Source organism: Lepisma saccharinum, chromosome 14 (genome assembly GCF_977018435.1).
Source record: "Lepisma saccharinum chromosome 14, izLepSacc3.1, whole genome shotgun sequence".
Classification (NCBI taxonomy): domain Eukaryota; kingdom Metazoa; phylum Arthropoda; class Insecta; order Zygentoma; family Lepismatidae; genus Lepisma; species Lepisma saccharinum.
The window spans coordinates 21,739,055-21,883,233 of NC_139242.1; the positions used below are offsets into that span (position 1 = coordinate 21,739,055).

Below are 144,179 nucleotides of genomic sequence, written 5' to 3' on the forward strand. Positions count from 1 at the left end.
TGGAAAAGGTGTTGTATCTGTACTTTCTATTAACATAGCTGCCCCATAGCAAATAAGTAGACCTATAAGGCGGAAATTTCCACTGCGCGCTTGCTAAAGGTTTGTATGCATTAAACATTCAAGTTTAACGTGCATACAGATGCAGAGCATGGTTCTCTGTCGAATTGTATGGGGCAGTTAAAACTTCTGTAAAATGGCGCACTACCAGTTAAACCCATTTGTAACTGTAGATGAAACGGGGGTACTAGATACTCCACAAGGAATTAATTTCGCCGGAATGTCTTCAACTAGAAGATCTGCGTTACGTAATGAACTAAATCCTTTATCTGCAATGGAGTTCACGTGTGTAAACCGTGGTAACTCGAGTGGGGGAGATTTGATTAACTTTCAACCCATTTCTCGTCAAGAAAATGTCACGTCTGTTGTGAATACAGGGACCATATTCAAGGGACCAGAACTGTCTAAAATATCAGCTCAGGCAGCATCTAGCTCGATGCATAATCTCTTACAGAAAATTCCTCGCTTGATTAATTGACATATATATCACTATCCTGTAAGTAAATAACAAAATTTGAAGGCTTTGGATGTGTCATAGTCGAATTTGTAATATATACATATATTAATGTAATATATGCCAGGGTGCGATATCCTGGGGGGACAGGGGAGATTGCCCCCATCAATAATCCTTTGGGGGGAGTGTTCTTATTAAATCAAGAAAAGATAAGCAGTTAACCAAAGATAACATCGAAAACACACAAAACATAGTGTGTTTGTGAGTCATACTTTCTCTCTTTCATGAGATCATTAACAGATCTACACCAATAACAGTAGCTATATGCACAATAAAAGTAAAACAAGAAATCAAGACAAATATAAACGAAATCTAAACTAAACTAAACAAAAACTTACACATAATAAAACTATTCCAACTATTTTGTAATTTTTTGAAATCGTTAAAACTAGTTAGTGGAGAAATTAGTTTGTTACCTACTTTACAAATACCTGATATACTGTATATAAAACTTACAAATATATTCCTTCGTATGTATGTAATAATAATGCATATTTAAATATTTTGTAATTTTCTTTTATATTTAATAGCATTACAATGTATATATCATATAATAAATTTAGTTTGAGTGTGTGTATATATAGACCTACCTAGGTGCATATATATATATATATATATATATATATATATATATATATATATGTTTGTTTGTATGTATGTATGCATATATGTATTTGTGAGTGTGTTTGTGTGTAGGTTAAGATCTTTCTCGCCTACCAGTCTTCAATGATTTCGCACCCTGTATGTATTACATACATAGGTATAGTATTAATCAATTCATTCGTAGATACACGTACGGAAGTACTCTCACAAAATTGCCATATTTTTTACCGCAGAAATAGTCATCGAACTTTAAAACATTATTCACAATTCATTGCTTCACCTTCAGTTACAAACATAACCGTGCCATGGAAAAATCACAGACCAGAATCGGTTCTTGCTGATTGCAGGGCGTAAATAACCACAATTGTTCATGAATTCATGATGTCTGAAAGAGAATCCCCATGATATACAAATCTCGCAATAAACCATTAACAAACAATTAATTTATATTCGTTGGGGGCGCCCCTCATAATAGTCCTCAATACTGCGAGAGCACGTACGGAAAAATTCAATTAATTTCAAATGCATTTCCTTATTAGCACACATGACATTTTTAAAAACCAATGATTTGTTTTTACAGGTTGGACAATAAAAAGGGGTAGAGGGTGTATTTTTCTGTGAGTATTAACTTTATTTCTGACAGGCTGTACAAATGGAAGCTTCTGAAACCTTTAATTTGTAGACCTTTGTTTTTCTTTACGATGGCGAGTGTATACTGTAATTACAAAATGAAAATAGTTCGTGGTAATGTCGAGTCGATTCAAACCTGGAGTTAGCAGATTTGAAAATCGGTACTATAACCTGTCACCTGAAATAGATTTGCGGAAGTATATTGCAGGTAAATGCTTCTGTCGAATTGAACTTCACAACACATCATCATCATGTGACTAACTTGAGAGGTCAAACTATGACGTGATCCAAGTTTGTTGCATCAACGATCAAACTGGCCATGAACAGAGAAAACTGTCGATGTTCACAAATCTTAGGAATAATCATGTGAAGTTTTTCTCTTGATAGTGTACAATTTGTACTCATTTGGATTAATTCCTTTGCTTCCATAACACAAAGAATGAGTTCCCTTATTATTAAAGGAGCACTTCATCATTTTAAACATTTTTCATTCCACGTCATGGTATGAGCAGTGTAGGACAATATACAGTGCCTTCATTTGGTTATCGTGCCACTCGAACGTGCGATCGTGTAGCCACTGGAATCGCGTCTCTTGTCAGCGAAATCGGATGTGCGTACTCTTTACACGCAAGCACGTAGATTTATTTTAATTAAAATATTTCACAATTACAAGTACTGACGTTGTTTGTCGCAGAAGATGCTGGAAATGTTTTCCTTGCACTGCCACACATTTGTCAGAAAGTTCACTTAAAAATCGACTCCTCACACTTCTGATGAGTTTGTTTCCATGTAAGAATCGTACATATAAATTCTCTGTTCTAAAGTGAACTTATGTTGCATAACAACACCAATGATACTTATCAACACACTCACTACTTACCGGTTATCACTTATTATCTTAGCAAACCACACAGAAGCGAATATAAATCCTCCTTCAACACGACACACCCATCCGTATGAAAGTAAATACTGAAGGCAAATACAGAGGTGTCACATTCTGACGACTGGGTCTGTTGTCGATAACATGTTGTTCATGTTAACACATTGCAGTGTTCCGCAGTGTGTTTATCAAAGAGAAACTTGACGAACCCTTGGCTTGGAAAGCTAGCAAATGCTCTATGCGCTTGAGTTGAGTGAATACGCACGTCTGATTTCGCCGGCAAGCGGCGTGATTCCACCCGCTAGACGGACACACGTTCGAGAGGCACAATAATCAAAATGAAGGCACTGTATTTCAAGGTTCACTATGCACGACTTCTCTCAATTGTTGAACAGTAACCACCACACGTCTACTTTCACTATCACAGTCCACATTTCAACACACAATTAACGCAACTATCCCAGCAATTAACAAATATACGCATGCAGCAGCACGTAGCGTAGCACTTCGGCTATACCTTGACCCAATGTAGTCCTTTCTACTGTGGGAGGATGCTTCCGCACACACGTGATCTCTTAAGTACATCCCACCCCCCTCGCAGTGGTTTTTGTTGTCCCCCATGCAAGCCGCGTACGCCATGGCATGAGGGATGTAGGTTTGGTCCACGGTTCCTTGGAAAAGATAGGCCATGGGGCCTTGTGCGTAGATGGGCACGTCTTCCCCACCGTGCGTCTCCCACTGCCTCGGCACCGCCGACTGCTGAACGTAGTTCCGGTCCTTCGTGTCGACCCCGGTGAGATTGTCCCTGGTGCCTGTCGTAGGGTCCCTGCTGTATCCTGGGCCGTTTCCGTACAGAAGCGTTGTGTAAGGCATTTTATCTACGTCCGAAGGTTTGGAATCTACACCTGCAACGAGAAACAAAATTGCTGTTATACTGAAGAGGACAAGGAACATTTTGAGTATCCGGCAATCAAGTACATTATTGCTAAACCCTGTACCAGCTAACTGTAGACCAGGCGAACGAGAACAAGTCTCTCCGCAAGTAGTGATGCGAGACGGTTCCACCAATGAACAGTGAGAGGAACGGGATTGCGTAATAGGCGACTGGAATTACCCGATTTCCTTGCTTCGCTGTGTAAGCGTGGCAAACTTTTGAAAGCGACAATACCGTACGCACATGGCAAACGGACCGTATTTTTGTCTCCAGGTTCGTAAGCTTGGTTTAAGAATTTCTTAGGGTAATATTAGGGATGAAAGAGCAAGTGTAAATTTTGACAAGCCATGCATTTAGCGTATGGACTAAGGTCTGGACCGTACGTCCGTACATGCCATGAAATTTCCGTACATGTACAGTTAGGACCGTACAGTTGGCAACGCTGCGCTTTCACCACTCGATTTCCCCACTCCTTCCCTGCCGCTATGCGCGGCGCTGCTCCACGGTTAGCTGGGACAGGATATAGTTAAGTAACAGAAGATGAAAGAAATAGAAAGAAAATGATAGAGAGAAGAAAAGAGAATAGGGAAATGGAGTTAGGGATCCACATATTCTCGAACTCGGCATGTTTTTTATTTGATCAGCAGCACGCTCCAACCGCTCTTAATAATGATATTCTAACATCACACGGCAGTGATTGAATCTTGTTCGTCTCTTTACTTTTTAGCAAATCTCTTTACAGAACCTTTAGAGAAAGAACATTTGTCGCTATAATCATGCTCCTACTTTGCCAAATTTCACGCACTCCACACTCGTTCAACAGCCCACTATGACTGTTTTGTTAAAGTTGTATATGTTATACCCTTGTTATTGTTTTATTATTATTGTATAATTTTTATTATTTTTATTGTATTATTCTTGTTACATATGTGTGCCTGCTTCTCATTTGTTAATTTCTATGTTTCTCGCTATTGATATCCTGATATAAAATGGATTTTCTCTGTATTCAGGATTTCTCAAATAAATAATAAAAAAAAAATATATGTACATACTCCCCGTGTCCATATGCAGTGGCGCTCGAACGAGAACTTCAGGGATACAGCGAGGGTGTTTTGTTTTTTGGGTTTGAGTGTTTAAGACCACGATGCGTGCAGGTAGGTTTATGGGGTCTGGATCTACAGTTTCACGTTGGATCTGAACCACTATGTGCTGGTATCGAAGCGGGTGTCTTGTGTACATCAGTGGTCTATCCATATTTTCCCGTCTAATAGAGTGTAAAGTGCTTTGTACGAAGGGTAAATTTAGCAGCAAAATGACAACTGGGCTTTTGTCAAAAACTTTGGAGAGTTCTCTGGATAACTTTGAGATAGTGTTGAGGTGTTTGTGGATAAAACACCGGTGAACACTGTTCAGGCATCAATCATGCTTATTATCGTAATTAACCAAAAAGTGGCAAAAAAAGAAGAGAGAAACAAGAAACATTTAGATCTATGTGTGTCACGGACAACGTTTATCTCCTTTTTTAGTTCACTTCTAGTTAATTTTATCTCTGTCTCCTCTCTTCCTGGTTTCTTGATTTCGGTTTTCTGCAACAAGGCCCCAGATCTGACAGTTCGGTACTAAACGTGCTAACCCAATTTAATCCCGAATGAGAAGTTGCTGAATCCCTTCGCACAGCCCGTGTAGTACAGAGGGAGAATAAATTCAGAACAATTGCGGAATGTGGGATTTTCCCTGTAAAAATGCGTGAGCGAAAAGAATTGGCGATAGAGGAAGGAAAAGGATGGGGAACAGCAGGAGTAAAGGACATTAGATTATCAGGAGAAAATATGGAAAAGAATGAAAATGGGATATATGGAATGAATAATGCATGTGCGTAGAAAGAAAAAAATGTAATGAATAATGCACATACAACCATAAAGGTTCCTCCTGCTGCATGGAGGCAAGAGAGGAAAGTAAATTTCGCATCGAGGAGGTGCTGGACGGAAATTTGTGCTAAGGAGCGCGGATGGAACTTTCATGCTATTCAGCAAGGAAGAGGTTCTGTTTAGTCTTACCTTTGAAGATATTTGATGTCTAGCCTGTCAAAAAATATGTTATATAGGGTGTCCCACTGAAAATCTTACAAATTTTAACTTGACACTACTGGAAAACTTATACTTCTGAAGTCAAACTTCAACGTACACATTTATTTTAAGCTTACTTTTATTTGTACTAATTCGTGCGCTCAAAACATCTTAATACATGCATTTCACGAAAAATGATTACTAAACAATATATCCATTGTTTGCCACTGGTAACAACAATGAATCGTGGAATCAGATAATGGCTTTACTCCCGCCTATACACGTGGCATTTCGTAGTTCCACAGATTGATTTCGCTATCTTAACACTTTTCGTTTGTACGTCTTTGTAATCCGACATTCTTTTTCGATGAACCCAGTATACTTGCGAATATTTAGTCGCCATTCCACATTCTCATTTGAAGGGATACTAAAGGTATTTTCTACTGTTACAGCGGGCGATCCTAATGCTGGCAATGGAAGTGGGGAGCGGGGAAGCGAACAATCCAGCACGATAAGAAACGCAGCAGCCAGTAGAACGAGGTTCACGTAGTTCTTCTTCCTGCCGCGTCGTGACTCTCGGCGCCACAGTTGTCTGGTTGGTCTGCGGCGTAATCCCAGCCAAGGTCCATGAAGACTTTCCCCTACCCCGCAAGCAGGGAGGAAGACTGATTCCACGAACCCCTTGATCCCAGCTCTCCACTTCCCTTGCCAGAACTAGGACCGGCCGCCGTAAGAGTAGAAAAAACCTATAATAATATTCAATCAATGAATGCACTAAAAAGATCTTCATACTATCTCCATCGTTTGTTTAGTTGAAAAAAATAAGTGAAACATGACTGGCAGAAACTTGAGAATTTATTTAGTGGTTTGTTCTTCGTGCAGAAAAAGCAAAGTGGAGTGTAAGCGATGACCTTCAGCAAAAATTCAATCTTGTTTCCACGTATACCCTGTTCCAGCTAACTATGGAGCAGGGTCGCGCATAGCGGCAGAGGAGGAGGAAGGAAATTGAGTCGGCAAAGCCAATGCGAAGAATGGAAATCGGGTATCTCCAGTCACCTCCCACCACCCCTCCATTACGCAATCCCGTTCCTCTTACTGTTCATTGGCGGAGTCGTCTCCCGTCACTACTTGCGCAGAGATTTGTTCTCATTCGTCTGCTCCACAGATAGCTGGGACAAGGTATAGTACACTCTGGTAACTGCAATGTTGCAGGCCAACGGGGATTTGGCGCCTGGACAATCCTCGGTGGGACTTCTGTCGTATTCTGTCCTTTCGCGTTTGTGAATATCCCTTATTCCATTTCAACTTTCCACCTTCATCCCCATCGTCGCGATTAGGCAAAAGTGAAATAAAAGCGACCTAAAATAACCTAATACCTTCAGTTAATCTTCGTGTAAAATAGTAATCATAGGGTCCCGGGCACGATACATGATGGAGGCCCAGTCCCTATTAACCTACCTGTCATGGGCGTCGGCAGGCAGGTCAACCCCCTATTTACGTTTTACCATTTATGGCAATTTATAAACGAAGCACTTCATTTCACTTCATTTTGCGTCATTGTTTGAAAATGGTCTTGAGATATCGAATTTGGTACGAAACTTTCATAATTTGCAACACTGTAATTTGTAACTTTCACACGTTCCGAAGCTTCTTATACTATTGCGTTTGCTGCTGGTACTGCTACTAATATTAGAAGTAAGTATGTAATCTTGGTTGTAAGAAGTACATTATTCATATAATAAATTTATTGGATGCTAAAAGAAACTAAACTAAAACTGCTACTGCTTCTATTATTATTATTACTATTATTATTATTAACAACAACATAATATAAAAATACCGATTATGCAATAATTTTAAAAATTAACTCCCCTTGACAAACTTCTGAATATGGCACTGGTCTGTGTCACAATATATTTGAGGGGGGTCCCCTCGACATCTTCGATTCGACCCCCCTAGGAAAATTTCTGGCGACGCCCATGCTACCTGTGTAAAAAGTAGACTTAAAACACTTAACTTCAATTCAAAATTTCTCCTGTCGATCTTCGTGACGGTGCGATTATCACAGTGCGATACGACGCCAGGGGTTTAGGTTCGAATCCTGAGCAAGACATAGATGTTTGTCCTTCATGAGAAATTACAGAATTGGGCATAATCTGATATATGTGAAAGCAGAGAAAGAGAATGAAGGGCGAAGGGTCACAGGTTCGAATCCCGACCGCTTTGTGAGTATCCCTTCACCAGTTTCATCATATCATCACTCATCCTAATCTTCGCGATTATACAAAAGTGGCAGAAAAGGGATGTAAAATAAACCAAATTAATCAATAAATTCAAACTTTGTGCAGAAGACCTCAAGCGCTCAATGAATCTTTTTGGGATCCATGCAGAAAATAGCTTACTATTTCACCTGCGTCTTAGCAATCCATTCGGTCGGAAAAATGTTTTCGCTCTCTCGAGGTGGCGCCACCGTGATGGCCCTCCGGGGAAAGATCAAATTTTATGCATCGTTCGCATGCGGCGGGTCGCAGCTCCCAACTTCCCGAATGACACGAACTCCGCGTTGGCTTGGAACTTTAGATTTGCGATCTCCATGCCCGAAACTAATGCACTCGCCCCGTTGTGCTTCTCGCCACTGTCTAATTGGCCGGTCTTACAACAGGACACGGATTCGGTAACCGGCTAGTCAACCAATAGTTAGGTGGTAACCGAGAAGCTAACGAAGAGAATATGCAAATGATATGGATTTGGAAGACATTGAGCACGGCAATATTTCTCACTCTATTGCTCGTTTCAAAGTCTACTTTGCGCATGATATCATCATTAGTCAGTACTAAATAATTGAATTATTGTCCAAACCTACCCGTCGTCGCCTTGTAATCAAGGGATCCTAAGTTCGATACCCAGTGGAGGCACATAGTGATTCAGACCCCACTTTAAACTGTAGGTCCAGTCCCGATTAGCCTTACTGTGCATTAAGTGAACTTAAAACACCAAATCAATCAATCAATAAAATGTTGGTCTAGTCCCAATCAGCCTTTTTGTGCATAAAGTGGACTAAGGGAAAAAACTCAAGCTCAAAAATTCATATTCACAGCTGATTATTGCATAACGGAGGAGGTGAGAAAGAGAGAGAGAGAAATAGAGAGAAAAAGAAAGAGAAAGAGAGAGAGAGAGAAACAGAGAGAGAGAAATAGAGAGAGAAAGAGAAAGAGAGAGAGAGAAACAGAGAGAGAGAGAGAGAGAGAGAGAGAGAGAGAGAGAGAGAGACGAAAATTACGGATGGAGACTAGAATGACAGGCAAGCATGAAAAAGGGTAACGGATGTGTAAAGGACCTCCCACACTGAGACGCGGGGAAACACGAAAAAATCCGGCAACAGAACTTCTGTCGTCTGCTTCTGTGGAACCGAAGCAAGGATTTTCCGGCTAGAACTCTGCAGGTCATCTTGAGGGTTGTCACCCACTAAGACGCCGAAAGCATATACATAAATAAATTATTTTTTTCTACAAATTTCAGGGTGTACAAAGTCCATCTTTCCATCCATATAAAAAGTAACACGTTGCGTTCTAATTTTAGATTTCACCCAATTTAAGCACAGTACATCTTGAGTGGTTATTCGAGATGCTTCTTCTCTCCAAAAGCAAGTTTGTCCCTCGAGGCATTTGGGCACGCGGAAAATTCTGTTTGTTCCTGTTCCTCTGTCAGCTCTACGTCCGGAACACACGTCACGGACCAATTTCCGTTAATGGAGAAAACGGCCACCGGCTGTCGAACCGTGTTCTCCCTGACTAGTCCCTTGGCGGTTTCACTTTATTTCTTTGACGTCAAATAAATCTGGCAGGACGGAGAAACCCACTCAGTGTAATCCAGAGGGCAAGGGAATCGCTCAGGAATAAAACTTGACTCGGTCGTCATTTTGCAATTGCCGGTGGTTTGAAACCGACAGGACAACTCGGTTAGTTACGAGGGAGCCGGTTCTGAATTGCCGAAGTCTCCAATCTGTGTTGCTGAAAAAACATGATTTATGATCTTTTCATGTGATTGTATGATTAATTTGGCGCGTATTGACTGCATCTGCAGGTCAGAAGGATTATCCTGGTACAGTTACCGCGAACAAGAACTCTGGCGTCTGCTGGCTGTTGTTGTCAAACGTACGTTTTGACGCAAACACGATTGATCACACTGTTGCAAGAGTCTTTCCCAATGGTTCCAACAGGGAGAGGAGGGATAATAGCTTGGGGGAAGGGTCCCTTAAAACCAGTTGCGTGCCCAAAGAGAGTTGGTGGAGGTCGAAACCTCCCTTTAAGTCAGTATATCTAAAAATCGTTAATTTCTGTGTCAAACAGCAAATGAAGTACAGAGGCAACACTTAAATACGCCTTAATTCAAGCATTAGCATTATCGATAATTCTTGCATTAGTCCTTATTATGATCAGCCTAACAAATTTACTATTAACTATAGCAATACTAATAAAAATAGGAGCTGCCACATTCCACATCTAAATGCCAGAGGTCATAAAAAGAATAACAAGAACTAACTACCTCCTACTAATAACTCTTCGAAGGGTGGTCTCAGCTACATTACGTAGCTACAGCAAAGCCCCCTCCTCATTATCAGAATCATATCATTTGCTATCGTAGGCAAAAGAAAGTGTAGATCTTGGCACTATTCTGCAAAATGTGACATGAGGCGGCGGAGGGGGAATCAGAATATATTTCCTTTTTAATTAATTTACTTTGCTGGTTCCACTTGGTGCACAATACTAAATCCGTTAAATGAAGAGAAGAAACACTTAAAAGGGTTGTAGATCAACTGTTCAATAAATATAAAACATATGACTTTCAGCAGTAGGATAATTGTAGCCACGCTGTTATAATTAAATACTTTATGGGGATTATTACATGTAGGTACGTGTCATTGGCATTAGCGGTTATCGACACTCCTTCCAAAGGACAAGTAAAGCCATTCAGGCCCGTACAGGGCAAATGCTGTTTCTTTTGCCATCTCATATATATCCAGCGGCGGCTCTAAGGGGAGAGCCGCCGTGCCATGGCTCTACCCTCAGAAAAAGAAAAAACACTTGCTTTGCCAAAATATAGTTAAATTAATACATTTACGAACGAGGAGATTCGATACTCGTAAGCGTTCCAGTTTACGGCCGCCTCAATTCCTGCGCCGCATCCCCAGCTGTTCTCTCACTTGCTCTGGGCCAGCATAGTCTGGCCTGAGCGCAGAGGCATGCGCGGAGACATGGAAAAGTCTCCGCAGTTAACGAGCGAGGAGGTGGTAGCCCAGTGGCAGCCATAAGACAACCAGCCGTGCCAGCTCGCGTTGTGTCACGACGCAAGAGCTTTCGCATTGTGTTGACATAGTTGCAAACTTCACAGAGAAGTGACTAATCCTGACCGATTTGTAATACTCGTTGGAGAAGTAATTCGCGAGAAAGATACTTTCCTGCATACTTGGCAAGAACGAACGTAATATCTTCCCCGAATTTATATAACCATTTAGATAGATGCGTCTAAAGAGCCATCCAGACTTTTTTGTTGTCGATTTCTTCCTTAAGAAAAGATATACATCCCATGCTCTCAAGCACACACACTCATGTGTTGCAATTGACGTTGACAACATTGAAGACATTTTCTGTACAAAATAATTCCTAAATATCAAAGGGAATTCGCATCACCAGGAGATTTTTTACTTTAATATTTGTAAAAAATCACACGGAAAATCTATCAGTATAAGAATTTCACTTGAAGCTATAATTCAATTCTTGCATTGAATTCTAAAAATTGTAGATCTACGGTTCATTTAGCAGATAATCATATTTCAGTTGTTAGTAACACCGACTGTTGATGTACCGTCTGCCGTGCTGAGGTTGCAAATTATAAACAAAGCAAGGCGAGAATACCGTGATCCACTCGGTGTCTCTAATTGTTCATTGTTTTTCTTTTTAGTGAAGTGAAAGTGTCCGATGGTGTGTGAAAGGAAGGGTAGTTAGTAAAGATGAGTCATATTAGAGCATTATTAGATACACCGTTTTCCAAGGTACTATACGATATTAAATTAAAAGTTAAACAACTTGGCTGTCCCACGCCAGATTTAAACATCAATTCTATTTAAAAATATAAAAAAAAAATGGTAAAGGTTACAGGCGTCGAAATTTTAATAGTCACATTTATTTCCTAGAAACTCTGGCCGACCTCCGCACAGCATGCTACGACGCCAGGGATTGCGGGTTCGAATCTCCACCTGGGCATCGGTGTTCTTTGCGAGTGTTTACTCATCCTTATCTTCGCGATTAGCCAAAAGTAGTACAAATGCGAAGTAAAATAAACCAATCTTAGGAACTCTGAATTTTTGTCTGCAATTTTAGTAAACAAAGTTCCATTAAAATTACCTCTTTCATTAGATTTCTATGACATATGCTGGCAAAAATTTTTCGATTTCTTGATCACGTTGGCTACCCATCATACTAGATGCCAGCCGCCACTGCATATATCTACTTCCTTCGTTGTGTATGTGACACCCAAAGGTTCAAAATGCCCTCATAGAAGGAACGGCAAGTTCTAGCTGGTAGAGAACTCAGTCCGTGCTTGTCGCTTCGGTGCTGCAGACCCTTTACAAAACGGGATTTTATCTTCAATGTATGCAACCACATCGTACAAGCAGTCACTATACCCTGTCCCAGGTATATCTGGAGCAAGTGAACGAAAACAAGTCTTCACGCAAGTAGTCATGCGAGGCAGCTCCGTAAATGAACACGTGAGAGGGAACAGGGATTTCGAGGAGGGAAGGAAGGCGATTGTAGTAACTTGCCTTTGCAGCAGCTGCAAAGCTATGTCCACTCGATTCCCTCCCTCCCCCCCCCCCTCTGCTGCTATGCACACCTTGCTCCACACATTCCGGGGACAGAGTATAATGGATTAACTTTGCAATTACTTCAAAATATACCCTTCTCCAATATGCTCCATGGTGTTTCCCACTCACTTCCCTAGAATCGATTTCGCTTTCAATTTGTCTTACTTTAAAATGAAATACAGTATGTACGATAAAAATCGGTTGGGGCCGTGCCTGTTGTTGGTACCGGGCTTCACTTACCTTAGGTCACAAGCCGTTCATTCGTATTCACACCAAAACCCATTGTCATTTCAATTGTTAATTTTTTGTTGCATCGTAAACAAATCAACTTACCGAATATTGGATTTCCTCTTTTGGTACCAAGGCCACCTATAGTGAAGACGTGGGAGTGGTCTGAAGTGACAACCAATAACGTTTCAGCTAAATTCAGAAGAGGCAGGGCAGCCAACAGAGCAGACTCCATAGCTAGCGTTTCCTCCAGAGCACGGTACGCGTTGTTGTAGTGGTGAGCATGGTCAATTCGCCCAGCTGAAATGAAAAGTAGAGACTTTGCAAGATCAACATATTTAAAAGAAACAAAGAATTTGATTTGTTATTTGTCAAATCTGATAGCAAATCAGAGGAGGAAAATACTTCTACGCATCTAAGAACAAATATAATTTAATATAGCCAATCTATCTTAAGCACTTATCCATAGAGGGGCCAGGGGGGCATGGCTCCCCCAACTTAAAAAATACTAAAAAAATAACACATGATTAAGTTCAGTTACTACATTTTTGTTATGAAACCATACGGCAAATCTTGACGTTTGGCATGATGGCATGTGCGGTAATTGCGCCGCAATAGCGGGTCTTAGACAATTTGATTGATGTGTAGAGTTTGAAGAAAGAAAAACGTAAAATGACTTTGTGTTGAGTCAACAGTTACTGCTGAGGCATCAAAAGAACTTTTCAATTTAATTTTTCTAAAATTTCTGAAGCTTACTTATTGTACCGTAAATTCTATGGTAATACAAGTATTGCATCAATAAAAAAAATAATGAAATGCAAAATGCAATAATCGTACTGTTTTGCTTCTTTTAAAACTGACAACCAATACACTAATTAATATTTGTTTACTTAAGCGAGGAAATTTAACATTTTCAAATCTAAAAGGCCTAAAAATCAGTGTTTTTAAGTTGTTGTTTTTTAAAAAAATTTCGTTGGAAGGCCTCCGGACCCCTTATAAATAACCCTCAGGTAGAGTATGCTTCTCCCAGAGTCTGCAGCCCCCCCAAAGAAAAAGCTCAAACTCCGCCCATGCACTTATCTGAACATATAACCATATACCGACGTCCGTGGCGGAGTGGTTAGCACAGCGTGCTACGACGCCAGGGGTCTCGGGGTTCGAATACCGGCCATAATGGGTGATCTTTGTGGTGATTGTCCCTTCATCAATGTCATCACATCGTAACGTTCCTGAAGGAACTGGGATCGAATGTGGGTGTCGTAGCTCATTCATCACTCATCCTCGACAATGGCGTACTCGCTGTTCATGGAGAGCTTAAAAGTAATGTGCGAGAGGTGATAAATACATACGCGAATGGCAGAACACAAAACTTGAGTTTTAAACCCTCAAAGACTGGACCAGCATGACGATAAGGTTTACCTGTCTTTGTCTGCTAGATGAGAAGTTCTACGGTGAGGGTTTGTACTTGAAACTGACTCAATCGTCTGACTGATTATCCTGCTGCCCAAAGCTCACTGATTGATAGCTCAAAACTGACCATTGACTCCCGTTGTCCCAGATATTTATTGCGATGGATTTTACTAAGTAATGCCGAGTCAGTCACCTGTAGCTTCTTCCTGGGTTACACCTGTTTACATGTTTGCACCGTTGGTGACCTGGTAAGCTTAGCTAATATCTGACACTGCATTCCTTATTGTCGAGTTCCTGTCTGGTAAATAATAGCTAGCGTCTGGGATTTTGGAGTTCTTTTATACTGATATTTTCCTATTATTTATGGATTGTTAAGATATCATCACTCATGCTTATCTTCGCGATTAGCGTAAAGTGGCAGAAGAGCGGAGTAAAATAAACCAAATCAATCAATATAACCATGTTTCTTTATTTAATCTCTGTAATGAAGATGGTTCGCAATATTACACTGTAAGAAATATTGCTACAGCAACGCAGACAGTCGTCCGAGGAGGTACGGTCACCGGCAATGAAAATGGGACACCTACTGTATATCTTGAAACGTTTGCTTCTCTGGCGATAGCAGCATTTCGTATTGGAAAGTTGCTTCTGAAGCCGGAATCTGGGGGACACGTATCATTGGCCCATTCTTCATTCATGACAATTTAAATGCAAATGCAGAGGGCTACTTGCAGTTGTTACAAGAACACATTTTCCGTCAGTTTTGACAGAGGATGGCAACTTCCAGCTTCCCCTCATATTTTTAGCAGGATGGAGCACCACCTCATTATGGGCGACAGGTTCGTCACTATCTGGACCTCCAGTTCCCTAGTTGATGGATTGGTCGACGTGGGCCAGTGGAATGGCCTCCCCGATCACCAGATTTGTCCCCACTCGATTTTTACCTGTGGGGTCATTTGAAGTCAATCGTGTATGCCGAAAAGATTCGGGATGTGGGTCACTTGGATCAACGGATACTGGATGCCTGTGCACAAATCACACCTGAGATATTGCTCCGTGTCCACATAGCATGGGAGAACCGTCTCAACATGTGCATAGCACAAGAAGGACATCATGTTGAACACATTGTGTAACTTTCATTGTGTAACTTTCATTGTGTAACTTTCATATGCCCATAACTTCCTTATCATTAAAGTATTCATTAATCAGACTTCACCACTGAATTCCTGTTCCTGGTGAAATTCTAGCCCAAACCCATACCCCACATGCTCCCCTCCCATTTAAAGAAAATAAGTTGGATCCAAGATGGCGGTCACCATGATGGCGGACGATATCAAGACATGCACCAAAAAGTTTCCCCTCTAGGCCATGATGACCAATTGCTGCAATCTACACTCTCTTTCATTTTATAAAGGGTGGTCAGGGACTTTTGACTCACCCTGTACTGTGGACGCACTGTTTTTTTCTTCAGTGTAGAAATATTGCCTTGCAATCAAGGGGTAGAGTCCAGCGCAGATAATTCTGCCGTGCAATGCGCGACAGAACTAAAGAAGCAGTGTTGCTAATGGACCAGATAGAAAAATCGCTGCGGTGCGCCGATGCACAGCTGTTACGTACAACAATGAAATTAGAGAATTCAGGTCTATCTAACGTTGAGTTTTAAACGTCATGCATTATACCAGGACTAGGATTAATATGTACTAACAAGTGGCTTTGTATGTAGCTACTAAAAATTCGCAAAATATGAACTAACACATAAGTAAAATTACCAAAAATGCTGCAAAGAAGACTTCTTCATACGATTCCTTATTTGAGTGATTTCAAACAAAATAAAAAAATATATATATTATTTTTCATTGCATTAATGCACTGGTGGCGTTCTAACTTTTCACTCCCAAAACCCGTATACACTGGTATGGAACTGCAACGGCAGATAATAACATGCCAACGTGTTAAACCGCTACAATTGCACCATAACACTCCTCCTGAAGCAGTATTATTATTTCCTCTCTGAGATCGGCGACAGTCGGTTGCCTTTGTTGTACATTTACAAAGGATGCCGGCTTCCACAACAATAACAAGTACATATACTGCCACTAGACGATAAGCTGCGCGGCTTTTTCTTTTGTTATGAACCAGGGCCGGCGCTAGTCATTTTGCCTCCCTGGGAGGTGGCGGCAGATGCCGCTCTATTTCGACCCCCCCCCCCCGGTCATTACGCAGCAACGGAAAATTGAAAATCAATATATTCCTAACTAAAACATCAAAATATAAAATAAATAATGAGACTTCTTATGCTATTTCAATACTATTCAGCGCAAAAGAATATCTCGCTCGATCACAGTTTTCAATAGGCTTATTTTTTTCTTCTCTTCAAATTTTGCCGCTCTGGGCGATGGGACGGTTCGCCCTCCCCTTCCGCCGGCCCTGCTATGAACTTGGTCACCCATCAAAGCATGGCAATTTTAACACAGAAAACAATATGCATCGCATTAAGCAGCAAAAATGACAGCCTCCTCTATGCAATTTCTACAAGAACACTTGCCGGAGCCAGAGTTGAAATGATGTTGGAGCCACATAATTTATTTATTTTGAATAATTCCAAAATTATGAAATATGAACAATTTGTTGCTGCTGTTCGCTGCTCTCTTGCCAAAATGCTTTATTGGGATGCTAACACCATGACTGGCTTCCTCCTTCATGAACTCGTGCACGTTGCTTAGAATTTCCCGAGCTTGGCTATGCAAGGTTTTTGATTTCAACTTCGACAGAACTGGAGGCATTATGGAATTTAACGTTCATTAGCAAACACACACTTTTACATACACACACGCAATACACGCACACAACGTCAAACCGGTCAAATACTTAGTATAAAATAAAAATATGGTGCTTCCAATCCAACGAAACTCACCGTCACTTTACCTGCCTTTTCCCCTTCCGTGACAGAAATAGTGCTTCATTATTACAGTTGGCAACACTAGTTACTAGCTAGCCAATGAACATGCACTGCATAAAAGAAGCAACCACTACGCCGTGCTATATTGCCACATCAGCGTCCCTACCGAACGGTGGGAACCGCGAGCTGGAGCGCTAGTCAATTGTTTTCAATGATGTTTGCGCGAGTGTGTCCAGGAATGGAATGACAATGTGGCAACAATAGCGAAGGTTTTCGAGCAGGGTAGAACACATGATGCTAAGGGAGAGGGAGACGAAACGAAAATTCGTTTCTACGCAACGGCAAATTTACGTGTGTGGCACTCTAGCGAGTTTGATACCTGGTGGATGCAAATTGCATAGTGGTTTGGATCCCACTTTAGTGTAGATTCAGTCACCTATCTGTGCATAAAATGTACTTAACGCAAAACTCAACGAGGACTTTAATAGATCTGGTGTTGTTTGATGTAGGGAAAAAAACATGTAACCCACAGAACAAGAATTATACGATGTTGTGATGAATAAATTTGACTTTGGTCTTAAACAGTTAATTGACTTATAAAAATGATCTTAAGGAGTCTATAGATATCAATATTTAAGTACAAGTACATATGTAGAAACCTGAAAAAAATCGGCGAAGACTTGCAACCGGGCGTACATTTTTCGCTGGCTTGCTTCAGTAATAAATCTTTCGTTTGCAAAAACATGTTACGTCATGTAATAGTTCACTTTTCAAGTTAAAAATTCGTCGTACGAAACATTTACGATAAACAAATTGATCTGCAAGTTTAACACGGAAAATATCGAGCACATTTCTATTGCATAATAAGTCTCACCAAATATTCGCCACGCTTTTCGCGGTGTGAAAAAGTCAGGCACTACAATTCTCGTGGGTGTTCCTTACTAACTATATGAAAAATATAATTGTTATTTCAAACAACACAGCGGCAGTTAATCATGGAGATAGACAAACACATTCCCCTTTATGCAACTCTCTTCTTGGGTTCCATACATGACATATGAAAATTTAAGCATCCTGCAAATAACCACACCGCTGCGTGTCATACGAAGCACGCGCTGGGACAACTAGCTCCCCACGCGTCTGGCTCTCTTACTTCTCAGCACGAACGGGATGGATGAGGTCATGCGTCTTCCTGTAATTCGCAACATGTGACAACGAGGGAGGTCTGTCGCTTCTTTTCCTGCTACCGTTTTTTATCTTGTGTTTCTAAGATCGTTCCTCGAGTGTTGAGTTGGTTGCAAATAAATCACCGAAAGATAACATTGTCTGCGTCGGCAAGGAAGACCCCCCTGCATACGGAACGAGCGAGTCAATTTCTTTAATGTGTGATTCCTTGATTGTTTCTTTTATCCTTGCCATAACAAATAGCAAGTTCCAACTGATTTATCTTCATGTTGTGGTAGGTAAACTTGTCTCAGAGAATCAACCCAGAAGAAATTCATATTTTATCTGCACCACACTTCGATAATGTAGTATTCTATCATATATATAGTGCGTGAGGGGAATATATATATACAGGTTGTCTCAAAAGTAATAGAGCAAACTGACGCAGGTGAAAGTACACGATAATAGAAGCAAAAAAGTCTCAGTAAACATGGGTCTGCAAACGAGCCGTTTTCGATATAATCGCGAATGTGTGTGTACAAGCCGTACCACCTCTCGGAAATGTTTTGTTTGATAACAACGCCATCTCTCGGAAATGTTCTGTTTTGTAAACAAAGAGCAAAGCTCGGACCGCGCAAGGAGTAAAGCATTCGCTGTTTACAAAATGCAATCAATGACGGCTTGTAACCACACATTCGCACACATTATTAGCATTTTACCAACTAGGACGACGTTTACAAACAATGAAGCCAGTGGCGGCTTGTAATCACACATTCGCGAGTATCTCGAAAACTGCTCGTTTGCAGACCCATGTTTACTGAGACTTTTTTGCTTCTATTATCGTGTACTTTCACCTGTGTCAGTTTGCACTATTACTTTTAGGACACCCTGTATAGATACTCGTTAGCTTTTGGCCTTCCGGGTGGTGTAAAGGATACGCTATCGCTTTGTAATCAAGAGGTCCCGGGTCAATCCTCGGCGGAGGCACATTGGACACTGATTTAGATTGCACTTTAAACTGTGGAGTGGTTACCAAAGCGCGCTACTACGTCTGGCCATAGGTGTTCTTTGTGAGTGTCCCTTCATCAATTTCACTGGGCTCCGTGGCGGTGTGGCTAGCGTAACGAGTTACATGACAGGGGTCCCGAGTTGGAATCCAGGTCGAGGCATGGCTTGCATTGTGAGCGTCCTTTCATCAATTTCATGATATAATCACTCATCTTCATCTTCGCGATTAGCCAAAAGTGGCAGAAAAGCGAAGTATAATAGACCAAATCAATCTATCAATAAACTGTAGATACAGCCTAAATTGACCTACTGTTCTCCTGGAATTAGTGTTAATATTTTACCCTAACCTACTAATAAAACATACATCCCATCTCTTGATAATCAACTAAAACTCTGCACTTCTGCTGACTTAAAAAATACACTAACGAGACGTCAACAGATACCCTGATCAATCAACCCATAGGTATTTGTCCAAACAAAGTACTACAATAACAACTATTCATTCTAGTTGTTTACTTTCCTGTGATTTGCGTGAAATGTCAAACTATGTCACTAAATCAAGTTCTCAATTTGTTTTAGTAGTCCCCAGGGTATCTCCATTGACAGCATATTCCATCAATTAAGTCACAATATATCAAGGTACGTTTTGATTAATTACACGGAAATCCATATCGGCCGGTTGCCTTCATTACATTGACGTTAAGGGGATAATGTAGTTGTGTGACAAGATGATTTAGGGCAGCGTTTCCCAACCGCTGTGTCGCGACACATTTGTGTGATCGACAGATTAGAAATTAAATGTACATTTTGTTTGCCTCATTGAGAAAGGCTCTATTATTTTGTTTTTTTGCATGAAAACTTTGTGTCATCGACAATAATTCAGGAAGGTGCATAAAAACACATCGGTTGATGCATTAAAGTTCAACTCGACATGGAAAGAAATTCGGGTGGCCAGAATTAAAGTTACCCAACTCAGAGTCCTCTGTAGCCTGTTTGAGGCATCGTAGAACTCTGAAATTTGGTGGATCCACTATACAGACCATGGGGAAGAGGATGGCGATAAAAAATAGTTCAATTTTCCGCCACCAGGTTGAAATGCGGCGCTGTACTTCCATGATGGGTTGTAATAATAACGTAAGCTCACGCACTAGTCGCAGAATATCGGGAACAAGAGGCTCTATCCGCCACTGCAACAACCACTTCGGTGACAACTTCTTCTGCAATCGGCCGGCGGCCCCTTCCTGCTGCAACACCCAGATCTCCAGTCTCTTCAAATTTCTTCATCATCTTTCTTAACCCATGCGTCGTCATGGGCCCCTTTCGAAGTCCTTTCGCATGACCATAACCTCGCAGTGGAGCTGCACTATCGTTCTGATATAACAGATTCACCAGCAATGCACGTTCTTTCTTATTGAATGGCATGGTGATCACTTCCTAACTTTTGTCCAGCACTCACGTCAAGTGATTTAGCTGAGTTATTAATTAGAAAGACATTTGTTAGTGGCTGGAAGTTGCGAGAAAATAATCTCTTGTTTATTGCAAGATTGCAAGGTAAAGGCAAATCCATAACCAATTGGAGCAGTTTACGTCATTATTACAACCCATCATGGAAGTACAGCGCCACATTTCAACCTGGTGGCGGAAAATTTAACTTTTCTTTATCGCCATCCTCTTCGCCATGGTCTGCATAGTGGATTCACCAAATTTAAGAGTTCTACGATGCCTCAAACAGGCGACAGAGGGCTCTGAGTTGGGCAACTTTAATTCTGGCCACCCGGTACAATAATACATCAAACTGTAAACGTGATTCTTGGCAAAGAAGAAAAAAAAACACATTTAATGCATCAATCGGTGCGTTTCTGGTGCGTCAAATAGATTTACAAATGTAGTTGCTCGAATAATACAATAAAAACATTGGCGAAATTAAACGTAGGGAAAATATAGAATGTCCAAGAATTTCTTCATTGTTACACACTCCTTTAATGGTAGGTAAAATGATGAGCCGTTATAACTACTTATATCCCCTATAAAGTTAATTTAATACATTTAAATATATGTGCCATTTACTTCAGGCCAGTCCAAGAAACAATTTTTTAGTTCGAATTCAAATTCATTTAGTCATACTCTTATTATAGCACTTTCGTTAACGTTAAACTAATACGAAACTTAAGTCGTATGAACTTATTTATAGGGAAATAATGGGAGAGGTTCAACATTCAGTAGCCAAAGGATAGTAATATTTAAGTACCTGCAATATTAATAATAACCTTGATTATGGAAGTAATTCACTGATGATAAACTGGTTAATAATTACATTATTATTGTCTTTAAACAGTTTCAACGTAATAAAGGGTACAGACATTGCCTTTATGAATATCTCTCTGTAAGTACATATCGTCGTGCTTCAATTATAATTACAATATTATCTTTCAATATGTACAGTCACATGCAATAAAAATGGTGCACTTAGATCCTGAAATACTTACTCCCCTGCAAGGCGTCGTGTGTGCTGCCTAACTCTACGGCGGTGGTATGAAATTCTACTTATCGCCGTATAGTTATGCAACACACACAACGCCTTGCAAGGAAGCGTGTATTTCAGGATCTAAGTGTACCATTTTTATTGCAGGTGACTTTATATTTAGATTTATCAAGTTATATATCAAAATATGTTTAGTTTTATTATTTTTTGAAAATTTATACGATTTATTTCCATTTTAAAGTTTATTCTTAAGAAAATAAATTCCTGAACCGTTATTTCTGAAGATACAAAGACAATTTATTATGTCTGTAGACCACCTCTAAGCTATAAGTTATATTTCCAATGTGGTTTCAAATGTCATACTGATTTGATCAAATGTTGATGCCATTATTCAATGAATACAAATTGCTTGTTAAACCAATGTGAGGGGATTTGCACCCGTTAAACCCTTTTTTACATACAGTTAAACCTCGTTAATAAGCCGGGCTTCGCTTAATCCGGACAGGCGAAAGGCAAAAAAAGAAAGAAAGAAAGCAGAATGCAAGGTTTTAAATGTGACTAGAAGTCAACAATCGCATTCGTAACGGACTCGCCTTGCTTTAAGCCAACACACAGATTTTTGAAGTCGAACAACATTCAGCAACAAGTTTGTAAAAGAACACAGCCCCTATACTGTACTGTATAGTGTATTTAGGCCTAGGCCCTTTAAATACACCATAATAAACGTGTTTTGTTGCTATAAACGGAGTCCGGTCAACTTATCCCCCATTAGTCCGGATTAACGAGGTTTTACTGTACTGCTATGGCTATGACATTAATGCAACTCTGCATCCGAACATTAAATATTAACATTATGACAAAATAATGTTACCAGACCCACAGGGATAGGAAGAAAAGTTACCCTAAAAGATGTAAGATTATAAATTTTTAATTTTTTCTGGTTTTCATCATCCAAAATTTAGTCTAAGTATAGAACAGGTCTCAACGGCTTATTTCTCATCCACCCTTGTAATTTTTCACCCTTCCTATTTGTATACTTTCCCCTTTTTACTTAGCCAGAGTGCCGCTAGGGTGTTTGTTTGGATTAGGGCGCATGTGAATCCACTAACCTTCCACCATGAGGAAGAAGCCACGGGGGTTGTTGTGAAGGATCTCGATGGCTGTGGTTGTCATCTCTGCAAGTGACGGGTCTCCAAGAGAGCTCTGGTCCCTGTCTGCCTCGAAGTCAAGATGGGAATGCGCAAAGAGCCCTGCAAGCAGACGAGACGCACAGATTACACACTCGACTTCACTCCATTTCTCGGATGGTGAACATGAAGCAATGCAGCGAGGTCAACTTTCATATGATAAACTCATCCGTTCTCGACGCGGTTATGTGGTAAAGAGGATCTTCTTTTGGTACATTTTGCACCAGAAGTTTCGTTGAAGCACTTTCGGCGTTAGGAATTTCAGTATGTGTACGTATACAGCGGAATTTTACAATGCAATCTCTTTATTCTTCCAAATGCAAACCGTATAGGTATAAACCCAGTAGTGGACTGAGACGAAAATCTAGTCCCCAATTAGATCTTGAAGAGAGAAAAAATAAACCCATTTTTAGTTTTCTAATATTTGGTATCTTTTTAGTATTAGGAATGCCAAAGAAACTGCTATTATGAATGCTTCCATAACTTTCGTATTTCCGATGTTAATTCAACTGTAATAATAATAATAATAATAATAATAATAATAATAATAATAATAATAATAATTCGTAAAGTGCCATGAAGGCACATTGGTGCATGTGGAGGTAGGCCCCACACATTTCCGATCTCGGCCCCTTTTTTGGAGTTGACGTGATCAGCACCATGCTCCAGCCGCCTATACCCCCATGTTTGCCTTATTTGAATGGGCCCCAGAGCGGCTTTAAACAGGGACAAGGCCAAAAGAATTACGACCTTAGGTCACCCACCTCGGGAATCGAACTTTGGTCTGAAGCAAGGCAGTCAGATATTCTTGCCAGCCAAAATGCGTTTATCTGACAATTTCTAGTCAAGACCACAAAAAAGTTGCAATTTTGAAGGTGCACTGCGGGCAAATATAAGCTAATAAAACCTCACACATTTCGATGAACCTTTGCAACATCTATTGCATATACTTGTAAATACATCACGGGGTGAAAGTAAGCAGATATTTCATAAGATGATACGTACCAAGTAAAAAATCCGTCTCCTTCGTGTTGATTTCGTCGAATTGCCCTTTGTTCCACACGTACTTCGCTTGGAGGTTCCGCTTCTTTTTGTCTCTGATCCAGTCGTCAATGAGATTCCTCCCGTCCAAGCGGCGGCCCTGTTCGTGCTGGGACTCGGGGTCCCTGCTCTCCCGCGGGAGCCAGTGGCGCCTGCCTCCACCAAGAAGAACCTGCAAACAGAAACATATTACTCAGGTCACGCTCGCAATATGAAGAAAAAGTTCTGGCTTGCTTAAAGCACGCTTTATACACTTTATGCAGAGTGTTCGAGAAGTTCCCGTATCCCAGGATTTTACTTGGTTGGTTGATCACTTTATGCAAGGTAAGACTAATTGGGACTGGACCTACAGTTTAAAGTGGGATCCGAACCACTATGTGCCTCTACGGGTATCGAATCCGGGACATGACATATTTATTATAACAAATGTATATATTTATTTACATTATAATATAGTTGCAAACTTTACATTACTTACAGTACATCGTTTGCCCCGTGTCGATCGTGCACCCCCCCCCCTCCACACACACACACTCACGATAGTCCACTCACATCAGCTATGGCGCAACAACTAACACAGGAATTTGAGTGAGCGTTCCATGTGACTTTCAGAGCAGGGATGCCAACTGCGAAAACGAAATCATTCCCAAGCAACCAAATACCGGCCAATTGTCAACACGGTTGCAACAGGATACATGCAAGTAGGGGTACGGGGACTTCTTTGACACCCTGTACACTGTCATTTTAAAAGGAAGACAGGAGAAATTCTAGGTCCAGGCCACTTACAACCATGAGCTCACCCTTTAAAAACCTTCTTGCCCTTCTCTTCACACTACATAACAAAGCGACCCACTATCATCCGTAGATACATATGCGCCTGCGCGACACTGGTCACCTGGTGTGTCCTCTGCGCAAGAAACCACTTGGTGTATTCCAAGCCTATCATAATTACGACTATATCCACCCTGACACCCTTGTATCAGGTGCTTGACTAATCCAGAGGCTGTTTTGATTGTCCAAATCCTTTTACTTATGGGGTATAGCAGTGAATGCCATCTATTTGCATATAAAAAGGAAAACTATTTCTTAGTGAGATAAAGGCATATTGCCAGTGCTCGAAGTGGAAATTCATATGTGGATTCATTAATTTTGTTTATTTTACTTCGCTTTTCTGCTACTTTCAGCTAAGCATAAAAATGAGGATTAATGATTATATGATGAAACTGATGAAGGGATACTCACAAAGAATACCCATGCTTAGATCGGGATTCGAACATGAATTGATAGTTGGTGTTGAATGTTTACTTATGCATTGGAGACAGCTGGTGGATGCTCCTATGTTTTAACATAGAGCAATGGGGCAGCTGCTTTGCATATTTTTTTTTAGCTTGGGGTATCGCCACACACATCTCCACATTGAGAACTATAACGGAATACTAAAATATTAAAGTCTTCATAGTGAATCATTCATTTTCTCAGAGAAATATCGTCCTTACAAATCCCACGCTTGATACAAATCGGTTCGGAATCAAGTATGACTTCTGCCTGTGATAAATCTCAAGTCATCAGGGTCTGGCCTTGTCCGGAAGCTGCAAGACCGTACTTGAGGCGAGCATCCTCCGAGTATGGTCTTGCAGTGCGGTCTTCGAGTCGTGGACTGGAAATGAAAGTCTTTTGAATTGCACTTCGACTGCAGCGCCAAATGCGATCAGTAGATAAAACTGAGTACTCGTTGTTTTCCTCGCCATTTAAACACTTATTTTTCACCATAGAAATCGCATAGCATTTTCAAATGCTCGAACGCATACATTTCCACACATTAGAAGAACTTTAATCAACAACTTTCTGGCCCATAACGTATATTTAACATGTGTTGCTGGTTTTCTACCTCCGTGATTCTAAACAAATGAACAACGAGTGCGGAAATCACGTGACCTAGTCAGCAACCATCTGTACTACGAGCTGTGCACTTGCGTTCTTTATCTTCTGTACTTCGTGCTTTCGAACTGTACTGGGTGACGTCACTTCCGACAAGACATTACTTCAAGTCTGTACTTTGTACAGTGGGATCCATGAGTATTACCGTGCAAATTGTCCATCACCATGTTCGTGCACTTTATTTGACCCAGTAAGAGCTTTAAGAATTAAAAGAAAACTCAAAACAAGCTGTTGACAACTTCTGCACCATTATACATAAAAATCCTTTGCTTAAAAACAAATCGGATGTAAAAGAAAAATGAATGAAAATATTCATGGACAATTTGCACGGTAATACTCAAGGATCCCACTGTACCTTTCGGACAGAGCGAAAATCTCTGTACCCATTGATGGGAAATTCAACATTCCTTTCGTTAGTCCATTTCTAAGATTAAAATTGTAGTACTTCTTTATTATTAAAAATGAATACAAAATATACTAGAGATAATTATTATATTATAATCGGAAAAAATAATACAAAGTCTACAAATTCCAGTAGGCATTTATTAGACGAATACAAACGGACTCACGTGAAAGGACACTTCACACACTACTTATTAACATAGTCCCTCCCAGGTCCGTAGTCAGGCAGGGGCCAGGAAGGCTGAGCCCCCCCCCTTGAACTGTCTTAAGCCCCCCTGGCATTTCCTTCAGCGCCTTGACATTAGGTAAAACTATTTTGTATAGTTTGTTTGCAGTGAAGAGTGAAAATGTAGACAGCACATGTTAATTTGCTCACAACTTTGGTGAAGGATAAATTCACAGAACATGAACAGCAGGTATTACATTCTTTATCTGTACCTTTGCTGCCCCTGTTCCGACCTCCCATTTAGACAAAAATCTGTGATTTTGATGTTATCTACGTCAAAGGTGAACAGATCCTAAGTTTTGGGAACGAAGGGGAGTTTCATTGCTTCGGCCGGCAATGGAATGTAGGCTACTGTAAGCACTATGATTGAATATTGTGCATTTTTCTTGTATGATATAAATATCTGTATCATCAGAAGTAGAATGGAGTGTGTAGTAAAGGATGATTTCAGTAGCAGTCAATTAACACTTCAACCGATGTTTTAAAATATATAGAAAAAATGTAGTAGTTGTATAATATTTCTAAATTTTATGTAACTTAATGCCCCCCCCCCCCCCGCTTCACACATATAGGTATTTTACTTTCATTTAACACTGTTAAACTTTTGGAAAATGGACTTGATTTACAAAGCCCCCTGATACCCAGTGAGCCACCCTTAGCTATGGACGTGGTCCCTCCCCGGTTGAAGCATTTACCGGTATCCCAGCGCTGCACGAGGCTCATGATGCCTGAACTCGGGGTCCTGTTGTCGGAGGCCAACCCTTGCTTCGTGCTTGACAACATAATGCGACTGAAACCGGTGTCCTCTGAGATGCTTCTTCAAAGGAGCGAAGAGATGGTAATCGCTCGGAGCAAGCTCCGGGAAGTATGCTGGATGATGGAGCACATACCACACAAAACCCGCCAGACCAGAACGTAAGGGTTGGGCTCCAACAACAGCACACCGCGTTTTATGAGAAAGGCATGATGAACCTCGTGTAGCGCTGGGATAAATGCTTCAACCGGGGAGGGAATATGTTGAGAAGTAGTGTGTCCGTTTGACGTGAGTCCGTTTGTATTTGTCTAATAAATACCCACTGGAATTTGTAGGCTTTGTATTATTTTTTCCGATGATCAATATTGGTTGCAGTCAATAAATAACCGGATTAATGACGTGAAAAAGCGAAATAAAGTGACAGACCGATGAAACTTACAGGATATGTAGGCCAGGCTGGGGTACGCCACATATCTGCGAGACGAGTTCCAGACCACGTCGCTAGGTGGCAGCACTGGCAGGAAAGGTAGGTTGTGTATGTGTAATTTGCCTCCAAGGCGCCAGTTAGTTATTCAGTGAGGTGAGTCATGGCGTCAGTGTCAGGTACCACAAAGGAGGCTCAGCGATCCGTGATAAAGTTTTTGACGGTTTCCTGGAGCGCATTGTAGCAATAAACGAGATCTTGCTTAGCCGGTATACGCCAAAGAGTAAACGCGACAGCATGGAGTGAGCAAGATCTCGTCCATTGGCACAATGCGCTCCAGGAAACCATCAAAAATTGTATCACGGATCGCTGAGCCTCCTTTGTGGTACCTGACACTGACGGCATGACTCATCTCACAACTGGCGCCTTGGAAGCAAATTACACATACAGAACCTCCTTTCCCTGCCAGTGCTGCCACCTAGCGACGCTGTCTGGAACTCGTCTCGTAGACATGTGGCGTACCCCAGCCTGGCCCACATATCCCGTAAGTTTCATTGCTCTGTCACTTTATTTCGATTTTTCACGTCATTAATCCGGTTATTTATTGACCGTACCAAATATATGTGTATACACAGCTGCAATAAAAATGGGAGACCTACATCCTGATACACTTGCTGTCCTACAAGGCGTTATGTGTGTTGCCTAACTCTACGGCGGTGGTAGAAGTTTTTCCATTTTTATTGCAGGTGACTGTACATTTGATAATTTTTTCCCTGAAGTGTCACGGTTTATACGATTCGCATTTTAAAAATGCTCTCGACAGGATCCACTCCACAAGGGAGAGTGTGGCTCAACCCAGCCACACCATGATGTTAATCCCTTACAAAGCTATCTAAGGTTATCCCACTTGTTCGCGTATTTTTCCTCGGAGAAATATATTCCTCTCACCCAACCACTCTTCCGGGAGCAGAGGGTAGGTGTTGGGGGAAACCTTTAATGATTCCACACCGAAGAGAAAACGAGTTTTAGCTTCCCCCAAAACTTTTTCTTTCCTCCAGGATCGTTCCTTGCGAGGTAGCAGGTCTATTGTTCCCTCGGGACACTGCTTAACAGGTATCGTGGCCGTTAGGAGTGGCTAGCAGCTGATCCTGTGCTGAACATTGCTAGGAGCAGTGTTGCCATATGAAGGGAAATTTAGACAGAATTAAACCAAAAGGGAAATCCAATGATAAAGATAAAAATTTAAGGTAAATTTGAAGACATCAGACTTAGAATTAGTACAGATTATACAGGGTTATTAAAAAGAACTCTCTGATTTCATGATTTTATTTTGCGGAATTTCTGGAATACAGAGTCATTATATGAGTGTAGAACATCTCACTGTGTCTTATGTCCACACATTTTTATTCGAGTAGTCCCAGACACGAGCGGCTAGGGACAGCATTAGCAACTTGGGAAATGTGCTAACAGCACCAAACCTGACCTGCCTAACATATCCAAGTATGCATATAAAAGCTTAAATGAACAAAATATAACTTGCCAAACCAATTTGCATGCTTATTTATGCTATTATATGCCTATGTGGATAGGTTAGGCACGCCAGGTTTGGTGCTGTTAGTATATTTCCAAGGGTGCTATGCTGTCCCTAGCGGCACACATCTGGTTCGATTCGCCGCTAGGAGCGCACAAGGCAACATGGAGAAGAGAAGACACCCTGTGCCCTACAATTTCCACGAAACAAAGTCTGTTACAGCAGTACGACGACAGTCGAGGGCGAAATATCAGAAATATCACCAATGGAGAAAAGCATTCGTTATTGGAAAAAACAATTTGTGACTACCGGTTGTTTGTGAAAATGGAAATTCAGTGACCGACCATCAGTGTTGAACAAGACTGTGGATCTGATCTGCGAAACTTTTCAATAAAGCACACGGAAATCAACAAATCTGGCAACTTGAGAGCTTCAACTGTTTGAAGAATTGTCCAAAAGCTTCTACGAATGAAGCCATACCGCTTGTAATTGCCGCATTACCTTAATCTATCTCCAGATGCCTCCATATTGTATTTCGAGCTCCTAGCGGCGAAGTGTGGAACTAGTGGTGTCCTGGACTATTCGAGTAAAAACTTAATAACTCTGTATATGGTTCCAATTTCGTATCCATTTTCGCTGTTCCTTCTCATATCTACTCCTTTGAGTGTAAGGCGTATAATCTATTCCGGTTATTTTACGTCAATTTTCTGCATGAAATGGGCAATGGAGTGACCAGGGCTAGATTCTGAGACATCTAGCCCATGTGATTAAATTATTAAAGATTTTCATGTGTGAAACATGGCTCAACAAAAATATTATCACTACTACTAATAATAATTATTATTATTTAATAATTTCTTAGATGAAGGGGAAAAAATGGATGAGAAAGGGAAATTTTGTCCTTTTGGAAGGGGAAATTGTCATCGGATTGTGGCAACACTGGTGGGAGAAGTGGAGAAGCTAACTAAAGCAAATGGACTCTCGCCTCCACTTAGCTGCAGATCATATAAGTTGTGAAACTACCAGGAACGACCTCGCACCGCCACCATTTATAATTACAATGCCCCGCGACCCTCTATAGCTTCGTGCAAATAACGATCAAAAGTTATAAGTGGTTAAAAATCATGTTTATTCAAAAAATGTAACGTACAAGCTTGAGAATTTTTACCTAAAAGCGATCTAATCCCATACCCGAATGGGGTCCAAGAGCAAACACTGAAGAAGTCACAAAGTTGAAGAAGAAGTCACTGAAGAACTAACAAAAGAACACATGTTCCTGTGCTCTAGAAGAGGATAGGAGTTGTTAGCACAGCGCGCTACAACGTCAGGTGTTCCGGGTTCGAATCCCTGACTCATCCTTGCTGTTAGTCAGAAAAGCGAAGTAAAATAAGCCAAATCAATCAACCAATCGAAGCATTGAAATACTGATGCATTGAACAGTAAGTTCAAAAGTAAAAAAAAAGCGTAGAGTCAGAAGTAAAAGTGAATTGTCCTTATAAAAAAGAAAAATCCAGGGATGTTACATTTGAGCATATTCTAAGGCAACCAGATTAAAAAAAAAACGGGACATTCTTCATACTTTCCTTAAAGAAAAACGGGACAAAGCGGGAATGCAAAATGTACGCATTTGAATAGAAAAACAGTTTCGTCATAATTACTCATGTTTGAAAATTAAATAAATAAATGCTGTGTAAATAAGCTTCAAAATATGGTGTTATGTACTCCCATAGTTCGTAGTAATAGTAGAGAACGTGTATTGTTGCAGTAATTCTATACCTATAAGTTACTGTCACAAAAAGAGACATTTTGGCGTCCGGTTTTATGTTTAAAAAATCGGGACACAGGTGCAAAAAAGGGACTGTCCTGGCTAATATTGGACGCCCGGTGTATGATTATTAAGTTTCCAAGATCAAAAATACGAGTGAAAATCAGCTTCACCAAGAATACAAGAATGATATTATCATTTTACATAGTTTACTACGATTAAACTTAATGTTGCCAAAGGCTTTTCTACGTAATACCCAATACAAATTTTACGTAGGCTATATATGGGTTTTTCATAACAAAAAAGTAAAGTAATGGTTTAATATTAAGTACATGGTAAACATTGAAACACTGCCGTAAATTGCTAGTTGTTTTAGGGACCTCACTGATGGCGCAATTGTAACGTCGTTACATTGTAATCAAAAGGTCCAAGTGATACCTGGTGAAGGCACATATTGGTTCGGATCCCACTTTAAACTGTAGGTCCAGTCCCGATGAGCCTATCTGTGCATAAAAGTGAACTCAAACAAAGGAAATTGTAATCACATTTAGTAGGCAAGACATGAAATTCCATTTCGTTCCTCTTCGAGGTTTACTCACATTAATGTGTTTCCCTGGTTCGTCCTCCACCAGCTGCCGGGCTATGTCTTTGCACAGGTTCCTGGCTGTTGGGGGCACTTTGCCGTCGTCCTCCCAGTACCTGTTCGCAGAGTGTGCGTACAGGGCAGCAGGGGTAGCGTGCGTTATCCTCGTGTTGGTCACTATCCCCGTTGCCTTGCCTGCAAAGATACCAGACTGTGTTAAAGGGTGACAGAGTCAAGATAGCAAACTTACAAATATTACCGCTAATCAACATTGTGGTCCTCGCAAGAACCGTACATTGGCTGTCCGAAAACATCTTATAGCCGACCCCCGTGGTGGAGTGGTTAGCACAGGAAGCTACGACGCCAGGAGTCCCGGGCTCAAATCACAGCCTGGTCTTGGGTGTGCTGTGTGAGTATCCCTTCATCAATTTCATCATATCATCACTCATCCTCATCGTCGTGATTGGCCACAAGTGGCAGAAAAGCGACGCTAACAAACAAATCGAAACAAATCTTGCATCACGTAAACCTTTCTCGTACTCCAATCTTAGATATTGTTATGACAGCATGTGGTTTTACCCAATAACGCAATGGGTACGACGTCGCTTTGTGATCAAAGCACATAGTTTAAATTGTAGGTCCTGTCCCGATAAGCCTATTTCTCCATAACATTGACTTGCAATTCAATTCCATAGCAGCCTACCGCATCTGTATCCAAGCAGGTCGAATGCTGAACTCACAATTTCGTCTCCGAAAGGTCTGGGTTCGTATCCTGGCGGGAAACGTGTGTTCATCTACTTCATCAAATCATCTTTCATCCTCTCTGTTGTGATTAACTATAAAAGTTACAAAAGACAGGTTAAATTACCACAATGATACAAAGTTATCAACTGTGCAAAGTGGTAGCAGCCGTATATAAGGTTATGGTTCAACTGATTCAAACACTTCTCATTGGCTTAGTGAACATTTTGCACTAATTGTATAATCAAATACACAACATCTTGAAATTGACAAAAAAAACACAACATTGGCTGAAAAAGTTTTGAAAGTTAAATTAACATCACGCATACACTCAAGTAGGTGTTTTAAAAGTGAGTCCCGCGATGGTGCGGTGGTAGCGTCGTCGCCTTGTAATCGATTCCCGGTGGAGGCACAGTGTGGTTTGGATCCCACTTTAAACTGTAGGTCCAGTCCCGATTAGCCTTACTGTGCATAAAGTGGACTTAAAACACCAACTCAATCAATCAATCATGTAACGACCGCCATGTTAGGCAGATTTCAGTTGTATATTAGCATTTATCTTATTCGTATACTTTCAAGTTAAGAACTCGGATTAAATTATTTATACATAATTGTTTTCATAATTCATGTATATATTTACGTTTTATCTTATGTTATAATATTATTCGCGTATATTTGCAACATTTATTCAGAATTTATAGGCTAATAATTATCCCAAATAATATATGCAACGTTTTCATTGTTCTTCAAATCCAAATGGCTTTCACGCAAATTTTGTTGTTTAAGCAGAAGTTAAATGCATTTCTTCTTAATATCGATTTTTGTTCAACAATGTACAAGATTGAAGTAATTTGTCTTCGTTATAAACTAACTCTTTATTTAATCATTTTTTTTAATGTGCAAGGGCAAATATGAATTATTTGATAAAATCAGTTTAGTTATTTCTATATAGTTTAATATTGTAATATTATAGCAAAGAATTTCTCCCTCGCTTTCAATAAAATATCGTTTTCCTATTGGCTGTTTATGTTAGGAGTGGGTGAACCACGCTACGTGTTTTTGGCGATGTAAAAACTTCCACGTTGGCATTTTTAATTGTTGCCAACCTGAACTTTAGCTTACTATCGCTAATTAACATTGATGTGTTATATAAATTATCAGTTTTTCTTGTGTTATTTTATGTTATGAGTTTGTATTATTGTAAGACAGAACAATCTGTTATGCCACCTCGCGCTTGAGGTAGGCAGTTAAGGTCTTGCAATTAACTGAAGGCGGTGCGCGGACTCTCGTGTTAAATAAGTTACTTATCACTGCGTACGAGCGTGCATGACCCAACAAAATATAATTATAACATGTGTGAATCAGTATGTACGCGCGCGATTCGTGATTAAAGATTTTGGACATTTCAATTATAAAGTATTTGGAATTTTATTTACTGTCATGTGTCGCAATTCGGTGGTTTCCTTCCTGGAGGAATGTGGATCGTCTTAATCCCGATCCCTGGGTGAGAACTGGTGCTCCCAACTGACCAGCCGGAGCAGTGTGTTGCCAAATCGGATCTCCATACCCTGGGGTTACGAGTGGTGGCACGTTGCAATCAATTAAAAGTGAGTCCAATTCTAACGAAGTTATGTTTGAAAAGTATATCCAAATTGTTTAGATAAAAATTTAATTGGTTACAATTTAAAAGTCTTTATAAATAGTAAATAATTAGTAATAATTATAACTAAGAAAGTGTACCATCCTAGGACTACTCTAAGTTGAACCTCACCTACTACGTATGCACATGCGGTCATGCAGTCAAGAAACGAACCAAAGCACCACTATTCATGAGCAAAGAGATCATCATAACACACACCAGGGGAGGCACCAAAGGCGGGCAGAGTGGGCCTGATTTATCGAAAAATCAGGCTGGCTCACCGTTTTAAAATGTAATTGCCAAATTTCGAGATATAAATAAAATGAAAGTATACAGATAATTATGAATATGACTAGAAACCTTACGAGATTCGAATTTGAAACCTCTAGTTTCGTAGCAGGCTCACTATTCTCTGTATCATTGAGATTTGAATCTAAAATTTAACACATTTTCAATGTAGCATTTTAATTTGTATAATTTTTACTCCAATATTTAAACTTCTTATTCCTTGTTTAGATTACTTACACATCAAAATACGCTCAAATCTAGTAGATGCAGAACGCCTGGGGTCGCCATTGACACACACACGCGTGTGTGGAGGGGTAATCCTTGTATTGACCAGTGTACTCTCATTACTGCACTGTGATGGGTAATCAATTTAGTAATTTCAAGGCCCAAATAACCATTAAGTGAGGCTTGAAATCCATACTCATTTGCATATCAAACCATCGTGTAATTACGTAGTCATGCCCCCTACAAAAACAATATTGTTGCTATGGAGATCTCTCCATACACCAGATCACTGCGCTGAAAGCATATTAAATTATGTTAATTTGGTTTTTCATTCATGCGAAAGAGGAACTATGAATGTAATAAACACTATATTGTTACGTTCTAATCTTTTACTCGATATTCTATCTCGTATACAGGGTGACTGGTAATTAGATGTATTCCCTGAAAGGGGTTAAAGTAGAGACAATTTGCAATAAATTTGACCATATGATACCCCGTCCGAAAATTAGTAGTTTTCGAGATAATCGAGTTTCAATTGTTTTTTTAAAAAAATGACAATTTTCCACATAAAAAGATGAATTGAGAAAAAACTGCTCATTGTATGGAACTTATTTCACCGTTTTCTGATAGCTTACAAATAAGTGGTTCGTTGAAAAGAAACCTTTTTCCCAAATAACAATCACATGTAAGTAACGGGTGGGTCTAAACTTACAAGTGATGACAAAAAAAAATGCACTCTTAGTTTACTTGGCAACATATTAATAACAAAAATGGTATGACACGAAGCGTACAATTACGTAAATTACTTCCTTGTGACATCTGCTATCCAACAAGGTACAAATGTTGCTAACATACATATTTGTGTACAAGAAATAATACTTCATTCATCTTCACGTGAATGGAATCAATGAACAATACAATTAAAGAACATTACACATCTTGCAGGCACGCAGCTTTTTACGGACATTTGTTCTCTTAACTCGTGATGTGATGGTGTCCTTGGTGTGTTGACCAGCTGTTAAGATTCTCTCCCTGAGCTCTTCTTGCGAGTTTACCGGTGTCTTGTCATGTGGCCCCAAATGTAGAAGTCTGCAAGGCTTCAAATCGGGGGATCGAGCCGGCCAGGGAATCGGGCCGCCTCGGCCAATCCATTTTTTGGGTAATTTTCATCCAGCCACTGTCGCACGCCCAGGCAGAAGTATGGATGGGAGTCATCAACAATCATTTGATCGAGCCATTTTTCCTGCCCAAAATCTTAAATTACATTACTTATGAACATTTTTTGAGGAACGGGTTGGCAATGTTGTTGGAGGATGTGCCTCTAGCTACAAGACGTGACATTATTTATCAGCATGATGACTGCCCAGCTCGATCCCCCGATCGATTTGACGCCTTGCCACTTTTAAATTTGGAGCCACATGACAAGACACCGGTAAACTCGCAAGAAGAGCTCAGGGAGAGGATCTTAACAGCTGGTCAACACACCAAGGACACCATCACATCACGAGTTAAGAGAACAAATGTCCGTAAAAAGCTGCGTGCCTGCATTCGTAACGGAGGTGCCCACTTTGAGCAAGATGTGTAATGTTCTTTAATTGTATTGTTCATTGATTCCATTCACGTGAAGATGAATGAAGTATTATTTCTTGTACACAAATATGTATGTTAGCAACATTTGTACCTTGTTGGATAGCAGATGTCACAAGGAAGTAATTTACGTAATTTGTACGCTTCGTGTCATACCATTTTTGTTATTAATATGTTGCCAAGTAAACTAAGAGTGCATTTTTTGTCATCACTTGTAAGTTTAGACCCACCCGTTACTTACATGTGATTGTTATTTGGGAAAAGGTTTCTTTTCAGCGAACCACTTATTTGTAAGCTATCAGAAAACGGTGAAATAAGTTCCATACAATGAGCAGTTTTTTCTCAATTCATCTTTTTATGTGGAAAATTGTCATTTTTTAAAAAAACAATTGAAACTCGATTATCTCGAAAACTACTAATTTTCGGACGGGGTATCATATGGTCAAATTTATTGCAAATTGTCTCTACTTTAACCCCTTTAAGGGAATACATCTAATTACCAGTCACCCTGTATATATATCGTAAAAACCTTGTAAATATACACTTCATTCTGCTTAGCGCAATGCCAAAAGCTTTCCTATTACATATAGCAAATATTGTGTTCAGACTTCCTCTCTTGGATTTACGGACCCTTAGGAACGTAAACAAGAGTTCGAAGGTCAGGCAATTTTCCTCCCAAACTACGTTCATGATTTCAAATCTTTGGTTCAGAGCAAATTAACCTTGTCAAAATTTGAAAGTACGAAGCCATATTAGAGAATGGTCACTTGGAACTTAAAATAGAGTTGCTGCAGTATTTTCAGGCAAATCATACTTCACTGCCTTTCTAACTGAATGTTTGTGAACATTTTTTAAAGTCCACCCTATACTTGATAGGCTAATCGGTAATTGACTTACAGTTTAAAGTTGGAGAAGAACCACTGTGCCTCCATCGGTATCGAACCCAGAACCTCTTGTTTACATAAATTAGAGTTAAACCTATCACAGATACACACTGTCTCCTAAAAAACTCTTAATCTGAACTTTGTCAAAACAACTTGACTTTTGTGGAGCTATTTTCTTCGAGTTCTGATCGAGCCTACATTCCATCTCCTGTGTGTGCCAAGTGGTATAATAACACTTCCCTAGGATAGAATAGAAGCAGCACTTCGTTGTGAAAAATAACCCACATGAGGAGTGGATGGATATATTATTTTCATTTTTACTTAACAATTTTTCGATCCTATTTTTTTTTAGCTTAACGGTATAGTGGGATGCAAAAATATTGCTCGGGAAAATGTCCATGACTATTGTATCCCACTCTACGAATCCAACAGGCCTACCTATCCTAGGTTTGAATTAGGTTATTTTACTTCGCTTTTCTGCCACTCCGGCACGAAAGTCGGCTCTATCCTAGTTTACGCATCGACATTTCAATCTGTTGGTCCCTTCATAGAATCACTCGGGGGAATATGCCCAACGGGGTTAAATGCCCACCCCCTCGTATCTCGCGCAACGTTAATGTTATGGCAACTCTGCGACTCTTGTTTGAAACCGCCCTCCGTGGTGAGACGAGGCAGCACGTTTGGAGCTTGTGAGAAGAATCTGAAGCCATCCAGGGTTAATTTCATGAGGTAAGATGACAATTTTTGATGCAATAATATTTTGGGCGTTGCTGTATCGACAGTGTGCAATAATATTCCCAAGAGAGAAAGAAACTGAATTATATTTGGTGTAAAGATCAAGAGTGAGGGGAAACATATCGGCAGAGTGAAACTGCCGCATGGTACTCAGAGTTGCCAACCCAGTGATTCAATTTTCTGCTTGTAGCTGTGGGGTGATATGTCCACAGAAATTAAGTGCAATATGCCCATGGGCATTTCATTATGGCATTATGGGCATTATGATAAGAAAGGACCACAATGTGACTGGATCCAGTGTATTCGTTGTAGTATGTGGATGCATGAAATATGTATCAAATTCACGTCCATGTGTGCAAAGTGCAATGCAATTTCTCACAAATGTAAACAGTAAAAGAGGCTATGGTAAATTCAAAATAAATGATGTTTGAAACGCTATGCTTGTCTGTACAAATGACGTTATGTTTACAAAATAAACGTTAATAATCTTCCGGTTATTGCTGTGTATTATTTTCCTTTATTACAACAATTTTCTTGTATTGGGCATTTTACCTGATGGGTGGGCATTTTACCCTGAACACGGGGTGATTTGACCAAATTGACGTTCATCTTTTTATTTCTCTCTGGATATCTTGCTATAAGACTTACAGTAATGAAACTTATAGGTAACAATAACAAAATATGTAGCTTTCATTAGACATCCTTCACATTGCGAGCGTATTTTCCCGAGTGACTCTATATTTAATCAGTTCACCATTCTTCATCAACCTCACCATTAAGCTAGATGGGTTGAAAAGCTTCGTGAATTAACCACAATTAGAAACAAACACATTTCAACTAAAACGTGGGCTCATCTGAGAAATTGATATCCATGAAAAGATATCGACAAGAAGACGCTTCGCTCCTGAGCGACAAAACATTCAGATTTAATGCTACGTCTGAATATTTGCCTTCGACTGAAGGTTATTTGCACAGGATGGGGTCTCAAGGCGCTTCCTTCCTCTCTGAATAGAATAGCATAAAATATGCATTTATTAAGTGCAGCGTCAATACGCAAGGTGGATGGATATACATAAATATATCAAGGCTGGATTCACTGAGAAAGAGAACGATGGGAGCATGGGCGCATGGAAGGGGTGGAGTGGGGGAGTCGAATCGGTCCATCGACTCCCTTGGAAATTGGCATCGTTCAAGTAACACGTCTCATAGGCCAACGAGGATCTGGTGTCTGGACCTAAGTCCACTATAATTCTCTGTAGGGATTGTGTTGTGCTGCGTTTTGTCCATACATGTGCTGAGTGCCCCTATACAGCCTCAGCTTTTAACATAATTTTGTAAGGAGATTGTAGTTCTGGGAAACAAGTGTTGATTTTAGTTACGGTACGGACTTAGAGTTAGATTCATTCCTTTCATGTGCAAGCCATAGGCGGTACGCACTACATCATATTTGAATTTTTCTTCTACAATACATATATATATATATATATATATATATACAGATATATATATATACAGGGTGGCTCAATAAGTCACTTAACACCCTCAGTACAAGGCCACTGCGGCATGGAATTTGAAATTGGCGATGACCAATCATTGCCTGGCCAAGGGGGAACCACATTGACGCCACTCACACGGTCGGCGGCCATCTTGATGTCCGCCATCTTGAATTCAACTTCAGAATTTTAAATGGGAAGGGGGTCGTGCGACATATCAAAATGGGCTAGCATTTCACGAGAAATGCAATGGTGAAGGTTTTTTTGACGTATCTTTAACCAGTAAAAAGTTATGACTGAATTCTTGTACCAATTAGCTCCTTTTCGAGGTGTTAGAAAAATGCCTTAAAAAATGTTTAGCGCATCGGTAATGCATCGAGATCAAAGTGACGTCTAGGGAGAGACGTTCGCATGCCATTGCACATTATTTTAATCGGATACATCGATGAAGAGCTGCTCATTATGAATGGTTGTCGCGAAGAATTACCAGTGTGACGCATCCATTGAATTAAAAGTCCTTCACAGTGACAAGGCTAATGTTTATGTTCAGAAGGAAGTTTATAAACAGAATATTCGATGCTTTTTATCTGATAACCCATTTTTGACAGATCAAAGCTGAATGGTTAGTGCTGGTAAGGTAATGGTGTGGCGTGCTGTGTGGAACACGATTGGTTAGTCAATTTTCCATCAACGGAACCTTAAATGCTTAGGGCTACTTGGATTTGTTAAATAAACAGTTTTTTTCATCCTTCCTTCAGGAAGAAGGTACTTTTTACAGAGTTTTTTCAATAGGGAGGAATACCAGAACACTATGGGAACGTTGTGAGGCAGTTTCTGTCCAAAGTTAGTTATCAGATGACAAGAGTCGCATATTCTGTTTATGAACTTCCTTCTGAACATAAACATTAGCCTTGTCACTGTGAAGGACTTTAATTCAATGGAAGCGTCACACTGTAAATTGTTCGCGACAACCATTCATAATGAGCAGCTCTTCGTGTATGTATCCGATTAAAATCCTGTGCAATGGCATGCGAACGTCTCTCCCTAGACGTCACTTTGATCTAGATGCATTACCGATGCGCTAAACAAATTTTAAGGCATTTTTCTAACACCTCGAAAAGGAGCTAATTGGTACAAGAATTCAGTCATAACTTTTTACTGGTTAAAGATACGTCGCAAAAACCTTCACCATTGCATTTCTCGTGAAATTCTAGCCCATTTTGATATGTCGCACGACCCCCTTCCCATTTAAAATTCTGAAGTTGAATTCAAGATGGCGGACATCAAGATGGCCGCCGACCGTGTGGGTGGCGTCAATGTGGTTCCCCCTTGGCCAGGCAATGATTGGTCATCGCCAATTTCAAATTCCATGCCGCAGTGGCCTTGTACTGAGGGTGTTAAGTGACATATTGAGCCACCCTGTATATATAATTCAATGTAATATATATATATATATATATATTACAATATATATTACATTGAATTTATCTCTTATGCTGTCTCTTAGTTTGTCTTTCCCCTATGTACATATTTTCCCCCTCTCCTACCACCACATTCACTCCACTCGTTCTTCTTCTATTCTTCCTTCCTTCTTCCTCGCCTCACTTTTCTTTTCCTTCACTTTCACCAAAAACACTCCTACTTTCTCCAACTTTTCCACACTTGCTGCACTCTGTTCCGCAACTAATTTAAGTGCTCCTTCCTTTTCCAAACCCTCCAGCCATTTGTCCTGCAGGGAGCGCGTTCCCGGACATGCAAACAGGTGATCCGTACCATCATTCCCCTTACATATTATATAATCATATGTCCCTCCCTCTCTTTCACCGTACTGTGTCTCCACCCCCCAACTCAACCATACTACACTCTCTCTTGCTTTCCTGTTTACTTTCTTCATATAAATTGCTTGTCCCCATTCCCGGATGTCCCTTTTTATGTAGGTCTAGTGATATTTTCGTTGCACTCTCCATCATTATTTCTTGTCGATCTATATCTCCTAGTCGTTGTTTAACGAGTTCAAGTGTGCCTCGGTCTACATGCTCTTCTTCCCATACCCATCCAAACCCGATCTCGAATAGTTTGCCTTTTAGTTACGGTAAGGAGCTCAGCCCCGAATAATATGACAGGTTCAATAGCCCAGGAGTTGATGCACTCCAAAATGTTATTTCGATCAATCAATTTCAAGTAATATTTACAGAAAAGCAGAACGCTTGTTCATTTTATTCTAAATAACAGAAATAAAAATCATTTAGTTGGTATTCGAACAGAATAACTAAATAGAAATGCATTAAATCGATAGGAATGAATGTAAAATACAGGAACCAGTTTATGTTTTCAGATTCTATTATTTAAAGCAAAGAATAAATGGTTTCATAATTTCCATTTTTTTTTAAAAAAAACTAGGTTTATGTGAGAGCCCACACAACATAAACACTATGACTACAATTTATCCCTAACTTTTAACGGTTTTTCTTCCACGAGGTGTGCATGTGTACAAGTTAATAACAAAATACCGGATGATCCGTTCGAGATGTCAGAAAAGTAAACCTTTATACACAAGAGGTTAATGTACGTGTGTGTGAGCAGTTTGTTGTAATATAAGCAGAGAGGATGTAAGTTTCGAATGAGTGGAGGTTTACTTACGAGGAGCGCTCAAAAAGTAATGCCCCACATTTTTTTCTTAGCTAATATTTAATTGACGTTAATGATATTGCTACAGAATATTGTTATAGGCCTCTATACATGTTCTTTTTCAACATAATCTCCCTTCACTGCTACGGCCTTACGCCACCTTGGAACAAGGGCTTGTATGCCATCCCTGTACCAGCTTGCGGGCTGTTTCTTCAACCATGTTTTAGCAACACAAACCGCACTCTCAATGTTCTCAAATTTCAGTGCATCCTTCATTGGCCCGAAGACATAGAAGTCGGAAGGAGCGAGATCAGGGCTGTAAGGAGGATGGGGGAATACAGAGTTTTATCTGACGATTGCCTCGGTGGTTTTCAGGCTCGTGTGTGGTTTTGCATGCAAAAGCAACACATCCTTCACATTTCTGTCTGGTCTCACTCTCCTGTGGCGTTTCTTCAGTTGCTCGAACGTGTTGATGTACCTGTCAGAATTTACTGTTTCACCTTGGGCCAAAACATCAACACGAACGACCCCAAACATGTCCCAGAACACTGTGATCATCACTTTACCGGCAGAGGCTGTTGATTTGAACTACTTCTTTCTTGGTGATTGTGTGTGGTGCCACTCCATCGATTGTTTCTTTGTCTCTGGTTCGTAATGGTGTGTCCACAACCCGTTTGTGAATATTCACCACACTTTCGTTCTCGGCCACCAAGAATTCAATTACCGCTCTCTGTTTGTAACGAGTGTCACACAGACCCGCCATCTTTACTCACCGCTACACTGCTACCGCCTATCGGTCGAACGTGAAACTCTGCACACAAACTAAGGAAGCATCACAGTCGGACTGAGGAACAGGTCACTTCGATATCTTGAACCAGTAATGAGAAAAAAAATGTGGGGCATTACTTTTTGAGCGCTCCTCATACTTCAGCTGCGTGGCGGCAGTAGCATGCATGGAATACTCGAAAATTTCGCATACCGTACATACTGTGTGTGCTGTTGTGCCTTGATCACCACCTTTGTTACCATGCACATTAGCGCCGCCATGTGGCTGAATTCGAAACTTACATCCTTTCTGCTTATATTACAACAAGCTCGGAGATACGTACATTAACCTCTTGTGTATAACGGTTTACTTTTCTGACATCTCAAACGGATCACCCGGTAGAATAACCGATAAAGCATCTACCGACCTCCACGGTGGAGTGGTTTGCACGACGTCAGGGGTCCCGCGTTCGAATTCCGGCCTGGACATGGGTGTTATTTTCGAGTGTCTCTTCGTGAATTTCACCATCCTCATCTTCACGATTAGACAGAAGTGGGAGAAAATTGAAGTAAAATAAAGAAATCATCTATTCTCTCAATACGCAGTGTCAGGCATAAGTAGCAGAAACATGGATAATGACCAATTAACATTGCATGTTAGTCTGTAATGGTTCTTGTTTGTACCTTCCCTTTTTTGTATTATTTTGAGGCCCTTGTACAGATAAAGCTTCAATTTTTTTTTTTTATCAAAATTTGTGTGCAAGTTTTTCTTTGAAGCAGAGTTGCAGCAAAAACCTATTCCAGTGTACGAACATTACGGTATTTCCTCATTTTTCTTCAACTTCGAACAAGAAACCCTCTGGACCAACGCACTGTTTCTCTCATGAATATAAACACTCGCGCGTATGTAGAACGGCTTAAACAAGCTTGATATTTTTTTTAAAAAACGATAATCTTCCCTTGCGATGCTGTACGAAATTTCTTCTCATATGTAAAAAAAAATGTATTATTCAGGTAGATTGTTTTTTTAACCACAGCACAGGTTTAAATGAGTGTTTTATTGTCCCCACACGAAGGAAGAGGAAACCACAGCTGACCAATCTGTGAAAGCTCTGTTCGCATTGCTAATTGCATCGATTGTTAAAGAGGATGTGGGCTTCAAACGACCCAGCTGCCGCAACCGAACTTTAAAGTGTCTGCAATTTTAGCTTGCGGCGTTTTTCTTTTCGGAAACCTTTCTTCTTTTCGTTTCATGTTAATAATTCTGAAAGTTGAAACAATAACTTTACGGTTTTTATGGGTGTGAAACTTGATATCATCATTAAATGGAGATGAGTGTGCTCGGAAAAGTTCTTAAGAGAAAAATTGGGTGTTCCAATGGGGGAATATACTAGACTACTAAAATGAACAATAATAAACCTTATAAAATACAATGAGACTAATACTACTTGTATTAGATTATTTAACGTCGCTTTTGTGCTTCTTGAAGCTAATCACGACGATGAGGATAAGTAATGATTAATTGAAACACACGAAAGGACAAGTACAGTTACGGACACTTTCTCAATTACGACATAACCCTTTTCATTTTATTACAATGAAAATATACAAATTATCCAAACTGAATGGATGATATTCAGCAACTTCCCCCACCATTCATTGCGCGAAATCACACCCGCCGTCATATTTTCCGGCAAACAGATCAGATCATGTGTTGAAAACATGCCAGGCAAGCATTGTGTGTGTGATCTTTGCCAAAGTGGTTCAAGGTATGATTATCATGATCACATGAGGAATGCGTACGTATAAATATTGCAAATTTTCTCGTTGAAAGAAGGCTTCTCGGAAGCTTTCCTTAACACAGCGAATCTGTTTGCCAGCCTACATGCGTATTTATTCCCAAAGTACACTGCGTGATGGCTTCAAGTTGAATATAATCCATTTACATACTTTTTATTTTGAACAATTCTTCACACTTCAAGTAATACAATTTTAAAACATAGGCTACCATAATGGTTGGTACATTAAAAAGATTGAAGTCACAATTGAGTTTTATGAAAATTCCCGAGTATCAAAATTCCCAAATATATATTATACATTTTTAACTTAATTGTAATAATGAAAGGTTTAAATTGAACCTTCTGCCATTCACCAAAATTTAAAAGGTTTTTGTTTATTACATGAAAAAAAAAAGGTTACATAAAATAAAATAATAAAAAAATGTCGGAGACCCTTCACCGAAAATTAACAGAATTAAGCTCAAGCTTGAAAGCTGAAAGAAAGTCTTTTGTTTTCATTAGCCACACGCTGGAAGAGTCTTTCGTAATCAACAATGCTGACGGTGGTCAACATGCGATATAAAGTGTTGTTCGCAGGTCCGTGGAGTCAGCGGAAAGTTCAACACACTGCAGCGTAATGCGATACATGCGACTGGCCCCTAAACAAATGCTAACCAAGCACCACACGTAATCCATGAGAACTTTAATGCCGCATGCTCGCAATCTTCCGCCTCATCAGGATGACAGTTCGAGGCGAGAGCAAAAGACCGTGGTAAACACCAAACTCCACTGGACTGCGCACAACCACACGAAGATTAAAAAATAGATGAAGGTTATGTTTGCACTTGCCACTGACGTTCTTAGCACACTATGTGTGCACACTATGACCTGAGAAATGAGACGGCAGAGCAATCCAAATACATTCCAACCCCGGAGTCCTGGGGTACGAAGCACTGTTCTGTGACATACACGGTCCTTGACCGATCATTTTCACTGGGGGACCGGAGTCGAATCCCGGTGTGGAAAGTTCCGGAATACTGGGCAGCAAAGGTCAGATGAAAAGACGTGGCCGTGGGGCGGGCGAACACAGGGTAGTCCATTGGAAGCCACTCCAAGTAGCGGTTCCAAGCCCCAAAAATATGCCTTGTCCAATGGCGAACACTGGGGGGATGTGAAGATAGGCCCCCGAAAGTTCACAGCAGACGCCATTGCATACAGTAATTATGGCCACTGGTAGGATGAAACGTCACAGGTGTCCTGGCAGGTTGCTGATCCACAGGGCTGGGTCCCAACACATTTGGGTCGTTGATTGTACCCGGAAAGTTCCAATATGTGGTGAAGGACATTGCCTGGCCTTACAGAGCAAAAGGGGACGATGTACATGAAAGATGTTCATGCTTCTTCTTAAGGGGGTTAGATTCGTGGGGGGGGGTTTGCTCTGTAAGATGACATTTCTTCTGATGTTTCTGACGCTGTTCCAGTCCTGGGATGTCACTTGGAATAGGATTTTGGGTGCTGCTACGTGACATACACCGCTGAAAACCAAAGGAGGCTGGTGAGCTCCAAAGCCTTCAGTAATGCGTTCTTCTTCCGGCCTCAAAAAAATCACTGGACTTTTCGAAATTCCTTGAACTCTTGGAATTCCCGAACAGGGGAGGAAACAGGTTGGACATAGGAATAAACTACATTGCTCACAGTCATTCAATATTGAAAATATATAAAAAATGTGTAAAGGAATCGTCTTCTATAGGCAAGTGAAAATCATGAGTATAGATAAGTAAACTAAAATAAAATAAACTGCCCAATAAGTGATATAGATTATAAAACAAAGTTTGAATGAAGGCTAAATAAAATAAAAGGCGGAAAATGTCATTTGACGCCGTAACACTGGAACACCATTAAAATGAAAAATCTGACTTCATCAAAAGTAATATATGTATATATTGACTAAATTATATATATATATAGCCCCTGGCTTCTCCCAAAATATAAAATAATGTGCAATATAAAACTAAAGTTATGACATAGCACTAAATGCCCTTTGTTGGGACACGATCAATATACAATAAAATGAACGAAAATATCTAGGTTTAAATATTGATAAATATATAAAAGTAATATGTAGATGGTATAAAATATATCCCCTGGTATCAGAAAGTTAACCCGACGAAATCCATGAATATCATGTCAGAAGTGTCAAAGCATTGTAAAAATGAGAAACTGACGGAAAAAAAAATAATTAACCCAAAATTTAGTAACGTCACAGCTGTTAAAACGGACCTAGCCACAAGTAAAATAAAAGAGTAAATAACATGGCTCCAATGACGTTAAAATCATTAAATACGAAAGATACATAAAAAATGGATGAATATATCAAGGCGACATAGTGACGCATTGTTAACGGTCACTAGTCGAGGTTGGTTTACGCTTGCATACGCCTGACGTATAGCATAAATAAACAGTTAAAATGAAGTTCCAAATTAGTAATAGGATAATAGTAACGGGAAAATGGGACAAAAATATTTCATGAAACAAATTGATCTAAATAAACGGAGAAAAATGGAAAAAAAAAAAAACGGTTTAGAATACTAACCAACCAAAAAAAATCAAATTAAAATTGCTCAAAGCAAACCATAAACATCCCGGGTGTGATCCTAGGAGGTTGCCTGGGTTGGTCTTAAAACCGTTGGCAAAATAGGGGGGGCGCATTTGTCTCTCTGAGGTAAAAAAATGTAAATTTAAAACTGAAACTAATCTGGGTTATTGATTTAGAAAACATTTCTTGGCTATCTGTGAAGTAAATTTACGGTTCTGAGAATAAAGGAAAAAAAATATAAGGCATTGCGTTAAACAGAAAAGAGGAAAAACTTCTCTACGTCATGCTATAGCCCGCCGTGTATTTTCTTTGTCACTTAGCATAAATGCTCGCCGCGTAAGAGATTACACTTGACCCATGACAACTGTAAGCGTCTAAATCCACTCTTTTGAGGTTTTAGCCTAATAAGGTAAACAAAAACTACTTTTTATGGTCGCCTTAGGAAAAAAATTGAAACGGAACCGTAAATGAACATCATGACGCCGGGCCGGGAGAAAAGTATAGGATTTCGTATGATATTACTTCAACTAAAGTCTATGACGTGTGGGAGAGTAAAATATAAGCACAATTACTCGCTATTACCTACTTTACGAAGATTAACATGAAATTAATCTGTAAGAGGTAATTAAAGTTCATTTGGGAAACTTTTGAAAATTCTGAAGGGACGAGGAAAAAAAAATCGCATAAATAAGCGCCCTTGAAGAGGCTACTATTCACACCTCGGTTGGAGGCTACTAAGCCACCTGAGTGTAAAGTTCATCTACAACAAATTCCGCATCCATCCCGACACTAGACGAAAGGAAAGGTGTCATCAAATTCTCTCTCTCCGAGACTGAAATAAGATATGTGTCTTCCGCTAACTCGAATGTGGAGTAGAAACTGCGCACCGAAGTGGTAACTGCGAGGGAAATGCAATTCAGCATAAAGCAGGAACTCGAAGAGTCTAGCTAAAGACATCGTTCATCTCTGCTGGATGTGTGATCTGAGGGGGAGGGGGGGGAAGGGGAAAAGGTATATGGCGGCCGTTCTGGATGGGCGGAGCCCCCCGTGAGTGATGACCAATAACAAGAACGTGTTCTTTCTCTGCGAGGAACACGACGATAGAAACTTAGGACTGGTAACGAGGGAGGCGGTGCCAAAGAGCAAATAGGAAGAGGAATAGAGTACCTTTCATGAACTTTTGGTTCTTGATGTATCTGGATTTCATCGAGACAGAGAACCAGAGGAAAATAAAAGAAGGAGGGGAAGCTTGCTCGGCGCCCCAGGCTAGTACGAACTCGGTTGCATAACGGCTAGGGGAGTGCGTGGAAAGGCAGCTTGATTATATGTCGTCGTAAAACATGTTTTGAATGAAAGGGACAATTGGTTCAGAGTGGGGCTGGGGGTCGTCGGTTCGAGACACATCTACGTTTTGTGTTTTCACCGTAACTCCTTTAACTCTTTTTACCTTAACAGGATTAGTTTGAACAGAGCGAGATGAGGTGTTAACATCATCTAACTTTAATGGATTAAGAGTTTGACATGCAACATTAAATGTATCTAGACGGACGGGAGGAATTTCAAGTGGGATAATTACGTTTGAAGTATCTGCTTGGTCATAAAAGGGGTCTGGAAAGGTAAAAACTGACTCAAGATTTCGACATGTAACGGGTTGGGTGGGACCACTGTGCCAAGAGTCGCTATCCGACTGGGATATATTTAAAAATTGTACACTTGAAGACATATTTACTCGTTCCATTTCCCTTGGGCAATTATTTTCCAAAACTTTTAACTTTTTACATCTTCGCTGACAACAAATGAAGGCAAGAATTAACATACAAATAAAAACTAATGTTAACGTAATTACTGAACAAATGATGTACGGGTATTGGAAAGATCTTATGACCACTTCCTTGAAGGATAGGGAATTGACATGAGAGATAAATGCAATTAAAATTAATAAATATAGGAAAAACTGCATCTTGTTGAAATATGTAGCAATTATTGAACCTAAACTTGCTAAAATGACCACAACTGCTGATTTTTAGTTATTATTGAGAATAAATGAATTACTTTTCGGCCAATAAATATCAAATCAATAAATTTGATAAATCACATATTTTTACACAAAATAAATTTAACTTAAAATTTTCTCGGGTATTTTAGTTAGTTTTTAGAAACAAATGCAATTAGTGCAATGTAAATAGGAATTATTCAAGGAGGGGTCAAGAAGATAAAGTCAAACTGTCGGCCAGGAATAATTTTAACTGAAAATAGAGAAAAAAAAAAAATATCTCGTCAAACGTATGAAACTTCACACCTTGCTTATTATTAGCACAAATTACATGGTCTAAATGAGAACTTGGTTCTCTGCTTCATTTTAGTCGGCTTACGCAGACTTCTTTCTTTATTTAAAGCTAAACGTCACGGGGACATTAACATTTCTTACGTTATTAACTATAATAACGGGTCTTTCCACATACTACCGGTAGGTTTAATATACACAATAGAAAAGACAAATATACACTAGATAACGCTCGTGCCGCACTTTCGTTGCTTTAATTAACTAAGTGAGCTCACTGACAACATATTTAATTCTTTTTATAACTCATGCATGGATGGAAAAATGCACATATATTTCAGAGCGTGTTTATAAATAACTTCATACATAAAACATGCAACTGCCTAACAAAATAGTTTTACTTCTACGAGAAAACAACAATGGTGCGCACATTAGGTTTTATACGTTTGGCGAGAAAACGAATTGACGTATTGATACTTTTAGGGAAATGGAACGAAAAATAAAATTAAACTAAAATATAAAAATTATAAAAATAAGGTCCACACAGAAGGTAAACAATTACGACATGTGCTTTGGGCTACGTATAGGCGGTTACTGGTTCGAAATCTTCTTCTTGAAGAGATACGATATTCGTTTCTTCCTCACCCCCTGAAGGGCGGTGGTAGCGTTTTAACCTCTGTACAGCCACTAAATCGGACACAATCTTGCCGCGTTTGTTTTCATATTCCACTAAATAGGCATTGTTATTTTCCTTTCTTACTATTACCGCGGGCCCAAAATAAACACCTGAAAAGCACTTAGCCGTTTTTGCCTTCTGAGTGGGGTTATATAATAATACCAATTCACCAGGAGCGTAACTTGTTGATTGATGACGTCTGTCATAATACTTCTTTTGGGACTCAAATCGTTTGCGTAAATTTTCTTGAGCTGCGTCTCGTGCCTTGTTTAGCCTTTCAAGTTTGTCTGTGTTCGCACTATTTTCGCAGGGATCTGCGTGAAGCATACTTTCCCAGGGCAGACGGGCTTCGAACCCATGCATGAGGTAAAACGGACTAAAACGAGTGGAATCGCCGCGCGTAACATTATACGTAAACACCGCTGGTTGTAGATAGGTAATCCAGTCATCATGTTTCGGGGTTACAAAATGCTTAATTATACTTTGCAAAATACCGATACCTCGTTCCTCTAAACCGGAAGTATTATGGTGATACGCAGTAACAAATTTTAACTGAATACCGAGTTTAGCACTAAGCTCTTTAAATACAGAGGAATTAAATGAGCCACCCCTATCACTGTTGATAATTTTCGGACAGCCAAATCTTAATATTATGTGCTCGTAGAGAAAGTTACCAGCTGTTTGAGCAGTGGTATCGACCACAGGAGCAGCAATCATATATCGGGTACCAAAATCCATGCATGATAAAATGTATTTACATTTATTTGGGCCACTGGGAGGGAACGGTCCCGCGAAATCTATAGCTAGGCGTTCAAAAGGGCGACAGCTTGGAAAGGTCTGGAGTTCACCTTGTGGCAGCCCTGTAGGGCGCTTGTTTGTTTGACAAGATAGGCACTGGCGACATTTGTCCTGTATAAAACGTTTCATATAGGGAAAATATATGCGATTGAGCGCATTGTAATATGTTTTAGTAAACCCTAAATGACCACCACCACACGGGTGAGAATGTAATTGTTCAACTACAGTATGACGTAAGGACTTAGGTATACAAAGTAATTTCTTACTTCCCCCACCCATCTTATGGTTCCTGTATAAAAGACCATTTTCCAGCACATAATAAAAAGCCTGTCTTTCGAAGGGGGATTGGGCGTCATCTGCCCCCTCCAAAACTTTTATGATTTCTGAAAAAAATGAGTCGTCGCGCTGGTGTTTTCCCACATCTATTGATTCATCCTGGAGGAGAAATATACGAGGTTCGCCCAATTCTGGCGATTCGTCGTCCGGGGGGTTGGTTGATTCCCTGCTAATAGCGTCGGAAATATTTTGTGTGGATTTACAATGAACGACCGTGAAGTCGTATGAATCAAGCTCTGCACTCCACCGCGAGAGCTTCGAACTCAAATTACGGGTGGTACGCAAATAACTGACTGCTTTATTATCTGTTACAATTTCGAAATGTTTCCCAATTAAATAAAACCTAAAGGTTTTGAGGGCATAGAGAACCGCTGATAGTTCTAGTTCCATGATGGATAATTTTTCTTCCCCTTTTTTGAGTGTTCGACTTGCATATGCTACAGGAAGGAAATCATTATTTGCATTTGGCTGTGTTAAAATAGCACCAAGGCCTTTCAGACTTGCATCACAGTAGACGCGTGTTTCTTTAGAAGGGTCATAGGGTAGCAAAACTGGTGCAGTTATTAAAGCGTGTTTTAAGTTTGTAAAAGCTGTTTCTTGGTCCTCCCCCCATACAAATTTTTTGCCTTTGCCCAAAAGGGACTGGAGAGGTTGGGCCTTCTCTGAAAAGGATGGGACGTATCTACGGACATATGAACATAAACCTAAAAATCGTTTAACTTGTTTTGTGGTGGAGGGGGTGCGGTAAGTCTTAATGGAAGAAATAATACGGTCACTCAAGCGTAGGCCATAACGACCCACCAAATGTCCAAGGGCGAGTATCTCAAAATAACCAAATTTACATTTGTGTGGAGAAATTTTCAAGCCAGCGTTTTGGAGACACTGAAACAATTTTTCCAGTGTTGTCAACATTTCATTAAAGGTATGGCCCCAGGTAAATAAATCATCCATATAGAAGGCGAAGTTATCACTTTGCATTCCGCTACAAGCCAATTGAAGGGTGCGATTCATCGCTGCTGGCGAGGTGATATGGCCTTGACTTAAAACATTAAATTCAAAATGACCTAGGTTGGGAAAAGAGAAGGCTGTGTACTGTTTACTGTCTTCTGTGAGTGGTATTTGAAAAAAATCCTGAACGTAAATCGCAACTAGAATAGTACTGCTTTCCCCCCATATCGTGCAAGATAGACTGAATGGAAGGCATGGCCATCGCATCGAACACAGAGCGTTTATTCAAAAAGCGACCGTCTTGAATAAAACGGTAACTTCCGTCACGCTTTTTCACAAGAATAACTGGTGAGTTATAAGGACTTGTACTATCCCGGATTATTCCCTGTTTTTTCAAATTCTCAATTTGTTTCTTTATCTCTGTTCGCAAATGTACCGGGATCGGATATTGCTGCTTATGGAACGGAGTAGGATCAGAAAGCTTTATCCTGTGTTTGTAATTGGTGGCAAGGCCCATGTCATTTTCGGACCAACTGAAAACATTTTTGTATTTTAACAAAAGCTCTAAAAGTTGATTTTTCTCGTGTTCCTCCAATTGAGGATTAATGTCAAATTTGGATATATCCACTTGTGGGATATCGTCGTTTTCTGATTCTTCCTTTGTTAAATTAACTGTTACAGAACTATTTTCCTGATCCACCGTTGCCAACTCACAAGATTCTGCGCCACCAATCCGAGTACCTTTGCGAATTACAATTCTATAATTCAAAGGGTTGGATACCCAAACAAGTTGTGTAGCAGGGTTGAGTATCGACCTTGGTACCATTATGCCAGATTTAGCCTGAAAATTTGCATCCGGCTCAAGTAAAGTTAAATTTTGATTTGCTGTATTGACTAATTTTAAAGGGATGCACAAATGTGATCTTGGTTTCACAACAATTCGTTTAGAAGCCACATATTCAGGTTCAACAGTATGTACCAGCAAGCCTGCCAATTTAACGGAAACATCAAAAGCTTTCTTCGAATCAAACCGAATGCGGTTGCGTGGGGGAGTGCCAAATCTGCTCAAAGCCAATTTATTGTTTTCAAAATCTAAAGTTGCACTTTGGGCTTTTAGAAAATCATTACCAAGGATGGTATTATGACCAAAATCTTGTATCACCCTGAAGGGGTGCCTAAATGTAAATCCATTTAGAGAAAAATCTAAAAGTACAATTTCTTTAATTGTTAAACAATTATTCGTGACACCTTTAACTAGAGTGTTGATTTTAAACCTCTTAGCATGGGCAGGAATACCCTTATCACTTGTTACACTTATTTGGCTCCCACAATCGACAATAAACCTTTGACGTTCCCCATTTACGTTGGCATGTACATAAATGAGGTCTTCAGACGGGAAAGTAGAGACTAAAATCTTTTTACTGCCCGCAGGTATGTCTCCATTACTTGCGGTTAATTGGCGTTTAAATCTTCTGGATTTTGAAGACAAAATTCTTGGTGGTGATTAGGAAAACCACATTTATAACAAAGTTGTTGGCCACGCCGGTCACCTTGATCGGGACGACCGCGGGGGGCTGGTGAACCTCGCCCCCGGCCACGCTGAAAATTGGAACGATTCTGAAACCGGCCGTTGTTTGAACGGTAGCCTCTACTTCCCCTGCCCTGAAAGCCTCGTCTGTTGTTTGAACCACGATTGTGATTAAAATTACCCCTTTGATAATTTTGGCCTACAGTTTGAAAATTTTCGTGATCGTGTGACTGTATAACTTCCTCGACTTTTAACGCTAGGTTGCTAACCTGCTTAGCCAAAGCTTCTACAGCGGACGGTTCTGAAGTTGGGAGAGACGTTTGTTGTCTTTTGACAAGGTCCAATTCAGCTTGCAAGGCTTGCAGCTGATTAGTCATGTCTTGATTTGCCCGAGGTGCTGATTCCGGAGCAACCGCCGTAGTGCTAACTACGGGGTTCTGGTGAGGAATGCGTAACTCAGCAGGAGACGGAAAAAGAGTTTCCTTTTGAGCCGAATGCAAGAGCTCTTGCACCGTTCTACGGCGCATAAGGAACTTTGCTTTTTCATATTCCTTGAGGTCTTTCAAAAGCTCCGGAACTGAATTATATTGTTTTTTGTATATCTCCCTGATAAATTCCGGTTGAAGACCTGCGTTTATGTATTTAAGCTGCTTATTAACAGCCATGTTAGGGTCCATCTTAAACAAGAGGGTCTGCTTGTCCCTAACATAAGATGATACCGGTTCATCGTCCCTGTGGAACCGATATCTGATCTGCTCCTCGATCTGCAGCTGATCAAGGGAGCCTGTGAATTCTTCAATAAGTTTTTTCTTGACGTCCTCATAGCTGACTAAATTGACGCCTGGTTGCTGGCTAATTGCATTAAACCAGCGGAGGGCTGGGCCACATAACAACGCCGGGAAAAGTTGCCGTTTTTTCGTCTCGTCCCAATTGTTCAGAATCGCCGCACTTTCGAAACGATCTATGAATTTAGAAACATCCTCCCCCGAGGCACCCTGAAACTGAATGCTCTCGAACATGAAGGGATGAACAAAAGGCAGTTGAGCCATGGTGGGTGGGTCCACAAGAACTGTGGGACGATTATCAATTTGAAAGTGAGCCTGCGCGCGTGCGCGGCTTCTAGTTAATGGAGGACTTCTGATTGGGGTGGATGAGGCACAAGGTAGGCCCTCCACATCAAAAGACGGACCAACAGCATTATTGGCAAGAATGATGAGCCTATCCAATGTGGTATCAAGCTCGTCCTCCAACTCTATAAATGACATAAGGCATTACTAACAATGGTGACGTACCTTATTTTAAAAAAAAAATAACCCCCCGTTAGTAAAAAATTCCGCGAAGAAACAAGTCTAACATGATATTAATGCATTTCGATTTGCATTTATTTCAGAGTGAAATAAATGAAAAATTCCGCAGCCTACCCTTTCAATTGTCATGTCTGTTTAGGAAAACAAGGCATGACGCTTTTCATTTCCGAAAGAAAATTAAAATGACCGCATCAATCCACCACGTTGCTCTAATTTTTCATCACATTTCCGTAAAAATGGATGAAAAGCCCACGCATCTCAAACCACGTAGCGTTCCTCTGAACGCGGGGATCTTAAATAGGGATGTACTATTAGAACTAGTTGATGGTAGAGACAGCCCTGAACGGGCAGGTACAAATATCTAACTATACATTAAAATAGACTCATGATTCGTTTCTAGACTGAAGTGAGCAATGCAAATGGCAGAATGGGTGTAGACTAGCTTACCCTGTTCGGTTTAGAAATAAGACCAGTAGCTCCTGCTTCTCCGATGATTCCAGATTAAAAGACCTCGTGTCGCTCTCATGCGCACGTATATAAACCCTCGCTTGGCCTGTCGTCACCTCTTGCCAAAGGCCAGTGTTCTTACCATTTCCTGTAGAAAGCTTATTCTACACATTCTGAGCAGGAGCTGACAAGGCCTGCCAGGGTCAATATTTCTTAACCGAACGGGGTATGGTACGAATTAAGATTATGAAATTTTACAAGGGCTTAACAACCTGAAACTCATACAATTAACAGTGACAGGAGAAGGCAGTGTGACAAGCAAGCTTCAGCCCATGGACCGCAATGTACAGTCATGGACACTTCTGGGTTGTAACGATTCATTGAAAGTTAATGGAATTGTTATAACACAACAGTGTCCGTGAGTGTACGTACCATCCGAGGAATAGAAGTAGGACCAAGTCTAGGTTTCAATGATTGTAGTTCCTAAGTGGCATAGGCGGGCGCACGGTGTCCTCAAAAAAGAAAATAAATGTAGAAACTACCATTGAAATAGTGAAAATAATATCATTGTTTTTTTAAAGTTTTTATTTTAAGTATCCATTTGATATGACCCCGCTCTCCCTCATCTCAAAACAATGTGATATTGCTTACTAATGATCTAATTATCTGTAATCACGTAGAAAAGAAGATATTTTTTTCCCTTTATAAATCACGCCCGCACTTATCCCTCGCCCGAGCACAGCCTCGATTGCTAATGCAACCTTCTTCAGCTCACAAAACTTATTTATTTACATTTATACATAACATGAAGATTGTATTAGCAATCGAAACCGCATCCACAAGAAAAAGAAATTCAAAGTGATTTATGAAGGAGTGATTTAATAACAGCATATACAGGGTGGCTCAATAAGTCACTTAACACCCTCAGTACAAGGCCACTGCAGCGCGCAACATGGAAATGGTGATGACCAATCTTTATCAGGCCAAGGGGGAACCACATTGACGCCACCCACACGGTCGGCGGCCATCTTGATGTCCGCCATCTTGAATTCAACTTCAGAATTTTAAATGGGAAGGGGGTCGTGCGACATATCAAAATGGGCTAGAATTTCACGAGAAATGCAATGGTGAAGGTTTTTGTGACGTATCTTTAACCAGTAAAAAGTTATGACTGAATTCTTGTACCAATTAGCTCCTTTTCGAGGTGTTAGAAAAATGCCTTAAAATTTGTTTAGCGCATCGGTAATGCATCGAGATCAAAGTGACGTCTAGGGAGAGACGTTCGCATGCCAATGCACATTATTTTAATCGGATACATCCATGAAGAGCTGCTCATTATGAATGTTTGTCGCGAACAATTTACAGTGTGACGCTTCCATTGAATTAAAAGTCCTTCACAGTGACAAGGCTAATGTTTATGTTCAGAAGGAAGTTCATAAACAGAATATGTGACCCTTGTCATCTGATAACTAACTTTGGACAAAAACTGGTTCATAACGTTCCCATAAGTGTTCTGGTGTTCTTCCCTATTGAAAAAACTCTGTAAAAAGTACCTTCTTCCATAAGCAAGGATGAAAAAAACTGTTTATTTAACAAATCCAAGTAGCCCTAAGCATTTAAGGTTCCGTTGATGGAAAATTGACTAACCAATCGTGTTCCACACAGCACGTCACACCATTAACTTACCAACACTAACCATTCAGCTTTGATCTGTCAAAAATGGGTTATCAGATAAAAAGCATCGAATGTTCTGTTTATAAACTTCCTTCTGAACATAAACATTAGCCTTGTCACTGTGAAGGACTTTTAATTCAATGGAAGCGTCACACTGTAAATTGTTCGCGACAACCATTCATAATGAGCAGCTCTTCATGGATGTATCCGATTAAAATAATGTGCATTGGCATGCGAACGTCTCTCCCTAGACGTCACTTTGATCTCGATGCATTACCGATGCGCTAAACAAATTTTAAGGCATTTTTCTAACACCTCGAAAAGGAGCTAATTGGTACAAGAATTCAGTCATAACTTTTTACTGGTTAAAGATACGTCGCAAAAACCTTCACCATTGCATTTCTCGTAAAATTCTAGCCCATTTTGATATGTCGCACGACCCCCTTCCCATTTAAAATTCTGAAGTTGAATTCAAGATGGCGGACATCAAGATGGCCGCCGACCGTGTGGGTGGCGTCAATGTGGTTCCCCCTTGGCCAGGCAATGATTGGTCATCGCCAATTTGAAATTCCATGCCGCAGTGGCCTTGTACTGAGGGTGTTAAGTGACTTATTGAGCCACCCTGTAGTAGTTTTTTGTCCACTAAGATGGACAGATATATGTAAGGACGATTTGTTTATTTATTGAGAACACAGCAGGCAGATGCCCAGTTACAGCATTCTATAAATCTAGCCTTGTACTTATTCATAATAATTATAATAAACTGAACTGATACAATTATACAATACAAGACATTCAATAATGATGTACAATAGAATGCAATGTAAAATAATGAAGATATAAAATAAAAGCAAGTACAAGGATATAAATTGATTACTATTATATATGTGTATATATATAGTTTTTCAACTTATTACTCTACTGTCTTAAAATCATTAAATTTGTTGAGGATATTTAATCGGAATTCCTTTAGGTTCATAGAAAATATGTCGATGTTTTGTTCCTAGTTACTAGTCTGTTATAACTTTTGCGCATTCTATATATGGGTGATATATGTCAGTTCTAGTCAACTTCGTTAAAAATATATAATTTTTGTGTCTCGTTCTCGGTGAGGGAACCCAAAGTCTGACTTTTGATAAGAGGTTCGTTGCGTCGGTGTCGTTATTAATTTATTTCCACAGGAGTATATTTTCTATCTTGCCGTGGCCATAAAGTGACTATAATGTTAAAATGTCATCTTTATATACCTAATAGTTTCTGTGAAAAAGGAAGTTACGACAATTAGACTATCGTTGTCCAGATAGGCAATTGAAACTCCCCTTAAGGCACCCCTAAACAAATTAGTCCACGGACGCCTATGCTAAGTGGTAGAGTAATGTTGAAGTCCAGTAACGAATCCCGACCTCAACCTAAACTTTGTGAATAGGATGGAACATTTCCATTCAAAATAGCAAAGGCCCCATGCGACAGTTCGGATGCCTCCTTGAGCCCCACGTAAAGCATTGAAGCGAACGCTGATGTTAGGAGCAAGATGCAATTATGACTTAGGAAATCGCAATTGTCCAGAATAGCGTAAATCGCAAACCGAAGATGTGGGCCCCAATTAGGCCAGGAAACCGTTTGGAAACCCCCGCAAACATGATTCCAAGCAGTTGCGAATAGTTTGCAAAATTTCAAAGGCGGATCACTTGGCTGCGAGTGGAGGTCTATGATTGAATGTTGTTGAGGAACTCTACTTAATCTTCCGACACACTTCCTCCGCATACCGAAAGGAGCTCATTATTCAACTTCGGACCAAGATGCCTGCCGAGGCCGGTTGATAATGAGCAACCCTTTCGGGCCAATTGATGCACTTCCCTCGTCCCTATACAAAAGGCTGAAGCAGATCGCTCAATTAATTTTAGAATTCGCCGCGTAGAAATGTAGTAATTTGCTAGAATGTCCGACGCTACTTCTGAAATAGGAAGTGTCGCATAATTGGTAGTCTACTTTGAGGAACAGATTTCAATCATAGTGTTTGATTTTTGTTATGTAGCGTCACTTTTATTCCACTTTTGGTTAATCGTGACGATGAGGATGAATTATGAGGTGGTGAAGGGACACCCACAAAGAACACCTATGCCCAGGTCGGGATTCGAACTCGAGAACCTTGGCGTCGTAGCGCGCTCTGCTAACCACTCCATCACGGTAGTCGGTTTCAATCATAGTAATAATTAAGGCAAGGCATTTGATGACCTAAAACTTGCTAAAGAAAATGCAAAATAGAAATGCATTTATGACCTAAAAAAATGACCCCAAATTTTAAAAAAGTGACCAATATTTTTTTTACATTTCCCTATTATTTGTTACTTAACAGTTAATAAGTTAATTCTAGATAGAAATTTGATGGTTGACTGTGCAAATTGTTGAAATTTAATGTAGCTCGTTCAGGAATGCCTTCTGGCCACGCCATGGAAAATACTCTGTGATTATTGCAGAACCGAGAAATATATGAAATTTAAAATCAAGATTCAAAAATATATTATCCTGTTTGTTACTGAGAGCCTAAATTGCAGTGACTTTTTACAATAAATCAGAATTAAGGTGAACAATAAACACTTGGCAGAGATTCTCAAATAAAAATTATTGTAGACTCTATATTGTGTGCTTGTCAAGACTTCTACATGGAGAATCTCCTCTTTACTTCCAATGAGATCCGAAAATAAACGTGTTTTACCTACATATATACAACTTTTTGAAAGTATAGGTCATACAGCAAACTACTAAAGACTTTAATAGTGATTTTGGATGCCTTCTTTATTCTTGTTTCTTAATTATATTATAGCTGCGGCGTTAGAATAACGATGGGTTAAACAGAATGACTGATAATGATTTGCACTAATATATTTATAAGAGAAAAGTTTGTGCACATGTGATCGCTGGTTCATTTTTGTATCTTCTGAAAAAATCCTTTGTAGGAACGAAATCATGACATTCGATTTAGAATGCGGGTTGGGCCATCGGAGTTAGTTAACACGGATGAAAAGATTCAAATAGAACGTTCAATCGAATAAAATTGGATTAGCTCTGTGAAAACGAATGCGAATGTATTTACACCGTGACAAAAACACTCACAGATAAGGGTATAAAGCAAATCTAATTTAAGTTCAACTAATGATTATACGTTGTAGAAGTTGAAATAGCTCTTTTTTAACAATCTAAGGTAAAGAATGTATCGTTATTTATTCTGAAACAATTGTTAATGCTACATCTACAATATCACATTTACATTGTATACGTACATGGCGTAGTGGTAACGTCTTCGCCTTGAAATCAAGGGGTCCCGGGTTCGATACACGGTGGAGGCACAAAGCACAGTGGTTCGGATCCCACTTTAAACTGTAGGTCCATTCCCGATTAGCCTTTCTGCGCATAAAGTGGACTTAAAACAACAATTCAGTTCAATACATAAATGTATGTTCTGTGTGTGGGGGGGGGGGAGTGGGCATAGCATGAAAAGGATATAGTATGAAACAGGAATATTGCTATTTTTTTTTTATGGGGCAAAAAGAAATTGAAGAGTGTAAGTTTATTAAGGATACCAAAATTATATCGGGGGTTTTAAGATTTATTTTTTCAAAAGAGGAGGTTAGTACAGCGTGCTACGACGCCAGGGGTCCCGGGTTCGAATCCCGGGCTGGACATGGGTGTTCTTTGTGAGTGCCCCTTCATCAAATTCATCCTCATTTTCGAGATTAGCCAAAAGTGGCAGAAATGCGAAGTAAAATAAATCAAATCAAACAAATTATCAAAGGAGGAGGACATACTTTTTACGGGAGAAATTTTGACTTGTGGTTACATGATATTTTTATTGGAGTACACACGATATTTGATGGAGAACGTCCTTGATTTTTTGTGTTTCAGTTGATTTGTGACGCACTGTTTGCGTTGATTTATACCTGGAGGGAGATTTGATTTTAACATGACGTGCACAAATATGTGTGTGTGGCGGGAATACACGCGTGCTTAAATTTTTTCCTTGTTATGAACATTTTTAAACGCTTGTTAGTTGTTCTACCGTCCTGAACATCGAAATCAGTATGTCCAGAATAACGCCGATAAAGGATCCGAGGACGGGGCAACATGCTGTAGGGGGCATGTCGCGCGCATTAATATGCTGCGTGTGCCTCGTTAGTGGTCAACTTGTTCAGACATTTGTCTCGGACAACATAATTCGATCGCTGCTCATAAATAATCCCGTGCTGCAGCGTCCGGAAACGAGGATAATGACAAACATAGTTCATTGTTAGGGAGGGCGGGCAGACCCATCGATAACCATTAGCACCACGTGACACTGCGAAATGGGACGGAAGCTTTGCCGTCGAACCACCTTCAAGTGCCACTCCAATCAGACGCATTGCTACAGTGTCCAACGCCACTGGCACTAATTTCCATACGTTTCTATACAATGCCGTCTGTATTCGTTATTGTTGGATACAATTCAATAATTTCCAACACAAGTGAGGATGGGAAACAATATTTTCGCTAGTTTTTGCCGTTTTTTCTTGTTTTATTTATTATTTATTATCCTGAAAGGGTTACAAAGGCCTCCTTGTAATCAAGGGTTCGATACCCAGTGGAGCCACATAGTGATTGATCCCACTTCAAACTATAGACTAGTCCCGATTAGCCTATCTGTGCATAAAGTGGACCTTAAGAAATAAGGTTACAATTAAGCCATACAGTATTTACTTAAAAAATAATATTAACGCAAATAATGGCTTGGTGCCCTTTATAGTTTTAAAAGTACACAAAAACTATTTCTAACAAAAATTATATGAATTTAAAAAATGCTATATGTTGATTGATTGATTGATTTGCTTTATTTAACTTCGCTTTTTGTGCCACTTTTGCTAATTTGCGAAGATGGGGATGAGTGATGATATGATGGTATGATGAAATTGATGAATGGACACTCACAAACATCCATGCCCACACCGGGATTCGAACTCGGGACCCCTGAATACTATGTGTGCGTGTGCGTGCGTACGTGTGTGCGTGCATGTGTGTGTTATTTATGTGAACCCCCTCAAATCTATTGGAAGTGGACGTCACTCACCTTAAGAAGGAAGACACATCTGGAACTAGATCTTTCATTTCGATATGCCTATAATTGTACTTGCGATATCACCTTTAACGTCAGTATGTTATTGAGTGCATCAACTACTTATTTCCTTTACGGTATTATCGTCAACAATGTGATTGCTGATGAGCGACAACAAAGGCCTGAAATTTCCATGGATGTGATTAGATAGACAGGATCCGACAAAATTTTCAGTAGCAATCTGACGACTTATAATTTCCAAATTTATTGCTACAAAGATTGTTGCCCATTATCCAGATGCTAAAAAATGCATCGACAAAATCTCAGAAACAAAGAAGCTGGAAAAGCAAACGCAACTGTCCAGAGACGAGACGAAGTGGAAACTGACGAAGATGATGTCCCCATGGCTGAACCTATTGCTCGCCAGCTTCCAGGAGACATAGATGTATGCAAATTGGCGCAGTCCACAGTAGAACAGTACGGAAAGGAAGGGATGACCAAAGTAAAGATCTTGAACCAGTTGAACCACGACGGGGTTCAGGGCTGCGAGGATGCCCTTGAGGTCGCGCTGGCCATCCTGGTCAGCGAGAAGAACCTCGTTCAATGTGGAGGCAGGTTCTTCCACCCAAGTAACCCCCCGAACTTAGCGAAAGAGAGCACCCTGTCGGCAATGCGCGAGTTCCAGAAACACAGGCACTTTGACGTGGAGACCATCGCTAAGCAGGTTCGTCGTTTCGACGATCACATGACACACAAGCAGATCGGCGACACACTGGACGCGCTTGTGGAGAGAGGCGATCTCATCAAGATCCAAGGTCGCTACGCCAGCAAAGATGGTCTGGACTTCGGCTCTTGCCCCACGTGCGAAAAGGGCGGGAAGAGAACAATGGGGAGCAGGGGAAGAAGCAGCAAGAAATGCAAACTGGAGGACGACAAAGCTGAGGACGAATGCGATTCCAAAACGGAATCAGAATCAGAAGATGACATGTAATAAGATGAAGAACATTTCTGCTACTCGATAGTTTCACACCTAACAAACCATTATCCGATGCTACATTTTACATTCGAAACTTTAAAACGATTGCATTATATGTGAATTTGTTACAATAAATCTCAATAAACTGGTCTGTTGCTTTGTAACTCTTGCATTATCTTTTGTAGTGAATTCAAACTAAATTATGCCACAGTACAATCAAACTGAGAAAATTCTTATAGTTTAAGATATATAATAATAATTAAACTTTCAGTATCTTTCCACACACACCATAATCTTGGTACGTCGCTGGCTTCTGTTAACTTTGTAAAACACTAGGTACAAAGGCAATGTTTTTATTGAAATGTATCATTGATAAAATCACATTAAATCTACGTGGGGATAAGTAAACTAACTTTGATATATTTATAATTTGACACTACAGGTAAACGATCATTTATAATGTCTTGCAACTGAATCTTACGTTTCATCTGAAAAGCATAAAAGGGTATAAAAAATAAAAATGAAAAGTAACGTAACGTTGGAAGCGGCCCCGGCGCCTACCCAGCGTCGAATAACATGGGTACCTGGGGGAAACCCTGGGGGGTAAAGGCGGTCAGGGGCGTGATGCTGATCACATCACCCCCACTCACGACCGGATCAAGAAAGTGTGGCGCGTTAACCCTACACCCCCTTCATGGCGTGGTGCTATGCACAGGGGAACACTTTACCTTTTTTTCCTTTTAGTAAAGATGAAAACTGACAAAACTATAATTGAAAGTACATATTCTTCAACTTTTCTCCCTTTCAAAACAAAAAAAGAACATTTACAGCAAATGTTGTCGATATTTGGACGTCTCATGCAGTAGTCAAGTTCACTTCATTCCAATTTCATTCTGTAATTTATTAATTTTGTCTATTTCTCCAACGTGGAGGCACATAGTGTTTCGGATTCCACTTTAAATTGTAGATCCAGTCCCGATTAGTCTTTCTGTGCGTAAAGTGGTCTAAAACACCAAAATAATCAATCTGCAAGTTAATGAGTAACACATGAGTATCACAGTATCAATGCCATTATTGACTATTCAGTTATATTAACAACATACATTTAATTTAACAGTGCGGAATATAGTAAATTCTTACAAATACGGCATACATTCTTGCCATCGCAAAGGACATTTCGCATTAGAATTACCGAAATTCAGTAAGAGTTCAACGTTGCCAGCAAAGATTGTTAGAGAGATGCTAAGACCATAAGAAAAATGGTTAGTTGGATGGCTTCCAATGAATCCATCAACTGGGTACATTTAATCCATCAGATGTCCTACCTCCCAGTCAAGTCCACTGAAGTTTCTTACTTGTTTTGGTACATTCTAATAAAAGTTTTCAGTCTATTATTGAAGCAGTGTAAGCAATGTTTCTTTATTTAAGGAGGAAGAGGTCAAGTCAGATCAAGTGTCCCCCCCCTTTCAACGCTTCCTGTGGGCACTCATGCTTGTGCTAGAAGGAAGAAATATGCTATTCATATTTCGATTTTGAAACTCCTTTCTCATTGGCGACCGTATATCCTTTGGCGCTAAAGTTCGGTTATATAGGATTCTAGCTTATTGAACTGGAACATCCTCATGCGTACGAAGTTTCAAAGAAATATATTTATATCTCGACTATACGATTTAAATTCCAATATTTTACTATACAGTTTCTATACACTTATTACTGGCATTGGATATCGGTGGGGGCCGCATACTAAAGTTTCAGTCTTAATATATACAAGAGTTTGTCCTCATTCACAGACCCATCAACGCACAGCCCAAACACCCTGGACCTAGCACCCTAAAACTTTAGGAGTGTCTTGTTATTATGACGTAAGCACCTACTAAGGAATTATTTTCCAAAATTCAACCCTTAAATGCGGGTAAAGTGACGTTAAACTTTTAATATTCTGACAGCCTAAACCTTTGGACCTTGACAATATATCTATCTATATATATAAATGTATGTATGTGTGTGTGTGGGGGGGTGCGTATATTTGTTTGTTCCGGCATAACTCTCGAACGCCTGGAGCGATTTCAACCAAACTTGGTACACATATCACTTGCAACCAGGAAATAAATACTGTGGTGGTAAGACACCCCTGGCACCCCTAGGGGTGGGGTGGGAAGGGATGACATGTAAAAATAATCGAGAATCACCGATATTAAATTCCGCACAAACAGACATCCGTGATTCTATGCAATCCGCACAACGATAGTATTTGTCGTATTGTCTAACATTCAGGCTGTGTTGCGAATGGAATCCATAGTTTTCGTGACACTCCCAATGCGGTTCAACTCCAAGTTCATCACCTATCGGCATGGGGGGTGAGGGGGTGAAAAATAAAATGCCACAAATGACCTAGATTAGTGTCGAATCCATAGTTTTCGGAGTCGCTAGGCTAATTGGTGATATTTACGATCACATTTAAAATTAGTTACATTTTACACTATAGTTAGAATTCATTATTTTCCTGTCTAATACAAGATTGGGATAAATAAATACCCGAGCAACTCCGGGTAATCAACTAGCATATTATAAAAGTTCTCGATTGATGGCGCTGTGTGTTTACATCTCGAAATGATTGTGTTTGCGGACTTATACGTAAACCCTACTCTTGACCACGCCTATTCTTAGAGATGTTGATATCTAATACGAACTGATATTGAACTAAACAAATGCTTCATAATTACGTGCAACTCATAAATTCTATCTTGACAACGAGTTTTAAATTTGATGATTTGGTTTTTGATTATTGATTTCGACATTTTCTGTCATTTGATGACAGAAAAGGAGACCTTTGTTACCCTATCAATATAATACAATACGTGGTAGGGCGGAGACGATCGCTATCTAGTATATAACATTTGAGCACTTCTAAGAAGTCCTAGTAGCACTTTCAAGGCAATAATAATCTCCATTTTGTGAATGTGTATGTGTTTGGGTAAGTACACCGTAAGTCTGTGTTAGGATACTCCCAACAGGAGTCTGGTTTGGTTCGGTTTGATTTGCTTTATTTTACTTCGCTTTTTGGGCCACTTTTGGCTAATTTGCGAAGATTGGGATGAGTGATGATATGATTAAATTGATGAATGGACATTCACAAACATCCATGCCCAGGCCGGGATTCGAACCCGGGACCCCTGTCGTCGTAGCGGGATGCTCTAACCATTCCGCCACGGGGGCTGGCTACCAACAGGAGTCTGGTGTAGAGGTACGTTAATTGGTTGAAACTACTTTTGCAACGGTATTAAAACTGCGCACGCAGTTAAATTCAGAGGTTCCAATAGTGGCAAAAAAACAATAGATTATTATTAGTGTGGAAGCAATTACTTTACAAAAAAAAACCCTCATAAACTGAATTTTTTAGTAACTCTAGTGGTTAGGAACTGGAATGCACTCTCACGCCAAATAAGAAAATCAAATTCAATAGGGATCTTTAGGAGTAGATTAAGAATAATTTCATGGAATGATGCTACATACTTTTGTTCTTGGTTTCGGTTTAGTGTCAAATGATTAATTCATGTTTACTATAAATAAATGCTTGCCATGGCCTACTATGTATACAGACCTCTCTCTCTCTCTCTCTCTCTCTATATATATATACACACACACACACACACACACACACACACACACACACACACACACACACACACACACACACACACACACATGGGTGTGTGTAGGGGGTGTTTTGGGTATGCCTTTGAATTACTATTTTCTTTACATTTTTTTACTGTGGTATGTCTGATGGGAAAGGCGTATGTACGAGGGGTGATCAGGTTGCTCTGACCCTAACATAGAAAGAGCGGCAATAGGGTTTCAATTCTTTTTTTTATTTTTCAACATACTCCCATGCAACTCCAATGCACTTTTCCCATCGGTGTTCCAACGCCTGGATACCTTGCAAAAAAATTCTTCCAACTGGTTCTCCAACCATGAGTCCACAGCCCTTATCACCTCACAATCATCAGAAAATTTTTGCCCACGAATGTCATTCTTCAAATGTTTGAACAAATGGAAATCACTGGGGGGCAAGTCTGGGGAATAGGGTGGGTGGGGCAACAATTCGAACGATGCATCTGCAATAGCAGCCCTCGCAATGCGTGAGGTGTGGACAGGTGCATTTTCTTGGTGAAGGAGCACAGCGCGAGTCAACATCCCACGCCTCTTTTTCTTGATGGAATCACGTAATTTCTTGATTAGATCACTGTAGTATGTGCCAGTGATGGTTTGGCCTCTTTGTAGATAGTCCACAAGAAGGACACCCTTGCAGTCCTAGAAAATTGAGGCCATCACCTTCTTGGCTGACGTTTGCAACTTGAACTTCTTCGTTGGTGGAGAATGTGGGTGTTTCCACTCCATGCTTCGTGATTTTGTTTCTGGGTCGAAGTGATGGACCCATGTTTCAACCATAGTTACAAATCGGGCAAGGAAATCGTCTATATCAGCACGAAACTTGTCAAGAAGTTCTTGACTGATGAGCACTCGGGCGCGCTTCTGATCTGGGATGAGGTTTCGAGGGACCCATCTTGCAGCAATTTTTTTCATTTGCAATTCCTGGGTAATTACGTTTTGCACAGTGCCATATGACAGGCCACACATCTCAGAAACATGACGGATACTGACTCGACGATCCTTCAGCACGATATCGTGGACTTCGTTAATGTTTTCGGTCGTCATGACAGATTTTGGTGCTCCACCTGCATGTTCATCCTCACACGACTCTCTCCCACAAAACTCACGACACCATCTCTTCACCATACTGTATGAAGGAGCAGTGTCCCCTAGTGTATCCACCAAGTCCTCATGGATTTTGGATACCGTCCACTTCTTCTTCACAAAATATTTGATCACCGCTCTCACGTCAGTTTTCTCCATTCTGGCACATTGACACAACTTCACTCAGTTAAACCCCTGTAAAAAGAAAACTGTACGCTACTCAGACTTGCAATTCAGAATGAAAGCATATAAAGGATCACTAAACAATAACAAAATAAAAAATCAATCATAACGTCATTCCTTCTATGTTAGGGTCGGAGCAACCTGATCGCCCCTCGTATGTTCATTATATTTCTATGTTTACATGTGAACCAAATTATGAATGTATATTATATTATGAACTTTTTGTATAATATGGTTGAGTGTAAGACAAGGCATGAGCCTTAATCTCCGCCACAGAAAATAAGATGTAAGTAAATAAATAAATGAATAAATACTTTAGGTATAGATATACTGTACTATGTTAATGTGTCAACTTTATGATCTTATTGTTGATTTTTTGCATAAGAATTAGTGAGCAAGAAAATGCTAAACACTTGGCACCCGCAGTTGTGACAAACTCCCTTCACTTTGAAATGCAAAGATACGGTGGCTCTTAAAACTCTAGATTCGTCTAGGTCTCTTGCTTATCTGCATGAGTTTCATTCAGCTTCTCAGCTGCATTTTCCATCAAAGTTTTCCACGAAAAATGCAGCGCCGTTATAGAAGCGCTTCTTCTGAGAAAACCTGTCCGTATGTAGGATTGTGTCCTTCCTGGCAAAGATGCGTACACATCTCTTAGTCTCATTTATTACCGCTGAAAGATACAGCTACAGATACCCTACGTGGTATAACGACTTCACTTTTCAGCTTTCAGACTAACTTAGGAAAACCATTAAGGGAGGCGGAGGCGCTGGCCCCTCCGAAACTTCCGTTTACTCCCGAGTTTTCCGTGGCTTACACACACACACACAATAATATACGTGTGTATTTCGTAATGAATATTAATAATATATTGTAATGACCGCCATATAAGCCAGTGTTCAATCATACATAGGCCTGATCGTATTGATATAATTCATTCATTGGAATATTCACAGTAATATTTAAATTTGCAAGTCTATAATTTGTGCACCGAATTTAGGATTATAAAATAGAGAAATATTTTACAATATATAAACATGTTTTCTTTTGACGACCTACGTGGCGAAATGATTAGCACATCGAGCTAAGACGCCAGGGGTCTCGGGTTGAAATCCCGGACAGGACATGGTCGTTCTTTGTGAGTGTTCCTTTGTCAATGTTATCATCCACATCCTTACGATTATCCAAAAATGACAGAAATACGAAGTAGAATAAATCAAATAAGTCAATCAATCACTAAATATTTTTGAAGGTTTGACTGTTCAATTATTCTACAACGTATCCATGTAACTATTTTTATTTCATTATTTTTCACAATTTCTGCATTATTTATGTTCTACATATCTTATGTTATTACTAGGGCTCGGATAGTTATGCACTAAAAAAACGCAAAATATGCATGCAAATATGCACTAAAAAAAGTGTAAAATATGCACTTAAATAAGCACTTTAAAAACCTGTTTAATTTATAAATGTTTTATATTACAAACTATGAAAGATTACATGCCAGACAATGAATATGCATTATTCTGAATGCTCATTCGCTACACAGAATTATTTCAATTAATATGGTTCTGCGTTAAATGAAACACAATACACTACAGATCAAGATCATGATTGCGTTTCATAACAACATGTTTCAAATTTTCGTACTTAAAACTCCTGTTTTCAGCTAGAGTAGTCCTATATTCAGAAACACACATTCCACTTCGCAAGATACAAGTGGACTGTATTTTAGGTCAACAAAAGTCAGACACATCAAGTTCCAGATCATCTACACGTTGTCCATTTGCGATAAGAAACTTACACGCGGCGTTGCCAGCTTGGTCGATTGTTGAGGTGAGAATGACGTACTTGCCACATTTCATACAATCCAGGAAAAAGGAAAGAAGAAATATAGAAAAGATAAAGGAAAGAGAAGAGAAGCGAGGAGATGAAAAATAAATACAGTATATGCTCGGTGTTGGTTGTAGGTACAAAAATATGCACATCAACTTATTTTCATACAAATATGCACCTGCATATGAAATATTCATTTTTAGTTAAAAATCCTTAAATATGCATTTGCATATGCAATATGCAAAATGCATAATTATCCGAGCCCTGGTTATTACAATATTTGCATGTTTTTGCAGTATCTTATTTGAAGTTTTATGCGGACTGGAAATGGGTATTCTTTGTGAGTGTCCCTTCATCAATTTCATCATATCATCACTCATCTCTCATCTTCGAGATTAGCGAAAAAATGGCAGAAAATCGAAGTAAAATAAACCAGATCAATCAACCAAGCTACGCTATAGAGTGAAACGTTTGCATTTGCCAGCTAAGGATAGCAAGGAAGTGTTAACATACGCTTTCACTTCGCGAGCTTCTCTAACTTTATTTTCCATGTTTCCGGAAAGAATAATCAAGTTACTGTCAGTAGCATTCTCGTCTTCCACTCTGAGAATACGGGGAAATATCTCGAGATTCGCGACGGAAAGCGAAAAGCAGGGAAGTTGGAGGACGAAGAAAGATGCTGTAAACAGACGCCAAGCTCGGAGGGCGTGGGTGAAAGAGCGCTACGGAGGACGCTGGCTTTGACATTAAGCAGAACCATTGCAGGAGAGATAAGTAAGCGAAAAATTAGCTCAAAATTCACAATGAAAGGAACCGGAAAACCAATTAACGAAGAATGAGCAACACTGATTAAATCCTCTAGGCTAATTAAAAATTGGAAAGTTTGCTGAGATGTAATAAATTCGTTTCTGCAAAATGGCAATATACCATGAACTTCGGAAGATATTTATGAAGATTACTTTTTAGAAACTTGCACAAGAACAGTATGCGCAATGCCTTGTGATGTGTGCTCCTTTTTATACACTGGCCTCCACGATGGCGCAGTGGTAATGTCGTCGCCTTGTAATCAAGGGATCGAGTGTTCGATACCCGGCGGAGGTACATAGTGGTTCGGATCCCACTTTAAACTGTAGGTCCAGTCCCGATTAGCCTTAGCCCGACCCTGTGGCCGAGTGGTTAGCACATCGCGCTGCGACGCCAAGGGTCCCGGGTTCGAATCCCGGTCGGGCTTGGTTGTTTGTGAATGTCCATTCATCACTTTCATCATTTCATCACTCATCCCCATCTTCGCAAATTAGCCAAGAGGCACAAAACGCGAAGTAAAATAAACTAAATCAATCAATCAATCAAACCGATTAGCCTTACTGTGCAAAAACTGGACTTAAAACACCAAATTATTCATTCATTCCTTCTTAAACACAAGCTAATGCCATGCGTATGCTTTCCACGTAAGCGCTAATTTATCCTCTCAATGTTGATAGATTGAGTTTGTTATTTACGTCGCGTTTCTGCCACTTTTGGCAAATAGCGACGAGGAAGATGAATGATAGTATGATTGATTGATTGATTTGCTTTATTTTACTTTGCTTCTTGTGCCACTTTTGGCTAATTTGCAAATATGGGGATGAGTGATGATATGATGAAATTGATGAATGGACACTCACAAACATCCATGCCCAGGTCAGGATTCGAACCCGGGACCCCTGGTGTCGTAGCGCGATGTGATAACCACTCCGCCACGGAGGCCGGCAAAGAGTGAGTGATGATATGAAATTACCTACAAAGAACAGCCATGACAAGGCCGGGTACGAAACTGGGACCTTGGTTGTCGTAGCGCGCTGTATCAACCACTCTCAGTGTTGAACAAGCACAATATTACTAATATTATCTACGTTAATTTTATTCTATTACATCACCGAATCGAGGTCGGAAATACAATTTTAATATTATTTGCCAGCTTGTGTGGTGGACTTCGTAGCTCATTGCGAAGCCAGGAATCCTAGATCCTAGATCACTTCGTCTATCTAGTCAATTCGCCATTAATCGCCATTCATAGACGTTGAGAATAATAAGAAATGTAGATATGGAACGTAAGATAACAAAAAAAGTAAAGTGCTCCCCTGTGCTTTTGCACCACGCCATGAAGGTGTATAGGAAGAGGGGGTGGAGTTAGGGCCGAAATGGGGGTGATGTGATCTTCACCACGCTCCCTTGGCCGGCTTTTTCCATCAGAGTTTCCTCCAGGTACCCACTTTAAAAAAAGCTGCGTGGGCGCCAGAGCCTCTTTAACAGGTGGGAAAAATGCCGGTTCTCACCCGCCGGGGATCGAACCCCGGTATCTCGCATGGTAGCCACCTAACGACTGAGCTACCACTAACAAAAACACATAATTTTTCTTGAAGTGTGCTAATGTCTCACAGATATACTCATATAGTGTGGAAATACCTAGGTACAGAGACAATGGATAACGTACTTGTACAGGAAATGCTAGTGAATATGAAATGTTTTCAATCATTCTCTGTCGTTACGTTTCTATTGCCCTACGTATACTACTTTCAATGAAGAATTGAAACCATGGTTAGGGGGTAGAGGAAGCCCTGTAGCCTTAACTTAGCAATGGAAAATAATTGATTGAGTTGGTGTTTTAAGTCCATTTTACGCACAGTAAGGCTAATCGGAACTGGACCTAAAGTTTTAAAGTGGGATCCCAAGCACTATGTACCTCCACCGGGTATCGAACGCGGGATCCCTCGATTTCAAGGCGACGACGCTACCACTGCTCCATCGGGGAGGTCCCATGGAAAATAAGACGTAATAAATTAATGTAGGAATTGTAGCTTTTCTTGCGACGTGATTCGAACAAGTGTTCTCGGCTAATCAGCCAGGTAAATGGACGGTAGGAGTGTTGAATTGGGAACCAAGTATAAGTTTAAATATGTGACTCTGATTCGACCGAGCTGAGACACTTGTCCTGCGATTATTTTCCTCGAACTACATAATTTATTTACCTTCTGAATTTATGTTCGCACTTTCACGATCAGCGATGCAAATATCTCAAGATTTTTCCAAAAGGCTAAATTTTTCTAATAAATATTAACTGGGCATCGTGCATCCAGATAGGTTGCACGTGCACTCGTTGGAATTTTCATTCAAATGGAAATTTCAAAGAGAATGTACAATTTCCTCTTGCATAATATCATCACTTTTTTGTGCATTTTCCAAATACGCCTGTAACGAGTGTTCGATTACTTGCATCGATCGTTCATTCGCCAGTCTTGCTTTATGGCCAGTGTCAAATTGCTCGGGAGATTTCCTAGGGGACCAGCAATGCATCAATGCACCGCGTTGCGGTTTCCGGTACTCATTTGTTTCCATATTGTTTTCGCCACGGTGCATCGGAAGCTGTTTGATGAGTATTAAAACGTGGCTGCATCCTGCTTTTTTGCGAGTTGGTTCGTAGATCAAACAGGCATGAAATCGTGCGTCTGTTTCAAAGCTGAAAAGGGCTGAAAACTTTCGACCTTGATTCACTGCTAAAATATTTCAAACTAAGATATGACCTCAAATCCCACACTTACCCTGTAAGCTTTACGCAATAATTTATACATGTATTACACATTCTTCTATATATATCTTTAGTAACATCTGGTCTATGGCATGCCCCTCAAATTCAGATAGACTAATTCCGTCCTACATTTCTTCCTGGCCATTGATCGACACCGAATTCCGTCCACAAAACACTTACAAAAGTCCATCCTCCTGCAAATGTTAAATATCCAAACTCCTCAAGAGAGACGTAGACTGGCGGACCATATATTTATACATAAAATAGTGAATGGCAACATCAGAAGTGACCGCCTTCTTCAGGAAATTCACTTTCGGGTGCCTGCCCGCTCAACAAGAAGCACTCAACTTTTTGCTTCTCAGAAGCCGAGATTTTGCCTCATCCAGCGCTCTCTGTTCCATAGACTGCCCAGTGAATATAATAATCTAAGAAGCCAAATAGACATTTTTGAAAATCTGGACCGCTTTAGAAGAAAGTTAACTAAAAGTATGTAAGTCTCTTAACCACATGTAATTTTTCTATGTTATTATTTTTGTTGTATTATGTTATTATTTTTTTTCCTTACGTTCTATAAAATCGTTCCAATGTAAAATGGCTAACGCTGTATTTGGAATCTTCTATTAAATAAATAAATAAATAAAATAGAGAGCCGCGGTAGTTGGGAGGCAGGTGGGAGACCCGGGTTTGATTCTCGGGATCGATGTCAGATGGTGCATTTTCAAGTAACGTCCAAAGTAACGTCCCTGCTTGGAATAGCTCTGGGGATCACCCATATTCGAAAAATGGGTACCTGGGGGGATTAAAGGCAGCCTTGTATTCTGGTGCTGGTTAAAGGCGGTCTTTTATCCTGGTGCTGATCACATCACCTCCACAAAATAGCCGATATTGAAAAAAAAAAGAACTTATTAAAACGTAATGTAAGTTTTGAATATATGAGGGCTGACTATTTAAAAAAAAGTATATGTGACCCCGTCCTTTTTTCGAAAACTGGGCACGCTACTGTAACGAATACTCAGACTATAATGATAACATTTCATCTTCATATACCTAATAGTTTCTGTGAAAAAGAAACATGAATTTACTACAATTATGTTAACATTGTTAACTTAAGTCATCCCCAAATAAATTAAGCGACGCACGCCTATGAACATAACGGGCGTGGACATTGACCCGAATAATGGACAGCATGAGAAAAATTAATGGGAATTTCTGGAATTGAGAGGTAACATTCCTGCAATTCCTCTGTTACCAGAACTTACCTTCTCTCTGAGCCCAGTCGATGAGGGAAGGAATCCGAGACGAGAAGCTTGAAAAGCAGTTGTCAAAGCGTCCTCCACTGTCGAGGCCAACCGTCTCCAGATTCCCCTTCACACCACACAGCAAGGCAGTTGCGCACGCCGACGAGTCGCCAATCTGGGCGTCATTACTGTATGTCTGTTGTGAACAAAACCATGCATTAGAAGCCAAATAATTCCTCACCGAAAATAAAATGTATCATCATTACACAGTACAGGGGTTCACATTAGATTAGAACTGTGGATTCAATATTAATTTTCAGATCTTCTATGTTGAATTTGTTTTATATCATTTCTGTAGCCTATCCGGGGGATATCTGGAGCAAGTGAGCACCTACAAGTAAGTCTCTGCGCATGTAGTGATTCGAGAGGCTCGACCAATGAACGCGTGAGAAGGGAAGTGAACGCATGAAGAGGAAAATGAGGCTGCAGCTAACAGCGCGTACTGCTTCGCTCCGCCCACTCGCTTTCTCCCCTTCTCTACCATTATGCACAGCCTTGCTCCACAGAGTTCAGAAATAATATAAAGATGTTAGTTAATCTAAACATAAAATACAGGTTAGTGCTGAGCCGATACCCATACCGATATTCTTCTCGATACCGATGCTTAAAAATTGCAGCATTTAAAAGTTGTTCAAAATATCGATTAATATTAGTAGACTATTCCATTCTACTTATAAAAATCAAATTACCACAGTTTTGGGTTAAAATATTCAAAAATTACATCATGAATATAAAAACACCTTTGACGTAATCACAATTTTTTCACATAATATTGGTACTTAATAACTGGAATTTTCGAATTTGGCACAAGTTACAGGTTAATTTCACTCCGCGAAAGTGTAGCACGAAATTTTTATACAGTATATATAAAACTAACTCTCTAGCCTTCCTAAACACGAAGGTTTATGGCTGCAGCAACACAAACAAGCCTTCCATCTGTCCCTATCTTAGCCAAGATCAATCCGATCTTTTCCATCCTTAACGATTTCCTTTAAGTTCATTCCAACGTTATCCTTCCATTTTCGTCTTGGCCCTCCTACAGGACCGTTAGCATCAGGTTTCCCAACAAGAATCCTGTAAACTCTTCTTTCCTCTTCCATTTGTGCCACATGCTTTGCCGACCTAAATATTCTTGATTTAATTATTCTAATAATATCTGGACATGAATGCAAATTATGGAGTTCTAAATTATGTAACCTAGTCCACTCACCAATCTCCTCATCCCTTTTAGGTCCAAATATTTATCTAAGGATTTTATTTTCAAATATTTTAAATATATACATACACTGTATGTATATATTTGAAAATAAAATCCTTAGAAAAAGTATTTTGACCTAAAAGGGATTAGGTGAGTGAAGAAGGTTACATAATTTAGAACTGCACAATTTGTATTCATTCTCTAAATGTGACTTCATGGCACTGTGCTAAATGCACGGGGAATTTGTCGACTGGAAGTTGCAGTCACTGATTGTAGGCCCCGTCCAGATTGGCCTTTTCCTGGAACAAGTAGACAAAACACAAACGTTGCCTTTTTCTATCGCTACCCATATTCATTCAGTCTCCCATCCAAATAATAGATGCTTTTTTTCAGTATTATTTTGCTTTTACTCGATATCAGCCCCCCACCCCCTTTTGCACCTCTCTCCACCACGCTAACAACCGACGTCGATTTGTTGACACTGTTGTCGCACGTAGCAGAGACCGGATGTTACGTGTTGACACAGGTCACATACTGCGAGGAAATATGACGTTTGGAAATGAATTTAACAGCCTGAACAAGCAAATTCAATCAGTTGGGTTATATTTGTGATGAAGGTGTGTCGACGCTTTTCGAAATTTAACTTTTTGTTATGTTCAGAGGTGAGAGAAAAAAATAATGTACTCGAGTAAGGGGACATGTTTGGTGCCTCTAGCCTCTGTCTTTCGTCAAATAATACTTTTTTCTTGGGTCTGAGTAAAATTGATGAAGAGTGTATAAAATACCAACTACTGCTGTTTGTTAGAAACCTCTACAAATATGAATTCACCTGTTAGTTTGCTTTCATACCACTGGATAAATAATGGATAATATTATAGATTAATAAAGCAAAACTTTTAGGATATGTTACGTGACGGAAAAATTGGAAAAAAAATACCGTGTGTTGTTTTATTCACATTATTATTATGTATATATGGTTTTCCAATAACAACGATATGATTGATTTTACAATGAAATAAAATAAAAACTATTTCAGATACAACCAAACATTTTATATTATTTCGCATAGTTATTACATTATGTTTTGAATAACACATCATTTAAGTGTCCACCTTCACTTCATGCACAGGAGTAAATTCGATGAATCGAATTTTTGATGACTTTGTGCAATAACTCGGGCCTAATATCACGAATGCAGCGTTCGATGTTCAATGTTAATGCATCAAGGGTTCGTGGTCTGTTTGCATAGACTATAGATTTCAAATAACCCCACAAAAAGCAATCTAAAGGAGTTAAATCACAACTTCATGGAGCACAACTTACAGTTGCATTTCTTGAAATTATCCTTTCACCAAACTGTTCTTGCAATACGTCGATAGTGGCATTAGCAGTGTGACATGTGGCACCGTCTTGTTGGAACCAATTTCATCTAAATTTGGCCACAAAAAATCTGTTAACATCAATCGGTACCGCTCAACAGTCACCGTAACTGCATCTCCTATCTCGTTTTGATAAAAAATGATGCCACCATGCCATAAACCACACCATACAGTGACCTTTTGCGGATGCAATGGTTTCTCGTGAATCTCTTGTGGATTGTTTTCACACCAAAAACGACAATTATGTTTGTTAACATGAAATGAGCTTCATCTGGATAACCAAACGTTCTTGAAGCGTGTATTTAGCCATGATGAATTGTCACAGTATACTATGATATGAATCTCCCGAACCATATCAAAGATTCGGTCATATTTAATATTATTCTTAATTATTTTGCTTTTTATATTCACATAAACCTTATGAAATATAATATATTAAATAGTTGAACTAATGACCTAATTCTGTCATTCGACAAGTTTAGAATTTGTTATTTGCAAGCTTCTTGAAAGGAAAATCTTTCATTGTTGACATTTAGTCAAAAATATGTGTTCTCAGTTTTAGAATCAAACTATTATGAAAGCCATAAGAGCTAAATTTCAGTTGGAGTTATTAGTAATATAAGCCTTATGGACATTGTAAAGAAGTTTTTAAGAACGTGATAAAGAATATTATAGAAACTTAAAGGATCATAATTGTTGTTTTAGACATAGAAAAATGAACCTTATGGAACATACTGTTTAATCTTTAGAATTTTGCCATTATACACAAATTAGTTCTGCATATCACAGCTGTAGCGATGCTTATCTTTTGTGTCACGGGAGGCGCTCTGCTTGACATGCGGGGGTATAAATAGAACTTCGGAACCTAATTCTGGGGCATTTTCATCACCGACTCCGATGGATTAACATCTTAAATACTCAGCTCCCTTTATGGGAGGGTTCAAGAACTCAGTCTTCGTTCTCAAATGAGCTTAGAGACATAGTTATTCATGTATGGGTAGGTTCGCCCTGTGGACATGCTAACATGTCACCATACGAAAGAATAAGTTAATTTAAACTTTATTTTGAAGTTTTCTGAAATTTTAAATAAAATCTTAGCAAAATGATGTTAGATTTCGACTCAGAACTTACTGTTATTCTGACGCATGGGTATGTTCGTCCTGTGGACATGCTAACATGTCACCATCCGTGAGAATAAGTTAATTTACGATTTCTTTCAACCCTTGTGATAATTCAGTTTGATTTCTTCGAAACTTATACGTAATATATTTTCAATTTTTGCATAAACCAACAGGACTTAATGTTATTCTGCCGTATGAGTAGGTTCGCCCTGTGGGCATGCTAACATGCCATCATACGGAAGATTAAGTTCAGATTATTTCGTCTCCGTGATTATTATTTATTGATCAGGTTATTCATTATTGATATCTGGCATGGTTAGGTTTCGCCCTGTGAAGGTGCTAACATGTTGCCATACCCGATATCAAGTCGATGTCTCTAATATTTTACGAATTATAGCAGTTTGTATTTCTGCATATATCTTGAAGCCAGACCATAATGTCCAATTTATATTAACATCGGAGGCAATATTTAAAACCTTCGCCAGTCACGTCAAAGTTATGCTTCATTATGTCAATAAGCGTTCATAAAGTTCCAAGCAAGCGTCTGGACGTCTTTATATAACTGGTATGACAGCTTGATCCATATTATGTAAATAAACTGCAAAAGTCGCGTAGATTTAATTATAAGAAGGAAATCTGTTCTGTCCTTTATTTATGGAGATCTGTAACTAAGATGTAAATTTATAAAAGTATCTTGAAAATAAACCATCTTCAGGAAAATAATTGCCCATAAAGAAGCCTACTGAAGACGCAGACCTTTCTTCGGAAACAGATGTTATTCATTTATAAAATCTCCCTTTTCCATAGCCTATCAAATGATTTAGTTCATAACACTTGAAGATTCATATCCCATGTATTTGTATTACTATACCCGTACCTGAGAGGGGTCAGAGTATCCCATTAGCCCACTGAATTAGCCGAGGTGAAGAAACAGATGACATAGGATATTGAAAGGTGATTGAAGGAAATAGGAAGGTAAAGATGAGGATGGACGCTTTGTCTTCGTGATTTTTTTAATGTAATGGCTGCGATTGTATAGTTTTTCGAAGGCGATTTATGCTCGAGGACGCTGACGACAGAGGGTGGCCTAAAGGTTCGAGAGAGGAACCGCCACGAAGCCTAGTTCAGTATGAGAGCAGCCTAAAGTGTCGCGATGGATGTTTCCGCTCACTTTCTTCGTCTCCTTCGAAGTTTAGAGCTGGCGATCGAGCGCAGGTCTCTCCCCAGCCATGCAGCTAAGCTATGATGATTTTAAAAGGATGGTATTTGTTTTATTTTGATTTTGAGCGTTTTCCCTCATCAGTTGTTATGTTTTCCTTCCTAAATTGTGCGTAACGCTATGCGTCGCTCTTCATAGTCATTCACCTGTTGATATGTGCTGATAGGAATATTGGCAGCCCTGAAAGGACTCCCCTGGAATTGGAGGAAAGGAAATGAAGGGAGAGTGATGATTGGCAACCTTACAACTAAACACAAATGACAACTAGTGACAGTTATAACATTTGAAGCATAGTTGCCAGTTCATTTCAAAATAATATCATTCTTTTTGGAAAACCCTTTATATGTAAATATTTTTCACACCGATCTCCGTGGCAGATTGGACAGCACGCTACGACGCCAGGGGTCCAGGGTTTGAATCCCGGCTTGGGCATGGGTGTTCCTTGTGAGCGTCTCTCGATCAATTTCATCATATCATCACTCATCTTACTTTTTTGTTCATAGAGATGCAGTTGCTTATTAATTATAATAATTACAAAAATTACCATTATTACCAACCAATTGTACACACTCAATAGCATGAGTGTCTCGAATGGTACGCATTGAAAGATGGCGCCTGATAGGCCCACCTAATGGTTTTTGACTCCTAATTATGTTTTTATGAACAAAAGTGATACAGAGATAGTGGGAACACCCTGGGGAACAATGTAATTTATGTTCATTTTTTTCATTTTTAATAAAAAAAATCTCAGTTGAGAATCGATAAAATAGAGATGTTGGGCTTGACCCCCCCCCCTACCCTTCGGGTAAGCTAGGGTTAAACGCCGATTATCAATACATTTTTTGCATTTTTCATGCAGAACTAATGCTTAAATTTGACGACGATAAAAAATTTAAGGCTCACTCGAAAAAATGGCTACCATAGATTAATGCAGAATTGAATAAGCTAAATTTTGATGGAACTCTATTTTACATGGGTGTACTAGATAATTTTTAATTGGAGTTCAAAGTCGAGTATACATAATTTTAAATCCGACAGCAGTCTCTATTCAAGTGTCTAATTTGACCACAGTTCTATTCGTAAGCCAAAATGAAACGTACCTTAGCTAAGGCCACGTATGGAAATTTCTCGAAAGCCAATTGGTAATCCTCTCCCAATTGGCCCATTTGCTGCCCTTTCATTATCCTCGCCGCCGTGACGGTGGACACTCCCATCCCGTCGCCAACGAACAGGATGACGTTCCTCGCCACCCCGTGGTTCATCGGGGAGTGCAGAATCCTCCTCAGGGTGTTCCTCGCTTCGTTATACCAAAACTGCTTATCTGCAAAAAATAAAAAAAATAAGAAAAAAGTTCGTAAGGTTCTTTCAACATGTGTTGGCAACATTGAATAATTATGCAGATTGATGTCCAATTTATAAAATGTAGTGTAGAGATGGTTAAGTGGAAGAAAAGGCTTGTGCCTTAACTTCGCCATCCAAAACAAGGAATAAATAAATAAATAAATAAATAAATAAATAAATATGTTGGAGTCAAGTTTCTCTTTACTCTTGTCCAAAGTTCTAGATAAATGAAAATTATTTGGCTTTAGTCTAGTCTTTCATTCTTCCATAATACCGTAATAATTTTAAAATATTCGCTGTTCAAGACATAAAAATATTTTATATTTCGTTTGGGATCACAGTGGAAGTTAAGCGTCTCATTTTATAGGTTTATATCATTAACCAAAGAATATAAATCACTAGCTAGCTAAAATCAATCTGAATTAAAATCATCATATTATTTACAGTTTACAAATTATCTTTATTAGTGAGCCAATACAGTAATATATAGTCAATGTACAAGTACATACTATGAACATATCACATATTATATCACTGTCGCAGTAAAAGCAACTTTAACTGTTCTATTCTTTAAACACATTTGCTTCTTGAATTTTCCATCCGTCTTGAACAAACCCAGATCAATACTAATGCCTCCCTTTGTAGTCTGAACCGTGTTTTGTTTATTTAGAAAACAACAGGGCTAATTAGAATTCCATTTGCAAACAAACAGGTTGTTCACCGTGGTGTTCTATGCAAGCTTGGTAGGAAGAAACGTTACCAACAAAAGCACAGAAATATGAAAACGTTATTCGTTCGTATGTGAGGTTAAATTTCATATTCTTATGAAAACAGTAGAATGAAGATTGTAGTTTTCGTATTGAATATAATATTTCGGGGATGACAATATTCCCTTTAAAATTTATGTCATACCAGGAGTGAGCAAACGTTTAGGAAAAACGTATCCATTTGAATAATATTTTTTATTTTTCAAACTCACCGCTTGGTCGTAGATTATTTTATAAGATCATGTGCGCAACGTAAGGGAGTTATAAGGGTTAAAAGACCTTTGAACTTGATTTTTTTCAATTCACTTTTATCATCGTACTGCATTTAAAAATTCTTCTTCGGCACTTGACACCTTACATGCTTACTCCATTACATTTCATGTGCGATAGAAAAACTGAAACATTTTATATTCCATGCCTTTGTTTATGTGCCACCTGTGAGTGTTGGACAAAACTGTAAATAAATTAGGGTTACTGTGAAAACTTGATGGTAAGCACAACTGAGCTGCTCACAGCTCACCCAGATGGAGTTTCATGGAAACGACAAAATAAAAAAAAAATCAGAGTTGAGCGGAAAAATCAATTCATGTCCAGCACTTCACGTACTCTTGTGTTCCACGTCAAATTGTCGCCATTCATTTCCCAGCGGTGACTGACATTCCTGGAAACTTCACTGCACCAATTTTGCCCAAGAGTGGAGTTGTGACGGTTTTGTTATTCCGTTCGTCACGATTTATAAGGCAGGCGGACTGAAAACCCAGCATGCGCTAGAGGAGAACAATTCAGAAGCGAGGGTGTAGGTTTCGTGAAGTAGTGCAGCGTTACTTGAAAAGGCTCGTTTCGAGAAGTGGCGTTGTTCAATCGGTAGCCATTACTCCGAAATTCGTTCCAAAGCGAGTGGAGGTGTTTCCGAGTTGATGAATGTATGAAAACTTTCTTGATGTTTATTGAGGTATAATAGCTGAAGTTGTGGGGATTTATTAGCCGTAGGTAATTGAATTTAAACTTGGATTCTTCAGTAGGAACGATGAAAGTTTGCAGTAGAGTGACGTCAACCAGAAACACTCTGAAAAAATCGTTGTGATAGCTCGTGAACTCTTGTTTTGTAAAACAGCTGAACATGTTGGACACAAAGAACGTACCCCTTGTTGCGTTTCATAACAAAGGGGAATTACACTTACGCCTTCAGACCTTGTGATACGGGAGATCTTATTCGATTTCCTGTATGGGTTACTTGATGTCGTTGTGTTCCCTGTTGTTTACACTAACATAAATTATAAAGACACGCAGAACAACTCCACAGGTGTCAACACCGTTTTAATCATGTAATCATAAACATAATACATCACAAACATGTAAACTTTTATTTGTATACTCCATCATTCTACAGTATGTCCGAGATGTCCCCGTACCCCTCCTTGCATGTATCCTGTTGCGACCGTGTTCAAAATTGCCCATATTCGGTTGTTTGGGAATGGTTTCGCTTTCGTGGTTGGCAACCCTGCTCGGAAGGTCTCATGGATTCAAATTTGAAATTTTGTTGTTTTAAGTCCACTTTATGCACAGAAAAGTTAATCTGGACTGAACCTACAGTTTAAAGTGGGATCCGAACCACTATGTTCCACGACCGGATATCGAACCCGGAACCCCTTGATTATAAGGCAATGACGCTACCACTGCGGAAGGTCTCATGGAACTCTCGCTCGAATCGGTATGCTAGTTGTTGCGTCATGGCTGATGTGAGGGTACGAACGTACAGTGCTGAGAAACGGCTACTGACGTGTGTATGGGTGCACGGATAACAACGCAAACGATGTACTGTTACGTAATGTAAAGTTCGCAAGTATGTTATAATGTAAATAAATAGATGCATATGTTAAAATAAGTAAATGTGTTACACGTATCTAGCGTAAATATGTACTATGCAATATAATCTAGGAGTGCGGCGACTTCTCGGATAGCCTGTACATTTCATATACCGTGCGTCCATTTCCTTGCAAGGCCGAGAGGTCGGGAAAAGTATGGCGGGCGGCGCTAGCGGAGATGCCGACATTTTCGACCAGTAACGTCCCGCTTAAGTTTGTCTCGAAAGCGTTTTGCTTCGTTGGGAATCGTTTGGAGGTTTCGAATGTGCAACACTGTATCAAGATTACGTTGCAGACTAAACCGTTAAAAGTCAATGGTTTTCGTGAGCATTTTGCAATCTGAAAGCTCCGAGCTTAAGTTGCTTTTTCCTTCGCTACTGCAGGTGCCCTGGACAGAGCTGCGAATGGAGTGAGAAACAGACCTTGAACAAAGAGCGTGTTAATTTCGTACTGTGTGAAATAGAGTCTACCGAAATAACCCTCATAGTATCGACGAACTAAAAGAAAATATAAGGGAAGAATTACGGAAGAAGAACTCTTGCGTGCGAATCAAAATTTCATCAAACGATGCCAGGAATGTGTGAATGTAGGTCGACCTCACTTTGAACAACTCTTATAACACAGGTTAGTGCTCGATTTGCAATATTAATATAAATATCTGCATGCTAAAGATATGTCCATAAAAATAAGCGGGACGTTACTGGTCGTAAATGTCGGCATCTCCGCTAGCGCCGCCCGCCACACTTCTCCGGATCTCTCGGCCTCGCAAGGAAATGAACGCACGTATAATCACATGACAAACTATTGCCGTCTTGGTAACCCCAGAACTTTGTTATTCTTCCTTCTTATTCTGTAGCGATTGGATCTCGGGTACGAAGTTTAGCACATGCCAAATGAACACTTTAATTTGTCTAGTATATTTCTGCATGGAGGGTTGTACAAGTTTGCTGTTCTTTAGCACACAATCTATATAGATTTTCAAGCCTGGGTATATCTCAGGAAGAATAATTTTTAGGATTCATGTGCAGATGAGCCACTGCAAAGGCCCTTCCACCCATCTGCCTGTGAACTGAGGCCATTATCCAACTTCCTCTTCCATTCGTAAACTTGTTGGTGTAGTAAGCGTGCATAGAATAGAGATATTCAATTTTCATATCCTGGAAAATTCCTTAAGTTTTTGCCTTCCAGAGGGGAAAAAAAAACAAAAAAAAAACAGGAAGGAAGCAACATCTTTAACATGAACATTTGAAGCTCACTTGATCAGTGTTGCAGCGTTGAGGGTGTTTTGTAAATGAAAATTAATACTTCATGTAAATTTGAGTTGTATTCAGCCTGTACTGTAAGCTTTATTAGACTTCTAAAACTTCAAGTTGACTTTTCCTCGTATTATACATATGAATAATTGTGGTCCGAAATTCAACAATCGATATATTTTTAACGTTATAATACGAAAAACTCAATATGCTGACCAAGGCAGAAATTTATTTTATTATAAAAGAAGAAGACCTTGCTAGAAGGTTGAACGTTACGTTTAGTTTATGTTTTATAATAAAATAAATTTCTGCCTTGGTCAGCATATTGAGTTTTTCATAACATGAAACAAGGCTTAATGGTGTTATCGTTATAATACGTATCTTCGAAACTATTTAAGCTACAAAATATTACACATATGTCAAGCTTAATGACATATTTATTAAATATTTCTGTTTACTAATGGGAGTCTAATGATCATGTAATGGTGACCTATTTATATATCAGAAACACCTAAATATTCAAATATATTTTTGAGATGAATTACCAATAAGATAGTAGGCTGTGCAATGTTCATTCCATCTAAACTCAACCAGGGGGGAAATATTTTCGGACTTTTGCTGTCATAGCTTGTGTCACATGACTTGGGTTAATCATGGAGGAGTCAGCCTTACCTTGTCAATTTGCGAAACACCATTCGTAATTACACTAAGAGATATTTCTAATTAAAAGCTGGGCCTAGTGCATTAAGATAGCGCGTTCATAATTTCGCCTCCAAGAGATTCGGAGAAACAAGAGCGAATCGCATCGCAAGAAGAGGACGAAACTTCACCCAGCGTCGTAAGTAATTGGAAAACATCAAAACAAAACAACAAAACGAAACAGGGGAAGAAAGCAGAAGATAGGAAAAGTAAAGATGCAGAAGAAAAAAAGAATGTGGCAGAAACGTTGGAAAACTTCCACGGGCGACAAATTGATCGTAGGAAATATACGAGCGTCATTTTTCAGTTGGATAACGGGAAAAAAAGGGTCAAGATTTCCAACATGGAAGCCGCGTTTCGCCCCATCTTCCGGCGGCTTTAAAGCAGCGATGCTTCTTTGTTACTCGAGGCGATAACGGATGCTATCCAATTCCCATGACGCTACGATCAGAGCTATGAAGAGAAAAGATTACTACGTTAATGGATGTCTGTCATGCCCCATGGCACGGTCCGCCGTGTTTGCGAGATGCTAAAATGCGTAATGGAAGGTTGTAGAGGGTTTTCAGCTAGCACATCACCGCAAATCAGCAACTGATTAAGTTGGAGCTTTGTTTAGTACACCAACTTTTTAACTGCGATATTCTTAATGGGTACTAAAGTCGAAGTTAAAAAAATTGGAGTTGTGCATACTGTGTAACTGTAATATGCAAATGGGTACTTAACAGAAACTGATGGATCTGTATTTCAATGTTTACAGGCTCTTGAATAAACTGACCAATCTGGTTGATATGATTTATATCACGTCAGTACCTGTAAAACCTTTCATTCCAATAAAATGTGTGTGCGCACACACACACACACACACATACTTATATACATGTATAAGATAGGGCTACGAAGTGAGGTTTCTGGGTTCGAATCCCGGCCTGGGCGTGGGTGTTCTTTGTTATCATCCATTCATCAATTTCATCATACCATCACTCATTCTCATCTTCGCGATTAGCCAAAAGTGGCAGGAAAGCGAAGTAAAAAGCACCAAAGCAAGACATGTGTAACATAAATGTACCCCCCTACACATTGCGACATGACATGGAGTCATATGGGGGTTAGGGTGTAGTGAAAAAACTTTTATTTTTATTTTAATAAGCTAGACTAGGGAAAATGTGCCATTTGTCTATAGTAAGAATCCTGCAAAATCACATTATTTTCTGTCAACTCCTTGATCGCCCTTCACCTTATTGAAATAATTGACATTTTAACCCTTTTTATGACTTTGTAGCCTGATTCAGTTTGATTTCAGCATGGCTTATTAAGTAGCGAATCTAAGCGAGCTGCTTATTGAAAAGTTTTTGGCCATCTTAAGCTTACCTATACGTTGTATGGGGATATCCTGAGGATAACATTGTGTCCCCAGGATATCCCACGGACATCCTGGGGATAGCGTGTGTTGTATAGTAGGGTGGAGTGAAAATTTTTATTTTTTTATTTTTAGAAGCTAGACTATGGAAAATGTGCCATTTTCCCTATAGCTTACCTATACAACACACGTTATCCCCAGTATGTCCTTGGGATATCCTGGGGACATCATGTCATCCTCAGGATATCCCTATCCCCAGAACTTCCATTTTCAGAGAGATGGCAGTTACAAGAGATATTTGGCGCTCCACGAAACCTACCGACCAATACTCATGAAGAAATATATTCAACTGCGACAAGACCTGAGGACGGACAATGGAAAATACCCATAATTTTTTGACATATCTCACAAACTGTGCTATGAAGTCGAGATCTGGGAAAGGACCTCACTTCCAACAGTAACTCACGCACAAGCGATTGAAAAACTCAGATGGTTCCACGACAATACAACACAATCCTAAAAGTCTACAAAGGGAAAAAGGATCAACCCAACTACCAACGGAGACTCTCGGACTTTCGCAACAGAGGTAACAGTCTGTTTGATCTCAGCAAATGCAAGTGCTTCGACATGGTTTCCAACTGCAAATGCGCGAAAGAATTCAAAGTTCCGGCAAATGAACGTCATTTCCTTGAAGACCAGAGAGGACTAAAAAAGATGATAATCAGCTGTAGAGATCAAGAGGAGACGTCAAAATTGAAGAAGAAAGCTGAAAGAGAGGAAGCCAATCTCGAACGAATGATAAAGCAGAGGACCGTTGAGAGTAAAGGTCAAGCCGATTCTGCCGACAGTGCCGAAGATAACACGTACCCGTCGGTCAGTGCCACTGGCGATGAGTACATTCCAGATACAGAATCAGTCAAGACTAAGCCAAAGCAGAATCGCCAATGTAAGAAAATGACAATCTCTCTACCTTCACTCGCTAAAGCTTGCGATCGGATCCGAGTCTTGGATGGATCAAACTTTGACACAAGGTATCGGCGACGACAACAAGTAACACAGAAAACCCCTCACGGAAGAACACATAAGCATCATCACCCCTGGATCTTCGTACTTCAGCCACACGACTCCGCCATCAGGCTCCAGCAAAGACATAGCTGAGTCAATAGTCGCTAGTTTCAAAGAGAGGAATGTGCAGACAGAGAACATTAAAGTTGTAGGGTGTCACGGCACAAATGTGAACACGAGACACACAGCGGGCGTTATCCTCCGAATGGAAGAAACCTTGGAGCGTCCTCTGCAGTGGCTGGTATGTCTGCTCCATGCCAATGAGCTGCCCCTGCGCCATCTATTCCAGGCACTCGATGGCACGACTACAGGCCCGCACGGATTCTCTGGAGATATCGGAAAGCGGCTAGTGACGTGTAGCGAACAGCCTGTCTCCTCATTTACACCAGAGCAGCTGACCGAGCAACAGTCCAATGATGACCCGAAGGAGTTGAGCTCAGATCAGCGCTATCTACTAGAAACGTGCAATAGCATCGGCAAAGGTGAATGTAGCGTCAATCTGGCAATGCGAAACCCAGGTTGCCTGAATCACTCACGATGGATAACGACAGCCAATCGAATCCTCCGATTATATGTACGCGACATGGAACCGTCAGAGAATCTGAAAAAGCTGGTGACGTTCATCATTCGCGTATATGCTCCAACGTGGTTCGCCGTAAAAGCCCACTGGTGACGCAAAGATGGAGCTAGGCACCTTCACCAGATGCTCATCAAGTGACGATACCTCAGCCCTAAGCACAAGAAGATCGTTGAACCCGTCATTCATCGCAATGCATACTTCGCTCACCCGGAGAATCTGCTCCTGGCCATGATGACGGACCATCGACCACACATACGTGAGTTGGTCCGGCGAGGAGTGATGAAGGCCAGACCTGCAGCAGACCCCAGTGGACAAATACGGAGGTTTAAGGTTCCCGCAAAACTCAACTTCGACGCCGTGGAATACTTCGACGTGATCGACTGGGCCATCTGCCCTATCTCGGACCCTCCCGTAATCAAGGCAATGACGGACACTGAGTTCAGGGATCTCATCACGACGGTGGTGCCTCCAACTCTCACCTTCTCAAAATTCTCCAACCACACACAGGCTGTGGAAAGACACGTGAAGATTGTGACCGAGCTGTTTCTGGACAGAAATCGCGAGATGGCTTCATCCGTGCACGCATCGCTTCTCGACAGCTAATGCCGACGTTCGAGTCGAAACGTGACTTCTCTCACTTCAGCTTGTAAATGTTTGTGGCAATTTGATTGCATTAACTGAGTTTTAAGGTGACTAAACTGACTAATAGTCACTATTGACTGACCATATCGTTATATCGTTGTAATGTCGCTTAGTATTGCAAACTAAAAGGTTGCGAAGGGAGATCAAAATATTGTTCAAAAGTCTTGACATTTTTACACAGTGTTCTATTGATCTATTGGCACCTTTTGACATATCTAGCTAATTGAAATTCAAAAAAATAATTTTTTAACCCATTTTCACTCCACCCTAATGGGGGTATGAGGAGGTTGAGCGTGCTCTAGGGAGGTTGGTAGGAGCTCCCCTTCCCCCTTTTTGGTTAAATGTAGGGAAACGAGGAAAACGTAGGACTGACTACTCAAAAAGGAAGACATAATCCCAATCGTCTGCTCCATCTGGTTAATTTTTTATGTACAAATGTTTATAATTTTAAAAATTTAATTGAAATAAAATATCAATTTTCTTTATTGACTTGTTCAAACGAGCTTATATTTGTGTTCGATACTGACAGACGCTTTGAATAATTAGTCAATTGCGCGTTCGTTTCCAGTTATCGCCTACATTAATTCATTCAACCTTCTGTTAATCGCGGCAAAAGTTCTCCTATTAAATTCATTCTTACTCATATATCAGAGCGGGTCTGACAATCCGCAAATTTCTACTCGGCTAACAGACGAAGAATTAAGCTCAGAACTTCATAAATAATTGATTTCGTTCCTGCCGTGGCTTGAAGGGATTGTACAGAACCCAAAGCTCACGGCTACTCTCCGCCTTGACAAATAGACGATACAAGAATGGTGCTAACTTTCTAGCAAAGAACTCGAAACCAAAGATCTAATTCACTTACTGGAAGTTACAAGTTGCTCAGAAACCGAGGAATTATGTAGCTGTTATCTTTGCTGCGGGATCTCTGAGGAATTGGACCAGAGTTCGTGGAGATTTCTAATGTTTTATTTATGCTTTATCTTCTCTGCACAATGAAGCTAACCGAAAGTTTCTAATTTTGTCGTTTTGATCAGGACACGAAAAAAATGTATGCCCTTATAAAGTATCTTTCTCCATCTCTACTTCAAGCTTTAAATAATGCACTTACGTGTTTTCTTCTAATGCATTACACCAACGGGCCTACCCAATTGCGTGATGTTAACGTCGTTGCCTTGCAATCTAGGGTCCCGGGTTCGATACCCGGTGGGGGCACGTAGTTTCAACTTTAAACCGTACGTCCAGTTCCGATTAGCTTTTCTGTGCATAAAGTGGAATTTGAAAAACTCATCAATAAAGTATCTATTCTGGTACGTGCGTTGGATATTTAATAGTGACAACTATTTATTTACAAATGATACAAATGAGATACCTCTGTGAAACTTTTACAGATCTTCGATGTAGTCACCAGCAACGTGTACAACAGTTTCCAGCGATGTGGAAGTTGTAGTATTTCTGTAGCAGTGCCAGTTCTGTTGATGGTTTGAGTGGAGAGGTATATTGCCTGAAGAATCTCCGGAACAGTTCAGAAGCGAATGCCACTAAGTGGTTCCTTCATCTTAGGGATCAAATCAAGGTCACAGATCCGGGAAGTATGGGGGATGGTAGAGCACCTGCCAACCTCATCGAGCTGACAAATCAGTCTCAGGTTGCGCTATACGCGCCCGAGCATTGTCCTGCAAAATGATGGGAGGATTCAGCAGAAAATTGCGCCTCTTCTTTCGCAACGCAGGTCGCAGGGAATGTTCCAAAAATAAACAACAATACTGCACATTGACGGTCTGTCCTTGAAGTACGGTATGCGTTAAGATAACACCATTACAGTCGTACACGAGAATCACCATTACTTTCACATTAGTGGGGTTCTGACTATACAACTACACAACATTAGACCGCCAACATCAACGATAATCTATTCCTTTCATAACTGCGCATGCGCATAATGTTGGAAGGAAGAGTCCATTTACTGGGAGGTAGGTTAGGTATCAAACTAACGTATGGGGTAAGAGAGAAACACCAGTTCCATTTCATGGCGTATATACAGCAGTGTTGCCACTATTGAATCTCCAAGCCACGTATTTTTAGACATAGAGATGCGAAGAATTTTCCAGGGAGGAGTAAGGAAGGATTTTTCCAAAACGGTTGTTCTCCCGTTCAAGAACTGCCTGCATGATGACTATTGTACAGTCATCCGCAATGAAATTCCAGCCTAGGCATGGATGTTCTTTGTGAGTGGATCTTCGTCAATGTCATCATATTGTGAATGTCTTCTCCACTTACACATAACAAGTATTTACTTCTTTCTATTGTACATATGTTTAGAAATTAACAGGGAGCCATTGAGATTGAGAACGCTGTATCAATGTTAATATTTTAAAAGTTGTTTCTATTAGTTTTGTTTTGTAGAGAGTTCAATTAAAAATGTCTCGTGTTATAGAAATACAACTGAGTTTGTATCAGATGATTTTAAGAGAAATTATACTTTAGAAAGTTAACTTGTGCTCCTTCTAAATTCTTGCAACGTAAGTTATCCGTACATAATGTTATGGAAATCCAGTTCAGCGATGAGAACTTTAGATTCAATTTTTAAATTGTATAAAAGTCTGCTCATCCTTCGCGTAACGTATGAACTATAAGTATATTCAGTGTAATGTACAGTTGCAATATTATCACTCATCCTCATCTTCGTATTTATCGAAGAGTGATAGAAAAGCGACGGGATACAACAAAAATCCGATGAAATCAACTTTCAAATATCTGTACTCACAATACTTTCAATCCACTGGCGCACTGAGAAGCACGAAAGGTGGTTTCAAGTCCCTGCACATTGGGCGTGAATTATTAATAATATCCGCTTATTTATTTATTCACTACATCCGCATACATCTCCGTACAGAAAGTGAACTTTCGCCCCAGTGAAGGTAAAACTTGATTTCAACATTCCTGGCTAGATGTTTCTTGCAGTAGAGCAGTTTTCGTGAATTCTGCACTCTCTTATTTTGCATGCGTGAATATGTTTTGCCAGCTCCGCTTCTAGGAACCATTCAGCTGACGCACAACGACCTACATATGCACCCAGCACGAACAAACGTGGCGGAAAAATTGGAAAGAAAGTGCGAATGTCTGAATCGCCCCATTGCGCCGTCGATGTCTCCGTAGAAACATGCCTTCACCGCTTTTCTGCGTCAGTGTTGCCAAAATCCATGGGCAAAAAAAAAACCTTTGCGAGGGCCAAATTTACCTTTTTCGACTAATTTACCTTTTCACCTGAAGAAATCATACAATAATAATAATAATATTAATAGTAGGTATTGGTAGTGGTGATATCTTTGTTGGCCCATGTTCATATATGTACAGGGTGTGTCACGGGAAACGGACGGTTTTCAAATGGAGAATTCGAAGCAGGGAGAGGTGAGGTAGAGATGGAAGTAGAGTAGCATTGAACTCGATCGGCCATGCCATTTTTGGCTCTGTTCGGATCGGCTCGGCTCGGCTCGGCGTAACAACAGTACATAGAATGTCAGTTGCAGTCATAGCGCCGTGGACATTAGAGCATCGTGTGTTCGCATACAACAGTTTCGTGAAGTTGCGAATGGACCCATGACGCCCGGTATTGAAGCGGCGTCGAAAGAATCACAGCGTTTCAATAAGCCATTCGTCACTTTTCCCGAAACTGTCGTATTTTCTAATGTCAACGGCGCCACGACTGCAACTCACATTGCATGTCCCTGCTGTTACACCAAGCCGAACCCAGCCGAGCCGATACGAAACGGGTCGATCCGATCCGAACTGAGCCGAAAATGGCATGGCCGAGCGAGGTCTTTGCCACCCTACTTCCATCTCTACCCCCTTTCCCTGCTTCGTAATCTCCATTTGACAGTGCGTTTCGTGGCCTCAAATTTGGCCGGGGCTTATTTTTTAAATAATTTAAAATATAATGACAATTCACATGAATTACAAAAAATAGGTATTTTTCTTCTTCTAGACTACAAAACTGGACTTATTTTTTAAAAAATGTATTTAAAAGGTAACAATTAATATGAATTACAAAAAACAGGTATTTGCCCGACCCTGTGGCCGAGTAGTTAGCACATCGCGCTGCGACGCCAAGGGTCCCGGGTTCGAATCCCGGTCGGGCTTGGTTGTTTGTGAATGTCCATTCATCAATTTCATCATTTCATCACTCATCCCCATCTTCGCAAATTAGCCAAGAGGCACAAAACGCGATGTAAAATAAACTAAATCAATCAATCAATCAATCAAAAAACAGGTATTTATCTTCCTCTAAACTACAAAATTGGACTTATTTCTTTAAAGAATTAAAGATATAATGACCATTCACATGAATTACAAAAGAAACAGGTATTGCTGTGAAACGTACGTTTTTACGAACGTTGGTTCTCATTTAAACAAAACATGCAAACTGTTATCTAGCTTAGCAATCTCATTTACTAAATCTAGGAAGATGCCTCTGTTTAAAGATTGTTCTCTTTCGTTATGTCCTCGTAGAGCAAGTTCATGTCGACCACAGAATTTTAAGCAATCGATAATTCTATTTAATATATGCCTATTTTTCCGGACTAATTCATTGTGCCTTTCTTTAGGGGCTAAGCCCCCGGAAGCCCCAAGGGACGAGACGCCACTGCCATTTGGAAACCTTCTGTTTCCCGTGACGCACCCTTTACATGGAAATGTTAGGTTGATTGATTTGGTTCGCATTACTTTGATTTTCTACGACGCCAGTGGTCCCGGGTTCAAATCCTGGTCTGGGCATGGGTGTTTGTGACTGTCCATTCATCAATTTCATCATTTCATCATATCAACCCCGTCTTTGCAATTAGCCAAAAGTGGCAGAAAAGTGAAGTAAACTAAGCAAAATGAAATCAAATTTACTTTGCTGTTTTGCCACTTGTGGCTCTTCGCGAAGGTGAGTGATGATATGATGGAATTGATGAAGTGGCACTAGCAAAGAACACGCATGCGCAGGCCGGGATTCAAACCCTGGACCGTTGGCGTCGTCGCGCGCTGTACCAACCACCATTTTCATGAGTTATTTATTTATTTTTTAAAGAAAAACTCCTACACTCTGTCCCAGGCATCTCTGGAGCAGGCGAACGAAATCAAGTCTCTGCGCAAGTAGTGACGCGAGACGGTTCCACCAATGAACACGTGAGTGGAACAGGATTGCGTGGAGGGGGTTAAGCGACTGCAGTTACCAGCCTTCCCTGTAACGTGTACTGCTTCGCTCTTCGCTCTGTGTCCCCATTCTTTGCCGCTATGTGCGACCTTGCTGCTCCAGAGTTACCTGGGACAGGGTATAAGCGGTACTTTCCCCCGTTACTCTCTATGTCAGTTTTCATACATATCAGCTTTTTATTCGCTTCTCTGTTTTTCTCATTGAGGACAAGCACAAACAGCCAGGATTCGAACCCGGGACCCCTGGCATTGTGCGCGATGCGCTGACCACTCCGCCACGGAGGCCGATTGTACAGTGAGATCCATAAGTATTGCTCTGCATATTACCCATGACTATCTTCATTCTATGCATTTTAAAGGACAATATTTTTACGTATACTAGTTCAGAGGTTCAGAGATTGTTTGGTGTTTTGTGAAACTGAAATACATAGCGTGTCCGAAAAATAATTCCCGGCTGTCAAACACGAGTAAATTATTTTTATTGCAGCATACAATGGTGTTTTGAGCGGACTGTTGAAGCGACAAGAATCAAGTTTTACTTCACACATTTCCCACCAGATTGCACATAGCTTTACAGGCTAAACCGTTCACATCGCGCTACGACGCCAGGGGTCCCGGGTTCGAATCCTGGCCTGGGCATGGATATTTGTGAGTGTCCATTCATCAATCCATCCATCTTCGCAAATTAGCCAAACGTGGCACAAAAAGAGAAGTAAAATAAATCAAATCAAATCAAATGAAATTACAGGCAAAACTGTTCATAGAAGCCGTGCAACCGATTGTCAGGGAAATAAATAGCCAAATCAGGCCCCATTCCTTGGCCACCGCGAAGACCCGATTTGACGCTGTTACGCGCTGAAAAGGATCAACTCAACTGGACTAAGCAACGCAACAACGCAGAATCGCTCCCCGTGACACCTGTCACGCGGATTAAACATTACATGATTTTTTATTATACGGTCAGGATAAGTGCCTACAGTCGGAGTTACCGAGAATAAACCTAGGAGGATTTGATTTTAAATACCTGAAATGACGTTACATAATACTACGGTGGTTCTGAATATACACATATATTAAAGCACAGATAAATACACAGTACATCTTGCCCTCTTTCACTCGATCTCACATTCATACTCTCATTCCATGGCATATTGCGACAATATGACAATTACAAAGGTTAGATTTATTAATACTTTGACTGTACTCATGCTATTTCTTGGCTACATTGCCCTTTACAATTTACCGTTTAGGATTTTAAGTATAAAGTGAATAATTGTGCGAACCCTTTTTATCTTTTCTGAAGGTATAAATATATTTCAATGAACTATTGTTTGCTGTTAACATAAACTCTGATCTACAACATTGATTGTCCGCCGGAATACCGATGTCTAGTTATGCCCTAGCACTGATTTAAGTTATGCAATGATTTGATTTACGCAGATTCGCGGTAGATTGGCGTCATCTCTCTCACACACGCACATGGTTGGATCTTACCTTCACGGCATTCCCTCTGACCTGGGTAGGGTGAAAGTGGTCCTACAGTTTAGGAAGACGTTTGCACTCCATTGTTGCACTTCGCGGTTATCCTGGTTGGCGAAAATGGATCTCCCGGTAGTTCCGTATGGCATCATCGGATCCTGGCTTCACTTGTTCACTTCACAGGAACGTCCATGACGGTACACGTACACTGTCGACTCCATACGACAACTAGCGCAGTAATAGGTCAGTCCTTCACGGTTTCACATGGACTCACATGGCTATTATATGTTATTAACTTCTGCTAACTTAGGACGTTGTTTCGGACGATTGACACAGGTGGACGTGTCTGGCGTTATTCTCACATACCACACGTATATGCACGAATGCGTTGACGGCGAGGGGGAAACGACCCCCCCCCCCTGGGTCTACACTGCTCTACTCCATGGCTCTAAAACACTCACTCGAGGAAAAAAACAAATCCAGAAATCGGATCCGATCGCGACTCTGAGCTAGGTCGCACGTAGCTCACACTCCGGTGGCGATTGTTGGCAAACTGTTTTCTCGCTATTCCGAATCATCCCTTTTATTCCAGATTTGAACGAGGGGACGCTCTAGTCTCTGTGTCTAGGTGTTTATTTATTGTTTTTGGTGCTTTGACCGTTGTCCTCCTTTCCTGGTCAACGCTCACTCCGGTCCTTAACCTCTGGTAAGGTTCGGTAATCGTCTGGTAATCTCGTGCAGAGATTAGGTTAAATCCTCGGCTATTGTGTCAGTCACGAACAGAGAGGGTCAACTCAGTAGGGTAGCGTCTCCCATTGAATCCACCGATGAATCTTTAATAATTCATAACTTCCGTAGTTCTGTTCTGATTAGGCTCAAATCTTGGAATCAGTACTTTCATGATGTGGTCTTCCGCTGGTTAAAATCTCATCCAATTCGGTCCATTGGTTTGGAAGTTGCTCTTTTCCTGCTATTCCCCATAAGAATGCATGTAAATCCGAATTCGGGCGAAAAACGGTGGTTGAGCAAGTTAGTGTTGGCTAAGACAGTCGCTAGACACCTGTATTCGCGACGGATTTTAATATTACCAATCGTAATTAATTCTTAATAACGGGCAATTAGATTAATTACCTGTTACTCAATATTTGACCGTTATAACGCTAATGTATTATTTCTTTTGGAGCCATGTAAAATACATTGTGCATGAAGACAAAATCCAGTCCCTTTAACAGCTTCACCAAAGAATAACCACAACCATAAATGAAATTCCTATAGGATGTAAGAGGTAGCCCTTCCACGGAGTACACCAAAATCTCAACCTCGCTTCCACGTAGTACACCCAACGGTGAAAGAAACAGTAGGCGAATTGTCCACCACACCTGCTACGAACCAACATAGTTTCATTCCTTAAAACAAAACTGGTTGTAGAATAAAAAAAGTATTGAAAATAGTGGTGGACAATTTGCCTACCATTAACTTTGCCGTTGACTGTACACCCTGGACTGTATTTTGCAGACTAACGAGGCTGTGGCGTCTGAACCCATGGCCAGTATAATCTATGGGACTTGGGTTGTGTGCCTTTCATATGTGTTTGTAATTGTCCCTTCATGTCATATTATCACCTTTTATCCTCATCTTGGCAATTAGCCAAAACTGGTATAAATGCGAAGTAAACTAAATCAATCAATACAATTCCTGTAGATATGCTTATCCAAGTTTGGATTGAAGTGGGGTATCGACTTGACGTCTACACTAAAGGTAATGATACTTTCAATATTATACTTTCATAAAATACGTTACACACAGAATGTTATAACATAACTCGAATTCAAAACCCAGAAGTTGTTTTTTGGATACCCTGTATAATTTGATGACTTCAAATTTCCAGAAATTTTGTTATTTTTCATAGGCTTTCACTTTTCCCTTAAAATTCTGTCTGAATTTTTCTACAAAAAGGGGAAATTTCCCTTCATATGGCAACACTGCTCTGGGTCCACTGTGTTTAAGCTAGGACGGAAGTAACGTTAACAAAGGGCGGAATATGAAGTTTAATGAAGGCTTGATCCATATGGAGCCGATTCCTAGAAATAAGACCGTGTACATATGGAAGTGGTTTTCTCCTGTTTTTTGTCAGAAGCAGCGGCTAAATTGCTTTTGTGGCGCTATGGAATAGTAATGTGGTTTCCGGCCTTTGATATATTCGTTGCTACGGAGACGAGGGAGTTGGTTGAACGTAAATCTCCTCGTTTAAAGACTTAATGTTTAATCGTTACGACTACGAACACGAAAGCCACAGTGTTTCAGGGTACCGCGCTTATGAGAGATTAAAGAGTAATGTAATGCGATTGTGTTTCTCCGAAGCACAAAATAGGGGACAAAATCAAACTAGTTCAGTTTCCCCTGTCTTATTACTTCCGAGTAAAGACAGTTTTGTTACAATTCAGGTTGTACCAGTTTCTCAATTTCATGAATATACCTTTTGAAGAATTGAGGTTTTCTCCGTATGCATATATATCTTCGTGGCTTTTGTGAATGTAATATGGACGTCCGGTGGATTTTTACAGGGAAGGTCAAGAAAGATCTTTTCCAAAAACTGTTCTTTTCTCCGCCCAATAAACTGCTTGAATTTATAATTCTGGCCGTGCTGTGTAGGATTAAGGTTATTTCTCTAGAAATGGGAGCGTTTTTCGTTTCATTGATTTTGTTTATTTTCCTTCACTTTTGACCAATCGCGAAGATGAATGGTGATGATAAGATGAGATCACAATCAAATACACACACAAGTCCCACAAAGGTTTATACTGGCCATGGGTCCGGACGCCAAAGCCTCGCTAGTCTGCAAAATGCAGTCTAGGGTGTACTACGTACAAGAGTGTTTGATATTTGGGTGTCTTCTAGAAGGATCACCCTGTATAGAATTTCAACCCCCCCTTCCCTCTCGTCCTGGAGGGCAGGTCTCGTTGACTGATGGATGATGGGTTAGACGTTGAGAAAATTATAATGACAACGGTTCTGAATACAAGTATGTAATCCCGTTACAGATACATAAATACTCCACTCATGATGCAACTTAGGGGAGAGGCGAGGAAGCACACTAACGAAAGCATGTTTACCTGTGTTTCTGTCCTCTTTCTGTGGTTCCCGGGAAGATACTCGCTGCTATACTCTGTTGCAGGAATCTATAGAGCAACCACGCGCATAACGGTAGAGAAGAAGGGAAGAAAGCGAGTGAGCGGTAGCGAACGGTCTTAACCTTCAGGAGGTTATAAGATAATGTGTTCTAGTGCGCACACAGCAAACGACACTCAAACAACCAACACTTCACAATCAGCTACATCAGTGTCTTGTTTGAATCAGAATGAATGTTTACCAAACGGACGTGGAGATGTCCATCTCGTGTGCAGAAAGCAGAAGGGTTTCTGTAGCAAACGGTAGCTTGATATGAATTTTTAGGGTGTTTAGAGAATTCACGCGTAATTAAATCCTGTGCTACATGATGCTGTCCAATAGAAATAATTTATGCCACTTTAAATTAGTATTTTATTAACTCTGGCCCATCTTTCATTTGAGGAACAGGATTGAGTGGAGGGAGGAAAGCTACTGCATTTACCAACCTTCCCACCAGCGTGTCCACTTGATCCCGTCCCTCTCATTTCCTCTGCCGTTATGCGAGGCCTTGCTCCAGAGGTACACGAGACAGGGTATAGGTATTCAATTTTGAGAAATTGAAAGTTGGTTGGTTTTCGAGATATCGACAGATTACTATAGGTCGATTGTTGTCTCTCATAGTCAGACAGACGGACTGATCGAATTAATCGAAGTTACTTTGAGCTACTAATTTGCAGTTCTATCAGTCAACCAAAATTTTATCTTTATTACTCCTTGCAGTTTCTGAGATAACGATACTTGACACAGCACGACTGACACATGATGATATGATTTCAGCTTATTTTCACATTAAAACATTTCATAGTACGAGCGGGCGGCATGGACCCTTGGCCCACCCTTGGGGTATGGATCTGCAATGTAGTACGTATATGAATTCAATAGGGTTATGTGAACATCCTCATGTTGAAGCTTACCCTTTAATGAAGAAGAATTGAAATATTATCTCCCTAATACACTTTTGCATAATGGCAGATTACTCATTGATCCGTTCATATTACTGGTTTCGATTTTCTACTGCTACTGAATCGCGTTCATAACAATGTGGATCTCATATAATGATAATGTGTCCCATTGTGTTTCCTTCTGTCGGGATTTGGCTGCAACATTAATTCGATTAGCCGTCCTCCATATGGAGAAGTGATTAAGTGCTCCGTGTGCCCGCTGCAACATTTGGAGCTTTATGAATCCGGGCATGAGTTGATATTCGAATTGCACTTCAGAACCAGAGCGTCAGTTGGTTGTTTTTGGATTCGTTCAGGTGAATGGAATCAGTACATCATTGTTTGGTATTTTTGTATTTATATTTGTACACATAAAATATCTAAATTTAATCAAATACGTTTATTCTTTCATTTTTGTATTTGAACTTAACAATATGTTAAGTTCATGTTATGATGACAACAAGTGCAAGAAGATTATAAATTTTCAACAATTCAGCCCATAATGGCTTGCTTCAACCTTATAATAATAGTACCAGCTAATTGCCCGGCCTTGCCCGGGTATTCATTTATTCCAATCTTCTATTAGACAGGAATATAATGAATTCTAACTATAGTGTAAAATGAACTTGGAGTTGAATGGCATTGGGAGAGTACCTATTCATCCTAGCGACCCCGAAAACTATGGATTCCATACTAATATCGGTCGTTTTACATGTCACTCCTTCCCACCCCCACCCCTAGGGGTGCCAGGGGCGTTTTACCCCACAGTATTTCGTCCAGAGATTACAAGTGATACGTGTACCAAGTTTGGTTGAAATCGCTATAGGCGTTCGAGAGTAATGCCAGAACACACACACACACACATACATCCTTTTTTACATATATACAGAGAGAGGGAGAGAGAGAGGGAGAGAGAGAGAGAGAGAGAGAGAGACTGGTGTCCAAAATTAAAGCAACAAACAGAAATCCTTTCCTCGTGTGATTTTTTTTTTTGATAAATTTTGCGAAGTTTAACCTGTTGCTATCATGATTTTTTTGTTGATAAATCCTGGCACATTAAGGTTAGTTTATTTTCTATCTTAAACCAGTTGTCTATGACATCATAAATATTACTATCACCTGATCATATTATGTGATCAAATGGACACACGGGAAATAATTTCCGTTTGTTGCTTTAATTTTGGACATTACTATAGATACGTAAATATAACAGTTAGCATACTGTTTTTTTTTTTTAAGAAGCACACTCAGTTGAATTGAGTAATCGTCGTGTCGAGTTGTCTGTTTGTAAAGCAGTACCGAAAGGCGATTTATGTTCAGTTAATTTTGAAATTTTCCTTATTTAGCGTCGCTTTTCTGCCACTTTCACTAATCGTGACAATACGGATGATTAGATAAATTGATGAATAGACACCCATGCCCAGGTCGGAGATTTAAGTTGCGAGTCGGAACGGAAATTTTGCCTAAATTGGATCAGTGATTGAAGTGGATATTTCTAGGTGGGTAGATGATCAGCCGAATTTGGATATAGCCTTCATTCATTATTTTTCGCTTAATAATCAAATCGCGTAAGTAAATGCTAGTTGAAAACCTATTTACATTGAGTAAATCAGTTAGAGATATGTTCTTGGTCTGGTAATATAGTCATCTGTTCTGGAAATAAAAATAAGCGAGATACTACACTTGTAACATAGTTATGTAATACGCTAACTATTGTTATTCACGTCATTTGTAATTTAATTATGTATTTTAATTATCTATTGTATCTATTGTACAGTCACGGACACTATCGGCTTGTAACGATTCCATTGAAAGTCAATGTATTCATTACAAGCCGGCAGTGTCCATGACTGTACGTACTTTAACTCTAAGTGTTAGCAATATGTGAATACACGTATATGTAAATAAGGATGTTATAACATTTACGAATAAGCTGTAAATCTACCAGAATATGAAAGGTACTCTAACTGCATATGTACAACCCAAAATTTAAAAAAATAGCAACTAAAAAATGGGAACATCATTATTCGACAAACAGATGCCTTGGTTTAAAGTTTTTAGGTACCAGAAGAAAATCGCATACCCCTGAAAGTATGCGGCTGGAGGCGTACATTCTTTTGAGTACAAAATAGCCTGGGGGATGCTTGTATGGTTAGTTCAACATGGGGACAGTGAAATAAGTGAGGGATGCTTGTATGGTTAGTTCAACATGGGGACTGTGAAATAAGTGAGAGATTCATAAGCAAATTATCCTAGCCGAGGGATGCTTCACATATTTTTTTTTTTTTAAAAACTAAGGCTATAGCATCCTTCCGCGTTGCCCTCACTTCCAGCACTGGATTGGATACAGCAAACATCTACGATCAGGCCCGTAGTTAGAATTTTATTTCTGGAGGGGCTCATCCCTAATCAGCAGCCACCATTTAAAGATGGGGTGAAGATGAATTTCTCAGTGTATTACGAAACTATATTGCAAGATATTTATTTCTTACAAGAAAGTAAAATTAATTACCTCTACACACTATTTAAATTAGATATATGTAGGATTTCGGAGGGGGCTTCAGCCCCCTTAGCCTTCCCCCTGGCTACGTGCCTGTCTACGATGTTTGTATTTGTGGAACCCTAAGTTTAAACTTTGAAATTTGTTTTAAGTCTACATTAAGTACAGATAGGATATTGGGATTGGACCTAACGTTTAAGGTACAATCTGAACCACTATGTGCCGGGTGTCGAATACAAAATTACAAAATTTTGCAATATTTCCCAGCATTCGATGGCCCACATAGAATCATACCAATAGCCCCATGTTCTACTTCGGTTCAGGATTCATGTAGCATCATGAGGACCATTGGGAAGCTAGTTGACTGTGGAGGTGGGATTGATTTCGAGCAAGAAATTCAGGGAGGTTGACGGTAATCTGCGCACTGAGCACATGTCAAGGAGATTGGTTTGACAGGTCATTTCGACTACAAGATCTGTGCATAATTTACAATTTACATGTGCGACGTTGATTGGTGAACACGTTGAATGATGGATACATGATCTCACCTGCGAAAAACCTGGTTTCGAGTTTATGTCAGGGAATGGGCTTTACATGGGTTTATTCTTTTATGTATATCACTAATAATCATGGTGTATTTCTGGGAAAGAATGGCAGTGAATGTTTGAGAGTGTGTGCGGGAGAGGTAGAGAGAGAGACGATATAGTTTAAGAGAGAGGGGGGAAGAGAGAGAAAGTGTCATGGAGAGAGAAGATCTAAATTGTGTGTGTGAAAGAGAGAAGACAGGCCCCTTGGCTATCCTTTGTTTTGGGCCCTGCGAAATTATTACTATTATAAACAGTTTGGATATGGTACTTCACTTCCACTAATTGCATGTTATGTATTAATAACACTTGTGAACTTTAAAATATAAAAATATAAACACATCTGATTAAAAAGTATTCATTACACTTCGTTTTCGTTTATAAGCGCCACTTCCAACATGCATTTCGCCACACAACGCTAATACCGCACACGGCGCACCAAAAGAATAGAAACCGACACTACATTATGGTAGCCACACTGGCCGGGAACTGAGAAAAAAAGGATGTTGATTTCAACCGTCAATATGACTTCACTTGACTTTTAATTGCTGGCATTCAAAATGTTTACATTCGTTTCTTCGAGGAACAATTGTTTATATTCGAGCACTGTTGATTGACTTCTGAAAATAGGGTTATGATGTAAGAAGTATTTATTCGCTAGAAACTCCTTCCATCTGCCTTATTTCATGAAATACTCACGTTGTTTTATTTTGTTATTATCACAATATTAAGAAATTTTAATATTAGATGGTCTTTCTCACTTATGCGGTTCTGCTCCTTCATCGTCTCACCTTTGTGCGCCCACCCTGGACTTGCAGCCTCCTAAGCTATAGCCAATTATAGCCTAAACGCACCGCCATGAAAATAGGCGGCTGGGCAGAATTGCGTTGGTGCCACATGTGGGAAACGCAAAGCGAGAGCGGGACAAAAGTTGCTGGTTCCCGCACACTGTGTGGCAACGTCAACCGGACTGCGTTACCTAGTTCGAGCGTCAGACCGACCTCTGTCCGGGACACTTTTGTGTCATCCCTGACATTTGGAGCAAATACTGTCAGTTTGTATCATTTGGATTACAAAGACCAACTCTACAACGAGATCTTTCATTCTCTTAAATCTTCGAAGACATGCTAAGACGTGGCAACAGCGCGAACTTCTGCCACCCGCCTCATTTTATGGCCCTGAGTTTAATGTCAAATTCCTCCCTGGTGATAGAGAGAAAGCCAGAGGATCGAGTGCGTTTGTTTGAGATATAGAGAGAGGGGATATAGTTTAGGAAAAATAGAGATAAGATAGAAGGAGAAAGGAACAGAAATACCGCTTGTGTCAAATAGAGAAGAGAGAGAGGCGATATAGTTTCGAGAGCATAGAGAGAAGAGAAAGAATGTGTGTGTGTTAGGGAGGGAGAAAATAGTGTGTGTGGGGTGGGGGGTGTACAATGTCGTCAAGATATAGCACGCGCTCAACAAAATTAACAATAGGAGGCAAAAAATAATTCTCGAACACCTCTAATGATAAATGGAGGGAGGTGAAACTTTCTTAGCTCAAAAACAAACAGCATTGTTTCCTGCAGAAGAGATTTTCAATTAAGTACGGACTTAAAACTCAAGCAGTTTTCCAACTGAAGAATCACTCCTGGAAACTCTGATATAAAGCATTTTGCCGACAACATCTTGTATGTTCCCCACTCGCACTAATTAGCCTATAATTAATCTCGGCTTGTTAACGGGAATCCTTTTGTTCCTGTAAAGTAGTCGAGGGGAGGGGGCTTCTGTGGTGGCGTCGGCGTCTGCAGGCACAGAGAAAGAAGCGCCGTAAAGTAATCTCAGGAAACAATTAGGATCCGAGGGAGGTATATAAAGGAGAAGACTCAACCACAGAGTTTGGTGAAATCAATTCGTGTGGGAATAACGTGGTTTCTCCTTTGCACTACATGAAAACAAATACGCTTCTTTATGTGTGTGCCTTGACAGATTGGTCGTTTCGGGCAACTGCATTAGAATACACAACTTTAGAGCATGGAAACCAAATCAGCTCTTGGAAAATCTCCTTGGGACGCCGAAAAAAAATCGTTAAAAAGAGAAAATATATTAATAATACCCCGGTATAATTTTGTGTTAATTCTGGAAAGTTCCCCAAATAGTGGAAAATTTTCATCAACAGTGTGTGAATTAATTCACATCAAGCATTCCAGGTGGCAGCACAAATGCAAAAGTATGTAAGGTCTGCCAGAAGTGTGTAAGACCATCTCATTATGAGATTCCATCGTATGTACTGGGACCTCTAGTTCTTGATCTTCGTGATTAGCCAAAAGTGAAAGAAAAGCGAAGTAAAATAAAGGAAATCAATCGATCAATCAAAGATCACAGATATACGGTACCCTGACACCGATTTCAAAATTTCGCAAACTAATGTGTGTCTGTTCGTGTATCTTTGTGTGGATGTATGCATATTCATTGCACTGAGGACATTTTGAACAGCATATAATATTCCACACCTCGAGACTGCTGCATATCGAGTGGTCCAGAGTTCAGATTCTGTTCTTGAGATTTACTTACTAAACTTACTTAAATTCTATGACTTCACAATACATTAGAAGCTTTAGCTATTGATGGCTTACCTATCTCATCACTCCATTTAACGGCAAACAAAGATAAAACATGCGACTTAAGGCTCAATGCAGATTCATGGCACGTTATGCTAGAGACCCGGGTTCGAGTTCTGGTCGAGACTGTACTTTCCCCTAAAATTTATACAGAGAAGACAGCTTCGGTAAACTCGTTAATATTTATTAATTTTTATGAATGCATTGTTTGACCCAATAGTGGTACTGTCGTAGTGAACGTTCATCCAAAGTTTCTACGGAGCTTCACACATGCAAAGGACCACGTTGCTTCTTCTCGAGCATAGAGAGTCCAAGGCCTGGTCCCATTCAGGGAATGCATCAAAAGATTTACCCGAGCGAACAGCAATCGACGTTCCAGGAACTGTTCCGTAATGATGTGGTTAGCTCAGTCGACCTTCTCGGAGAATCAAAGAAAATAAATTGAGAATGTATTCACCTTGATATGTACCCAGTCCAGACAATGCTTTCGGCGTCGCTTCGTTGCTAGATTGCCTGGTTTATACGATGCAAGACCTTGTAACTATAAATGAGGGAATATATGTATATATGTAAGGCCCGCTTTAGACGAAAGTATTTTCCTTAGCATATTTCTTCACATTTACGCCATGACCAAAATGCTACCGTGTAAAATAAAAAATCTTATGGCTCTCAGATGCCATGGCATATTTCATGACATTTCTCAAGGATAGGCTCGGTCCGTAGCATTTTTCGTAGCGTAACCAATCAGAAGCGACCTCTAGGTCACGAGTGCAATTGTAATGGCGGCCGCGTGAGATGTAAACAATGTATCACTTCACATTTTTAAAAGCCGATAAATATTGAACCGAGAGGAAAAACGTTTCGTGTAAAATGTTATTAGGTACAAAACAATAGCGCTGCTTAAATACATACTTTACAACGTTTACTGTACACGCATGGAAGAATATTTTAGTTGTTTCAAAAGTAAACACCGTGCACTCAGCATAGATTGTGTAACTCGACGTGCCTTTCATGCTGTATATGTTATACATTGTAATCGCAAAAGCTAGCCGAAAAGTTACATGAAATGCTTGCGTTAAATGTACTATCTGCTATAAGATTTTTGGAAGCATTTACATAGCATTTATGCTAGAAAAAATGCTAAAGGAAATACTTTCGTCTAAAGCCGGGGTTATTCTTAGCTTGATAACAGTGGTGACGACACTCGATGCGCTTGTTATACCTCCAACTAAATTAGGTGTATCGTTGAGAACATGTAGTTTGTAACTTAAAACATCAATTCATCAATTCAAAAACACGCAAACAATACTGTGTAAGGTTTATGAAACCACACGTGAATTTCGACCAATCTTATCTCTCTATTCGATGCTCCCATACGACCACACACAGTTTCCATAGCAACGGAGCAAGATTTTCCGAGAATCCAAGAGCTGAGCATAAGTTTAGAACCTTCCAGGTGCTAGTCGCGCTAATGAAACGAGGCGAGGAATATAAACAGGCCGTGCGGGCACTAATGAAGAGCAACAACAAAGGACCCCCCCCCCCCCACCTCACAGACCCCTTTCTTGTGACACTGCTCTACGATAAACAGTATGGACGCGTACATACTGGAGACGTCGCAGTCTTTTCTCTAATGGAAATCGAATTTGAAGAAATGACATTTTGCACTTGCTCAAACTAGTTTCTTGTTTTGTTTTCGTATTTTCCTCTGTAGTAAAAAAAAATGACGAATCCGATTTTGAAAAGTCTATGATTTTCGAACCTGTACATTAGCCGCCATCTGGATAAAATGGCGCCAAAAATCCACGTTGAAAATTAAAAATATATACGTAATATATCGAAAATGGTGCATTGTTCACAAAAAAGTAAAGATAATCAAAATGAAAGATCATAAAATTTGTTAAAATTATGCTTTTTGCTTGTTTAATACAAGGGTCGTTCAAGGTTGACCGGGACTTTTACTTCTATACAGGAAATATACATACATAGAAGCAACAAACTATGTCAGTTTTTCAAAGTATTCCCCCTGAACATCGAGACACCGTTGCCGTCGTTGTGGCCTTTGGCGTAGAAAAAAGTAAGTTGGTGTCGTAACCACTGCAGGACAGCATTGTTGAGTTCCTCATCTGTCTGGAAGTGCGTCTCGCCCAAATGCTATTTAAGTGCCCCAAACAAGTGGAAATCACTGAGGCATAAATCTGGACTGTAAGGACTGTGTGGTAAAACCTCCCAGTGCACGCTGGCCAGTGTTGTTTGAATCAAATGGACCGTGTGTGGCCTGGCATTGTCATGGAGAAGAATGACGTGTTTCGACAACATTCCAGGTCTTTTCTTCCAAACGGCACCACGTACAGCACCGTGAAGCAGTGTTGAGTAATACTTGGCATTAATTGTGGCACCCTTCTCCACAAAATCCACATGGATAACACCTTTCATGTTCCAGAAGACTGTTCCCAAAATCTTACCGGCAGACGGCAGCGCTTTGCTTTTCTTGGGTGGAGGGGAACTTTTATGACACCATTCGTACACTCTTGCCCGTGACAGTGTTTGTTCACCATACTGTGCTTGCAGTCTACGCCAAATTTGAGCAGGTTTCACCTTCTCCTTCACGAGAAATTTCATTATACACCGCTGTTCCACGGCAACAGATACACTACTTGCCGCCATCTTTGTTTACACTACTGCGCATGCGCCAAATGTGTCGCAAAGGATCATGGTTACTCGCAAGGAATCATGGTCTGTCCTGCCCTAGTAATGCAGCGCTACATTGATTCATTAATATTTTACGCACGAAAGTCCTGGTCAACCTTGAACGACCCTTGTAAAATTACAATGTTTCAGTTATTTACTATAATCTTTAGAATTAGCATAAAAGTTGGTTTCTGACACAAATAACAGCAAATATGTAACAAAGTATGTAATTTACGTTCTAAACAGTGCCGCAACCACAAGGGGGCTTTGCCCCTCTCAACCATGGACAGAAACAAATAATAGGGGGGCAAGACGGGGCAAACCCTAGAAAGAAGCAAGCTTGACAAAAGCAAAAGAGATGTATGACGAAATATAATAATCAAGAAGGAATTATGCGCTGCCTGAAAAGGAAAACCACCTAGGAGATTCTAACACACGCCAAATCCAACAGAAGAGACAAAAATCGAAACACCCAAAGAAATGCTTAGGAAAATATATTAATATGAAATATTAGCTACAGTACCGTGCCAAATAAAAGAACAAATGTCACAAACTGAACTCGCCGCTACGATGGAACTCCTAGAAATTACTTTACCATTCCCAGTTGCTGAATGGGTAAATGATAAGTGAACCTAGTCCGAAATTACTGCATATGGAATTGAAAGGGATTCTTTCACCCAGAAGATGAAAAATGTTTCCCCGACGTTTAGATGAAAGAGCATCTTGTTTAATTGCTGACATTCGCAAACTACATGAAAGACCTCCTCAGGGGAAAAAAACGGTTATTCCCGCAAGGCACGTATCTAGAAATATGTTTCGGTGGGGGGGGGGGTTCCGAACCAAGTGTCTCAGGAATAATAATAATAATAATAATAATAACAATGTTTACATTAAAGTAATTATATTAAATCAAATTAATACTGATTACAATACATAAAGTAATATTATATTATTATTCCACGAATATGTAAAAGAGACTGTATAAGAATAGAGATATAACAGCGCATATTCATTACGTAGCTTACCTGTAGTTAAGATCGGAATAATTTATATAAAAACAAGTGCCCTGGCAATGAAATTAATGTCAAATAGTTATTGAATATTTATCGAATTACAAAAATCTGTTACATGTAGTTGGAGAAAAGTAAGTTTCTGATTAATATTTTATGCATAATATTTTTGACTAGTAGTGTACATAAATCTTCTTTGTAATGTCATTCAAAGCCGTATGTACCCAATATAATTCCTTGCCTTCTAAAACGTTCTGAGGAAATTAATAAGCATCGATTATTCTACAAATACTAATATTATCATTACTTAATTTTAGTACTTGTTAAGTCTTTCGGGGGGGGGGGCCTGTCCCCTGGACCCCCCATAAATACGCCCTCGGTTCCCGCGTGTGTGGAAAGTCCCGGTAATGACGGCAACATGTGAACGGGCCTTCTCAACATTGAAAATAATAAAAAAATATTTAAGAATCACAATGTTACGGAAAAGACATCGTTGCGTACTTCACATATATAAGGTAACGGCAAGAACGATCAACGTAGAAGCAATTGCTGCAGAATTCTGCAAACTAAATGACGGCCGATTTTTCAGTGTTTGGATAATAAATTGATTTTCATCGTATCATCACTCATCCTCATCGTCGCGAAAGTGGAAGAAATGCGACGCTAAGTAACAAAATTCAAAATCAAATTGTATTGTATGAGAAGGTATTGTTGTTACAGAGAAACGGAGTTTTCCGTTTACTTAAATTGTTCCGAACCTTATGTATAAAACTTTTGCGACAGTTTTCTTGAAAGTCTAAAAAAAAGTAACACAAGTCTCTTCATTGCAGTGATTTTTTTTCAATAAAAAAGAGGTTTTCCTTTTAAACTAACCAGAAAACAGCCGCATTTGGCTCTTTATGAACATAATTACCAATTATATGGCTGCCTTTTAACTCACTCCCACGCTTTCTTGCGGAATAGAGCTCACAACGACTTGTGGCAGAAGTAGGCTCATGCAGTATTGCCAGAATCAGAGGACACAATTTCCGTTTTCAAAATTGCCTTTTTCGCCAGATTTTCCCCCTTCATCCAAGGAAATCATATATTGGTAATAATAAGTAGAAGTATTTTGGTTGACCATACTCATCTATAGATGAAAAATGTTAAAAAAAATAATCACATACATGATCTGTAGCAGGTTCATAGCTACCAGGCCATATGTCCTAGGTTCGAATCCTAAACAGTAGGTAGCTGAAGGTGATGAAATATCATATTTTTTCTGACATCTCTGACACGATGCCCATTAAATATACACAATATTACACTTCGTCTAGTAATTTTAAAGTGCATTTTTTGCCAATTTTCAGGTTGTAGGTCATTTTCCCCGATTTTCGGCATTTTCCCGCCATTTTTCGCAATTTTCGGTGTATTGTTTTGTCATATTTTGTCACTTCTTTCATTTTGGTAATATTTTTGAGACTTTTCACCAAGGTGAACATAGGCTTATATATATATATATATATCTTGCAGCATTACAATTTACGAGCAAAAGAAATGCTGAACTGGTGACAGTCTTTTTGTGTTGGGGGAAACCACCAGGTTGGTGCCTTTTTTAAAAAAAAGCAAGTTTGCATTTTCTTTAATTTCCTTTTTATTTCAATTTTTAACCTGAAACTAACAAATTTAATGGTAATTTTTTGCATTTTTTACGTCATTTTTCCCATTCTTTAGGACATTCTATAGGTCATATACCTATATTTTTTAGGTCATCAACTTCCGCTCCCTACTAATCAGGCATGATGTACTATTGTGTTCTTTTGTACCATCACTCATTTCGATACCTCGTGGAGGCATATAGTGATTGGGATCCCACTTTAAACTGTAGGTCTAGTCCCGATTAACCTTACTGTGCACAAAGTGGACTTAATACACCAAATCAATCAGTCAATGTTCCATCACTCATTTCGATACCTCGAGGAGGCACATAGTGTTTTGGATCCCAATTTAAACTATAGGATCAGTCCCGATTAGCCTATCTTAGCATAAAGTGGACTTAAAGGGTGCCATTTATCCATGTATAGTCGTGTGAGAACAAGAGTCGTAACTCCGATGTATTCTTAGGAATATGTCTGGCTTTTAAAAAGAGTCAGTTCATTGGAGATACGTGGCTCCACCTTACTGCTAAGGATGAGAAGTGGATATGCCAATCTGACTCCTCTTCAGAGGAGGTTATTTAAACCCAAACTGAACACCTCATTCTTGGAGTTGAGTTCCTGTGGTTGCTTTGCTGTATTAAATCCAGTGCTCGAAGTTGAAGGGACACAGGGGATGCTATCGCCCCAGTTTTAAAGCATGCGTAAAGCATCCCGCCTGCTAGGATATTTTTGTAAGTACCTACTTCACAGTTTCTATGTTGAACTAACCATACAAGCAGCCCCAACCTATTCCTAAAATCGGGTAAGCATCTTCCCATCTAGAAATTTCCACTTCAAGCACTGATCCAATTTAAGGAAAACTTATGTAAGCGCGTTAAGTGGGCGAGCGGGTTCGAGTTCCTATCTGTACTTAGCCTATCTGTGCATTAAATGGACTTTAAACAAAACTAAAACTTTAATCATGCTGTGTCCTGTACGAAAATAACTCGACACTAAACTATATTTTAACAAAAGCAGGCGTCTGTTTATCTGTAATTATTGAAGGCAGGTAAACAGGTGCTTGACTTAAATCAAGAGGACTTAGGTGACCAGGCCATGTGACACGAATGGGAGAGGAAGGAAGAGTTTACAGAATTATTGTTGGGAAACCTGATGGTAAGAGGCCTGTAGGAGGCCAAGACGTAGATGGAGGAATAACGTTGAGATGGACCTAAAGGAAATCGGTAGGGATGGAAAAGATTAGATTGATCTTGCCCAGGAGGGACAGGTGAAAGGCTTGTGTTGCTGCAGCCAAAAACGAACCACACACTCTGGGACAAATTAGCAATTACTCCCGAAGAAAAAGAGAACACGATACAGTTCTCTAGCGTACGGAAACAACCACACATTTTTTTCTTTATTTTTTAGTAAGCAAGTTGTCATCACCTCAGGTTTTAGCACGGGAACAGAAAATAGACATGAGCGTAAGCTATTCGAACAGACCGGTCTCATCTGCCCATCATATGAGGTAAGTGAAAACAGTTCACCAAACGTGCGGTCCTGCGGCTCTATTTGAACAAGTGACGCTTTCGGAGAGGTGAACGAAGTTGTAGCACGGAGAATTTTCACCTCCGAACGTCACCATTTTATTTACACAAGTCAGAGATTCTAAAGGTGAGTTTTACTTGCAGATAAGGGAAGGATTGTGACGTCCGTCACGATTATTATTTTTTTACATAAAACATATCCCAATCCAGAGGCTTGTAGTAGTTTTATACTGCATTTAGCAAGTTCTGAATTCTTCATTCTTGAAACTACTACGGAATGATTAGCACAGTTTGCAACGACGCCAGAGGTCCCGAGTTCGAATCCCGATCTGGACATGAGTGTTCCTTCATCAATTTCATCATATCGTCACTCATCATTATCTTCGCTATTACCCAAACGAGGCAGAAAAGCGAAGTTAAATAAACCAAACCAATCAATCAATCAATCAATCAAAACTGCTTCTACAGCCATTTCAGGCTACAGGTTATACAGGGTGACCCAAAAAAGGTAACCGAACACAAAAGTTAACGTTCTACATTTCGGTTACCTTTTCGGGGCCACCCTGTATATTATCTTATATGCATTCCAAAGAAACTTTTGTCTCTGACGGAAACCGACAAAAGCAGCTACAGTAACGCTTGTTTCAAATTTAAAATATAGTAAAAAATATTAAAAAACGAAACACAACCTAAAGTTCCAAATGGCATTGCTTCTGTTGAGGTCATGAAAGTAATACGTGCAGTTTAAAACAAAGTGCAAATTCCAAAAGGTGCTACTACGTCGCGATAGATGTCGAAATGTGATAAACAACGGAGAGATGGATACAAAAGGGAGATGGACACGCCCGGCCCCACAGGGCTTCGAGGACTGGAGGATCATGAGAAGACATTTTTTGAATAAAATTAATGCATAAAACTAGTTCCATCATTCACACATTTCTTGAAATATTTTTACGATTGTCTCCACATTATCACCAGCAGACACCTTGTAGTGAATTATGAATAGGAATGGACGATATGGGAAATTTGATATCGCTATATATCGTCCAGAAAATATCGTCACAGACGGTACGATACGATATTTTCTCAGTTTCCTGATATCGGCGACATATCGTCTCCAAGATATATATCGCCAGATATAATGACGATATATTGTGACACGATACATATCGCTAAAATATCGTAAACATATATCGCCGACACGATATACATATATATTCAAATATCGTAACGATATATCGCTGACACTATATATATCGATAGAATATCATGGCGATATATCGCCAAACATCGTGACGATATATCGCCGACACGATATATATATATATATATATATATCCAATGTCGTAACGATATATCGCCGACACGCTATATATCGTCAAATTATCATGACGATATATTGTTTAGTTGATATCGCCTGGACGATATTTTTTCAATATCGCGATATGTCGCCCAACACTAGTTATGAACGACATTTTACTTCTTAATATATGTGATTGTACTACAAGGGCTTGGTCCTCAAAGAACAGTTTGAATTGTAGTTATAGACGTAGTGTGTATTCATTTTGACACATGCAATTAAAAACAATTAGATTGGTCTTGCCCAGGATATGGACAAATGGAAGGCTTGTGTTGCTGCAGCCATAAACCTTCGTGTTTAAGAAGGCTATACAGTTAGTTAGTTAGTTACGCGAATTGAGAGTTAAGAAATATTCATAGAGGGAATAAGGAGTTCCTCCCTTTTGGGTACTACCTACCACATTCTACCTTCTGGTTGCAAATTTCCATTTCCGTACTGTAGATGGTGTTTGAGAAGAAGTAACTACAAACCTTCTCTATAGAACTAATAGGTTCGTACTGAAATTTCTGCATGCCCGGACATTATCTCTATAAATACATTCATTCAGTCATTGTTCTCTGGCGAGTGGGCAGGTTTTTCGCTGAAATTTCTAAGCATTATTTTCTTGTTCCAAAGCTTGATATGAGCGCGCACTCGCATGTGGGTGTGTTTGTAAAATCAATATCCGATGTTTTACAAGAAGTGGATGGAATTACTTCCAGAGAAATTCTTTATATTTTCTATTTCCGTGTATATTTTTGTATGTTTTGCTGCTTTTCTATCTTTTGGGTTAATCGTAACGATGACCATATACACTATATAGCCAAAAGTCACCGGACACCCAAGTGAAAGTGGCGGTAGTGTCATGGTCTGGGGCGGTTTTTCCTGGTTTGGGCTCGCGCCATGGGAGCATTTGAGAGGGGGGTTCAACCGATCCACCCGCCCCCCATTTTCTTTGATTCAGTAAAATTGCCAGATTGTCTGTTCTATCCGCTATGAACAGAGACTTATTCATAAAAATTTCTTCAGACTCATTTTGTTCAAGCGTATAGAACGGGATACGAATGGGAAAGATATTAATATCACACACCAGATGGGACTGCAAAGCAAATGTCTGCAATTTCCTGATAGTTTCGGAATTTCTCTGGAAAATACTCAGAAAACTTCTGACGTTTCGCAAATTCTATAATGCTACATGTAATTTCTGCCCGAAACGGCTGTTTGTGAACTTATAGTGCGAACATTATCATTTTATTATAGGTTCCCGATAGGGTTTGTTACCATTCAAGAATTGAGTATTCCTCAGGTTCTATGTTTTTGATAATTTGAAATTTCTCAACTGTTTGATAATCCCGAAGGGTCGATAAATCATTTCCGAGAGACTAGATCGGGATGGGAAACTTTCTTTCCGATATATACATATTTGAGATTGTAACTGTATAGTACTTCTACTCTATCTGGGTTGGATGGGTATGGATTTTAAAAAAAAATGTTGGTGAAGGATATGATGGTGCTGATGTTATGAGTGGTAGCATTATGGGGTTTAGATATATAATTTCAGAGAAGTGTACATTGTTCAGCACATATTTTAGCCCTGGCTGTTGGCCATTTCTGTGGAATTTCTGCCATGTTGAAACTGTAAAATCAGTTATATATTTTCCCTCGAGTCTTCTGAAAGGAGCCGCCCCCCGTGGTGGAGTAGTTAGCACATCAATCTATGACGCCCGGGTTCGAAACTCGGCCTGGGCTTGAGCGTTTGTGGGTGTCCATTCATCAATTTCATCATGTCATCACTCATCCCTATCTTCGCAAATTAGCCAAAAGTGGCACAAAAAGAGAAGTAAATTAAAGGAAATCAATCAATAAATTTCTTAAAAGAAAATTGGTTTTAAAAATGCAGTTCAAGATAGCCAGGGAAATATTGTAACGTTCTCAAGTTCTTTGACACAAGATGGACAGAAAAGTATGAATATTAAGTAAGGTAAGTAAGGTAATTTGTGAAATTGTATACACTAATAGTAGAAACTTTACTGTTGTCCATTTTTGAACCATTTTGTAGTAGATATGAACCCAAGTTTCTCTGAACACAGTCATCACATTGAAAATTGTAACAACTTATTCCAATATGAATTGCCTATTCCTCATTCATTGGAACAGTGTGTCAAAATGTTGGTTGGCCTGGTTGATATTTTTTACATTTTCAAATCTGAATGAAACATGTGGCAAACAGTAATTAAAAAGACATGTCCAGTGTCTGCATTGTAGGCAGTAGAAAATTATGACAAGCTCTTGTACTCAATTATGCACAAATTGTTGGTGATCTTGGCAACACTGCCCGTTTCATCTTCAACATCCGATAATGTCCTCGCAATTCAACGGGAGATCCTCGACTAATGGACCCTGCACTGTTAAGTGTACACACATACGAATATCAAAATAACACTGATGATGTTATTTTCAATTTTGTAGCAAGGAGGGAAAGTCTAAATCCAATATTGTTTTTTAAAGTGAAGCTGGGATTGTCTTTTTCAAAAGCATTTTCTGCTCATTTTATGTAGAAAAGTTAGAAGTTCGTAGATATACTTAATTTAATAAATGTGTGACCTTTCATGTGGTGGCAGAGTGGATTTTGATAGCCAGATCATACCTACGGACGCTACGTCCCGGATTTTCAGGGACAATCCCGGAATGGTATAATTTGTTCCGGTGTTCCGAATAGTTTCTTCGGGATGCACAAATGTCCTGGAATCGGGTGAAAGAAGATATGGTCAAGGCTGTACTTTCCTGAATTTTTTTAATATATAAATGCGTGGACGTAATTTTAAAATGTTCATTTTACAAAACAATCTAACTCTGCATTGAACCACTCCCTCTCCATAATACAAGAGCTAACGAGATACAGACGGTACTGCAAACATCTTTGACTTCACGATGGCGTCGCCGTCTTCTAGCAGTGCTGAATTTCAGTTACGATTCTCTTCCATTGTATAGTAACCTGCTTACTATAAACAGTCAGTGCTTGGGGTGCCTATCTGTTCAGTCCGCAGTTTTCAAATAACGTTCCCACACAATGCGTGCTGTAAATGACAATTATGTTGTACATACATACAACTTTATCGGGTCCACCCCCCCCCCCCCGCTTCCTAACAAGCTCCCGTTTAGTAGTGTCCCGGATTTTCACTTATGAAATATAGGAATCGTGATTGAACCAAAAGTTGAACCCCCTTCCCTTACGTGAGCTATATATACGCCCATGGCTCGGGCCATTAGTTTTGGACAATGGCAATATGAACAGTGGTGTTTATGAAGACATTTGAGACATTAGCATGCTGTCAACACTGTGGCAACTGTTTAGAATGGGCCCTCTTCTCTATCAGCACGATAATGCCCCTGTTTATAAAGCAGGGTCCATTGCATCGTGGTTTGAGGACAATCAGGTTAGCTGGCCCGCTAAAAGCCCCAACTTGAACCCCATGGAACATCTTTGGGATGAACTGGAGCGTCGGTTGCGTGCTAGATCCACTCGACCGAAAACCGCCCTTTAACTATTCACGAGGCTACAAGACGAATGGGAAAAAAAATCCATCAGCAATATTCCAGAACTTAGCGTAAAGCCTGCCCCGAAGAGTAAATGCTGTAATAATAGCAATGGGAGGTCGGACATCTTAATAGTTACTTGGCTGGTGTCTTTGGAATGAACATCACTGGGTGTCCGGTGACTTTTGGCTGCATAGTGCTGTAGATCACGAGAATCATTATTATAGATCCATGCCTTATGCCCTATCGAGTATTCAAACCAAGAAGTCTTGAGTTTCAGGCGCGTTACAGGAACCATTTTTTCGAATGCCACTCTGGTAATATTAGTAATAATGTATAGTTTTGATTCTCTAAACGACGTTCTTGTGCAGGGATGCTCTTTAGACCACGACAGCAAGTGAAATATCGGTCAGAAAAAGGGAAGATTGCGTCTTCTGTCAATTAGAAATATATTTACTTTAACTCTAGCTGAACCGTTCCTAGGTTCTTCTTTGGCATTCTTTCCTGAGGGATCCTATCTGAGAATGTAGGAAACTCAGACATAAAGAGACTCTATTGGCAACAAGAGCGAGAAGAGAACTCGAGAGCGGTGCCAAAGTCGTTGATAAGGCACGAAAGACTTGTGTTAGTCTTCTACGGGACAAACACTCAATATATGTGATGTTGAATTGGAAATAGCTGATGCATTTATCAGAGCGAATGGTTTTAGTTAGCAGTAAATAACTTTGTCCTCTAGAATCAGATCTGGATCCAGTTCTTACGACAGTCTTCTCTTTTGTGGAGGTGAAAAGCGCCATGGGGGATTGTCAGGTTAACATTATTATTTTCATTTTGCGTTTTCTATTTTATGAGACTTTGTGTATGAATCATTGACTGTCATACAACGTGTCACATTTGATATTCCATAATTTTCGTACAATTATTAATATACTACTTTGAGTGTATAGGATAGATATGACCATTACATGATATTTTATCTTGTTTGTAAGCACAATAATAAGTTTACCTCTCTGTATAATCCTCATGGCTGGGTCAACAGTCCCAAAAAGATTATAGTTTTCATTCAGATATTAATGTATATGTGTGTGTGTGCATGGGCGTATATACTGTATAGTTCACGTAAAGTGGGGGTTCAACGTTTGATATGATTAGGGTTGCTTTCATTCATAAGTAAAAATGCAGGACACTGCTGACCGGAAGATTGTTGGGGAGCAAGGGGGGGGGGGGGTCTGGACCCAACAAAGTTGTGTGTATGTATTCACGAAGTCACGTTACTTAGTATTGATACTTTTCTATTCATCTTGTGTCGAACAACTTGAGAATGTTACGATATTTACTTGGTTATCTTGCACTGCGATTTTAAAACCCAAATTTCTTTAAGAAGACTCAAGGGGAAAAAATGATAACTGATTTGAGAGTCCCAATGTAGTTTCTTATCGCAGAAATCGTTTCAGGAATTTGCAGACATTTGGTGTGCAGTCCCATCTGGTGTGTGGAATTATGTAATATCTTTCCCATCCATATCTCGTCCTATACGTCTCGAATTTAGGAATAAAATAAGTAAGAAGAAATTTTTATGAATAAGCGGATAGAACAGGTAATCTGGTAATTTTACCGAACCAAAAGGGGAAGGTTTGGACCCGTTGGACCCCCCTCTCCTTAATTACGCCCATGTGTGTGTGTAAGCCGAGCGTACTGAAAGATCAACTAGCGATATAACTACCGAAGTTTTCAGGCATCGAGTGCAGACCTAGGCATTTGTGCAATGTCGTTACTCATTTTTGTCTTCGTTTTCAGTTTTGTCTACTACTGTACATGGAAATTCATGAATCCATGACTACGCTAATTGCTTTCAATGTTTCTCCCCGTTAATTAATTTGCTTCCTCTATATGATTTACTTGATAGTTTTGTGTTAATAATTATTTACAAAGTACATTGTAACAATCGTCCCGTGAGATCCAGAGGGACGTAACTCTTAAGTTATCACATTTACAGGGGAGAGGAAATAATGTATTCTTAGGAATATGTCTGACTCTTAAGAAGAGTCAGTTAGTTGGAGATAAGTGACTCCACCTTACTGCTAACGATTACAAGTGGAGATATGTAGATCTGACTCGAAATAGAGCTCTTCAGAGGAGTTCATTTAAACAAAACTGAAAATCGCATTTTTCGAGTTACCTTGCTCTGCTTCTTATACAACGCAATGATTCTTAATGCTCACTCAAAATTGGAACTGGACTTATAAAGTGGTATTGAACCAGGAACTCCTAGATTACAAAGGCGGCAGCGTTATCACAACGCCATCGGTGGGGTCTGTAATGTATTCAATGTCATGGATTATACAGGGTCCGACAACTAAACCTGACGGTTTTAAATCTATATCTGATATAAATGGATGTATGTTTGTTCCGCCATAACTCTCGAACGCCTGGAGCGATTTCAACCAAACTTGGTACACGTATCACTTACAATCGGGAAAGAAATACTGTGAGGGTAAGACACCCTGGCACCCATAGGGGTGGGGGTGGGAAGGGGGTGACATGTAAAAATAATAAAAAAACGACCGATATTAGTTTGGAATTCATAGTTTTCTGGGTCGCTAAAATGAATGGTGACACTCCGCATTCCGTTCATCACCTATCGCCATAGGGGGGGGGGGAGGGGGTGAGAGGGTGTGAAAAATAAATTGTTAAAAATGAGCTACATTAGTGTCGAATCCATAGTTTTCGGAGTCGCTAAGGTAATTGGTGACATTCACGATGACATTTGAGAGAGAGAGAGAGGGAGAGAGAGAGAGAGAGACTTGCTTTCTCGATCTCGATCAACAAGTCACAGGGGCAGTCTATTAAGTACTGCGGAGTGGATTTAAGATCGCCATGTTTCTCCCAAGGACAACTTTAATAGAAAATTAGGATAAATAACGGCGACGGCAGCTAATCAACTAGAGTTGACGAGCTGTATCTTTGCGGGTGGCCTTGGCTACTCCGCGCGGAGTGTGAGAGAGATACGTTTATGTAGTTGCCACCTACTCGCCCTTTGGGTGGTCGACAGCAAGGACAGAACGCAAGGATAATGACGCGCAGCTGGTAGCTCCTCCCCCTTGCTACTGCGCAGCCGGGCTTGGGCAGGGTTCACCCGCAAAGATACAGCTCGTCAACTCTAGTTACAAATTAAAGCAAAAACTCTTTCATGCAACGAAGTCAATTTAATACATGTTGAACATCTCAAAGCATTTTAGGAAAATACCATGAGTGGCAGTTTCATGCAATCTCTTAACAAGGACAGTTCATTTTTTTGAATGACTCCACACAACAGACCCCCGAACTCGTTCCATGTTCTCTGGATTGCTACTCTTACAATGTCCACTAGTAGTTCTTTACCCACAGTAAAATGGTATTCCGACTGGAAGCATGCATGTTACGGTGAATGTTAAAGTGTCGACGGAAGGCACGTTGCGTTGCCACCATACATTCATTAATGAAAAATGTCTCGACCATAGGCGTAGCTACGGGGTGTGCCGGGTGTGCCTGCTTTATCAAAGAGAATTAAAAACAGATATTTCAATAAGAGAGAAAATAAGCGAAAGTTTGTAAGAAGTTGTAAATGTCATTACTTGGTACAAACGTGTGCATTATCGCTGATTAAACGAGTGTCTATAGTTTTTCGATTTTTTGATGTCATTGGAGAAATAAGATATTTACTGCATTCTACTATGTACTGCAGCGCCTTTCTTCTATACCTGTCACAAGCTGCACGTGTGAGAGAGAGCTTTCTCCAAGCTTACCCAAGTTAAAACTAAATTAACATTAAGAGCAACTCAGAAGCAGGATAGATTGGAAGCCCTGCTCTTGCTATTTGTGGAACAGGAAAAAGCTTAGTCTATTGATGTAAATGAAGTTATTGATGAGTTTAAGAACATTGTACCTTTTGACAGACGTCTCTTGTTATAGATGACGTGTATTTTGATGTATTTGTTTGTAACATTTATGAACATTTTGTGTGTGTGTAATTTCTATGCAATTTGTTTTTTTCTACTACATATATTCAGAAATTTTCAACACTTTTCATTTAGTGAATTTATATTCCTTTACAAACATCATAGCAGTTAAAGAACAAAGTGATTGTGTTGCAAAATATGCTATTAAAAAGGTACAAGACCTCATTTTTTTCTTTGTGCACACCCAAATATAAAGTTCTAGCTACGCCTATGGTCTCGACCACAAAAGCACGGTGTTGTACCGACCTCTGCGCCATGCTGACTGACATACTTTGAAATAACGAACAGCTGAATGTCGTTACTTCGTGCAACGTCCGTTCAGTGTTGATTTAAAAACTGTCAGATTCAGTTGCCGTACCTCACAGGTGTGCTATTCAAAAAATGAACTATCCTTGTGAAGAAACTGCATGAAACTGCCACTCATGTAATTTTCCTAAAATGCTTTGAGATGTATACACAACATGTATTATTGCACCAAAGAGTTCTGTTTTTATTTGTATCTAGCTGATTACCCGGCGTTGCTCGGGTATTTACGAGGGTCACTATTTATATTTTGAGCCTTGGCAACACTGATTAAAGTTAGGCGCGATTTGACGTTTGCACGGGATCGTCTGGCATTATTGACAATAACGTACTTCAAATGTTTTCTCAATAGCTTCATTTGTGTTGTTTATGTTGCCTTGGAGATTGCGCGACAACAATAAAATGGAATTAACTCGTGAACATTTTCGTGCGATGATTTTTTTACGATTTTCGACTTGGATTATCAAGACAAGAGAGCATCGATCAACTTACTTCCACATTTGGCGATGAAGCTCCATCCTTTGCCACTGTGAAACGCTGGTATAACGAATTTAATCGTGGCCGCCATTCGCTCACCGACGAGATTCGCGAAGGTCGTCCAAAATCAGTTGTTGTTCAAGAAAACATTGATGCTGTGCAAAACCTAATACTGCAAGATCGTCATGTGACATACTGTGAGATTGAGGCAACCATAGGCATTAGTTCCAATAGCATATATAAAATATTACATGATCATTTAGCTGTGAGAAAGGTATGTTCTCGTTGGATCCCACACAATTTGACAAAAACTCAAAAAGACGCTCGCGTCAATTGGTGCAAACAAATGCTCAATAAATACAATCGTGGTGCTTCAAAAGACGTATATAAGATTGTAACAGGTGACGAATCATGGATATATGCATATGAGCCGGAACGTAAACAGCAGTCGACTGTATGGGTGTTTCAAAATGAACCCAATCCAACAGAAAGTTGTTCGCGCTCGAAGCACATCGAAACAAATGGTGGCCTGTTTTTTCGGGAAAACTGGTCATGTGGCAACTGTGCCTTTAGAGGAACGTAGAACGGTCAACTCTGAATGGTACACAACAATTTGTTTGCCAGAGGTCTTCGGTCAAATACGGAAAACAAACAAACGCCGTCGGATCATTCTTCATCAAGACAATGCCAGCTGTCACACATCTCGTCTAACAACCGACTTTATGAACAGTCAAAAAATCGAATTGATGGGTCATCCGCCGTACAGTCCTGATTTGGCACCCAATGACTTCTTCTTGTTCCCGAATGTCAAGAAAAAATTGCGTGGACAACGATTTTCGTCGGCGGAAGACGCCGTTGATGCGTTCAAAAACCATATTATGGAGGTGTCTCAAGAAGATTGGAAAAACTGCTTTGAGAAATGGTTCGAACGAATGCAAAAGTGTATTGACCATAAAGGAGAATACTTCGAAAAACAATAAAGCAGTTTTCAATGCCAAATTCCTGTTTTTTCATTGTTAGGCTCAAAATATAAATAGTGACCCTCGTATTTATCCCAATCTTCTATTAGACAGAAAATAATTAATTCCAACTATAGTGTAAAATGTAATTAATTTTATTTACAGGTATTTAAACGTATAAGTAGAGTATACAAATTATAAAGTAAAATCACTATAATATTAATTTAACTCAAAACTTGATTTTGAACAACATTTTTAGTATCTCCTCCAGGAGTAAAAATTAATAAATTGAACGGCATTCGGAGTGTCACTATTTATCTTATCGACCCCGAAAACTATGGATTCCAAACTAATATCGGTAGTTTTCGATTATTTTTACATGTCACCCCCTTCCAACCCCCACCCCAAGGGGTGTCTTATCCCCACAGTATTTCATTCCAGATTTTAAGTAATGTGTGTATCAAGTTTGGTTGAAATCGCTCCAGGCGTTCGAGAGTTATGCCGGAACAAACATGCATACGTACATATATACACACATACATCCATTTTTATATATAGAGGGCGCTTTGACCCCAAGGGTCCCGGGTTCGAATCCCGCACGGGCTTGGTTGTTTGTGAATGTCCATTCATCAATTTCATCATTTCATTACTCATCCCTATCTTCGTAAATTAGCCAAGAGGCACAAAACGCGAAGTAAAATAAACTAAATCAATCAATTATATATAGAGATTAAAAATCAGTTCAGTTCCCGCACCCTGTAGTTATGGCAACATCCGTGAAGAAATATCTTTGAGGCGAATGTACCGAGTATTGGAATACTGACACTGAAATATCTGGAAAGAAAATAATAAATAATGTTCACGCAACCCAAAGAACTTGACTCAAACTTGGCAATGTTGTTGACAAGAATAATCCGGTGCCGAGCCGAGGAACAAGCGACTTCAGAAGCTAATGACAGAATAACAATCGCTCCCATCCTCATTCACGACCACCACGAATGAACTCGAGAGAGCCGACTAGATTATTCCGCGGGCAAGAACAAAACAAGCGAAGACGGAAGGGGGTGAGTAACCGAAAGGAACAAGCAGTCAGTTAGGCGAGGAAGATGGCCGGGAGGAATATTACCATAAAACAAGGAATCTTGGCAAGAGATTGCAAGGGACAAGAGCACAGCAGGAGACTAAGAGCCGCGAAATCTCTGATGAAATTAATGTCCCCTTCCTCTTTGTCTCGCTGGAAATTCGACTCCGGCCATGTTCCTCCAGCGAGCTCAATGGAGGATTAAGGTCACGTGGTGCACATTTGCTGGATCCTGTCCAAATATGAGAGCCCTAGAGATGTGGCGGTCCTTTTGCCGATGCTGTTGCGCCTGTGATGAAGGGTCTTGCACGAGGTGGGGAATGGGGTGGGGAAGGTGTAACGAGCGCCTGCTTGCTGCAAGTGCGACCCAGTTGGAGAGAAGGGCATAATCTGCTAAATCAACGGAGGGCTGTTGGTGGACTTAGACCGGGGTAGCAGATATCATGAACCTTAATTCGGAACACCCATACCGCACTGGATTTATGAGTGGATCCAGAGATGAGCCTAGAAAGGAAGAACTAGGTGGCGCCACGGTAGCACTTATGGTAGCTTATGTGTGTAACTCAATTATGCCGTAACTGTGTTTCCTCCCTTTGTCAGAGAAAGAGACATAAAAATCACATACACTATATAATTTGCATTTGGTTCTTGTGAGCAGTGATGTGCGTCTATGCTCAAACAATTGTCTACATTCTACGTGGAGACAATACGGACTATGTAAACAATATGGCGACGATCGTGGCACTGGATTTATGAGTGGACCCAGAGATGAGCCGAGGAAGGAACAACTAGGTGGCGCCACAGAGTTTCTATAGTGGCTTCTGTGCCAAACTCAATTTCGCAGTAATACTGTTGTCTCTCCTAGTTAGAAGAAAATACAAGAAAATCGCGTAGGGTACATAATGTGTATTTGGTTCTTGATTGCTTTATTTTACTTCGCTTCTTGTGCTACTTTTGGCTAATTTGCGAAGATGAGGATGAGTGATGATATGGATGAATGGACACTCACAAACATCCATGCCCAGGCCAGGATCCGAACCCAGGACCCCTGGCGTCGTAGTGCGACGTGCTAACCTCTCTGCCACGGGGGCGGGCAAATTTGGTTCTTAAGAGCAATGATGTGCATCAGGCACATATCTAGAAATAAAGTTCGGGGGGCGACTAAGTGTCTTAATAATAATAATAATAATATAATAAGAATAATTATATTTAATTAAATTTAAATAATATTACATATTGTTATTATTTCCTGAATAGGTACAAAGATGGTAAATGAATATGGATATGACAGCAGGTATTCATTATCTAGCTTACGTGTAGTTAAGATAGCTAAAATTTGTATAAAAACAACTGCCCTGGCAAGGAAATTAATAGCTATAAAATAAATGAGAATTGAATATTTTTTGAATAACAAAAAAGGAGTTAGATTAACAAATAGTAAATTTCCTGATTAATATTTTATGCACATTATCGTACGTAAGTAGTAATGTGCATAAATCTTTGGAACTGTCCATCAGAGCCGTGTGATCCCAATTCCATGCCTTCCAATATGTTCAGTGGAAATAAATAGCCACCGATTACATAACAAGTGCTAAACAAGTATATTTTATTTAATTTTAGTACAGGATAAGTCTTTCGGGGGCAGTGGCGTATACTGGGTACAAAATCTGGGCTATCTCACTATACGTATCATAATGTCCGAATGGACAAAAAAATTGATTGTGAGGAGGGAGGTGTTCTTGTTGTTGGTTTTTCGGGATTTTGAAATATTGTGAAATATTTATGTAGGCCTAGACGCGAAAATAAAATATATAAAAAACTTCTTACCTTGTATATTTCTTTTGGAGTGTCTGAGACCTACATATCTTCACGAGTTGTAGCCTGGGGACTCCTCGTTGGCGTAGTGGCAACGCCATCGCCTTGAAGCAAAGGGGTTCCGAGTTCGATAACCGGTGGAGGCACATAGTGATTCGGATCCCACATTAAACTATAGGCCCAGTCCTCTCTCTGTGCACAAAGTGAGCTAAAAACAAAAATTCAACAGCGGATTTGAAGCTTATCCTCCTACGTAAGCCGCCTGCCTCCGTGGCGGAATGGTTAGCACATCGCGCTAAGACGCCAGAAGTTCCGGGTTCGAATCAAAGCCTTGGCATGGATGTTTTTGAGTGACCTTTCATCCATTTTCTCACATCCATCACTCATCCCCATAGCAAATTAGCCAAAAGTAGCACAATAAGCGAAGTAAAATAAAACAAATCAATTAATCATACATAAGCCGAGTAAATTGCTCGTTAATGTTGTCATTCATTTAGTTCACTACACAACACAACACCTATCATTCACAAAAATATAATCCACGCACTCACTCCTCACACTACACAACGACTTTCCTTGAAAGAAAAATATGTTCCGCGCACCAAGGAAATGAACCCAACGCGATTTTACTTGATGAACTAAAGAACGAGAGTACCTGGCAGCTGACCTGACACTGTTCTTTGTCAGTTCGGTTATTATTAGGTGCGTTCATAAGCATAAACCATAAACGGACAGTCAGCAAACTCCCCAACCTCTCCTAATCCCAGCATTTACTCTGGTCGTTTCAAGAGGTCAGGGGCCTGTCCCTTTTGTCCTAATTGTCTGCAAATGGTGTGCTTGGCCCAGAGGGAGAAATTTCCTGTCAAAAGACAACACCTTTCCCCTGTCCTCGCTTCAAAATTCCCCGTTCCTGTGAATATTTCACGCTGGGAACAGGGGGTTTGCAACACTGTCGGAATTCAAGCTAGACGACTTCCATCCTAAATCCACGGCAGGGCCGTATTTAGGATCTGTAGACCCCTAGGCTGAACCTTTGGTGAGGACCCTACCGATGGGAGGGGGGGGGGGATTTTTGAAAATAATATTTTAATTTTAAAAATAACACATTGCAGTTTTAAGTAAATTTTTTGAAAATAATATTTAAATTGAAAATAACATATTGTAATTTTAAGTAAACGTGTTAGGCAAATGCAAGATAAAAAGAAAGGAATGTAACAAACGAGCAAATTTTACTTATATTTAATTCAAATACAGTTCTTTCCCAAGCAATCAGACTTAAAATGAAAGTGTCAAATAATCCTAGTGGCTAATTGGTTTGCGCCTACACTTGAAACTAATGAAGCTACTTATAATATCTTCCAGTGGCGTATACTGAGTCCAAGATCTAGACTATCTCACTATGTCACGTGGTCCTAGGCTATGAATAGAAATAATTTACGAACTCAGTTAATTTCCCAATTGATCGTCTAAGCCATTGTTATATGTTTCTACTAAGTTTTGAGCTGCTGCAATTATCTCTTCATTAGTAAGTGTATCCAACTTATTGAGAAACCTAAAACGGGTAACAACTAGTTTGTATTCCTCAAGGCTCGACCGCAATGAAGATTCAAATTGATCTATGACAGGAAGGAAACTCTGGGTTCGAAATTTTTCTGATGGGGTCAGCTCAACTTCTGGTGCTTGGACACAGTCAAGAGGTGCCAAACGCATGTTTATTTTGTGCTTGCGCTGTGTTCCACTTTCACTCTCATACTCAGTGCAATCAGCTAACTCAGCAGCTTTCACCTCATATTCTTCAAATCTATCCCGTTTTGTTCCTATGAAGCTTGTTAGCGATGCCAGTGCTGAGGTGTCTGTGTTCACGTCAAATCTAGTGTTGCAGAGTTACACAAATTTTGTTTCCTTGTCCCAAGATATCATCCCAAAATGCTGTGTAGAGCCCAGTTTCCATCTTTGACATTTTGTTATGCAAACTTAGAGCAGTAAGATTGTCCTGAATCTTCTTTGTCCTCTGAAATTTTAAAAAGTGCATTTTTTATTTCTTATTTAAAATTTTCAAACAGCCTTTTTTTTCTTGTGGTGCGGGCCCATAGGCTGCAGCCTAGATAGCCTACGTGTAAATACGGCCCTGATCCACGGGATTCCTTGCGTGCTTTAAGAACGCGGGCAAGATTGCCAACTCGTAAGAAATTAGTGTATCAACTTGTAAGAAACAAGTGTGCGAACTCCTGAAACGCTATCATCTTCTTATTGAAATGAACAATTTTGTGCATATTTTCCGATCAATTTTTTCTCACCTTCTGAGCCTGGGCTTCGCAGGTAGCCCAGAATATACGCCTCTGTTCGGGGGGGGAGGGGTCGAGACCCCCTAAATACGTCCTTGATGCGCATCTACGCGTAAACAATTGTTTATATTCATCGTGGTTATAGGTGGGTCTAGAACTTATTTCTGGGAGGGGCACAGCATGTGCTATGAAGACATAAGATGCAACACTGGACTACAATGTGCTGATTTTCAAATATATTAGAAACAACCTATATGCTATATAATCCACATTAAGACAATTACAAGCAGTGGCTGTGATTAGGGGAGCGTAGGGGGGGGGCAGTGGACCGCCCACTTCTTGCTACAGCCCCAGAACTATACTAAACCTTATCTACCAATGGAAAGTAAGCTGTCCTTGCCCGCTACTTTTAGAACCCAATCGCCGCCACTGATCAGATCGGCATTGAGCCTTCCAAGTGAAATCCGAACCAGGAAACGAACACAAGACACTTCGATTATAAGATTATTAGTATTGTGAAATAGAATTAGTTCTAGGTTATTCTTGCAGAAAGGGATAAGCTTGAGAATTAATTTCCTCAAGTGAAACTGTGCAATATTTGACGCAGAACGCTCTGGGTCTGTATACATCAGTTAACGTCATTGCCTTGTATCTAACAAGCCCCTGATTCGATTTCTGGAGTTGACAGACTTAAGTGTTTAGTTTAATCTAGTTCTAATTAATGTATTTGATTCGTCAAACATTTTCATTCGTTACATACTCTGCTACTAAAATTTTTTATAATAGATATCCATTTTGGGAGCGAACCGGCCCCCGTAATCCTTCCGCTAAATCTGCCAATGGTGGAGACAATATAGACTATGTAATACCCGCAGACTATGTAACCAACATGGCGACGATTGTGAGATTAACTTTGGCATATTGAAACATAATTATTCTGTGTTTGAATTGTTGAAGACATATGAGAACTACCTTGAACTTTTCTTACTGCATGGGCTGTAAACATATGAAATTCAAGAAAGTTTAACATCCCATTTTCCTCACTTATGGGTTGAATTTCGGAAAATCCCTCTGTAGTAGGTGCTTGCTTACGTCACAAGGAAGACATCCATGAACTTTCAGGCTTCTAGGTTCAAGGGTTTGCGCTGTGCAATGAGTGAGAACAAACTAATAAGATAGTGTAATTTTGGCTACCAAAGTTCTTTTTGTAATAATATGTATTTTCATGTTCATTTTTGGGAATTTCATTCCTTAATAATACAACCTTTGTCAGAAACGTTCCAAGACTGATTTTTTTTATTCATTACCTATGATATTGAAACACAAGAAATGGGTGTTATTCAGTTACCTGATATGTATTCTGAATAAACATGGCCTTGGAAGTGTTTCCATGTAAACTCACTAGGTGGCAGGGCTGTGCTTTGCAACCCACTGTTCGGGCCTCACCGATGGCGTAGCGGTTATGTCGTTGCCTTGTAATTAAGGAGTCCCGGTTTCGATTCCCATTGGAGACACATTGCACAGTGGTTTGGATCCCACTTTTAACTGTAGGTCCAGTCCCGATTAGCCTTTCTGTGCATAAAATGGACTTAAAACAACAATTCAATGATTCAATGCAACCTACTGTTCGGTTTGTTGGCACATTTAGTTGGAAGTTACTCGAGTGACGTGATGGACGTGGATTCTGAGCAGAGAGTTAACATTAAGTTCTCTGTTAAGCTAGGAAAACCTCTAGTGAAACATGGAATATGATACAGCAAGTATATGTGACAAGGCATTATCAAGAAGTCGTGTCTTTGAATGGCACAAAAGGTTTTGGGAGGGCAGAGATTCGCACTACTTTGCTCCGCCTACTCATTTTCTCCCCTTTTCTAGAGTCATGTACGACCTTGATTCACAGATTCCAGATATACAGGGTGTCCCAAAAGTAATAGTGCAAACTGACACAAGTGAAAGAACACGATAATAGAAGCAAAAAAGTCTCGGTAAACATGGGTCTGCAAACGAGTCGTTTTCGAATAAATCGCGAATGTGTGATTACAAGCCGCCACTGACTTCATTGTTAGTAAACGTCGTCCTGGTTGGTAAAATGCTAATAATGTGTGCGAATGTGTGGGTGCAAGCCATTGATTGCATTTTGTAAACACCGAGTGCTTTTGCACGGTCCGAGGTTTGCTCTTTGTTTACAAAACAGAAGATTTCCGAGAGGTGGCGTTGTAATCAAACAGGATGGATACAATCAGTACACAATCTAATCGTACTGTGGGAGTCACTTTTCTTACTGTATTATTAGCATTTTACCAACTAGGACGACGTTTACAAACAATGAAGTCAGTGGCGGCTTGTAACCACACATTCGCGATTATCTCGAAAACGGCTCGTTTGCAGATCCATGTTTACTGAGGCTTTTTTGCTTCTATTATCGTGTACTTTCACCTGTGTCAGTTTACTTATGAGACACCCTGTAGATTGTTACACCATTTACTACACCATTCCAATCCGCCATAGACGTTGGCTAGTGGTAGTATGAAGAAGAATGCCACAGGAATCTGGAGATCCAACTCGCAATTCAGTTCCCGGTCGAAGAGCAAACGCACCAAGTAAACCTTGAAGTAAGTAAGCCTGAAAATTTCCATCTCAATGCCCTTTCCGTCCGTTCTCCAATATTTCCCTCTCAGAGAAATTCCTTTCCTGGCACGTCATAGTGAACGAAGCAGAGCATGCTGGGAGCTGGATAGAGAAATGTACATCACCGCCAACCAATTTCATTTCCCCTTAATACTCTAATCCGATCCGGAAGAGGAAAATTTCTTTTATTCCGTTTAATGAAACTAACACTTCGCCTCTTCCTCTTTCTACCCGCGGAGCTAAAATTGTTGCTGGAAGAATTCCAGGAATCCAACCACTTGTCCTGGCAGAGGGAAAGGAACTTGGTGTTATCACGATGGAGGGAGGAGAAGAAAAAAATGCGTAATTTATCCATTTCACATTTGTTAACTTGCTATATTATTTTGGTAGAACGAGTATTTTCGACTTCTCCTCGCAAGATAGAACGCCACATCTTGATCGCGACACGAAGCCAAATATAGAGGATCAGGGACGAATATCGAGCCGAATCCTGTCGCCAAACAGTGTTTCCAATTCGCAGAATTTTTTACAAGGTACGGTGATCAAATTCTTCTTGGCCGTACTGCTTACACTTTTGCATTCAATTCAAATTCTTATGAACATGTAAGTGTGCGAAGTATGTGCACCACATAAAAACTATTATGATGTGATTCATGTTCTGGCTAAGTAATGTAAAACCACAGTTACGTATGTACGTACATTATCTTTATGCACTAACACGTATTTTTCTGTGTGGTTGACAAACATGGTCCCTTATACTAAAAAATCCCTATTATAACACCATTAAGCCTTGTTTCCATGATATGAAAAAACTAAATATGCTGACCAAGGCAGTATACAAGTCAAGTTAGACATTTGTACTTGATACAGAGTCTGAAGAAGACCTTGCTAGAAGGTTGAAACGTTACGTTTAGTTTATGTTTTTAATAAAATAAATTACTGCCTTGGTCAGCATATTTAGTTTTTTCATAAAAAAATACCTGTATCTGTTTTTATTTTTTGTATTTGTTTGTATTTTTGTATTTGCTTGATTTTTATTTATTTGTATTTTTGTGTTTGTATTTTTGTATTTATTTGTATTTTTGTTTTAGTTTGTATTTTTGTATTTGTGTTGATGTTATTTCGCGTCACTTTTATTCCACTATTGGCCAATCGCTACGATGAGGATCAGTGATGATTACGTGAAATTACACACTCGCAGAGAACACACATGCATGCCCAGGCCGGGATTCGAACATGGAAACTTCGGTGCTGAGATTGAAAGTTGACCTCTTAACGCGCATGACCACCGAGCCGGCTTATACTAAAAAGGGGAGCATCAATTAAGCACTTCTGACAATAAAGATCTTAGGAAAGATATTTGAACCTAAAGGAGCTTTCACACCGAAAGTGACAAGCATGCAAACCTACAAAAATAAACACCTTTCGTACCGAAATGACAGAACAAGCTGCACTTGTCGCTTGCCGCGTGCATGTCACTTCTGCAGTCTCACGAAAATATCCTATCCTACAATGTTAGTCTTCGTTCAATTCGTGCAAGAGTTTTAATCACCTCCAGTTCTTCATTGACATGTCCAATTACATAAGAACAGGGAGGGATTTATAACATTAGGGTCCCTGGGCTATCCTTTGTTTTGTGCCTTTTACATTATTATTATTATTATTATTATTAACAGTTTTGTTATCGTGGTACTTGACTTCCACTAATTGCAAGCTCTGTATCAATAACACTTGTAAACTTTAAAATATACTAGACACATCTGATTATAAAAATTACTTCGATTTAGCGAGAGAACACTCACCTAAAACTGTATCGCAAGAGACTCGTTTTTTCTACCTTCTTACATGAATAAGCAAGTAAAAAGACAAGTTGCTTAATTTTGCTATTATCACAATATTGAGAAATTTTAATAGTCGATGATTTTTGACATTCTACCTCTTCAGCCTCTCATTTTTGTGCGGCACCCCTCGACTTGCGGTCCCTAGGTTATAGCCTAGGATAGACTAGTGGCAAATCCCTCTGTATAAGAACTAAACCCTTCCCTTGTTGTTGGAACTTTCATGGGCTTGAGAATGCTTCATTCTTTTTTAAAGAGTATCATATTTTTTATTTACGGTGGAAAAATCCCTATATACTGAATTTCTAAATGAAAATCCTTGTCCCATAGTGCGCAGGTCCATGTTGTGTCTGATGGACTGTCGACTGCGAGATTGTGGTCCAGCAGTCGTTCGCCCACCAAGGTGACGTAACAATCAATCAACAGAACAAGTAGAGAAGCACTTGGACTACTTGTAGTTTACGTGTAGTCTGGCATGTAACATAAATCAGCTCAGTTTACAAAAGCGTTCTGAAAGTCCCCGTGCGTGCTGCATTGAAATACTGAGTTCTCCATTCCCATTTATCATAAAGTTGAAACGGTAGCGTAAACTTCACGTGCTCGTCCTAATTTTCAAACTTTCGAAATAACAACTACTTTTCTATTTCATTTTCAGTTCCTCCTGAACGCGAGTTTCTTGGGCACCTTTCCAGATTTTACCGATCGTCACTTCCTTAGTGAAGAATCAACGTGAAGGTTTCTGTCTTCTTGAAGATTGGATGCTGGATGCTTGGGAACACACTCTTCCTAATAGCCAAAGTAAGTAAAAAAAATCCCAAAGATCGGCTAATTAGCATCTCGTCCGAATACATTTTTAAATCTGAATTTTGGGCGATTGCAATTTCAGAGTGCTGAAAGATATGAAAAAATGCTTTAATATCAACATAGCCAGGAAAATTTTCATTGCGTAGACCTCAGCTTTATGGACTGGTGATTGGCGCACAGAAATGGTTGATTGATTTACTTTTTTTTATTCGCTTTTCTGCAACTTTCCAGAAGTGACCGGGACTGCATGTGTATATGTGCTTGTGCCGGCTTCTGTCGTTAGCCCAAAACATTCGTTCTGTGAAGTTAGTTACCTGGTCACTGACGTATGCAAGGGGGAGCTGATGGGGCCACGCCCCTCCCGAAGTAGTAAATGCAAATTTATCTTAAAATATCCCCGATAACAATTTTTGTCGTGGAAAAAATTTAAATGAAGATTACAAATTGTAATTACGAGATATTTTATAGTGTTTTGGCTCCGAAAGAAAATCCCGCATACACCTGTGGCCCTGGGTATTAAAATCTTACTCTGTCATCCATTTAATCAATTCATCATTAATTTAAACTGTGCAGAATAACCTAAAATAAGTATAAACTGATAATACATGTATATCTGAGTTTGAAAGAATGGAAAGCCTATATTCCATCCCTTGCTGATGTGAGTATATCTTCCTTAAGAAATGGTTTAATTCAAGCAGAGTGAGAGAGTGGTATTTGAGTGCCGGTCGAAGTGAAGAAAATTGGACGAACCGGAAACACATTTCGAGATTTTTATCTTTCTCCATCAGCTCGTATTGTTTCTATAAAAAGAAGAAATCTTCCTGTAGAATTCTTCGCAAGGATAAGAATCACTCTACTTTAGAAACAAAGGATGTATTGTGGCTACTTCTTCTGCATTTTAAAGAAAGGGATCTCTTTGTTGCAGTGGATGCAAAGTCATAAATCAATACAAGAAGTCTGTTGCCCACATGCAAGGGTTGCTCTGCTTTTCCAAACAAGATCCTCGACTTCAGTTTGCCCGCATTGTTGCAACGAAAGTCAAAAACAATGCGAATGGAAGAGGGTGGTGGAAGAAGAAATCTCATCCTGGCAGGCCGTCATTTTCGCACCCCACCACCTCAATGTCTTTTATGTAAAGGTTTAATCATATAGATCAGGTATAAATGCCAGTCAAAACTGAAATTTGCAACCTACAAAAACTTCAAATTGCCGTTTGATTTGTGTTATTTAGCGTCGCTTTTATGCCACTATTGGTTACTTCGACGATGAGGATGAATGATGATGTGAAGAAATTGATGAAGAGACGCTTACAAAGAATACCTATGCCCAGTCAGAAATCCAAACTTGGGACTTCTAGCTTCGCTGTGCCCCTGAGGTCGTCACTCCACGTAGTGTGTGTGGGTTTGTTTGTTTGTCTGAATTGTTGTCTTAAGTAAACTTTATGCACAGATGTGCTAATAGGGACTGGACCCACAATTTAAAGTGGGATCCGAACCACTGTGCATGTGCCACCACCGGGTATCGAGCCCGGGACCCCTTGATTCCAAGGCGACGACATTACGACTATGCCTTCGGGGAGGCCTGTGTATGTGTCTTTATGTGTCAGGAGTGGAGGGAGGGAGGTAAGAAACAAAAGAGCTTTCTCGATCACTCATCTTCTTCGGCAAAGGCTTTAGCCTTGGTTAGGTGCTCAATGCACGCATTATAAATCCAGGCTTGACAGCAGACATGGATAGAGTAAACCATATAGGTGAATCAAAAAGCAAAGGTAAAAATCCATTTAACACATTTGATAAGTTGGCTGTCAGCAAATGTTCATATCGGGTGGCCAGAATTAAAGTTACCCAACTCAGAGCCCTCTGTAGCCTGTTTGAGGTATCGTAGAACTCTGAAATTTGGTGAATGCACTATGTAGACTATGGGGAAGAGGATGGCGATTTTTTTAAAAAAATAGTTCAATTTTCCGCCACCAGGTTGAAATGTGGCTCTGTACTTTCATGATGGGTTGTAATAATGACGTAAACTGCTCCAATTGGTTATGGATTTGCCTTTACCTTGCAATCTTGCAATAAACGAGAGATTATTTTATCGCAACTTCGAACCACTAACAAATGTCTTTCTAATTAATAACTCGGCTAAATCACTTAACGTGATTATTTGTACAACTCATCATGGAAGTACAGCGCCACATTTCAACCTGCTGACAGAAAATTGAACTATTTTCTTTATCGCTATCCTCTTCCCCATGGTCTGCATAGTGGATTCACCAAATTTCAGAGTTGTGCGATGCCTTAAAAGGGCTACAGAGGGCTCTGAGTTAGGTAACTTTAATTCTGGACGATGCTGAACGATGCACTTGTATCGTTTAGTTCTACCAGCTTCTGCCTTTATGAACTAATTAGCAAGGAAAGTATATTTGCTAGAGCGCAATCCACACAACAAACAAGACAATTGTGCATAATTTCTGCTTTCTTCAAGCTTAATGTTTTAGAGTAACAGTTGCCTCTAGAAACATAATCCACGCAACATGATGCCACAATTTTTCCAATGTTATCTTATCGATAAAGGGAACCCATTACATTTCCCGCAATCACACGAATGATGTTTGCTTGGAATTAACTTGTAAATTATACCAAGTCTTTCCCAATGGAGCAAGTTACAAATGATGCCTCGTATCGCCGGGATATGTAAATTTTGTCGCACGCACATTATCAACTGGATAATATTGCTCATAAAGCGCGTAACTTGCGTAACTGTTTGCTGAAGGACAGCAAACACACCGCGGGTACTTTGACCTCAATTAACATTCTGTTACCTGTTAGAACTAATTTGGCAAATGTGTATAACAGTGCGAAGCCTGTATGAGGGAGCTGATTGACCTTTCAAACAGCATATCCTGTAGTCATAATTATCGATCAAAATTCTCATGTCAACATTATGATCATCAATCAATGAATTAAGCAATATACCTGTGTATATGACGTCACGAGTTCAATTTGCGACGAAAATTAGACTTAGAGTATTAGAGTTTTCTTTGACGTAATCCAAAACAGCCTAAAATGTCATGATAGCTTAGTGGTTAACGTTGTTGATTTGTATCACAGGAACATCGATAACATTTTCTAAACATTGTCACCTACGTCATTTATGTACATTCACAACGCTCTACAGGCCACCCCGACGGCGTAGTGGTAGTAGCATCGTTAGCTTGTAATCAAGGGGTCCCAGGTTCGATGCCTGGTGGAGGCACATTGCACAGTGGTTCGGATCCCACTTTAAACTGTAGGTACAGTCCCGATTAGCCTATCTGTTCATAAAGTGGTCTTAAAAACAAATTCAACAACAACGCTCCACCGTTATGCTAGGCCACAAAGATTACTTTGTAAATAATATTTTTATTTTATTTTAAACAAAAGCCATATATGTAATGTTCTGCTTGCCCAAGTGGTTATTATTGACAACTTCTTTGCCCGTACATACACTAAATCATGCCATACTGTCAGATTACTATACCCTGTACCAGCTAACTGTAGACCAGGCGAACGAGAACAAGTCTCTGCGCAAGTAGTGACGCGAGACGTCTCCACCAATGAACAGTGAGATGAACGGGATTGTGTAATGGGCGACGGGAGTTACCCGATTTCCTCCTCTCTGTAAGCGTTGCAAACTCTTGAAAATGATAATACCGAACGCACATGGCAAACGGGCCTTATTTTTGTCTCCAGGTCCGTACGCTTGGTTTAAGAATTTCTTGGGGAAATATTAGGGATAAAACAGCAAGTGTAAATTTTGTCAAGCCGTGCATTTAGCGTACGGACTAAGGTCTGGACCGTACCGTTGGCAACGCTGCGCTTTCACCACTCGATTTTCCTCCTCCTCCTCCTCTGCCGCTATGCGCGGCCCTGCTCCACAGTTAGCTGGGACAGGGTATATGCTTTCCTATAACACTATATTGAACAGAGGACGGTTAAAATCAGCAACTACAAGTTATTTTTGGATAGTTATGTCAGAGATCAAAGTATTATACATCAAGAATACACATCAACATACCTTACCAAGTAGAATGTTGATATCCCGTAGCCTAGTCTACATTAAGGATATATAGAGAGAGTAGACGAACATTACCTAGGAGACAAAACATATTTATGTATGTATAATCGTAGGCGAGATTCAAAGATAAAAAGGAGGGGCGGGGGGAGAAATCTCACCACGGAAAGTGATCAGTAAAAGGTTATTACATCAATACTGCGTTGGGATCGAACCAAGAACCTTGAATCTTCGATTGGGTGATGTAGTTATTCATCATTCATCTCTCAGATGGTTATCACTCGCTTGGCCTAAATGTGATATAGGAGAGGTTACATTCAAAGGAATGGGAAAAGAATTCGCATGTGCAATAATTGAATTTCTGTACTCTCCATGACTGAACCGATATGGATATTGATAAGAAGAGGATAATACTTGCCTCACAAATAGATGAAGGTTATTTCCACACTTGTCTTCTCAATTGCACTTGTCTGACCATGCTGTCAGAATTCAATCTCTTTACGCACCATTGTCCAATAATCGCTTCCCACTTCCCTTCTCTCTCTGTCTCTCTCACACAATCCCAGTCCTTACTCTCTCTCGTATTCTCGCCAACTGCTCTCGCTTCCTCACGATTCCAACGCGCATTCCATAGCCGTCTCTCAAGTCACTAACCTAATGTTTGCCTAATTGCTCATTCCGCATTCCTTTCTCTGCTTCCTGCTATGTTAAGAATAACATAAGACTTATAACTTCTTACCCACTACCTTGGGTACGATACGCTACATAAAGTTACTATAGGTGGGTTTCATGTAACGTCAGGATGCGAACAGTTACCATGTTTGCGGACAATTTTAATTTGCCGTTTGCAAGGAAATGTCCACCATGTAGCGTTCGTTACATCTGCACCAACTGTATTAAATCACGAATGTCTGTGTTTGTATCTTCCGCCTGCCCATTTAAATTTCATATGTTTTCAAGAATTGGCCTTAATCATGACTGCTTAAAGCCACAATGCAACAGTTTGTGACGTAGGATTTAAGAGAAATACGCCTGTATGATAATACATAGTAAAAAGAGTCTGCAAAATGTATACTTATGAGTTCTTGCAGACAACACAATTTTGTAACAATTCTCACTGCAATAGTAATGTAACGATGGCTTTATGTAACTGAAGAATATCCTGGAATGCAATAAACATAGTGACATTATAAATAATGCTCGTCTGACATAACTTGCCCTAAAAGTAAGGTAAGGTAATAAGATAAAGTTCCTCGTGCATGTTCCACATATTCCTGATCTCGGTCATTTTGGAGGTGATGTATACAGCACCACGCTCCGACTGGCTTTAACCCCCTCCCCGGTACTCATTGATTTGAGGCTGGGTGAACCCCAGAGCCGCTTTATTCGGAGACAAGGCCGCAAAAATGAGATCACTCACCCCGGGAATCGAACCCTGTTCTCCCGCGTGGTAGACAAACGCCCTACCTGCTAGACTACCGCCTCAAACTTATAATTGAAATTATATATGGTAGAATTCACGATACTGTGAATCGAGGGACTCCACATTAAATCCGGGACTGATATACAATGTAGCAAAAAAAAAAAAAAAATCGTATCCCCTAAATAAAGCACAGACATGCACGAGCACATTTGTAAGGTCTGTAATAGTTGAATGTATGTTGAAGCTTTCTTTTGCAAGTCCGGAATTTGTAAATTTCCTCGCTAAACAGAACTCGCTTGTACTTTCGGGTAGAAATTTTTGATGCACGGCTTGCAATTTTCCAGTTGATTTTCATTCTACCTTTCTAAAGCTATCCACATGGGGATGGTCGCAGGCAGAATCAACACAGTCGCTATGTCAACAGTGGTAGGAGGACACCAGCGGAGCGCCCCAAGTTTCCAAAGTCCTGGTTTCCTTTTGGAATACCAGAGCGGTAAGTTGACAAGCCAACGGGGCTCATCAGGCGTATTCGTCGACACGCACTGAGGTTGCAGATACAGGCTGTGCTTTGACCATGTGAAATTTTGGTTGAGTGCACATCCGGGGAATAGAGAGAGAGGAGACCTTTTCATTAGTTTGATTGGTAGCTTGCCGTTTCAAAGGTAGCACCAACCAATTTTCTACATGTTCAGTCTGTCATGAAGTGTCGTGTATTTCAGCTGCATGCGAGCAATCCTCCGTGGCGGAGTGGTTAGCGTAGAGCGCCTGGAAGCAAAGACTTCTTTGTCTTCCATATTTTATCCTTGACATTTCCATTAACTTAATCATGTAGGAAAGCGACAGAAAACAAGCGAAAATACAAGTAATTAGAAGCACTGGAGTAGCGTGGCGAGTTGTAAAATTAGGGGATTGGTCATTTCTGTGTTCATTTTTTCACCGAAAAATATAATTATACTTTTTTATAAAGGAAAGTGATATTTGAAAAAAAAACTGATGGTGTAAGTTAGTACATACAGCGTGTCCACAAAAACATTCCGTGATTATAAACGACCACAAAATTTTAATTATGTATATTACCAAATTTATACCGATACCATTCGAAAGAACAGCTCAAAGAATTTTAGCAGATGTGTAATTGTTGGCGTTAACTACAACAATAGATGGCATAACAATAAAAGAATGAAAAAGGAAAAAATAGCCAAAAGTAGCAGAAAACACATTTTAGGAGGTAAGAGAAAAATTAATGAAAATAGTCATGGACAATTTGCACGATAATACTCATGGATCCCACTGTACAATGCTGTATGAATGAGTGTTGCAATAATAATAAGCAAAAGAAATGTAATGGTGGACAAGAGAGAACATACCGAAAGTTCTTTCGATTGTTAATGTCTTATTGTAAATGACATTCTTGTTTGAAGCAAATTTTGTTACTGTTGATGTTTACTGGATGTTTAGGTTAGTACAGTGGGATCCAAGAGTATTACCGTGCAAATTGTCCATTTCATTAATTTTATCTTGCATCCTAAAATGTGTTTTTCTGCTACTCTTGGCTATTTTTTTTCCATTCTTTCATTCTTTTATTGTTATACCATCTATTGTTGTAGTTAACGCCAACAATTACACATCCGCTAAAATTCTTTGAGCTGTTCTTTCGAAAGGTATCGGTGTAAATTTCGTAATATACATAATTAAAATTTTGTGGTCGTTTATAATCACGGAATGTTTTTGTGGACACGCTATATACTGGAAGCAAACGCATATACTGCAGCCCAATATGACCTCGATGACCTAGAGACAGTGTGCGAATAAAAGGGGGTTTGTGGAACCACCCCCAAAAAAAACATTTTATCCCCAGCAACTGAATATTATTTTTATCCCTGCCAGTGATGTTTTTATGACCCTAAAAAAATGAAATTGAAAGCATATGGTATTCAATTTCCTAACTATAACAAAAAACAACTGAAAAATATTTCGTATCCATTAATGGTCCAGTCATCAAAGATTTTCTTGCCGAGAAGTATGCAGCCTTGTGGACTAAAGGAGGACACCATTCTGCAACTGACTAACCTTACCGGAAATGTATTAAAGAAACGTATAGGTAGATTAAATGATAAATTTGAACCTGGTAATAGAAATTTGGCCGAGTTTTCGGTGTTAGTAGTTCGATAGCACTTTTTGTGTTTGGGTTTTCTTGGAAAGTAAATATATCAAATGTTTCTAAATTCCGTGCAAATATTATAAGATTTAATGGCCTAGGTTACAACCAATGCAATCTTCTAAGGTAGACATTACTTTAGTTTACTGATTCGTAACATGTATAGAATTTGCATACCCAAAAATAACTACTTCTCAAAATGAAATCACAATTAAGCCACTGAATGGGCACCCCCGCAAAACAAAAACCTTAATTCGCACACTGGCTAGAGGCATGTCCAATCACATGGTCTATCGTACAGAGGTATAGCGCAAAGCCTACACGTTAATTTTCTAAGTGGAAATATGATCATCTCAAACTCTGCCTAAGTTTATGAAAGTTACTCCGAAGCGCACATCGGATTCTTTTTGTAATTTCCTTGCTTCGAGTAAGAGTCTCACGTCCACTTCTCCAAGCTTGACACATATTTAGCTACAGAAGGCGCTGTTGATTGAAACTTAATTAAGTTTTGCTCTAATGTGGAATTTGTGAAGAATAGGTTGACCTCGAAGTCTATAACTGCCCGATTTTCAGTGTTATCAACGAGTGTATGTTATGCGAATAGTCAATTCACTATTCGATTGAGTTGAATAATATACCAACCACATTTTCTCCTCTCTACCATATTTTTTATTCTGCCACTTTTGTATAATCGCGACAATAAGAATGAATGCCGATTGTATGAAATTTATGAAGGGAGAATAACAAAGAAGAGCTCACGCACAGGTCTGGACTCAAACCTTGAACCTTCGGTTGAGAGATCTTGAGTCGATCACCGAGCGCTCTCGGCAGTTTTACGTATGCGAATATTAACGACATCCTCCACTACTTTTCTGCTTTACCTTTGATTCGTCATCTTTTCCATTCAGTACATTGTGGTATTTTCTTCAACTTTTCATACTTGCTTCGATTGATTGATTGATTGATTTGGTTCATTTTACTTCTCTTCTTGTGCCACTTTTGGCTAATTTGCAAAGATGGGGATGAGTGATGACATGATAAAATTGGTAGACTAACAAATATCCATGCTCAGGCCGGGATTCGAACCCAGGACCCTTGGCGTTGAAGAAATATGAAAATTCATGTGAAAGCTCCAGAAGGAATTCTAATCAGATGTAATTTTTCAGAATTTCGAATATCATACATATACATCATACATAGAAAACCTGGAGCAACGCTGAGAAAAGTGCATTCAAGTAGAAGGGGACTATGTAGAGCGCACATAAAATTTCAACTCGCTACCACATCTCCTTCCCCAGGCCAGAAACTTTCCAGCCGACCCTCACACACATTTTAATGCATTACTGTATTCTATTAATCCAAATATTAAAAATCTGATTTGTGATGTTTCTTCCAGACTTAAATTGCTTTTATAAATTGTGATTTCAAACGAGTACAATTTTCAGATTTTTTAAAATGAAATTTGAATCAAACCCTGCTGAGGTTCCATCAAAAATTTAATAAAAATCTGTTTTCCTTTCTGTGAACATTAGGATCCAAGTTGCACTTCTGCCCCTATATATTTTTCAATTCTCCACTCTCAAAACGTTTTTGATGCAGTCCATTGTATGCTTGACATTTTAGCCTCAGGAAAATATTCCTGTGAAACATGTTTTACAATTCGTTGTAATGGAGTACGTAGTGAATAAATCTTCCATTAAATTTCATATCCGTTGGTAATTTGTCTTGTGCCTATTGATTATTGGCTCCGTACATGACAGTATGTGAATTCTACAAAGCCACTCATATGTCAAATGTACTTTGGTTATGTGGCTTCCAACGTGAAAATTTTATATTTCAATACGGAGATGCTTTTAAATTATTGATCCTGTGCGAACTCAGCTGAACATCAGCATCCACGTCTATTCATGAGTGCCTGAGGCGTATGGCAAAATATACATAAAATATAGCGTGCAGACGCGTTGCAAACGCACAAAATAGTTGTTTTTTATGTATGAGGGGACGCGTGCATTTTCAGGCACGATGTTTTCCATACATGTAGAGTGGTAGTTCCCTAATCTAACGGAAATAGATAAATATGATAACACTGATTGGATAGACCATAATTTATGCAGTCATCTTTTAAGGTGGACAAGGTATTTTAAAATGGTTGAACTTGGAGTAGCGACGTAAAATAATAATATAAAAATACAAAACAATTTGAACGATCTACCTTGATATAAATAAATTATCTACACTCTTGAAAGTTGACACTGGAGCCTGTGTTCATGGAAGTAAATTAATTAATATTATTTAAAATAAAAATATGTGTAAAATTGAGAATTTTTAAAATATTGGCAAATATATTTTGAATAGCTACATGGGAAGTCATTTAAAATTAAAATAAAAAAATCACGTTATGCACAGAGGCATTAATTATATGACAATCGAAAAATATAATACAGTGTGTCTATAAAGTCACTTAACATTTCAATGAACTAATGACAAATCTTTCTTTTTCCCGAGTGATCTGATAAAATGTACTCTATAGAAGACAGAATGGCCGTTGTTTGTGCTCGTCTGCGTGGAATGACGTATGAATAGGTGCGGACGGACTTCACTCGGAAATTCAGAAAACCAGGCCCCACCAGGCTGGCTATTAAGAACCTGGTCAACAAATTCAAGTGAATAGGTAGTGTTGAGGATGAATAACGTTCTGGTACGCCACCCATAACACCACAAATGGTGGAAAATGTACAGGACGCGATCACACGTAGCCCCACCGCATCGACCACGCGACTCAGTATCCACAATCCCAGCATCTACCAACTGTGGCTCATAACACGGTGGATTGGGGCACGCCAAGCTTCTTACTATGCATCAACAGGATGGGGCACCACCCCATCTTGCCATCATCTTTCGTGATCACCTAAACGAAGTTTTCACCGGTAGATGGATTGGTGAGTTGTCCCCCCCTCCTCGATCTGACCCCCTTAGACTTTTTCATTTGAGGGTTTATCAAGTCTAAGGTGTACGGGGCGAGG

General features: G+C 39.8%; 1 protein-coding gene across 1 annotated transcript; it reads right to left on the reverse strand.

Moving 5' to 3' along the window:
• Positions 1-2,392: 2,392 nt before the first annotated feature.
• On the reverse strand, positions 2,393-80,867 carry LOC145998449 (alkaline phosphatase, tissue-nonspecific isozyme-like). The gene is made up of 7 exons (XM_083134861.1): positions 80,662-80,867; positions 74,606-74,780; positions 31,608-31,786; positions 23,933-24,140; positions 22,850-22,990; positions 12,883-13,077; positions 2,393-3,589 (listed from the first exon to the last, which is right to left on the reverse strand). Exons 1-7 carry the CDS (start codon positions 80,821-80,823, stop codon positions 3,120-3,122), a joined length of 1,530 nt encoding a protein of 509 aa, XP_082990987.1. The 5' UTR covers positions 80,824-80,867; the 3' UTR covers positions 2,393-3,119.
• Between the last annotated feature and the right edge of the window lie 63,312 nt (positions 80,868-144,179).

Coding starts and splice junctions, on each gene's coding strand:
- LOC145998449 (XM_083134861.1), bottom strand. CDS start 80,823: ATGAACCACGGGGTGGCGAGGAACGTCATCCTGTTCGTTGGCGACGGG. Junction 24,141..31,607: donor AACCAGGGAAACACATTAAT/GTGAGTAAACCT, acceptor TTCTGTTTGCAG/GTTCTTCTTGGTGGAGGCAG. Junction 22,991..23,932: donor GGAGACGGATTTTTTACTTG/GTACGTATCATC, acceptor GTCTGCTTGCAG/GGCTCTTTGCGCATTCCCAT.